Source organism: Vipera ursinii (assembly GCF_947247035.1).
Source record: "Vipera ursinii genome assembly, chromosome: 1".
Lineage (NCBI taxonomy): Eukaryota > Metazoa > Chordata > Lepidosauria > Squamata > Viperidae > Vipera > Vipera ursinii.
Genome location: NC_139512.1, coordinates 271,668,388 through 271,812,566, shown reverse-complemented (window position 1 = coordinate 271,812,566; position 144,179 = coordinate 271,668,388). Strand labels below are relative to the sequence as shown.

The 144,179-nt window shown below is 36.4% G+C and overlaps 2 protein-coding genes and 1 long non-coding RNA gene across 6 annotated transcripts in view; 1 reads left to right on the top strand and 2 right to left on the bottom strand.

Annotated features, from left to right (window-relative positions):
• The window catches only part of SASH1 (SAM and SH3 domain containing 1), a gene marked incomplete at its 5' end in the record, with an annotated part of 622,444 nt that extends 603,933 nt beyond the window's left edge, over positions 1 to 18,511 (bottom strand). The window contains one exon of the mRNA XM_083348726.1: positions 18,011 to 18,511. Within this exon, the coding sequence (XP_083204852.1) occupies positions 18,011 to 18,511 (501 nt within the window). The remainder of the gene's footprint in view (positions 1 to 18,010) is intronic.
• A 21,866-nt stretch (positions 18,512 to 40,377) lies between these two features.
• On the bottom strand, positions 40,378 to 140,938 carry STXBP5 (syntaxin binding protein 5). 4 transcript variants are annotated; one of them, XM_083371660.1, is made up of 28 exons: positions 140,762 to 140,938; positions 139,392 to 139,489; positions 117,119 to 117,200; positions 116,247 to 116,347; positions 106,919 to 107,053; positions 104,608 to 104,671; positions 99,018 to 99,101; positions 88,041 to 88,164; positions 85,516 to 85,594; positions 83,989 to 84,143; positions 82,943 to 83,015; positions 81,708 to 81,855; positions 81,549 to 81,616; positions 80,841 to 80,881; positions 79,958 to 80,178; positions 75,581 to 75,759; positions 73,066 to 73,191; positions 71,800 to 71,951; positions 64,704 to 64,769; positions 62,472 to 62,531; positions 62,326 to 62,373; positions 56,146 to 56,196; positions 52,692 to 52,931; positions 50,775 to 51,144; positions 47,526 to 47,691; positions 44,054 to 44,165; positions 42,015 to 42,235; positions 40,378 to 41,613 (listed from the first exon to the last, which is right to left on the bottom strand). In XM_083371660.1, exons 1-28 carry the CDS (start codon positions 140,915 to 140,917, stop codon positions 41,572 to 41,574), a joined length of 3,462 nt encoding a protein of 1,153 aa, XP_083227786.1. In that variant the 5' UTR covers positions 140,918 to 140,938; the 3' UTR covers positions 40,378 to 41,571. The 4 variants fall into 4 exon arrangements, with proteins under 4 accessions (XP_083227786.1, XP_083227787.1, XP_083227788.1 ...); XM_083371661.1 differs by lacking the exon at positions 62,326 to 62,373; XM_083371662.1 differs by lacking the exons at positions 62,326 to 62,373; positions 62,472 to 62,531.
• Positions 140,939 to 143,570: 2,632 nt separating this feature from the next.
• The window catches only part of LOC310637861, a 3,213-nt gene continuing 2,604 nt past the window's right edge, over positions 143,571 to 144,179 (top strand). The window contains exon 1 of the long non-coding RNA XR_014491984.1: positions 143,571 to 143,632. This is a non-coding gene — a long non-coding RNA (uncharacterized lncRNA). The remainder of the gene's footprint in view (positions 143,633 to 144,179) is intronic.

Below are 144,179 nucleotides of genomic sequence, written 5' to 3'. Positions count from 1 at the left end.
GTTGCCGGGTGTTACACAGCTGATGCCCAGCTGAGCTGTCTGTTTAACAATTAACACTCAATATATAACATTCCCTTCCCCCCCCAAGAAGAACAAATAACAATAATAATAACTCTTCTTCTTTCCCTTGTGGATGACCTATGACCTTACGAAATCCTGCAGATATGCTGGGGACTTGCGGATTCTGTTTGAGCGTCTTAACGGCAACTCTGCCCCGTCTGGAGACTGGCTAAGTTCTTCCCCGCTATCCCCTGGTCTGGGATCGGGGTTCCACAGCTGTTCCCCCAGGTTCTGAGATGCCTCACTAGTCTCTGGTCTATCCCTGGTACGTGCGGTTGGCATATATACTTGTGAGGGCCTTTCAGGTGTTACTGTGTTTTCAGGGCCTAATGTTGACACTCTGATGTTGGCCTCACCCTCGTGCTGGTTTTCTGGGGCCCGTTTCCGTAACTGGTCTAAGTGTCTTCTAAACTGTCGGCCCCCTTCCCCCTCAATAACATATGACAATGGCCCAGTTTTATCAATCACCACCCCTTGAACCCAAAGGTCCCCTGCAACGTAATTTCTGGCCCACACACGGTCCCCCACTGTCACCTCCTTCACGGTCATGCGCTGCTCCACTTCCGCCACCACACGGTCAGGGTGCAGTCTGTCCAGTTTAGTAATGAGGCGTCGGCCCCAACGCAGTTCAGCTGGGCTTTTGCTGGAGGTAGTGGATGGAGTGGTATGTTGACTCAATAGGAATTGTGCCAGTCTTTGATGCCAGTCTCCGGTGATAATTCGTTTCAGGGCGTCTTTTGTTGACCTTACCATGCGTTCTGCAAGGCCGTTAGTCTCCGGGTGGAAGGGGGCAGATGTGATGTGCTTAATCAAGTTGGCTCTGTTGAAAGCCTGAAAATCAGTAGATGTAAATTGTGGGCCGTTGTCTGACACAATGACATCAAATAGGCCATGTGTTGCAAAGAGCCCCCGCAGCACCTTCAGTTTTGGATGTGGTCATGCTAGACACAGGCACTACCTCTAACCATTTAGAGTAACTGTCCACAACTATAAGGAAAAGGTGGCCTTGAAAGGGGCCTGCATAGTCAATATGAATTCTTGACCAGGGCGTAGAAGTTGGTTCCCATTTATACACTGGGTGGTGTGGTTGCTCAGGCCTGGTTTTTTGGCACTGATAGCACCCCACAACCTGCTGTTCAATTTCTTTGTCGAGACCCGGCCACCAAATATAGCTGTGGGCCAGGGCTTTCATTCTAACAATGCCTGGGTGCCCTTCATGTAATGCCTGTAATACCTTAATTCTCAGTTTGTCACGGACTATAACCCTACTTCCCCATAGTAGACATCCTTTATGTGAAGATAGTTCATTTCTTCGGGTAAAGTATGGTTGAAAGTCCTTTCCTGGGCTCTGTGCCTGCCAGCCTGAGGCTACCCATGCTGATACCCTGCTTAAGATTTTATCGCTAGCTGTGCTGCTTGCTATATCCTTGGCTTGGAGGGGGGAGTCAGGGAGCTCCTGAATAGTAATGAGGTTACAGGCCGGGGCAGGGTCTGGCTCGACAATGGACAGGGGCAGCCTGCTTAGTGCGTCCGCGTGTCCCATGTCTTTTCCAGGTTTATATTTCAAGTCATAAGAGTACGCAGACAGGAAGACGGACCAATGTAAGACTCTGGGGGATAGTATCTGAGGTGTTATTTTGTTGGTTGTAAATAACCCCAACAGGGGTTTGTGATCAGTGAAGATGACGAATTTCCTACCATACAGGTAGTCGTGGAACTTCCTAACCCCTGCCACGAGGGCTAACGCCTCCTTATCTATCTGCGCATAGTTCCTCTCTGCTGGTGTAAGTGTCCTGGAGTAAAAGGCAATTGGCTTTTGCTCCCCTGTGTCTTCTAAATGACTGAGTACCGCGCCCACACCATAAGGAGAGGCATCGCATGCAAGGCATACAGGTTTTCCTTCGACAAAGTGAGTAACAGCTGAATTTCTAGAGAGCGTTTTAGGGTTTTGAAACTATTGTCATGTTTTGTGGACCATTTTCAGAGGGCGTTTTTGTCTAGCAGCCTATGCAGAGGTTCTGCAATAGTTGCCTTATGGGGCAAGAATGAATGGTAGAAATTAATCAAGCCTAAGAATGCCTATAATTCCGCCTTATTTTTAGGAGTAGGAGCCAACTTAATAGCTCTTACTTTCGAGTCAGTGGGGTGGATGCCATGCGCATCTATCCTAAACCCTAAAAATTCGGTTGACTTTACCCCAATACAGCACTTGTCTTTCTGTAGTTTCAAACCGGCAGTCCTGAATCTGCTAAGTACTGCTCTCAGCCTGTCAGCCAACTGAGTCTCCGATTCCCCGACGATCAGCACATCATCAAAATACGGGCACACACCAGGGATACCTTTCAGCGTTTTTTCCATAATTTCCTGGAAAATCCCCGGAGCTACAGAGATTCCGAATTGCAAACAATTTACGCGAAAGGCTCCCTTGTGTGTGACAATTGTTTGAATTTCAGCTGTTTTGCGGGAAACCAGAAGTTGCTGATACGCCTGCGCCAAGTCGAGCTTGGCAAAGATGGCACCGGACTGTATTGCTGAGAGGACGTGTTTCACTGAGGGGACCGGGTAAGCATGCGGATTCAAGGCCCAGTTTACCGAGGCCTTATAATCCGCACAAATTCTTATTTTACCGTTCGGTTTTAGGGGGATGACAATAGGAGTTTCCCATTCCCCCCCTCTGCGGGTTCCAGAATTCCCTGCCTTACTAATTTATCTAACTCGCTTTCAACTTTCTCTTTTAAAGCGAACGGGACCCTCCTAGCTTTAATTCTAATGGGCAGGACTTCTGGATTGAGTCTCAATTTTACTGGGGGCCCGGTGTATTTTCCCAAACCCCCCCCGAACACATCTGTAAACTTGCTACAGACGGAATCTAGGTTATTAAATTGGACGCTGTTTATTCCCCCTAGCCAAATGCCCAGGGCCTCAAACCAATCTAAGCCCACTAGATTAGTCCTTTTTCCCTCAGTGATTAGAATTTCAAGCTGACCCTGGAATCCCTTATATTTGACAAACACAGTGGCTTGTCCTCTTAGTTTAATCGGGGAACGTTGGGTCTTATGCCAATCCGCTGCCTGCTCTTAGAACAAATTAAAGACAGGGTCTCAGATGAAATTAAGGAAACTGGCGAGCCAGAATCCACTTCCATTTAGAAAGGGATTCCCTCTATACCAGGGGTCAGCAACCTGAAACAGTGAAAGAGCCACTCGGAACCGGTTCCCTCACAAAAGGAAAAACTGGGAGCCGCAAAAAAATGTGTGCGCATATGCGTACATGCGCGCATGCGCAGAACAGGGTTTGACTGAAGAGTGGAGCCAAGGCGAGATATGCACCTACCCTGCATATTTGAATTGATTGGTTGAACTTTTTAGTCCCACTTTTTTTTTTGGACTGCACATGGCAGAGGACTGGGAGCCGCAGGAGATGGCTGAAAGAGCCGCATGCGGCTCTGGAGCCGTGGGTTGCAGATCTATGCTCTATACTAATAGTGATTTGGATTTTTGGTTTGAGTGGGGGGGTGGATCGCTGACTGGCATGCCACTTCCAAATTTTCTATGATCTGGGGTGCCCGGGTCCCTGGGGTTTCAAAGGGGGTACTGGTACCTGCAGGCTGCTCGTCGATGTTGTTTACATTGTTGCGGTTTCGGGCTCAGCAGGCGGACTGTATGTGGCCGGTTTTACCACATGCATGGCATTTGGCTCCGCGGAACCGGCAGGATGCTCTGGGGTGATTGCCCCCGCAGCTGGCACAATTTTGGCTGTTCCCATTTGCATTGCGGCTTGGGACTCTTGAATTTCTGTTGGCCCCTACCGGCTTCTTTTGCGTCTGGATGTGGTCACGTCGGTTCTTGAACTTCTCCAGCCTCTGTAGAATAGTGTTGATTTCTGTTTCGTTGGCCTGATCCCCTTCTCCGCTGTCTGCAGCGTTATCCTGATGCACGGAGCCATTCGGGTTTTTGTTGTGTCTGAGCACGTTCTTTTCGTTGATCGCCTCCTGAGCCATAATTTCGTTGATTACCTCTGACAGGCTCAGGGTTGGTTTTGCGATGATTTTTTGCTGGAGGTGATCGTCACTCAGGCCAAACACAATTCGGTCCCGAATCCGATCTTCCAGGTCGGGGAATCTGCACATTCGGGCGGCTTGTCGCACGGCAGCCACGAAATCCATCGCCAATTCACCTGGAAGTTGATTCCGCTGGATGAATTGGAGTCACCAGTAGATTTCAGACTTCTTAGGCATGAAGTGTTGGCTCAATTTGCTGATGAGGTCAGAGTAGGATAGTGCCGTGACAGGATCTGGGATGCATAGCCCGACGGCTACATTGTACACAGCTGGCCCGCTAATGCATAGCAGTGCCACTGCCTTCACCTTATCTTCTGTGATTTTGTTCACGAAGGGATACCCCTCGACTTGTCCCAAGTGGGACTCCCATTGTCCCGGGTGACGGACATCAAACTCGCGGACATGTCCGATTTGGGTCATTCTGTCCTGGTCCGCTTACTGCTCTTTGCTGGGAAGGAATTTAGTCGGGAGAGTTTTCTCTTCCCTCCTTTCCCACGTTCGCTCGTGCTTCAGCTCTAGTGACTCAGCTAGCGCTTCAGCTCTACACGCAGTATCCCACCTTCGTCGCCACTGTTAAGTATTGTGGGTAGACTGATCAGGAACAGATGACACGACACCAAGTCAGTTCTCAGGTTTATTGTGGATGGAACCGGCAGAGTCTCCACAGCTCAGCTCCTTTAAATACTGTTGCCGGCAAGCCGGCAACCAATCCACATCCTAAAAGTGTCCCGCCAGAATGGCCTGACCAATAGGACGGGAGTTACGACGCCACCTGTTGTTGCCGGGTGTTACACAGCTGATGCCCAGCTGAGCTGTCTGTTTAACAATTAACACTCAATATATAACACCCACAGTAAAAAAATGACAATAAAGGTTATCTTATCTAGTTTTTAGGGACGCAGTGGCTCAGTGTGTTAGGACGCTGAGCTTGTCGATCAGAAGATTGGCAGTTTGGCGGGTTGAATCCCGAGTGCCGCATAACAGAGTGAGCACCTGTTACTCGTCCCAGCTTCTGCCAACCTAGCAGTTTGAAAGCACGTAAAAATGCAAGTAGAAAAATAGGGACCACTAGTGTTCTGTGCGCCTTTGACGTCTAGTCATGCCGGCCACATGACCACGGAGACGTCCTTGGACAAGCGCTGGCTCTTCGGCTTTGAAACGGAGATGAGCACCAGCCCCTAGAGTTGGAAACGACTAGCACGCATGTGCGGGGGAACCTTTACCTTTATCTAGTTTTTACCACTTGCTTTCATTAGTTTTTCCTGAAGTACATGGCACAGTACTAATTTTAAAAGTGATATCTGTTTTCACTGCTGGTACATAAAACTTACCCATTTTTTTCAAGATCTGTTTGTATTCTTGAGGGCAAAAAAAGCTGCTATGAACTACATTTTTCTGAAGTAGAAGCAAACTTCACTGTCCATGCTTTGCATAATAAAAGAGGAAACTCCTCTCTCCACCACATAACTTCATCAAGTGGTTTTAAAAAGAGACCCACAATTCTAATTTTTCCTTTGCTAGCCCAGAGCAGAGCAGAGCAGGCTAGTAGATTTTATGAGCTTTCCTATGCTGACATTGATTTATAAAAGGGCTGGGAGGCAGATGCTTGATACTTAACATTTGTCTGTGAATAAATAGGCTTTGGTTGAAACGTTTGTTGCAAACCGGAGTCTCTGTTTCTGTGCTAAAGAGCTTCATTTAAACAAAATCTGGCAGGCTTCTGCTTCATACACTATACCACAATCTTAATGTGGTAAAAATGCAAGCCTCTATGAAAACTAGAACAGATTTACTGTGCCATTTGAAGCTTTAAATTTCACAAGAAGAAACATGTCACCTGCTTCAGGCACAGAAAACTAATAAGCTGAACCAGGAATGACATTCTTCTTTCCCAACTTAAGGAAAGTATCAGAAGAAAAAGATACCCAGTGGCAGAAAATGGTCAGGATAATAACTACCAGTTTTTATTAAGATTTTTTTCAGTTATTTTACATACTCCCTCAGTTATTTAATTACTTTATTCCTCATTCTCTTTATGACTGGGACCAAAACCAGAAATATAACAGCAAAATGCTGGTAAACAGGACCAAAGCTTCATATTACAGAATTCCTCCAAATATAATTAGAGAAGAATTAAAAAAGACAAGTTGTTGAACAAAATGAGACTTTTTATCAGAAGTAAAAAATACTTATCACAATCTATTTTCAAATGTGAGTAATTCTTATTCATATTAGTTTAGTTGATTATTCAGTCAATTCCTCCATAATGAGATTTCTTTAATTAGGTTTGCTGATAGTGCTTTGTATATATAGGACTTGAAAGTAGAATACTATTCAAACAAAATTCTTCTTATAGAATTGGATTTCTCCTAGCCTCTTCACTCCTTCACTTTTCCAAATCTAAAAAAAGAAAATGTTGGTGGACGTCCAGAGGGTGTATAAGAGTACTGATGTAGATGGGTATATGAAAGTACATACAATGTTATTAAATGCAGTCAGTAGTATTTTAGAGTCTATTCCAAATGCATTTTGCAACTTCATATAACATTCATTTACAATTAAATGAATGACGATGAAGTGGTTCTCTCCTTTATGAGATGATAATTAAGTAGGAAAACATAATGGTCAGTCTAGAAACAGGTGACAATGCCATTAATATAAAAAATGCAAAGTTTTGAATTGTCTTATTTAATCTTTTATATATTTGTATAATTGGAGGTATTGTGAAACTATAAGATAGGATAATATAATAAAAAGATACTCTGGTCAAGCATTCTTCGTTCTTTTCACATTTCTAAAACATTTTGTATTTACATTTTATTTTTATATAAACTTGTTCTGCATTTTCTTTGCCTCTTTTAATGTCAACTTTCTTTTTCTTTTGAATACATTCTTTGCATCTTTTTTTCCATATGTACATTAGAAAGCACTTATACTTCAATCACTAATTTCTTACATGCCTTTTTTCATCCGTTTTTTTTTCATTTTATCATTCCATCAAGCTTTCTTTTTCATACTTCACATTGGTATAAGACTGTACACAACTGTGGTGTTCTGTAACTTAAAGCTTTTTCCTTATGTTCCAAGCAACCTTTGCATTCTTTCTTATAGCTCTTTCCATTTCATTCTGTCAGGAGAATAATTTATCTCCTCATATTTTTAAATGTACTGAATTTAAATGGTATTGCAGCTGAGTTTGTTTACTGTACTGTATTTTACTATTTTTCTTGATTAAATAACAAGGAAGAACTTTCTAAAGGAGTTTTCTTAGAATATATCAATGCTCTAATCATAGGCTACTGCAAAGCCCATGGAACTGAATACAACAATATGAAAACTTTTATGGTTGTCACTAATATTGGCAATTCAGTTAATCATATTATTCTAACATAATAACTAATTAATATATATAGTACGAGTCTGCTTTCGACTGTCACTCCAATTCTCATGCTCCAATTCCAGTGAAGTTCATTCCAAATGGAATTCTGTCCTTTCCCACCAATAAAGCTCTTATTACGAATAGAAACAGCAACTTTGTGGAAGGATGGTATGTGTAACACTTGGGGAAAAAATGTTTAGAAATCCTTTTGATCCATCATACTTTACATGCATTTATATATTTAACACGTTTAATTAATCTTTCATCAAAGAGATTGCAGTATCAGGATCATATTGTGATTTATATTTTCTTTATCTTTCTTACGTATTGTAATCTGTAACCTTGCTTAGTTTGGGGTGCTACAGAAAAGAACCCAGTGATTACTGCACTTTGTACATGTCAATAAAGTACTGTTTACTTTGTTGCATCTATCCCCAATTGTATTGATCCCTCATTTAAAAAGAACATTTTTTCCTACCACGTATTTTTTTTGTCATATTTCCAACAATACTCTGTACAGGTAGACTTTGACTTACAACAGTTCAGTTAGTGACCATTCAGTTACAATGGCACTGAAAAAAGTGACTTATGATTGTTTTTCACCCTTATGACCATTATAGCATCCCATGGTCATGTGATCAAAATTCAAAACCTTGGCAAATGATTCATATTTACGTCGGTTGCAGTATCTCGGGGTCATGTGATCACCTTTTGTAACCTTCTGATAAGCAAAGTCAACAGGGAAGCCAGATCTGCTTAATAATTGTGTTACTAACTTAATAACTGCAGTGATTCACTTAACAACTGTGTCAGAAAAGTTCATAAAATGGGGCAAAACTCACTTAACAACTTGGCAACTGAAATTTTGGGCTCAATTGTGGACATGTCGAGGATTACCTGTATTATCTTCTAGTTATATAACAGATAGTGAAGATGGTTTATTATAATGCATAGTATACTATATATAAAGTAATTATATGAGTTTACAGGATTTATCAGATATGACACTAAAGTTCCAGCCTATTGGTAGAGAAGGAGATCCTTATTGCATAACTGTGATAAACATAATACAGTAATGTTTTAATAAATAGGATCCTCAAACTTCAACCAGTATATTTGTCAAATTATCAGAAATTGTGTATTTATCCTAACACTAACCCTAATTTTGCATCACTTAGTTGCAATTTTAGAAAAAAAAAACTACTGTAATTAAATTGAACAGCCCAAAAGTCCAAAAGCTTACATCTTGCACATTCAGATAAGAATATATATCATATAATAATCATTTTTGCTCAGAGCATATAGATAACATAGAAATTTGAATGACATTGTTACCTCACTTTAAAAATAATTAATTTAAGGATACAATATATTTCAATAACATATATGAAAAGGGAGTTTCACTTTAAATTTGAATACTTTCCCTATTGATACAATAGTGAATGAGTGTTATTTCAGATTCATGGTATGCCCTGTTTCATAAATCTCCTCCTTTTTTGAGGCATTTCCCTTGGAGAACTATTAAACAATCCATAGACTGAAGATGTATGAATCCCTCACACCCTATACATCAAAATTTGAGACTCTTAAAGTTTCACAAGAAAATCCTTACATTAACCTATCTAAATACTGGGTATAAAATTGGTTGCTTTTTAATGATTACTCTTTTAAAAATTGTAAAAAGATGATATAGGATATCAATGTAGAATCCAATGTACAATCTAAGGTAGCTGTGATTACTAACAAATGTGCAAAGTTCTCAGTGACAGAATCAATTTATTAACAGATGTGAAATGATCAAATGTTAAAAAGATGTAGTCAATCATATAAGATGAACAGCAATCATTCTCATTAGAATGTCACTCCAAATACTGGGTACAGAAATAAATATACTATATAGGTTTTATCTGACTCCCACTAAACTATACAGCATATACCAATTTAAATCTGTGATATGAAGGATATGAAGAAGCATGCCAATTTCCATCCAGCTGGGGAAATAAATCAGATTTTGTGATGAATAGGAATCTTCTTTCAAAATTCTTTTTCATTAAAATTAATATTCAAGTGTAAAATTTAAAAACTCTGAAAGAATTGAAATAGAGAAAGAAGACAAAATTAGGGCTGCTTTTTTTTTTAAATGATTGTGCACTCTTGAAAATATCCTCTCCGCATCCTCAGCAGTGAAGTAGATAAAGAGAGTTTATAATTTTGAAATAAACTTGAGCAGCTGTCAAATGATACTAGGTCTCATTTATACCAATAAATATTGTTCAAAATAAATAATGGAAGTATAAATATCATGTATATATTGGGATAATAAGTAAATCTTTATAGAGGATCCATTTTCTCCAATGAATTTCGGTTCACAAGATACATCTTGGGCTCCATGATAACTCATGTTTTAATGCTTAAGTATTCAATGGAAATACTTCCTAAATTATAGGGGAAAACATTAATCCAATTCTAAAATAATATTGAAAAGTATCAAATCTAACTTTAAAATATACAGTTATATGTACAATTTCAAAAAAGTAATTGCTCAGCTATAGATAAGATAGATAAAAGATAAAAGAACCTTTATTGTCATTTTTTACCTTGGGCACACTGCCACACATTAAAAATGAAATTCTGTTGCCTGCTCTCAAAACATAACACACATATCAACATGCTGTATACAACCTATGCATGTATACCTACACCCTTAAATATAAATACATATAAATATTAATTACTGTCCATTTTGAATACATAGCGGAAAGAGGAAACTTGAGAGTTCACAAGAATAATACTATAAGGAACAAAACTGTGACAGAATCTGAATATTCTGCTTCAGATACCAAGATGCCTCCTCCCAGAAGGTAGCAAGGAAAACAGGGTGTGAAGAGGATGACCCAGACAATCCTGTGGACCCTGCTCAAGCAACGCCTATATGCTATGTCCTGGATAGAAGGGAGTGAACTGCCAATAATGTTTTCTGCCATTCTCATCACTCTCTGCACTGCCCTCCTGTCTGAAGCTTCCGAACCAGACAATGATGCTTCCGAACCAGACAGTAATGCAATATGACAAGTTGCTCTTGATCGTCCCTCTGTAGAAAGTGGTAAGGACAGGGAAAGGAAGATATACTTTTCTCATGTGACGCAGAAAATGCAGGTGCTGTTATGCCCACTTCACCAATGTCTCACTGTTGAGTGACCAAGCCAGCCTACTCATTAACTGCATACCCAGGAATTTGATGCGGATAACGATCTCCACAGGTGAATCATTAATACACAGAGGAGCGTGACTGTGCCTGCCTTTTCTGAAATCAACAGTGATCTCTTTAGTTTTCCCAACATTTAAAACTAGGCTGGTTTTTTTACACCAGTTCACAAAACCCTCTATATCTTTGTGGTTAGCACCCTCATTATCATCTTGAATAAGGCCCACTACTGTTGTATCGTCTGCATACTTCACAATATGGATGGTGGCAAACCTTGCACAACAGTCATGGGTCAACAGGGTGAACAGAAACAGACTTAGGACACAGCCTTGAGGAGAACCTGTGCTCAAGAAAATGGTGTTAGAAATATTCGTCCCAACTCTCACATACTGGGGCCTATCAATAAGAAAATCAAGAATCCAGTTGCACAAAGGAGTATTAAAGCCTAAAAGGCCCAGTTTGTCTACTAGATACTGAAGAATGATTGTATTAAATGCTAAAATGAAGTCGACAAACAGCATTCGCACATGAGTCTTTCTTTCCTCTAAGTGCTTCAAGCTCAGATGGAGAACAGAAGAAATAGCATCCTCTGTAGAGGACAGTAAGCAAACTGAAGCGAGTCAAATGCTGGTGTCCTTTATCAGCCTCTCAAAACATTTCATAACGATGGTTGTAAGTGCAACCAGACCGTAATTATTGAGACCCATAATTGTACTTTTTTGGCACTGGCAAAATAATGGCCATCTTAAAACATGATGGGACCTCTGCCTGCTGCAGTGAAAGATTGAAAATATCTGTAAGAACGCAAGTCACCTCATCTGCACGTTCCCTAAGAACACATCCAGGGATATTATACAGAGCAGTGTACTGAAGTCTATTTTATCTTAAGGAATGTGTATATTTTAACACTATGCAAGAAATAGTTTGGAGTCAAATAATTGAATGCATTGTTGACAGATGCTAGCTACATATCACAGCTTTTATTTCTAGACAAAAGAACATACCTATTATTCTATAAATGTAAGACAAATGAATTATGTAGACACTGTTAAAGGTTTTTGCAATTAATATTATAAAATTCACATAAAAATGCAGTAGAAAATTACACTGTATAGTGTGTGCTACTTTAACAACAATCATAGACATAATTTTATCCTCTGTATGAGTTTTCATTTTTATGTCTTAAAAGTTAGTACAATTTCCCTCTGTATTAGACAAGAACCACATACCAGCATTCATGAATGTCTGAACACAAGCAAATAGTATATTCCTGCATCACAAATCATTTTATTATGATTTTTAAAAATATGTTAAATTTTCCATACTTCTAAACTTTACTAAAAAATTTATTGAGATGGACACATTTAACACATGCCTCTCTTAGAGCAATGTTATTTTTGCTCATACAGTGTACAATTCTCACAGGGGGGGGAATGAAATAAAGTTTCTCAAGAATGGATAAGGTCAGGTCAGGTCATTTATTTCAATTAGAAGCTCTAATTAAATTTCACTAAACTATCAGATACTAATTAGTCTATATGTAAAATAAATAGAATGCCTAATTCCTCATGACATGTCCTATAGTTGTACAACCCATTTTTTTACATTAAGAAACTCCAACTCCATTCATTTTTAATAATTTGTTAGCCATTTTAACCATTCTTTATTACAATTAGTATTCATTAGCTGAATAAATTCCCATCACTGCTGCTTTTTTACATAGTGTGGAATAGTGTGCTTTGAGCTACAATGAAACTGCATTCACCACATCTTGATGGTTGACTGGTAAAATTCATTTGTCAACCATGCCTACCTATATCTATCACTGTTATCTATTACATTTTTCACATAGGTTTTAGAAGCAAATATTTCTACTTACTTTACCTGAATATTTCTGAAACAGAAAGCTTACTGTATTTGTCTAATATGTGTTTGGAAATCTTTTGTACTTTACTCAAAGCAGAGCACAGCCATGAAAATTATTATATAAACAAACAGATGCCTGGCACAGATGCCTATTAGCATATGGCATCCAGAAGAAGAAAAACAATGCTTTAACTGTATTGATTAATTCCTGAAGCCATAATGCCTAATTAAATATTAACAATAAAGAAAACAAAAATAAAAGTTGCAATCAAAAACCAGGGACACTATTTAGGCAAGAAAAACCAAATGGACAGGTATAGTATAGGGGGTACCTTGCTCAATAGTAGTAACTGTGAGAAGGATCTCGGAGTCCTAGTGGACAATCACTTAAATATGAGCCAGCAGTGTGCTGCAGCTGCCAAAAAAGCCAACACAGTGCTAGGCTGCATTAACAGAGGGATAGAATCAAGATCACGCGAAGTATTAATACCACTTTAAAATGCCTTGGTAAGGCCACACTTGGAATACTACATCCAGTTTTGGTCACCACAAGGCAAAAAAGATATTGAGACTCCACAAAGACTACCGAGTAGAGCAACAAAGATGATTAGGGGACTGGCAGCTAAAACATATAAGGAACGGTTACTGGAATTGGGTATGTCTAGTTTAACGAAGAGAAGAATGAGGGGGAACATGATAGCAGTGTTCCAATATCTCACGGGCTAACACAAAGAAGCTATTTTCCAAAGCGCCTGAAGGCAGGACAAGAAGCAACGGATAGAAACTAATCAAGGAGAGAAGCAAACTAGAACTAAGGAGAAACTTCCTGACAGAACAATTAACCAGTGGAACAACCTGCCTCCAGAAGCGGTGAATGCTCCAACACTGGAAGTTTTTAAAGAAGAGACTGGAAAAGCCATTTGTCCTTTCCAACATTATAATATTATTATTATTATTATTATTATTATTATTATTATTATTATTATTATTATTATTATTATTATTTCATTATTATAAAGCAACCAAACAGGATAGGCAGACTCCAATGGGAAAAAAAATAGAAAGAACAATTGCAACCAGCCTGCTTTCCAATGAAGACCTGTATATTGCACAGGCCCAAAGGAGGGCTGACAAAATATCTATAGACTCCTCTCATTCTGGACATGATCAACTCCTTCCCTCAGGACGCCACTATAGGGCACTGCAGGCCAAAACAACTAGACACGGATACAGTTTTTTCCCCTCATGCCATCACTCAGCTGAACACTTAATCCTCACAGTATTACTTTATGTCTAAGTATATTTACCCATGTTGAATGGTTCTGGTATTATTATTATTATTATTCTTTCTCATCTTCTCTACTACCCCCTCTTTTGGGTATCATATTATGATTATTATTACTCTGTTGCTTTGCAGGTACTTTGAATACCAGATTTTGTTATTACGTGAGATAAAGGAAACTTGGTCATTTAAAACTTGGAAGTATAAATACTAAAAGTTGAATTTGAATATTGATGGGAAATTAAAAATTGGGGAAAACAAATAAATAGGATATTGATTGTTTATAAAGATTGAATGTAAAAGTAATTAAGATACATAAGCTAAAATTTATTGATAAATGTAATAAATATGTTTTTATTTAATTGAGGTAATAAGAACTGTATTAGCTTAAATATGAGATAGTAGATATCAAGAGAAAAAGAGAGGAAATATTTGATGTTGAAATAGGGGAAATTTGGGTCATTAAATTTAAGACATTTGGAAACTAGTTGAAAATAAATGTTATATTGTATTATTAATTAGATGATGTAAGATGGTGGGAAATAGAATATACTCAAATAGATGTGTATTTTGAATAATAGACCTTGTTAAGAATTGTGATAAAGGAAACTTTGGTTACCCAAAATTTGGAAATTATAAATATCAAATGTTAAATTTAAATATTGATGGGAAACTAAAAGTTGGGAAAAACTAACTACAGGACATTGACTGTTTATAAAGATTGAATGTTAAAGTAACTTGGATATGTATAAGCTAAAAATTTATTGATAAATGTAACAATGCTATCTTAATGGATATAATAAGAATTGTATTAGTTTAAATATGGGACAGCAGATATTATGGGAAAAGGAGAGGAAATATTTGATGTGATAGTTTGAGATTTGTACTAAAGACTTTTGTATGTTATTGAATTATTGATTAACCCAGCTGCCACATTGCTTTTTAAATTCTTAAATGTAAAATTAGAAAATCAATAAAATATTTTAAAAAACCACAAAAACGTAGCCAAGCAGATATATGGATGCACCTTAAATGTCACGTTCCCCATGTCCTTTTCTGGCATGAACTATTGACTCAGTGTGACCAATTTGGCAGCTATTCTAAGAGTTCAAAAATGATGGGGAAAGGATAATGATCTCCAATAGTCACAGAGGTCAGGATCTTGTAACACAGCATCTTTTTTCTTAACAGCAGCAACAACTAATAGGGGAACTCTCAGAGCAAGAACAAGGACAGATCTAAATTGTCATCAGAAAATTCTTTTAGATAAGCCAACTCTGCTTGCAATGTTGGCATTTCACTGGAATCCGAGCTCCAGGAATAATGATTTTGATTACAGTCACAAAATCAGTCTGTGTCTATGTCCAATGCATTCCAAGCTTAAACTCCTTTCCAAACATACTCTGTATATTTGGCAATCTAATACTCTAGGGTTGGGAGGTGGGGTAGACAGACCCAGGGTTTTATAGTCCTCAGCCATTTTTCTCATGTCTTTTCAAATCACTGGATTCCTAGCTAAGCTCTGAAGATCAATTATCAGTTCTACATTTATACAACAGCTATTTTTCATGTAATTCATTTCAGCCTTAGGACATGAAAATCTGGCCTGCCTGAGATGTTTTACCTGGTGGCAGAACTGGGAGGATGGAAGTCCCATCTTGTCCTAATGCTGGATGGAACATCTAGTAGTGTTTTGAGATAGTACCACTATGTGTTGGCATCTGAAATAATGTACCAAGCACTAACTTGATTTTCATTCAGCACTTGGTTAAGTGCTGAATGGTTAAGATTTACACGCTTTGTTGACATGCTGATGACTAATTAATGTCCCACTGTAACCATTATACTAAAATTTGTAATATGAGTTTTTTCTTCTAATACTTTTAAAAATGTTTTTAACTGATGATTTTATATTCTTACCAATTCTGGGATATTTTTCATTAAAGATGAAAAGAGTATTAGGAATGTTTGTCATCTCGAGTTATTTATAAAGTAATAAAGGCAGGATAAAAATTAAATAAATAATTGACTACAAAAGGAAGTGATAAATGTTTTTTTCAATTATTATAAATATTAAATACAAAAATGCGAATCGCTATGGAACTTAAATAACAAAGGACATTTAGCTATTTTAGGTTCAGTTACATATTGTGTTACATGTACACCAATTATTCTTTATATTTATTTATATTATTCATCAGAATCATCATGATAATAACTCTTTGCCAAGGTTGGACAGAGCATCTAACTACAAATTTTTAACTATTCTCCACAGGAAAATATAACATATTTTAAGGAAATATAAGCAACAATTCTTGCTGATTTTATAATATTTTTCATATACCTGTGTTTATCATAAAAAGAAATCAATATAAGAAATATTGATTGCAAAAATTAAAATGGAAGACATATTTATGTTGTCTCATTAGAAGGTATTACCAAGGCTTATATTTTATGTTTGTGCCTCTCAAAATAACTTCAGACTAAAGTATCAGTAGAAGAGCAGCTTTTCTATTTCTGGCTCAGGTTGCAAAACAGATCCATAGAAAAGTTCTATGACTAACACACAGGCAAACTGCTTCAAAAAATAATTCATTATGTGAGAATTTACACATCATATTTGCCAATTCATATTAGACATCTGGTACACTGAAGATGGGTTGTTATTCTTTAGCCTATAAGGGAGTTGCTATGATCTGTCCAAAACTGAGGGAAAAGGAAACATTTTATTCATTTTTAATGCAGTAGTATACAATATTCTTATTTGTAGTCCTACTGTATTCCTATGGATCCCATGGCTGAGCTCTGTATGTGTGCGCCTGTGTATATTTTTACAATTATTTCTGAATTATTCTGACATACATTTCACAACTAACACAGTTCTTCCTCAACACCTTTTCATTTCATATCAGCTTATAGCATAGCATACCTCTATTTGACAGAGTGGCATTATGTTTCTTCCTTCACATTTTTACTTCTATTCATTCATTTATTTGCATTTAGAACTGTTTTTTTCCTGCATGCTAGCTAGTCGTATCCATTATCCATGACAACTGTGAAATATGTTTTGTGAAAGCAATGCCCATCTGTGAGAAGCTTATAATATTAAAGATTTACATTAGATATACAAGATCGTGATAATGATTTTACCTGTCACTCACACAAACCAATTCTACAGTGAAAATAAATTAATCTGAAGTTCTCATGCGGTGCTTTTGGGTTTATTAAACATTCTGTAACTGTCCATTCCTTGTACAAAAACATGATTTTAAAAACATCTAAACATCAAGGCAATTACTGAATTTAGTAAAAAGAAAACTTGCAGGTACTTGACACTTCCTTAAAAATCTTGAGAGCTTGACACTGATTGTCAGTAGATAAGGTGCCTCTTTTAGATCACTTAACACAGGTGCTTTGTCCATAAAAGAACAAACTTGAATGAGTACCTGCAATTTTGAATCATGTGCTTTCTTGCCAATCACTTTCACTGCAGTGCCACTTACTTGTGAATAAGCATGTACAGAAACCGGGTACAAGCTCCCAGTTTAAGAGGGACTGTAAACAAACCTGCACTATTCACCTTTTTCTCCTACTTCAATATTTCTTTGTTGAGTTGTGCCAAGTTTCTTTCACACACCTCAACAAATATGTAATAAATAAATAAATAAATGTGTCCACCTTATGCTATAGCAATTCAGGTAACTCTTTTATGAAACACACGTTCCTCCCTCAAGAATCAAACTGAAGTATTAAAGAAACTATTGGCATCATCAAATCCCCATCGTCTTCCAAGGTAAAGTGCAAGGTAATGAAACGGAACCATGATGAGACTTACGATGTCCACCTGTATTCATCATGCTTAACTACTTTCACGTGAGAAACGGATCGTACTGAAACTGGAACCCAACAATCAATCTTTTTAACTCCACATAGAAGAAAACGACTTCTCCGACCCCAACGCAAACCCCACTGCCTAAGTGCAAACAAACGTAGAGCAAATGAACTTTTCGCGAGAAAAGCGGGGGGGGGGGGGGAGAGAGAAAAGTTCACTCTTCGCAGTGTGTTCTCCATCTAACGAGGAGAGCGAAGGAACTACAAGTAGCCACGACGGCGAGAAAAACCAGCAACGCCAACGGGCTTTGAGGCGTAGCTTCTTACCTTGCTGGAATAGGGGGGCTTGCTGAGAGTGATCCCATCCCGGATGAGTTTATCCCTAATCATGATTTTCAGTCTGAGTTTGGGGTAAGTGATCAACTCCTCGGAGTTGAAGTCCATGTTTTTTTGCGGCGCCCCCTTTTTCCCTCGAGGGTGACCCGGCGGGGGCTTCTGATGAGCCGGGTCACCCTTCCACGTCTTGGCTTGGCGCGGCTCCAGCAGGCGGCCGGTGTAGATGTCGGGTCCCGGCGAGCCCCGCCGAGGGGGCTGCGGCTCCAAGGTGAAGTAGAGGCCGGCGGTGGTCTCGTCTTCCTCCTTCAGCCTCCGCACGGCTTCGTGGAGACGCCGCCTGTGCTGGGGCCGCGCCACCCCGATGGCATCCAGGTCCGGCTCCCCGATTTGCTTGCACACCTCCAAGTCGTCGTAGCCATTATCCACAAAAGACTCGGCGTACTGGGTGAGTTTCAGGGTCTTCAACCACTCGTAGACGACGTTGGCGCACATGTCGGAGGAAAGCAGCCCGGGAGGCCGAAGGAGGCGCGGATGACAACTTTTGCAAAGCTCCGCAGCCCCGCCAGCGGCGGCGGCGGCGGCAAAGTCCAAGCCCGGGAGCCAAATACGGAGGCGATAGGCATCAGCTGAGCGAAACGCCGAAACTCGCGTTCGGCGAAACACCGAAACTCGCGTTCGGCGAAACACCCTCCCTGCCCGAGAACGGAGAGTCAATCCCGGCGGCTATGGGAGCGTTGAGTCTCAGAGGGCGCTAAGCACACCTTGCTCCCTCGCTCCTCAGTCCTGGGCGTCCCCGGCTCTCAAAAAAGGGGCTACGGCCTCCGTCCATTTCCCCCCCACACACACACACCCGCCCCGAGCTTCCCGGCCGGTCCCATCGCCCACTGTAAGCTATACGCGACCGCCTCTCGGCAACGGTTCGCGGCCTCTGCCGTCTCCGGAGTCTTTCCTCCGGCTGCTAGGCGTTTTTTTTTTCTTCCCAGCCCTTCTCGCCTGCGGTCGCCCCCCTCAACGCGAGCACGGCGTGCGGCTGCGGTCCGTCTGCTCGCGCGCCTACATTTTAACCCAGCCTCGGATTATTCACGTGGGGGCGGGAGGAGACGCTCGCCGGTTTCTTTGCAACGGTTTCCTCGCTGCCTGCGCTCGCTTGTCAGACTCTGGGCAAAAAAAACCGAAGAGCTAAAGACCCCTCGTCCTCATCCGACAAGCCACTCTCTCATTCCCTGGAGTCTAGGGGTAGGCAACCTCGGCTCTTTTATGACTCGTGGACTTCAACTCCCAGAATTCCTGAGCCAGCTATGCAGGCTCAGGAATTCTGGGAGTTGAAGTCCACGAGTCATAAAAGAGCCGAGGTTGCCGACCCCTGCCCTAGACCTTTCATCTCCAAGTCAGGTTTCACCCTACGTCTTGAGGGGGGGGCGGCAGAAAAAAAAACCTCCCGCTACGTAGCTGCGAAAGGCCAGAACAATTAAGTTTTCCGTCTCCCGCCTTTTTTTCCACCCCCCCTCCCCCCGCAGGCTGGAACTGCACCTTTCGCCTCGCACCCCAGAGAGCGCGCGCACGTTATGCTGGCCGCGGAGCTGAGGGAAGGAGGGAAGGAGGCGGCTCCGCGTATTTGGAGAGAAAAAAAACACAAAAAAGGGTGCCTGAAAGTGCCGCCGTTATTTTGTAGAGGAGAGCGCGGAGCAAATAAGCAGCCTCTCCTTTCCGCTGGATTACCGCCGGCTAGAAGAAAGGAAAAAAAAAGGATTGGAGAGACTTTTCTCTCAAGCGACAACAAACAGCCTGCTGCCCCGCTCCAGTCAGGAATTCCGGAATCTCTTCAGCCCCCCGAATATAGTGTGCCATTTTGGAGCACGAGGGAACGGGAAAGCGCGCCTTCCAACAAAAAGCGGCAGCTGCGCCTATCTCATCTCTTTCTCACCTTCAATTGCTCATTCATGCTTCGTTGAACAAGTTGGATTGCACACAGCCTAACATCACAGAATGTGAGGCGCGGTCTCTGCACAGATGCTGGCGATTCCCTCACTTCATCTTTTTCTTCCGGGATTCTCTGCAATCCCTCCCTGGTGATGGTTGATTTTACACCACCACCACCCCACACACACACACTCCATGCATGTCTTGTGACAAACCATAGCAACAGGATATATTTGAAAAGCATTGTGGTGAGGGGGTCATCACCATTCTGAAAACATCAGTAGCCCTTTCATAAGGGCCTTTACTTAGCAGCACAAATGAACAGAAGATAACACCACAATTTATGGTAACTCTTCCCTTTTATTCATACAGGGAGGATTAGGTGGTACATTAACTGCTCATGAGGAAACACCCATCAACTTTCTGTGTGACGCCAACAACAATGTTCTAATCCAACAGTCATTTGTAAAACACTATTAAATCACGGGTTATATCTAGGTACCCAAATATTCCAATTCAGTTTTGCCAGCAAAAAATGCTGCTTTGTAAAAGATGCCTCCTTAATACTCTGTCCACAGACCTTCATTTGTTTAAATGTATTAGTTGCCCAACTCCAATAAGCTACAATGGAAACCTATTGGTTTAGATACTCAAGTCTGTTCTCTGGTCTCCTCTTTGTGGCCATTTTTTCACCAGTGCTTTGTAGTGTGTACTAGTGTGACCTGGTCTTTATTGTGGCAAGCAATTGAAAGACTATTATAAATTTATCAGAACAGGGTAAGTTGGCCAACACAAGAAGATGCTAGAAATTGCTGGTGAGGAAAAAGCCTCTACATCAAGCATGTCCAACCTTGGCAAATTTAATGCTTGTGGACTTCAAATCCCAGAATTTCCCATGCTGGCTGGGGAATTCTGGGAGTTGAAGTTCACAAGTCTGAAAGTTGCTAAGATTGGTTCTATATATTACAAAGGGCTAGAGGATTATGCCTATCCCAAATCAGTAAGCAATTGATGGGTCAGCACAGATGACCAAAGACAAGATGGCTATTCCACTGCAGGGAAGTGAAAACTCAGACTGTCTCTGAACAGCATAGTAAGCCAATCTTGTCTTCTAGCTGCCAAAAAGAGATGCAGCTTTTGTCCATTTCTGACATGTCCCCAGAAATGGAAACATTTAGAAGAAATTATCCCAGTATGCAGAGGCTTGGACTTTACTGGCTGGTGGTTCCTTCTCATCTTGCCTTGATAAATCTCCCTTGCAGGAGCAAAGAAAGAAACGGGGAAGGAAATTGCTACTATTGTAGAACTCTACAACTCTACCTCTGCAGCAATGTTTCTCAACTTTGGCAACTCTGAGAACTTCAACTCCCAGCATCCCCTAGCCAGTATTGCTCGGAGTTGAAGTCACCACATTTTGAAATTGTTGGGCAGCTAATAAAGTTATAATAAAGAAATAAACCAATGGGATTCCATTGCAATTTATAGGAGTTGGGCAGCTAATAAATTGAAACAAACCAAGGTCTTAAGGAGGCATCTTTTACACAGCAGCAGTTTATGCTGGCAAATCTGAGTTGAATGACCCAAGATTTGGGTACCTGGATATAATCCCCGTGATTTAATAGAGTTTCGCAAATGACTGTTGAATTAGAACGTTGTTGGTGTCAGAAAGAAAGTCAGTTGAGAAACACTGTTCTACAGATATATTATTCGCACTCCATTCATGTATAGGTTTTACTTTTGGTTCAAGAAAAGCCATCGGTTTCAGGTACATATTTTCCAGAGTCTGATGAAGCTGGGGTATGGCGGGAGAGGGACGCAGTCGGTTCTCGAAGAGCAAAACGTTGGGGAAAGATTTTTTTGGCAGCTTGCCTCGCAATTAAAACTGTGGACCACCTAATTCCGGCTTTGTCACTAGCGGGCATTGTCTCTTTCGTTTCCTTCGTTGCTGGGAAAAGAAAGCGGCCGTCTTGATCCATCCATCCTTGCCACGGTTGTCTGGCGTGTTCCGCTGTGATTTTCTCTCTCCCGCTTAACTCACTTCTGCTTCTCCTCGTTCTGAGAAGTCCGGATTTCCCACAACTTTTTCCAAACTTTGCACGCGGCGGGGAGACGGAGAAGGGCAGACCGTGTAACGCATTAGGCCAAGTCAGGGGTCGGCAACCTCGGCTCTTTTATGACTCGTGGACTTCAACTCCCAGAATTCCTGAGCCAGCATAGCTGGCTCAGGAATTCTGGGAGTTGAAGTCCACGAGTCATAAAAGAGCCGAGGTTGAAGAGCACCAAACCTGCGCTCGCAACTGACCTTGGGAAAGGAAAAGTGGAAGAGGAGCAGGGTTTTTTGACGCCATCAAGAGTGCCGAAACCTGTCTCGTCTTCTTGTTGAACTTCAGTCTTGGAAAAAAGCAGCGGTTGTTTAGGTATGGGGAAGGAAGTGTCTTGTAACACGCTTCGCTTGAATTAGCTGGAGAGGAAGAATCGAAAATGCCCCGGAGGGAACTCCGGGTGTTGCAGAAGAGGCGGAAAAAAAAACAAAGAGGAGGTTTCCCTTCCGTAGTTCTTCGCTTTAAATGGGTGCTTTTTTTCCTTTTCAGGACGAATTTCCTTTCTCGCCTGGTTTTCGCTCCCAATTCTGAGCTCGCAGCGCCTCCACCCGCTTGATGTAAAAATGTAGCTCCTTCTCGTTTCAAGGCTGCAGCTGCTGCATTTAATATCATTTAATTTGTTTCTGGATAGTGTTTCCAAAAGGTAAGGGGACAATATTTCCATAAGTTTGACTCAGCCTTCCATCCTTCCGAGGTAGGTAAAATGAGGACCCAGATTGTTGGGGGCAATAAGCTGACTTTGTAATAATGCCGCTTGGTGTGTGTGTGAAAGCCCTAACAAGCAGGCATATACATAGAATGAAGGCTACTGCTAAGCTTGTAAGCCGCCCTGAGTCTTCGGAGAAGGGCGGGATATAAATGGAATTAAAATAAAAAATAAAAAATAAAAATAAGTAACGGGGAAGTATGAAACCGTATGAACTTATATCATAGCGTGTGAAAGCTGCACAGGTGAGTGACATGTAACCCATTTGCTTTGATACTGCATGAATCGAATGATAAGAATGGTGTCAGATGTAATTCTACCTGGATCCCTAGCAGCCTCAAAGAGTGGAAGTTTCTCTCAGTGAGCTTTGTGTCATGAAGAATTTATATTCTTAGGCTGGTTTTTAATTTCATTTTTATCTACCTGTCTTTTTTATATCTGTTTCAATGGAATGAATGTGCTTTTCAATGGAATGAAGCTACTTCTACTGAGAGCAAATGGAAATCTGACATCCGGATCAGCGCAAGGGGGAAACGGGGTGTCTTTGACACACCCATGTGTCAAAGACACCCCATGTGTATAAACATTTAATTTTTTAAAATAAAATATGCTGCTGGGCTGAAATATTTTCAGTATGATTGCCTGTAAACTTTTAAAAAACTAATCTAGAATAAAAATCTTTAGTACAATTTTGAGGAAGTTTGAGCAGAGATATGTAAGATGGCATTGCTTCTCAAACTCATCTGCATTGTCCTGTACTATTTGTTGTCAATATCAGATAATACATTCCAGAAAGTAAGGTGTAATGGTGTAATCAGTATTATTAAAATGCTGGTTCCCTATGGAAAGAAGTGAAAAGAGCAAACTAGGTATTTCCACATAACAGTGCAAGTTATTAGTAGAAAAGTTATTCTCCCTTCTACTTTTACCAAAGGTATGTTAGTAATCCTAGAGCAAAGGCTTCAATATTTGGGCCATCAAATATGGGCTGCAAAACTACAGACAGCCCTTGTAGTTAAAAATCTGTCTTTGTTGTTGCTATTTTGTAAGTTACCTGGATGTTCACAGCTCAAATTTGATAACCCTATTCAAAGTACAATGCAAAAACCCTGCTGTCTGTTGTAAGTATTAGCGTACATGTTTCTTTATACATTCAATTGAAATTTCCTGTGTTAATGTGAAACTGTAATTTGAGTGCCTGTTGCATTAAAAAAAATCTGACTAAACTGTGTAACTGTAAAATTGACTTCAATAAGGCATTTGACAAAGTAGACCACAACATACTTCTTGATAAGATAGAAGAATGTGGCATAGATAGTACCATTATGAGATGGATTTGCAATTGGCTGACCAACCACAACTAGTGTGTAGTCCTTAATGAAACATCTACATGTAGAGAAGCATGCAGTGGGGTACTTCAAGATTCTGTCATGGGGCCCGTGGTCTTCAACATCTTCATAAAGGATCCAGACAAGGGGATAAAGAGGAACTCATTAAAGTGCAGATGATGCCAAACTGATGGGAATTGCTAACATTTTGGAAGATAGGCTCAAGATTCAGAAGGACCTTAACAGACTCGAGTATTGGGCCCTATCCAACAAGATGCAGTTCAGTGGTGAGAAAAGTAAGGTCCTGCACTTAGGCAGGAAAAACTAAATGCATAGGCACAAAATAGGTGGGCCCTGGCTTAATAGCAGTAATTGTGAGAGAGATTTAGGTGCCCTAGCTAGTGGACTACCACTGAAGTCAGAGCCAGAATGCGCTATAGCTGGCAAAAAGTCAATGCAGTCCTGGGCTGCATCAACAGAGGGATAACATCAAGATCATGGGACATGACAATGCAGTTTTATATACTACGCTACTGAGGCCACACTTGTTCTGGTTGCATGATAGAAAAAAGATGCCGAGACCCTAGAAAGTGTACAGAGAAAAGCAACAAAGATGATAAAGGGTCTAGAGCAGGGGTAGGCAACCTCGGCTCTTTTATGATTCATGGACTTCAACTCCCAGAATTCCTGAGTCAGCTGGGAGTTGAAGTCCATGAGTCATAAAAGAGCCGAGGTTGCCTACCCCTGGTCTAGAGGCTAAATTGTATGATGAATAGTTGAGGAAGCTAGGTATGTCTAGCCTATTGAAGAAAATTAGGGGAGACATGATAACTGTCTTATAGTACTTGAAGAGCTATCACACACACCAGGAGATTGACTTATTCTCCAAAGCACAAGAGGGCAGGACAAGAAGTAATGGGTTAAAGTTTGTTAAAGAGAGAGTCAACCTAGAAGCAAGGAGAAATTTTCTGACAGTGGGAACAATTAATCAGTGGAATAGCTTGCCTCCTGGAGTTTCAAAGATAGACTGGACAATCAAAAATAGACTGGGCCAGGATGGCGTAATGTCACCTGCTTTGAGCAGGGAGTTGGAGTAGAAGACCTCTGAGGTCCCAGTCCTATGATTCTATGTTCTAAACACAATATAGATACAATTAATTGGCTCCCATTTCCTTTTCTATACTAGATTTAGGATTTTTACCCAAGCAGATGTTTAAGCATCAGATAAATTAATATTTCCCTAGTGAGGCAGTAGAGGGATGCGGTGGCTCAGTGGGTTAGGACGCTGAGCTTGTCGATCAGATGGTCAGCAGTTTGGCGGGTCGAATCCTGAGTGCCTCGTAACAGAGTGAGCACTTGTTACTCGTCCCAGCTTCTGCCAACCTAGTAGTTCGAAAGCACGTAAAAATGCAAGTAGAAAAATAGGGACCACTACGGTGGGAAGGTAACAGCGTTCCGTGTGCCTTTGGCATCTAGTCATGCTGGCCACATGACCATGGAGACGTCCTCGGACAAGTGCTGGCTCTTTGGCTTTGAAACGGAGATGAGCACTGGCCCCTAGAGTCAGAAACGACTAGCACGCATGTGTGGGGGAATCTTTACCTTTTACTTTAGTGAGGCAGTAGAAATATTTTCTAGAGAGTTGCAAACTACTAGACAAATCTGAAGTACGTAGATTTTATCAAATTTTAAGAAAAAAAATATATTGACTGATTCCAAGAAATATTTCGTTCTGATACTCAAACTACAATAGAGGCAGTCCTCAACTTACAACAACTGAGCCCAAACTTTATGTTGCTAAGAAAGAAATTTGTTAAGTGAGTCTTGCCCCATTTTACAACTTTCCTTACCATATTTGTTAAGTGAATCACTGCAGTTGTTAAGTGAATTTGCAGTTGTTAAGCAAATCTGGTTCTTCATTGACTTTGCTTGTCAGAACGTTGCAAAAGGAGATCACATGATCCTGGGACAATGCAACTGTAAGAAATGGGAGTCAGTTGTCAAGCATCCGAATATAAATCACGTGACCGTGGGGATGCTGCCACAGTTATAAGTGTGAAAAATGATAAGTCACTTTTTCCAGTGCCGTTGTAACTTCAAATGGTTACTAGGTGAACTGTTATAAGTCAAGGACTACCTGTACAACATTTATAATCATAGCAGTGAAAAGCGTCACTACTCAACAGTTTTCAGGTGCCTTCTGCACTGAATAGTAGGCAGCAAGATACAATTTTCATATTAGCCAAGCTTTGAATGAATAGCAATAGATGTGTCTTCAGCATCTATTTTTGATTGTCTGGAGTGTTATGTTATTTTTACATTATTTTTCCTGTAAATTTACATGGGTTTATAGATTTCATGTAAGACAACCTACAATACAAAATCCATTTTATTGTATTTCTTTAATGAAAACAAAGTGCATTTTTATATGTGAATTTGCATTACTTATTTAAGTAAATAGGACTGCTTATTTACCACAAGTAAAACTCATCATTCTCAAAAACACAATTTTAATCTAAAAGTAAGAAAGAGTAAAAAATGAGACATTTTTTTCTCTAAACAGATTCCCCCCCCCTTTTTTACAACCCTTTAATCCCTTTATTTGGCATGGGGTCAGGGTGATTGAGTGGAGCTGAGCGTTTATTGGCTGGATGCTCTTCCTGACACCTACACAGTAAATCTTTTCTCTTTGGGTCCTGAGAAAGAAATATCTGCCACTGCCTAGGTTTGAACTTTCAGTCTTCTGAGTGGGAGGCAAGTGTCTTCAATTCTAATCTAGGCTACCATGCCACTCCTTTTTTTCCAAATAGTTATCCAGTGTAAAATTCTAATTCTGCTTAAACTGAAGCCATGGCTTAACTGAGTTGATAGTGTAGGGTTTAGTACCTTGGATAGAATAGAATAGAATAGAATAGAATAGAATAGAATAGAATAGAATAGAATAGAATAGAATAGAATAGAATAGAATAGAATAGAATAGAATAGAATAGAATAGAATAGAATAGAATAGAATAGAATAACAGTGTTGGAAGGGACCTTGGAAGGGACCTTCTGGTCCAACCCCCTGCTCAGGTATATTATTTATTTTATTAGTTGAATTTATATACCGCCCTATTCCCGAAGGACTCAGGGCGGTTCACAGGGCAGTTAAAACAGTACAAAAAGAGAATAAAATGGAATTAAATTAGTACAAGCCCACAATTCATAATAACAATAAAATTAAAATTTTAAAATTAATTTAATATAATTTAATATGATTTAATTAAAATACTTTAAAATTTAAAATCCCTCAGTCCAGGCCAGACAGTTTGAACAACCAGGTTTTTAAGTCCCGGCGAAACGAGCGAAGGTCAGGGGCAGTCTGAAGCTCCATCGGCAGTTCGTTCCAAAGGGCGGGCGCACTCACAGAGAACGCCCTCCCCCTGGGAATCACCCGCTGGCAATCTCTAACCGGCGGAACCCTAAGGATGCCCTCCCTGTGGGCGCACACAGGATGGGAAGTTGATGCCGGCAGCAGGTGTTCCCTTAGATAATCCGGACCCAAGCCATTTAGAGCTTTATAGGTCATCACCAGCACCTTGAATCTCACCCGGAGGGCAACTGGAAGCCAATGCAGCTCATGGAGAAGAGGTGTTACATGAGAATATCGGGACACTCCCATTACTACTTGCGCGGCTGCATTCTGCACCAGCTGAAGCCTCCGAGTGGTCCTCACGGGCAGCCCCATGTAGAGAGCATTGCAGTAGTCTAGCCGGGAGGTCACGAGCGCATGGTGACTGTACGTAGGGCATCCCAGTCCAGATAGGGCCGCAACTGGCGCACCAGGCGAACCTGGGCAAAAGCCCCCCTGGTCACGGCCCCTATATGATCTTCCAAACTGAGCCGTGAATCCAGGAGGACGGCCAAGTTACGAGCCCTATCGACGGGGGGTAACACCTCACCCCCCATCATTATACATTATATCATTTGAGATAAATCTCAATCTCTTCTTAAAAACTTCCAGTGTTGGAGCATTCACAACTTCTGGAGGCAAGTTGTTCCACTGGTTAATTGTTCTGTCAGGAAATTTCTTCTTAGTTCTAGGTTACGTCTCTCCTTGATTAGTTTCCACTAACAGACAGATATAGATACAATAAAGCAGTGTAAAATAGCTACATGAATAGATTGGAGAAAACAGACACAGCAGTTCAAAAGACGCTGCAGTAACAGTAAAGTAGAAATATGGAATTTCATTATTATTTTTTAAATAGATGTGTGTCCTTTACCAGACTGAGTGGCTGTGCATACTGGCATCTCAGACTAACCAATCTTTTCCATCGTTAACTATGGGGGGGGTGAGGTGTTACCCCCTGTTGATAGGGCCCGCAACTTGGGTGTCCTCCTGGATTCACGGCTCAGTTTGGCAGATCATATAGGAGCCGTGGCCAGGGTGGCTTTTGCCCAGGTTCGCCTGGTGCACCAGTTACAGCCCTATTTGGACCGAGATGCGCTATGCACAGTCACCCATGCGCTCGTGACCTCCCGGCTAGACTACTGCAATGCTCTCTACATGGGGCTGCCCCTGAGGACCACTCGGAGGCTTCAGCTGGTGCAGAATGCAGCCGCGCAAGTTGTGATGGGAGTCTCCCGATAATCCCATGTAACACCTCTTCTCCGCGAGCTGCACTGGCTTCCGGTTGCCCTCCGGGTGAGATTCAAGGTGCTGGTGATGACCTATAAAGCCCTAAATGGCATGGGCCCAGATTATCTAAGGGAACATATGCTGCCAGCGTCAATTTCCCATCGTCCTGTGCGCTCCTACAGGGAGGGCCTCCTCAGGGTACCGCCGGTCAAGGATTGCCGACCGGCGATCTACAGGGGGAGGGCATTCTCTGTGGGCGCGCCTGCCCTATTGAATCAACTGCCACCGGAACTCCGGACTGCCCCCGACCTTCATTCATTTCGCCGGGACCTAAAAACCTGGCTCTTTGAGCTATCTGGTCTGGACTGAAGGGTTTAATGTTTTTAAATTGTGATTTAATTTTTGCGGCTAGACTTAATTTAATTTTATTTTAATTTTATATTGGATTGTTTTTAAATTTTGCCTTGTAAACCACCCTGAGTCCTTTGGGAATAGGGCGGTATATAAACCGAATAAATAAATAAAATAAATAAATAAAATATTACCAGTAAATGTATTCTCTAAACTAATACGTGCTTAGGGTTTAGGAAAGTGTCTGGCAAAACTGACAACACAATCTAATTAACACCAGTTGTTTAATGAACTGCTAAAGACTTGTGAAATGCAAAAGGTGTAAATAGTCTGGGAGATTCAGAGGAACATTTAAAAAACCTTATTTGAATAAACTATTTCAAAGTAAATAATTATGATAGGTTTTTAACCAAAAAACTCAAAATTAAATTGATGTAGATTAAATCTTTTAATAATAAAACTACTCATATTCTTCAGACCATTTAATTTTTTTTGCATATCACACTGTAAAATTGTTTATTTGGCATAATGTTTTGGTAAATGAAGGAAGATGATATGACATTCTTTGATAACATACTTCCATAAAGTGACAAAAATAGATGCAAAAACACTTCTACCTTTTTATATGTAATAAGCCATATATCATTACTGATTTACAAACCATTCTTTGCTGTTGGGACTCCTTAAATCCATCTTATTACCACTAGTAGCACTGATGTGGCTTCTATTTTGTAAAATTCAAATATTAATTGCACTGGAGTCAGTATCTCAATTCTTTTTTTTAATTAAGAAAGGCTTTAATATTTATTTCTAGTCCCATCTTTTGATCCAATTCAAAGAACTGGTTTGATCTTATGAAAGAGCACTTTTTACAGATATTTCTGCCTGGTTAAGTTAATCTTCAGAAGTTATTCTCCAGACACAACTATCAACAATGGCACAACAAAGAAGTTTTAAAGATCCTTATAAACTATGATGGCATCCATCTGTGGAATATCCTCCCAGAGAAAGTTTGTCATCTCAGGCCAATGCTTAAGATGTGAAGTGTTTTACTGTTGTTTTTTTAAAAAACTAAAAAGACTTTGTAATCCTTTTTTTGCTCTTATTCTTTGTAACTTATGGCAAGCTCAATGATATATTGAATAACATAGACACATAAATACTAAAGGAATACAAGTACTAATCATCTCTTTCAACAAGAAGCTGGCATAATACCTAGGTTTGTGACAACTTCCTTAAGAGATTTCCCTACATTAATTAGAATTATTCTAGCCAGAAGTCCCATTCTAAGCCGAATCATACATGCATATTAATTGCACAATAATTTTGAATTATTTGATGAGAAATATATAATTACTATATGATAAAATTAAGTAAATAGAAATACATATACTGTTTTAGTGTAACAAAAGATATATATTGGTGACATAGCATGTACGTTGGCTTGGATAGTAAAAAGTGTTAAATAGGGCTGCCCCCCTGTGACCAAAGACTGAACTACAGGATTTATGTTTCTCAAAATTTGCCTATTTTGGTATTCTGAAAGTGTTTTATATAATAAAAAGCTGGACAAAGACAAATGAAATGAAAATTTAAAAAAATCTTGAATTAAGCATAAACTAATAAAAAGAATAATTTTAATATGGCTCCACTATTGAGATGGATGTACTCTCTCCACTTGGGATTTGTCCATACTTTTATTTTTATTTCTAATGCTGATTTTTTATTTTTAAATGTCTGTTTTTATACATGTATTATTTTCAGTGGGCTATTTTATGCCACCCAGAATCACTTTTCATGAGATGGGTAGCTATATAAATTTGATAAATAAAGATAAGATCATTTGAAAAGCTAAATTATGAAAGATAGAAATCCAAGCTGATACAGAATAGTTAATTTGGGTGCTTTTAAATGTCATCGCCTTGGAGCAGGGGTCTTCAAACTTGGCCCTTTTATGACTTATGGACTTCAACTCCCAGAATCTGGGTCAGGAATTCTGGGAGATGAAGTCCACAAGTCATAAAAGGACCAAATTTGAAGAGCCCTGCCTTGGAGCTTGTAATTCCAATTATCTGAATTACCGGTAAACTCGCAATAGCATTCAAGTCCCTTGTTGCACTTCCTCTGAAAAGGACAAAATGACATATTACGAATAATACGGCACCTTGCTTGGTTACAGATTGTTTAGAATCTGAACTAATTCATGTTACCAATTTGGGCATTCAGGACATACAAATCATTACTCCTGTCACCTGTACTAAGGAAGATTTTTTTATCAAGGATTATACCGTTTTACAATCTTAGTTTAATCATGAAACTCAATTTTTATCACTATGTGCTTGTTGTTTGAAACATGGAACTTTCATGATGTGACTTAGCAAACCAGTAGCTCCACTCTCCATCCATCAGGAATATAATTGGTTCAACAAATGATTGGACTCCTAAAAGATTTGTTTGCTATTCTTTTAACCATTCTATGACACTCATGTAAAATTGAGACTTTAAATATTTCATAAATTAAAAATGATTTTTGAATTTGAGAGGGTAGTCCCTCTCCCTATTATAGGGCATGATATGGATGTGAATCTGCAATGTTTTCTTCTCAGATTTTTTTAAAAAAATAATTTCTATGTTTGGCCTACAGCCTTAAGATCCTGTCCAAGTATCAGCTAGGGTTAATCTTGATTGCTGTCTAAATTAGCCAGTCAGCTAAGTGCTGCCACCTGCTGAGGTTAAGAAACAAAAAATAATCAAAAATCAACAATTTACGTTAACAATTTAGGACAGGTGGATAAAGCTAAACAGTAAAATGTACAGGTGGTATATTTTATAGTTATGACTGGTTGCTTAACAACCTCTGAAATTATAACAGGTCCAGAAAAGGTACTTTATGGCCTGTAAAGCAAGTCAGGCTGTTATAAAATGTGCCACCATTCCCCACCTTATCTTGTGACTACATTTTGGGCAGTTGGCAGTTGGCTCACCTTTATGACCTGTTGCATCATCCTGCGGTTGTATGATCATGACCTGCTATGCAAAAATAAATTTCCTATTTAGAAGTATTGGTTTGCTCTTATGTCTGCAGCATTTGCTTAACAATGCTGCAAAAATGTTGTAAAATCAGAGTCAGGTGGGTGCATGGTCTGATGCCCATAATGACTGAAAATTGTGATCCCTAAGTTGAGTACTAACTATATTCCCTTATCTGATGTTAGGAACAATTTCTGAATCTAAATATATTCTATGGCAAAACTAGTATAAGAAAAGATCTACTCTGGCCTGCATAGTACCTTCCAAATATGGTATTCTTTTACTCTTTATTACTCTTTAATAATAAGTAGACAACAGTGGGTCATTTGGAGATAAATAGTCTAAAAATTGATGGTGTGCCATCCAGTCATTTTCAACTCCTTGTAACCACATATTTTCTCCATGACACTCTATCTCTCCCTGTTCTAGATTTAAAAAGTAATGACTTAAAAACATTATCATTCTCAGAAATAGCTTGATCCCTCAGCTTGCATGATCACATTTTTACCATATTACTTGTTGGGTAATAGCAGAGGCACCCCATGTTCAACATACCCACTGAGATTTTTAAAAAATCCTCTTGTAATAATTGGAAAATTTCACCAGTGGATATAAACATTTAACTATTTGACTCAAATATTTGTATTTCTTTGAGGGAAGTGGTGTTAAATTACAGCAACAAAATAGTTTGTTTCACTGTTTTATTCTTGGTATTGTCTACAGTTTTGACCTCTTCCGAGATGGTAAAGTTTTAAAATAAATTTATAAGAACCTTATATGGCAGATATACATTTTAACATTTGTGACTAACCTTTTATTCAGGAGCTGCAGAAATGCTTTTTAAGAAGATATTGAAAGGAGCAAACTTTTTAAAGTCCTTTATATTATCCTCAGAAATGACACTGTCATTGAATTCAGTAGTTATTTTAGTGGAAACTGTATGTTTTAAGTATAGTGTGTTACTCTAAGCTCCCATATTTCCCCTGAAGGTTTGGCTGTTCAAGCTCCAAATGATGTCTCTAAGACTAGAGATACATCTATGGGAAAGTCCTTTTATATTACCGTGCCCTTAATAGCAATCCTACACTGCAACAGAAACACACTTGCACTTAACCCTAATCTCAAAGTAGGAGTTACTTCGAAATAAATATGGCATTTTGACTGCGTAATATTAAGACACTTGTTCTAGCAATACCTCAAACAGAACTACAGACATAACAAAGATACAAAATTGCTGTTACTTACAAAACTGCTAAAAACAATGAAGAAATTTGTTAAATCCAGGTAGGACAGTTTTGTGGATAGGTAATTTCTCATCAATGAAGATTCCAATTGTTTTGGAGAGGATTTTACTTCCAAGAGATCAGGTTTATAATTTAGTCTTTGGGGATACATTATTACTCTGATTTTAGGCAGATAGCTTGGTTGTAGTGACACACTCCCATAATCTCATGTATGGACTAATGGAATGTGATCTCTGTGGGACTGCTTCAGAAATCATAGCTGTTAATGAGAATTTTAATAATGTTGAACTATGTTTAAGCAGTCATTTCTCCCTTGCACTACATGCTACTTCATTCTCACAGTTCTGGTTTCGATGGTAGGTCTCATTTGGCATCTGTGGAAATGCTTTCATCTAAATATATTCTCCATACATAGGTATTCCCCGGAGTACCTTTGGGATTATGGAATATTTTCCACAAAGATCAACTGGGACTAGATTATTATTAAATTCTCAGTACTCTTAAATGTTAAGTCTTTTAGTACTCTTGGGTTTTTAAAATAGTTGCTGGCAGTTTGATATTCTAGTTTAACTTTGTAGTTTTTAAAATGTATTATGAGAGGTTGGCTTATATTTTTAAGATGTGAGTTTTGTATATCCTTTATAATTTAATTATATCAAATCTTAATGTAGTTTCTTATTTTATAAAAGCCACTTTGAATGGCTAGACAAGGAAATGTATATAAATTAATAAATACCTGAGTAGAAGATTTGACTTTACAGGATCTTATAAGGGAAAGGTACAAGGCCAACTTGATAAGGCCTACATGATCTTATAAACACAAATAATAAAGTGTATGCAACACTTCAGTCAGAAACATGGAAATGAAGTAACTTGGCAAAGGATAATGTTTCTTTTAACATATGGAAATATTTTCGTTTGATGATTCTTCTTTCTACTGAGTTTTAGCTAAAAAGCAAATGATAAATTATAGAAATACATGCAACACTTACGAGGCAGCATTTTATAGGTGTTTGTTCATAATCAAGGAAGTCAGCAACTTAAACTTAGCACTATTTTCAGATGCAGGACCCTTTGTTTTAAAGATACACTTTGTGTACATCTTGAAAGCATAAGAAAGCAAGATAGATCTTCAAGAATTGTTCATATTAAGGATACATTAATGATGCATGAAACAAAAGCTAGTTTTGTTTCAGGAGAGATTTGAATAGTTTATTTTGCCCAGTCAGAGCCCTTCAGCATAATGACACATTCATATACACATATGAACATTATTTTCTGAAACATGTATAATATACATTTTTCTCTTTTTAAAATACCAACTGCACAGGTATTTTTATTTACAAAAATATCCCATACTTAATTTTAATGTTATGACATAGTTTAGAATCAAGTACATTAAGTAAAATTATGCAGTCTAACATTTCCATTTGTAATGGTATGGTTTACCGTTCATATGAAACTAAGTTTGTAGACGGATGAATCTGCAACCCTATCCTAAAATGCATTTCCCAGTTTCATCATCAGAACACACAGTGGGGCTCAGCAAGACTAAAATGGTAGTGGACAATAAAAAATAAAAAAATGAAGCACACAATGGACATAGAGCAAAATACATTGAAGCTAGAAGTTCTATATCAAGCATGCTTTCCCAAAGAATAATGGTAGAATCATTTACTGATATTCTTCTCTCTTTTTCTTCAGTGGCTCTTGCTTAATGAAACAGAAGCAATTCTAGAAAGTACAGTGTTCTTCTTAGATCTAACCAATATGAATTAGCAGCATATAAGATTAAGTAACTCAAGTACAATTTATTTACACATGTTTTAAAAGGGGAGTTAACATTCACTTTCTCCACTTTGCAATATCAAATAATAACTCCATGGATGATGCCATGATTTTATCCAAAAATCAGACTTACTAATCTGTAAAAATGCAAAGGTCAAGAAGAAACATACAGTTGCTTGGCATTTAGAAAAACTAATTTCTAAAGGTATTTATGAAAAATGCTAATGCAGATTTAGTTGCATTTTGATTCCTATAACCCAATTAGTTTGAAAATTAAAAAGCACACTGATCTGAACTTCAGACAAACATGATTTACATAGGAAACATATTCATGCATTCCTGATTTGAATCTCAATGTACATTAAGCAGTTTTTAAATGTAGGTAATTCACATGTACTGGACATTAGCTTTTTATCATCCACCACCCCCAACCATAAAATTCATTTGACAGGATCTTTATTTTTGGTAGTAACATCACTAACATTCACAAGGAAAAATAAAATCACAATACTGTACAGACAAGTATCTTGACTATGGGGACAAGCGCAGCCGAGAATTTGCACAATAAACAAAGGCAAGCAATGAGTACTTTTCAGTCACTAGGCACAGCACAACTAGTGGAGTCATATTTCCATCTCTATGCAACAGGGCACTAACAAAATGGGATGGTTCACCAACTACAGCAATATGCATTAAAAAAAACCATTTTGAAGATAAATACCAACAAATACAAAATATGTAGAAAACAATATTTCAAAATACAAAATACTGTAGCTGACCAAAATAAAATAGAATGGAATTCAGTTTTAGTACACTCATGGAAAAAAAGACTTCTAGTGGATATACATCAACAAGCTGCTTTTCGAGATGATGTTACATTTGGATTATGTATATGTCTAAACACCCTTCTTGTAAAGCAATTTTCTTAGCTAGTGTTATAATGTCGCTTTAGGCCAGAAGTTTTTATGGGTATGCTTATTGTCATCTCTACATGACATTTTCGCATGCTTCTTATATATGTTTTCTTTGACAAACTAACATAATTTTAACTAAAAGAAATATCCTCAGATTTAATAGCCAACTATATCTTATGACATTATATAAAAAGATCATCACAACTCCAATTTAGCCTGTGCTAAATTCTCTTTTTAACATAAAACCAAAGCACATTTTATTTTGGACAACACTGCAGCTTTAGGTGACCATTAAACAAACCTGAAAGTGTTTCAGTTGTTGGTGCTGTTTTAAAGCTTTTAAAATTATTATTTTACGTTTTCCTAGTCCTTTGGAGTTTCAATATACAGTACCTCCTGCACTTTTGATGTGTCTACTCATACAATGAAGGAAACAAGTCCGTATGTGTAGTCTTTAGTCCTGAAGACCTCCTTCCTTCACCAGCTTGGAAGCTCCTGTCCACAAGGAACTTGTTGATACATGAGAAAATGTAGAATTTTGTGTATGGACAGGATGTTTGCTGAAATTAATTTTCTAAATGGTATTATCTACATAGAATTTAAAATTTATAGATGGAAAAGGATGGAATACTCAAGCTTGCAATACTTAAAAGTGCAGGGAAAAGAAATTCAAGTTTATAGTTCAGATAAGATCAGTGCTATAGAAAGCAAAAAAGAAAGAATTCACTGCATCAAAATTATCTTTGGCTATAGCTTTGTAATATAGAGATGTCACATGAAGAAAATACCTCAAGCAACAAATGTAAATTAAATCATACCAAGGTTATTGACACAAATCAGGAAAGTCACTTCATTCTTATAAGGGAATCACACTTTCAGACTTGCTTGAAATAATATTTACATAAACATTCAGGAGTTACAGTTTGGCAGTTTTTAACTGAAGAATTGTGTCTTCAGTTTATTAAAATTAAATGTATTAGTATTACATGAAAGACAAGTAGCAGCAGTTTCCCTTGACTACATATGGATGCTTATTTTTCTACCACAATGCTACCAAACTGTGCTGGCTGTTGTGGAATGAGCCCCTGACACAGTATCAGTGGTTTAATAATTGCACAATTGTGATAAGTAAAGAAACAATGCTGGCGCATTTTTATACTTTATTTTAACCACTATATCTATTTCTAAAAAGTTCTGAACTACACATTTTCCTCATAAAAAACACTACATTTCCTTCCACTGACTTTGAAAAGATATACATAGTTATGTGAAATATATTTCTCTCACTAGCCAATGCAGTTACAACAGTTCAACAAAATCAGCAACTATAATGAAGAATGTGTTTGCATTTTGTTTTGGCTTTTCCAAACAAAATGTGCTGGGCAAATATGGACGTATTTTGTGAATGAAAATATGCTTTCCCATTTTGCTAATTTTTTAGTGTCTTATTATCAAGATGTTCATGTGCCCTTACAATGTAACACATCTTCACATTCATTTCTTACACATTCCCCACCATTTTTTTAATTCTGCCCACAGTATCTTTTAAATAAGTTTGTAGACACTATTAACTGTTATTTCAACACCACTAAAAATAATAAGAAACAGATTGTTTATGTAATCAGAGGAAAACAAAATTTATACTAAGGTTCTTTAATGCAATCATTTGTATTATTTGTCATGTTTCAATGTCTACATAAGCAACCTACTCTTTCTAGAAAGAAAGCACTTTTTGTTTTTGTTTTAAACAATGCACAAACGGATTGGCGAATAGGGATTTACCACTAATAAACCACAACTAACCTTTCAGGAAATTTCATCAAGTCTAGAAAAGTTCCTCCTCCTTCACATCAACATTCAAAATATAAGATGGCTCAGTGCAGCACTATGAGAAATATCCCAAATCAATTTGATAGAGTTGTGGAAGGCCTCCAAAATGAACGTGCATACTAGGAGTATACAAGTTGGTGCTCCTTGTATAGTTTGGTTATAAAGCTCATAATTTATGATTACTGGCCATGCAATAGAGCATCTGGATATCTACTACAATATGACATAACTACCAAACATTTCTAATATTCATTCCAAATCTGTAAAATGTATGCAGCCTTATTCTGACTATTTGTCCAGATGAAATACAAATGAAGAAGATAATGGCTATGTCCCCAATACTATAGCAAATAAATTATGTATAAAGCAAACTGTCCTACAACTGTATGTTACTTCAAGGAGAATTGACAAATGGCATTAAATGAACAGAACCAGTAAAATGGCATATTTGCCAAAGTCTATTTTCTGAAAATATTTTCTAGTTAAATTATTTCATTCATGGTATAAAATGCATAAACACATTTTAGAAGGTGTTTGTTGGCATCTCCTTCATGAAGCTTGTCCTCTATCAAATACTTGTTCAGAAATGCATAATAGAAATCACCTAAGAATAAGGTAATGAGAATTCAGATTGAGTGGAGCACTTCCAGCATGTAAGAAAGCTGACATCATTAATTCTTGATTCATTATAGTATTCTCTTTTCCATCCATTATAGCATTCTCTTTTCCATCTTTTAAAACTGAAAGAATTACTATTGCGCTTATTTCTGGCTATAAAACATTTTTCCTTAAAGGAAATCATGTTTCAGTTAAGTGTACTGAGGTTTATGTTTCTGACTGTAAGACACAATCAAGCCAAGATAAGAGCCAAGAAATCAATAGGACATTGTTTTAGCATGTGCTTAAATCAACAAAACTTAACCACTTTAGCTAGATCATACTATTTGTACAACAAAAATTAGCAACTGACAAAGTGAAATTACTAATGCATAGGGAAGTTACAATAATAAATAAGTTGTTAACATTTTATGCCTATATCACATATTTTTAAAAAATTTGGCTTATGGATCTTATTCAACATATTCTTATAAACTCAAGTAATTTATTTTACACCCCTAAAACACCCCACAATTGTACTATAATTAAATGTCATACAAGTAAAATAAGTAAGCAAGCAGTTTTAGATCTGGCTCAAATCTTGGTGGCAAAAACCATTTGCTGAATCAAATGTCCAAGGTATCCCATATTTGCAGGAATATTGAAATTTTCTTCTCTCTCCTCTTCTACATTAAGTGAATTTCATAGCATCCTTACCCAAAACTGCGCTGAAGAGAGGTAATAATCTAATGCTTTAAAATATACTAGCAAAATACATTAGCAACCCCAAGAAACAGATTTCGACTTTCCTGAAGTTTGCACTCCTGCCCACCCAGTGTTGTAACCAGACTGTAAGGGCTTAGCTTTATTAAATGAAAGGTTTATTAAATCATATTCTTTCAGAAGTAGGTCTAATTTATTTGAAAGACTTCATTAAACAATGCCAGTCAGTAACTTTTAACCTGAACTGAACCATATTACAGATAAATGCATATCCAAATAATATTTTGAGCCAAACCATCGCTTAACCAACACCAGGAAATTTTCTTTTGGCTTAAATGTCAGACATGCATATCAAATAATTCATTCAACATTTGCAGAGTTTGGGCAAGTGTTTAGAAAAATAAAACTCAAGCCTCTGAATGGCCATATACTGGCACTTGCTTAAATAAAGCCTAAACTAATTAAGGCTGTTTGCAAACCATCACAAATTAGTCACTATTTCTGATTTCCAACATGACAAACATTTCTTAATTATGTATTTTTCTAAATATTTTAAAATAAATTATATTTTATAATATGGCTTTGGTGCAGCCTTTATTAGCTAAAAATATACTGCTTCAATTTGGCACATCTTAAATCCCTCCTCTCATACAAATCTACATAAGAATCTACCAGTTCCTAAAGTGGTAAAATATTGAGTGCTTTGAAAACAATCCACTCTGACTTTAACTTTATTGTGTAATCTATGCAGTGAATCAAAGGGCACTTACATGGAAGAAAATTCCTTTCAAATTAAAAGACTTGTTTCCAAGTAAGCACACTCAGATTAAGGAGCCAACTTCTTTGCTGATGGGTTTGACTTAGAAACTATTTTCAAATTAAATGTTTTTTCCTGAATATATTTTAGTACAATGCAATTGATAAATTGTGAAAGTTGTATCTTAAAGAGTTCAACACTGAACTGAAGACAAGTTTACCTGATTGGGCATGTAAGCTAGCTACATACCTGATATTTAAATTCTTACACAAATACATTCTGTTAAACACACAAAGTAAGTTGTACAGCATGAATTAAATTTGTAACCATGTAAAAAAAAATAAATTGATCCAGCTATATTGGCAGGAAAATAATATATATATATATATATATATATATATATATATATATATATATATATATATATATATATATATATATATATATATATATATATATATATAACTGGTTGAAAGATGACAAATATGTATCATTGCAAGAGATATTTTTACTTTTCACATTAGACAGCCATAACACAAATGGAAACTTTTAGCATGATGTGCAGGTCAATCACTTGTGTTTTTATGATGCAAAATAACTTATCTTATTTTTTTTACTTGATGTTGGCTGCATGTGGACATCACAAAAACCATGGATTATTATAAGAGAAATGAGCTACCAAGTCTTGAGCTTACATATTCCTTTCTTCTGCTTCTCTGATATGGCCATACAAAATTGGAAGCTTTCACATCTGATTAACAGAAGTTTAATCCTATATGGTCATCTGTGGTAAATCTTACCTAAAGTTTATTGAAACAAGCTAGCTTCAAAGTGAGTTATGAAGATGGCTTATTTCAGACCAGTAAGTCACAGGCAATAAAAGTAATCTTGTTGAGTATGAACAAAGCTATAGTTAAAGAAAAACTGAAGCAAAAGCATGCCATGGTTTATTATGAAGTCCCAATGCAGCAACAATATAAAGATGCAAAGACAATACTATTAGATCAGGGGTCCAAGAAGAGACTATGTGACTGCATTTGAACTATGTGTAGATTCAAGATGGAACTTGTGTATTTCCAGTTTATCAGATCAGAGAAATGGTAGCAGAATAAGTCATTTTCAGACAGCTTTATGAATGTGCTTTTAAGGAGGAAAGGTGTAGATCAGTTACTAATAGTCCCATAAAATGAACTTTATTCTAGCTCTTGGACCCCTGATTTATTGCAGCCTCCTGGAGGAGGATGAAACACTGGCAGCAACAACAATAGCACAAAACTTTTGGCATATGAAATATTAACACAGGATAGATCCTGCATTGCCCCTGCTCTTTTGATTCCAAATTTTCTATTTTTGTCCATGTGTTCTCTTTGCCATCAATTCTGTTTTCAAGCTCCCAGTCAGTCCAGATAACACACATACATGCGCAAATGCGCAAACACACCCTGACGATGTGGGTGTCAGTTTTAAATACAATGATCCTCAGTTAAAGCTGTACGACTGAGGTAAACCAGTGCATAATTTGTGCTAGGAAACATCTGTACCCATTGGCTGACACCCTTCCAGCTTTGCTGGTCCTGCAGAAGTTAATGAAAAGATTTTTCTTCAAGGTAAAGTTATAGAGATGCACTTGAGAAGGTGTTGTCAGAACTGGTACCATTTTTTATCCTTGCATTTCAACATCATCTAAAAGCAAAACAAAGGGACAGAATATAATAATGCATCTGAGAGTATACACAATACCATTTATTTTAAAGACTACAAAGTATCCATTATTAATGACATTATTAATGAGTGAATAAATAATAGTTAAAGGGGTATAGAAAAATGAACTCCACAAATACAAATTGCACGAATTCATTTTTTTTATTCTCTGCCTATAACAATATAACCACCAATTAATTTCGATGAAGATGACCAGGAAAGCCCATCTGATCATAACGGCTAACATAATGGGAACATTCACATTCCTTCCCCAGAATATCCGTAGTGATAACTTTCATGCTGCACTATTCAAACTGGAAAGATTCATTCAAAAGAATTGCCCTACTTGTAAAAAAGGCAAGTGATATCTGACAAGGACATACCTCATGTGCATGCTTTGAGAAAGAATCAGCACTAGTTAACATGGCTGTTGTTCGTTCTTCCAGCTCTCCCAATTTTTGCCCTCTTTCATCCAATGCTATTCTGGCTCGTGCCAGCTCACCAACTATTCCTGATGCTGCTCCTTTGACTCCTTCAATACCACCAGGACCTGGTATATGCTGGGCAAGGCTTCTTGATGCCTTTCCAGAAGCAGATTCACCAACTGACCATATCAAGAAAAAACAAATTGTGTTTGCATTCCTTTCAGAGAACTTGCTACTCATAGGCAGAATTACATACTGGGAGAGATGAAACAATATACTTTATGATGAAACGAAATGAAAACAACATGTTGAAAATTATTCAATAATTCTAACAGCAATATAGTCAATATCTTATCCCTATTTAACTAAATACATTATTTTTAAAATGTCATTTGAAATTACTTAGAAGAAGTTAATACACCACCTATCAATTGTATGTTCCTTATCCAATTTATAATGAAGTAGCAAACCACAAAGTAAGCCTTTTCTGTTGCTCAGTTTGACCTTTGGAGCACCCTCTCCCAAATTAGATTGGCTTTGATATGCTGGCTTTCCAGAAAGTTCTTAAGACCCTGGATGTGTTTCCAGGTATGGGGATTGGAGCGCTAGTTAAATCCTGTGATGTGGTTATTAGCTGTGTAGATTGATTTGGCTCCTCAACAGTTCTTTATGTTTTATATCATATTCTTCACTTGATGAATTTAAGATGTATGGACTTCAACAGTCACACATCTTAAAATTACCTTATGTTGCTTTATTGTTTCTAAATGTAAAAGAGAAGAGAAGGATAACAAAGGAAAGGAGGGAAGAGAAGTTGTAACAATGAAGGGTATTATTTCAATCACCTTAGTCTTTGTCTCTGTGAGTCAGAAACTGAAAAGTATTCAGTAAAATCACTATTGGTTTGCCATTTTGTTATTTTACTTATTTTCACATTAATATACAGTTTTTATATTCCTAGGAGACTATGAAGTAGTAGAATATACAGTACTTTATTACCAATAAAAGACAGATCACTATTATTATATTTTAATAATATGTGTGTTGGAAGATTTAAAAAAGTCACTCTTACTGAATATATATGACAAAAATGGATAGTTCTGACTCACCTAGTAATTTTTAGTACTTCTCTTAAATATAATTAAATTAATGCATTTGAGTGCCTCCAATTCTACAGGGGCCATTAATTTAATTTTCTTTTAACTTCTGTATTATTGTATATTATTGTTGTTAGCCGCCCTGAGTCCTTCGGGAGATAGGGCGGCATATAAGTCCCAATAATAAATAAATAAATAATAAATAATCTTTTCTAAACTTTCTAAATCTCTTATTTGTAAGACTTTGATTTTTTTTGTCTCTTGAACTGCTTTCACGTGCTGGAGTCTAATAAATATTTTGCATTTATATTCAGAAAAAAAATCCAATATCTTTCTAACAGGTAAATACTTACAGAAATATTAATTTCTGATTTATGAGTACCTATTTAAAATCTTGAATTTGTTTTTTTTTAATGTCATTTTTTACAGGTAACAAACTCTGAATTCTGGTTATCGCATAAAATGGAAACTATATTAATAAACAATCTGTAGGAGAAGATATAAATCCATTTATTTGTACCTAATCTAGGGAGAAATGATTACAGGATACTGGCTCCTACATCTTTAGTTGGACTTTACATCCCATGGAAACTTAGAAAGGCCTTTTTTTCAACTTTCTGTCAGACTCTATCCCATTTTTTAATTACAGACACCTTTAAGTATTAATGCAACTCTATGAATTCTATATTAAATGGATGAGAATTTTGCAGAAAAAAAATCACTCTTTTATAAATGAAGCAACTTAGGAGGAAATAAGCAGTACATTTCAGTAGTTTCTATTATTTCAATTTCTTTCCATACTTTAGTTCATAATGGACTGATGAATTGTGTTTAATTTTCTATTCCCCTCATATGAAAGTTGTTTTTTTAAAAAAAATAATAATGACAAAATCAACTTACAGAGTTCTTCCCTGTCAAGTGACTGTGCACCACCTCCAAAGAGACCTTTGAAGAACCCTCTGTTTGGGGCTTCTGGTGTTTCTACAGGCGTGAAGAGCTCACCCAACATTTCCTTTAAATAAAAAATCATTTTAAAAGCTTGTCACAAAATTCTTCTTGGATTTTATTAAAAGCAGAAGGAATGCTATGTATCCTGTCGCTATGTCTCCCAGTTTTAGGGTCTCATCTCCAAATGTTTCTACATTTACAGTATTTTAAATATGCTAAAATTTGGTCCTGTTTGTTCTGTACCAGCCTGCTACCGGCCTTGCAGAAAAGGCAGGGACAACCCCTTTACAAACGGCAAGAGGCTGGAATTAAGCCTGCCAAATTTATTAACATAAAACAGCAAAACAAGACACCAACCATGAAACAGGAGCTATGAAACAGGAACTAATCAAGCGGTTGCCTTCAGCAAACCAGCCCTCCCACGCATTCCCCTTTTATACAGTTCAGGGCGTGGCTTCTCTCTGCCTCCTTCCGAGGTGCCCCATTGCCTTCCTCTGTTTACTCCTGATTGACTGCCTCCTGCGTCGGGCGTCCTTGAACAGGGCCAGCTGTGGGTCATCTTCATCCACGCTGTCAAGCTCACACAGCTGGGTCTCCGTGGTGACCAGGTGGGAGGGGCCTGGCTGAGGGCTCTCATCAGCAAGATCTTCAACCCCCTCAGCAAGCTCTTCAACACCCCCCTCCTCCTCTGAGTCGTCCGACCCAACTGCTGAACCCACAGGCTGACCCTGAATCACAACACTGTTGTTGATTTGTACAGGAAGAGTAGGACCAGGTTCTGCAATAATCCAGCTATGATTATATGAGCCAAATATTTTTTATAAGAGACTGTTTTTTTTTCGGTGCAATCCTGGTGGTTTGTGTGTACAAATTTAAGACACTAGCAAAACTTGGTTCTGCTTTTCCTGACAAACCGGCTTATTCAGGCAGAAAAAGGAGTACGTTCTGACAGCATACTAGCCCAGACCTTACTGGCAAGGTCTGCCTTTGTGTGAATATTGTCACAGGCAATGACTTGTGCACACAAAGCTAGATCGCTATAAGGAGCATCACCTGGAGGGACACAAGTTCTGTGCCCAAATCTTTGTATTGCTCCACAAAGTTGGAGGCTGTGAAATGCAAAAAATATTAAATAAAATCTAAAGTGAGTCTTCCAATGCAAGTAGAAGGCCCTTTGGTGCCCAAGAAGGAAGAGGGCCCACTGGCTGCAAGGAACCATCACACACAATTCTCTGCCCCTTGTGTAATTTATATTAATTGCTTCCACCAAAGTGATCTTGATGCATTTTATATCTGCAAGATAGCAAAGTCCTTCATGCACCATTTGTTCCTATGATCATGAAGAGGGAGGGATCAAGGAAAAGGCAGCCTTTTGAGGACTCTGCAGATCAGACTTATTCACCACCTCTGGTTTTTTCCTAAGCAAACCCACCTTCCCATTCATCCTAGAAATACTACACTCCTTCCTATAAGGCAGGCATATCTAACCTGTGGCCCATGGATTGCATGCAGCCCTGAACACCTAGTACTGTGGTGGTGAACCTGTGGCACGCAGAGCCCTCTCGGCGGGCACACGTGCCATCCCCCAGTCCTAGGCCTTCATCTGGGTTTTATAAAACCTTTTCACTTTAGGCCTCCGCTGCCATGTGCCAAAAAAAAAAAAAGTTCAATCAATCAATTTCACCTTCTTGCAGGGAAAAAAAATCTCACAAAGTTGGAATTGATTGATTGAACTTTTTAGTCCCACCCAGTCTGCTGTTACCACCGCAGCCACACCCACCAACTGGTCACGTCCACCCGGCAACCGATGATACATAAGTGGGTTTTGGATTGCAGTTTGGGCACTCGGTCTCTAAAAGGTTCGCCATCACTGACCTAGTACATTGAGGTCATCCTCAACTTACAACAGTTCATTTAGTGACCATTCGAAGTTACAACGGAATGAAAAAAGTGACTTAGAGCCATGGTAGCACAGTGATTAGAATGCATTATTGCAGGTTAACTCACTGCTGACTACTAGGAGTTCAATCCTGACTGGCTCAAGGTTGACTCAGCCTTCCATCCTTCTGAGGTCAGTAAAATGAGGACCCAGATTGTTGGGGGCCATATGCTGACTCTATAAACAACCTAGAGAGGGCTGTAAAGCACTGGAAATGGTATATAAATCTAAATGCTATTGCTATTTTCACACTTATGACCACTGCAGCATCCTTCTGATGACATGATCAAAATTCAGATACTTGGCAATAGGTTCATATTTGGTTGCATTATCCCATGGTCATGTGATCACTTTTGTGACCTTCCAACAAGCAAAGTCAATGGGTAAGCCAGATTCACTTAACAACTTTGTTACTAATTTAACAATTGCGGTGATTCACTTAACAACTGTGACAAGAAAGGACTTAACAAATGTCTCGCTTAACAACAGAAATTTTGGACTCAATTGTGGTCGTAAGAAATGTCAAATAAATTTAATAAATAAATAAGCAAACAAATGCTATAAGGCTTTATATGTATTTTCATATCCTCCTGCTTCCCAATTTCTAATTTTGGAGATGTGCACAGCATTGCATATGTCTGCTACTCTACTAAAAAGTTACCTTTGCTTTGCAGTACAATGCCAGCACACCCATATCCAAGTTGTACATTTAAAGTGTGCCAGATTGCACACTTTATATATCTACATTTTGCGAAGTGGAAAAAGATGAAGATACTTCCTTTCTCACCTCATTGACATGTACTAGCCAACCAGTCATTCCTCACAAACGAGCAGTGCAGCTTTCAACTCCATTGTACTAAACTGGTTGAAGAATGTGCCAAAATTCCTTGGCCATCAAGTTTCCATAACCAAAGCAGGAGCTTTGCAAGAACTTGGTCATGTTGGGGCAAATGTTCAGAGACCATCTTTGCATGGGCAAATCTGCCACCAATAGGTAACCCCTCAATCTGCTCAGAGTCCATAGTTTGAGAATAATAGTTTCAACTTGTGCTCAGCCCCAACTATTATAAAGTGTAGGTAACAGGATTTGATTACTTTCTTCTGAAGGAAAAAAAAATCCAATATAATGTTACACTTGGATCCATTCATTGATTACATTAACTGAAACTTTAAGATGCATGTAAAATAACTGCACCTTAAAGCAGGGGTCCCCAACCCCCATTCCATGCCAGCAACCGGTCTGCACAAACAAGGAAAGCCCCATCCACAGGATGCAGGCAGCACACAAAACCATGTCCCCTCCGGTCCGCGGAAAAACCTCTCTGCACGTAACCAGTCCCTGGTGCCCAAAAGATTTGGGACTTCTGCCTTAAAGAGACCTATGCTGGGATGGAAAAGAAAACATACACTGTACATCTAGTTTGTAGATAAAAATAGGACGTTCTTCAATAAATGCTTTTCAGTAACAATACATTTAAAAATTACCTGCAGGTTTTCACACGTTTCTTGGCTATACGTAATTCTCTGGATTTCTGTAGGTGAGACAAGATACAATGCCTGCCCATTGTTGGTGAAGCAAAATGTTCTGGCTATCCTCATGTTGGTAAGTGGTAAGTAATATACGTCCAATAGCGGCCTTAAACTTGGCAAACTTGAAAGAAACAATTAAAATTTGTTAAAATAAAGCACTGTATCTTATACTAGTCTCCTTTAATAAAACTTTATAGTATAATACATTTTATGTTCTCATCTTCTTTTAAATATTCATAAGTCCAAAGAATTACAAATTTATATTTACAGTAGTGGCCAAAATTGTGAAAACCTTTTGGAAAATGTGTACAGTAGAAATGCCGCCTTTGGTTAAGTTTCCACCAATTTTTCTTCTAATTTCTTTATAACTGTAGCCTTGTTCACTATTTTACATCACTTTCTGGGCAACCAGTCAACTCTTTGTATCATTACTTTAATTTTATTACGTTTTTCAAGCTTTTTCAATGAAAGTACGCAAAAAAACCCCAACCAACTTGATAGCGATCAGATAACACACTGACAAATGTATTCCTCTCAGCTTCAATACATGATATCAATAATTGAATCCTACTGTGATCTAATTGGCTCATTGCCAAAACAAGATGACACCTGATTGGCTCTCTAAACACTCATGCTCATTGGCTACAAACAGATGAAGGAAAGCTACCTGATATCCACCTAAACAAGTTGTGCTTCTGGTTATTTGGCTATAACTTTTCATAAAATACAGTACAGATAATTGAACAAACTTTGTTGCATTACATTCCTGATGAAATTATCTTTCCATTGATATATAATTATATGGTACTACTCCAAAAAAAGTAGTGTTATTAGCCATCAAACCTCAAAAATAAACTTTTCCCAAAAGGTTTCCACAATTTTGGCCACTACTGTACATTCATTCTCGCTGATCAGTATGCATATACTCCCAAATACCATTTTAATAATTTTACTGAAAATTCTCAGTTATTCAGTATTACCTAAATAACCAAATACTAAAATCCTAGGGGGTTTTTTTTTGGGGGGGGGGAATTCTGATCACTGCAGAAAAGTTCTATGTGATGCTTCTAATTCATAACATACTCCCTTTAATTCCTCCAAGGAAGGAACCCCAAATTAAAATATATTAACAGAAGCTTTAAGGAGAAACAATAGAAGAGCACAAACAACTTTATCCTAAATGTCACAGAAAATTGTTATTCTTGCTTGGAAATACAAAGCTCCTCTAACTTATATTAGGAATACTGAAAAATATATTGCAATCTAGTCCCTGCTCTTGAGAGTTCCTACAGGGAGAATTTCTGCTACCCATTCTGAAGAAAGTTGTCAACAGAAGGGATCAATTAGACACCATTCTAATTCGGAAAACTAGAACAAATAAACCAAATGTTTATGAAGGACTGACATTAGACATTTAGCAGTTTACTAAATGGATAAATATATTAAATCACAATAAAATATAATTTGAATATGTTTGCAAATATACGTGGATATGAAAAAAATTAAGCGGAAGTTCAACAACATAACTCTAACCCTAACTCTGCCATTCTTCCCTAGGTTCTTTTAAAATAAATATTACTGCTGAAGTCATAATATCAAAACATCTTCCCCGTGAGGAAGAACCAAAGTTTTTGATAAGCAGCATTATAGGTAAAGGTAAAGGTTCCCCCACACATGCGTGCTAGTCGTTCCCAACTCTAGGGGCCGGTGCTCATCTCCGTTTCAAAGCCGAAGAGCCAGTGCTTGTCCGAGGACGTCTCCGTGGTCATGTGGCCGGCATGATTAGACGCCAAAGGCGCACGCAACGCTGTTACCTTCCCACCGTAGTGGTTCCTATTTTTCTACTTGCATTTTTACGTGCTTTCGAACTGCTAGGTTGGCAGAAGCTGGGACGAGTAACAGGCGCTCACTCTGTTACGCGGCACTTGGGATTCGACCCGCCAAACTGCCGACCTTCTGATCGACAAGCTCAGCGCCCTAACCCACTGACCCACCACGTCCCTTAAGCAGCATTATAGAGATGGGTAAAATAATTATTTGGTATATGAAATGAGGAGAAAAATATTTTAGTCTTTAATTCAGATCTCAGGATAAAGACAAGATATCTCAAATGAATTAAAATGGTTTTTAATGTAATGCATAGTTAAAATAATATCATTTTCTATCCTCCAATGAGTTGATGATCATCAATTTAAATGCTTTTAAAAGGGTATATAGAAATAAAACAATTATTATTATGAACTATTAGTTCCTGAATCATAAATAACACTCTTAGTGGGGAACAATGGAAAAGAAGCACTATTCTGATGTTTTGCTTGTGAGTTTCTGGACACATCTAGTTAGCAGATACACAGAATGCTTATTTGGGTGAGCACTGAGCTTTGGGCCAGCAGATGCCTCCAGGAATTCTTTTAGGCCTGGGGTCTCAACTAGGTTTTTGCTGAAGTTTTGTCTCACTCTGTACACCATGTGGAAATGCAAACCAGACAGTTATAAACCCCAATTGCTGAAAAAAAAATCTAGATTCTACACTTTGCTTAAAAAGTAGATAAGAAAATGTAACAAAGATGTTTTTACTTAGTTGATAATAATAACTGTAATAGCCTAATATGAGATAGTAGATATTAAGGGAAAAAGAGAGGAAGTATCTGATGTTGTATTTTGAGATTTATACTAAAGACTTATGTATGTTATTGAACTATTAAAAGTAGATAACAAAGAGATAAGAAGCCACATCAAAGCAGTTTTTAACTTAAGTAGTTCAAACAAAAATTAAAAAACCCTCTCCTCAAAATGAAGACAGTAAAAGGAAAAATGAAAAAATATTATTTTAAAAATTCAAACTATACCATCCAAGCAAATGGACTACAATTTGATTATCAAATTAACCAGAATGTAAGATGAAAGACTAAGGCATCTCTTTGTCTGCAGGCACAGGAAAGGGAATCAAAGTTAAGATTTGCTCCCTTGCTCATCTTCAGACAACACAAGGGACATTATAAAAAAGGAACAGTTTTAAGGCAACACACACACACACACACACAAAATGAATCTGAAGTAAAACAGATTTTAGGAAATCAGTCCCATCTAGGGACTGATTTAGATATCTATGTGACTATATTAATTGTCCCTTCATATTTTTATTTCATATTTTATTTCCAAGGAAACAGAAACACTTTCTCCTTTTAGCAATTAACACCTTACCTAAAAGTCATTATATGTCCATTGGCACAGAAACAAGCAAGACAGATACTGTTACTGAGTGCCACTATATCTCCGCGAAGGACAAATGAAGTCTCTGTTATATTTTGCTTATAAGTACAGTTCTGTGAGGGCAGTGATATAACTTTTGCTTGCTTTTCGGAGCATATCACTGCATATTGGTTTTCAATCATTTCCTGAGAAGAGGATGGAGATACTGAGACAGGCCGACGTTTTTTCAATTTATCCTTTTCATCCTTGTCTTCAGGAACATTGTGTTCTCTCCAGGGTTCATGTGCAGGTGGAACTAATGATCCTGTTGTGTCCAGAAAAGCCATTCTTAAGACTGCTCCTTTAAGCCTCAGAATAGTTCCTAAGATGAAGAAAATAGCGATATTTCTCAGTGCTGTGCATAGCTGAAGGGTATTTCTCTTTATCTAATCTAAGTAGGTTTTAGTAGATACTGCATCTGTAAAATGCTCTTATTATTATATATTCCATTCATAACAGACTACATGCATGTCAAGACATAACACTTGAAACAGGAACTTTAGGAATTGGAAGAATTTAAAATAATTGTTAAAAACTGCAAAACCATTACAAATCTGGGTAGCTATTCATACATGCAAAAATGAATTTCTAATCATTTCACTTCTTGTTAAAGGAAACTATACTTTGCTACTGCTCATATGTATGCTTAAAGGTAAATCTGAAAAATGCAATGTAGCATTATTTCTTAGCAGGTTGGTGGATTTCCTTGATATAAGCTTGAAAAACAGATTCCCAGTGGCTCTCCAAATCTAAACAGGCTTGAAGTGGCATTTCTCAGTGGCTATGCTGTGGCTAAAGTACAGTAGAGGCCTGGGGCGGTGGCAGCTGGCTGAGACGGTGGAAGGCCCTGGGCCTCTATTTCAGACCGTCACTGCTGCTGCTGTACACTGCTCTGCAGATCAGCCAAAGGGGCATATGATTAGGGGCAGATAAGTAGCCAGAGGCTTAATAGACCAACAAAGGATTGGTGTCATGCTGTAGTATTGCAGCTGATCTGTGTGAAATGACAATGAACATTGTCAGTAGTGACAATCTCTCAAGGAGAAGAGACTTCACACAACCTTCTTGGAATGTCTTTACCTAATTTATAATTTTTCTTCTTAATGTGTTTTGCAGTGAAATTTTACACTGATTATTTCGTATTTTTATTTTTAAAGAGTTTATGGTTTGTTGACCTGCCTTTTACTTTGAACATTTCATTTTATTTTAAAGTCTTACATGAACATTCCAAAATGAAGCTGGTGGAACCTTTTTAAAAAAGATTACATTATATTACGGGAAATTTATGACAAATTTCCCTTTTCTAATGAAATGAATGCTGATGAAAAACAATCAGCCAAAGCTTGTATTTCAGCCAAAGCTTTTATTTCCTGTCTCAAGTTTTTTTTAAACACTTCCCTGTAGAGTATTGAAGAATGAACAAAAAACTAAGAACTGAGCGCCAAAGAATTGAGGCCTTTGAACTATGGTGCTGGAGAAGACTCCTGCGAGTCCCTTGGACTACAAGGCGATCAAACTGGTCAGTCCTAGAGATCAATCCTGACTGCTCTTTAGAAGGCCAGATCCTGAAGCTAAAACTCAAATACTTTGGCCACCTAATGAGAAGGAAGGACTCACTGGAGAAGAGCCTAATGCTGGGAAAGATCGAGGGCAATAGAAGAAGGGGACGACAGAGAATAAGGTGGCTGGATGGAGTCACTGAAGCAGTAGGCGTGAGCTTAAGTGGACTCCAGAAGATGGTAGAGGACAGGAAGGCCTGGAGGAATGTTGTCCATAGGGTCGCGATGGGTCGAACACGACTTCGCAGCTAACAACAACAATAGTAAAATCATTGTCTTGCTAGTTCATTGTTTCTTGTTAAATACATACCACTGGGGGAAACGATAACTGGTTGAAGCAGTCTTTGTTCTCCTCCTGGAGGTAAATTCAGTGCAATGACTAAAACGGTGCCTAAAGTAGTCCCAACCCACAAACATGGTGAAGGTGATGTATCGGCTTTTCGGGTGAAAGTCTCACAAAAGTGGAGAGCTGAAATTGCTTCTCGGGATTCTTTATCAATGCTGGTTACACTAGAACTTCTGGATCGGCTGAAGGAATTGTCTTTAACATCTGAAAGATTTTGCATTAATTAAACATGCTGCAACGCAATATTATTGTTTCTATTTCATACTTTGCAGAACATATTACATTCAGTATATCCACCTCTAAAATCTCAACTCAGTAATGTTAGGTTCATATATCATCATTACATTTTTAGGGGCATGCTTAATATTTTTACATTGTATACCTGAAGTACATAGCATTGATAAAAATATATTTATATATTTGTAAATGTAGAAGCACACTCATTAGACAGTTAATTGACTATAGCTCCCTGTGAACTATAGTGAACCTAGACATGTATGGTATACTTAAGTCATACTACACAGTAATATTTTGAACAGGAAAGTAGCTATTACTATAATTTTCTCAAAAATAAATGTTACATTATACATGATGTACTACTTCAAATATATATAGCCATTTTCATTTTGATGAAAACTAGGTGCAGCACACCTGAATGGAAAACCTCTTTCAAATCTGTCTCTCTGACACACACGTACACACAAATATAAAACTATGAATTCCGGTTTTATTGTTAAGCAGCCATTATGAAAGTATTTTTAACCTAATTTCAGTAATTTCGATAAGTGATCCAAAAAAGGAAATAATTATATGAATGCTTAATTATTGGAAACAGCACAGAAAAAAAAAATAAGAATAGTTATCCAGAAGGAAATAAAAATTCAGACACTGAAACATGTATCAACAACAACCAACCACGTAACCTACTGAATATGGTTTTAAAGATGATGAGATTGGAAAAGATATGTTTACCGAATAGTAAAGATTATTAAGATAGTGATAAAATATAATAAATGTACCGAAGCATAATTAAAAAGAATTCATGTGAAAAATCTGTTTGAAGGTATTGGAAGGGAAGTAACGACTTATTTGTTCACAATCTTTTCAATGTCATTTTTAAGATTTAGAGCCTTATAAATTTCTAATTTAATCTGCAGGAAGCAGACTGATAATTTTAGAGAATGTATTGTATAATATAGTAAATATAGTACAGCTATATTGTATATTATATTATATATTAGATGCAATAATAACACATAATGTGGGCCCTTATGGTGAGAATATGCCAATTGTGAAACCTTTGCATAGGGAAATAATATCAAGCTGTTTCAGATGGGTTTTGTGAGTAATTAATTATACTATTTATTACTGCCTTAACCTAAATTGTAAATTTAGTATTTTTTCAAAACTAATTTTAATATGGAGTGTCGAAAATTGGGTACAGCTATAGATAACTGTATAAGCAATTGATGGGGCAATTCTAGTTTGTTTCAAAAGGAACTAAAATATTCCTTGAAAAATTAAGGATCTTCTTGGATACACTCATCACTCTACACTAGTAAACGCTGAAAAGTACTATTTGTTTCACTTTTTTAAAAAAATATAGTGAATGGAAAAGCAGAGCATGCTAAACATTTTTGATATAGATTGACCCAAGTAAAAATAGTCCAATGCCTCGTGAACAGATGCTACCCTTTCCTTGTACAATGTGGCTGTCTATAACTTTCCTCCTTACAAACTCCAATATATCTCACAAATCTGTTCTGAAACGTTCTAAAATTTCCAAAAAGGTTTTTGAGGCTTTCTAAAGATTAATTTATTTTATTTATTTTTTTATTTTAATTCCATTTATATCCCGCCCTTCTCCGAAGACTCAGGGCGGCTTACAAGCTTAGCAATAGCCTTCATTCTATGTATATGCCTGCTTATTAGGGCTTTCATACACCCCCTAAGCGGCATTATTACAAAGTCAGCTTATTGCCCCCAACAATCTGGGTCCTCATTTTACCTACCTCGGAAGGATGGAAGGCTGAGTCAACCTTGAGCCTGGTGGTATGCGAACCTGCACTAATTGCAGGCAGCTGGTGTTACTTAAGGAGGCATTAGCCCACTGCTCCACCAAGGCTCATTAAGAGTTGGATTGCTTCCAATCCCAATTCCACTTTTTCCAACAGAAAAAGTTATGTTAACAGAAACAGATTTCTGATTATACTCATTGCCCAGATATTATATCTTTGGAATTATAAGAATTCTAGATCTCTCTTAAGATCAGATATTTTACATGTTTTGTTGCAATACAGTCAGCATGTTTTTAGAATAGTGTTTTATAGTGTTTTTACTTTTTAAATAAAACAAAGAATTGAGAAAGGGATGAAGAATTACTAAAGTATTCATATAAAATCTTACCATGAACAAAAATTGAGAGTTTTATATAAAACTGAAAATAGAGAATTAGGTAAATTGGTGAATTCACCCTCTTTTGACAAAGTTTCCATGTATTTTTATTTGCTTTACAGGATAAAAATATTTTGTAGAAGCACTTTCTGAGGAAAATAATACTTAGTAGACTTCTCCATAAGAAGTTTAAGGTAGCAACATGATTGAATAAAGTTATTCAAACAGATTTTAAATCGAGTTCAGCCCACTCTACTGATATATCCTAGATAATAAAATATCATAATAAAAAATGTTAATTTAAATTTCAGTCAGGCCAACTAATTAACCACGAGTTTCGTAATATACCTGAACCTTCAATATATTTCTTCATCTTCTACAATAATAAAGTGTTTTTGAAGGTAATACTATCTTCAGGCACATTTATTCAGACCCTTACAACAATGAACAAGAAAATTATGACATACAAAATAAAGAGCAATGTTAAATCTTCTTAGGGCAGTTGATACCTTATATGCAAATTGATTTAAACAATTAGCAAATTTAATATTTATTTAGTTGCAGATTAGACAAAGGATATATCTATTTAGATACCAGATATACCAGAGAGCATATTTAAAAATAATTTGTCAAAGAGAGATTTGCATTTGAATTTTCCATCTAATTATTTACTAGTTATTTATTCCAAACTGAAAAGTTATTTACAGTTTCCTGATATTATTTTTGTTTTCTACTAAAGTAATGGTGTAAGTTATGAAAATTAAAAAATAAACTATGAACAAAATTATACTTCTGTAGGTGACGTTTTTCATGGCTTTTAAAGAGGAACATAAAAGTAGTTCCCAACTGAGGGCAAAGAAATTGTAAACATGCACTGCATCAAACCCTGGAACTGAACAATGAAAAATAAATGGAAAATTTCCCTACTTAAGATGTGTGAAATTTCAAAATACACAGTGTGTATTTTTATAGCCTTTTGAAAGAGTATAAACACCATTAATACAGGCTTTGAACAAATACTTACCTAACTCAGGTTTCAGTTCAGTTGGTAAGCTTAATTTTCTAGACATCTTTGCTGAAAAATAATGTATAGTTTTGTAATAAATCTAGAATGATCATATTTTCAGAGAATATTAAATAATTAAAATTGTCAGTTTTGAAAGTCAGAATTCATATATTAGTTCTAAGCAAGGAAGTATGTGTATGTAAACATACATTTATGAAAAGTTTAATTACAAAGGTGCAATGAGAGTATGACAATTACTTTTTCTGGAATTAAAGCAAATTAAAAATACTAATATTTAAAATGATTAGGCTTTCAAATGTCTTTATTGTGGCACATTAGGTGTTCTGATTTATGTTTGTGCTCCCCCAAATACATATTTTAATTAGTACCAATCAAGATGGAGCCAAAGTTATTTAAATATCTTTTACAAGACAATATTCTGTCCCAGATATTGCAATTCTAAAATGGCAAAGATCATAGAAAATTGCCAGGAGGTTCGAAAGATTTTCAGAATTATAGGAAAATTGACACACCACAAAGGGTAAAATATAGGGCTTCATATGACTATTAGGGATATACTGCTAGCATATTTATAAATGATGTTTTCTGACAACCATAGCAGTCATTGGGATGAATGAGCATATCTTTCTAATGACAAAACTGTGTTCCACTATTACTCCTAGCTTGCATAGGGAAAAAGAAAAGATGTTTTCAAAGAGACATTCTGTCCCTATTATTGAGGACAGATATAACCTGCATAAAGAGGATTCTATTATTTGGTTATATAATACAAGATTTATCCGTTAAAGCTTGCAGCTGCTAAGAATAAAATCTGTTTCTTAAGGCATCTTGTGATTACAGCTTTTTAAAAAACATGTTTTACATCAATAAATAAGACAGGGCCATGCTTTGCAGGTAAATAGAATATTAAACAAATACATTATAGTAGCTAAAATCTAGAGTCAGAAAGCTTTAAAAGAATCTAAATGAAAAAGCCTTGTAACATAATTAGGACTGTAGCTACTATAAACATTTCCTTTTCATCAAGGATCCTTGGAATTACTGAACTGTTTCCAGGAAGCCCTATCAATTTCCCCTTCTTCAGAAAATACAAATTATGCTAATAAAAGGCCTGGGGATGGAGCTTTCTAAGACTGTTATTTGCTACTGCTTTTTGTTTTAGAGTAATTAATTTGGCTTAAAGGTAACTGGAATAAAATTATTGTTTTATGTTATGTAAAATCACAGTTTGTATTATATTTGCGTATATTGCTTTATATGTTGTTAGTTTAAAATAAGATTGAAAATAGTTTAACATGTTCTTTGGTATTAAATTAAGAATCTAGGCAGCTTAATCCTTATTAAATACAATTTTGACAGAATTTAATACAATTATCTCTTTTTATTTTTAGGGGAATTTTCAAAATCCACAATGGAAATCTTTTCACCACCTTGGAAGATAGACAAAGACAACAACACAGGTTCATGCAAACGTGAATCCACACACACAGTTTAAAAAGGCTAAATTTTTGACTATAAAAAATTAATAAAATATTGAAAAAAAGGCTAAATTTCTGTGGGCAGTAGAAACCTGAAGATTGGAAATTATAATTACTACACAACATTTCTTCATCTTTTTCCTATTAAAAGAATTGTACCTTTACTCAGCCATTCAAGTATACTGCACAATAACCAGTAAAAAGTTTACACATGGCCAAATAATCTCTAATAAATGAAACCAAAGATTGTTGACTATTATCTGATTAGATCAATCCACACTTGGAAATAGCAGCTATACTTGTGTTTCACTTAATTGTGTTTCACGGTATAATAATCTGGTTAATTTTAATCAAAAGTGTCACTCATTTTTTAAAAGTCATCCACTGCAAGGCAGAAGAACTATTTGACAAGGACTTTATTAGGCCCTGTATATTAAAAGAATATTGATATTGAATTATAATCAATATATATTAAAAGTGCTTATCTGGGCATAAAGCAGAAAAACAAATAGTCACCAATTGCATAACACATAGGTCACCCATCTAAATCCTAAATACTGAAATAATAATAATTATATATCATATATTTCCATCTGTCAATTAAAAATCACACTTATTATAATATATATGATGTGTATGCGCACACATCATATATAATAAACAGGTCTGTGATGTTTTAATTGACAGATGGACATTTTGATGGCACTGGGAAAATCTGCGCACTGGCAAAATTTCCATCATTCAATTACAAAAGGTAAGATGGCTTGGAACACATATTGTATATTATGCTGATACATTACAATATCCTAGGTTCTTTGGAGAATTTAATGCGTAGGAAGGCCACATCAACTAAAGAACTGGCAGCTGAGATTTCACACTGTTGTGTATGTAGTAATTTTATTAACAATAGAAAAGTTTTATTAAAATCTATTGCTTTAAAATTCTATATGCAAGACTATTCAGTGCACTATATGCTCCTTTTATTTTTTTCTCAACTCTACACAACTAGTGTTAAATACAATCATGCATTGTTTGGAGCTAATTTTGGCACCACAACATCATTTGTCAAACTGATCTCTCCCATCTTGTCCCACTTATTATAGAAACCTATGATAGATTTAATCTAATATTTTCCTCATTTTATACAGAATCAAAATCCTATGTTACCTAGTTTATCATTTTTGACAAACATTTGCAGATAAAAACTTTTATTTGCTGAAGATGATTATTGCAATTAGGGTAGAAACTGAACTAGAAATTACTCTTGCTTAGATTTGCTTTCTCATCTTGTTATTAACAGGAAGTTTGGAGAATTCTACTGTACATTTGTTCTGAATGGCAAGGGGAAATATAAACAATCAAATTCCTCTACTGTCAAGAAACTAGTATTTATTTGCAAATCTTAATGAACTTCCTTAGGGCATTTGAAATTGCCAACCATTCTCTGGAAATGAAAGGTATTTTTCTCTGAAAACAAAACTCCATGAGTCTGGTAGTTGCAGGAAGCACTTTTTGATAGACCTGTGAATATGAATTTAAACATTTCTAGAAATTGTTAATCTTGAAATAAATCTTGTTTAATTTTGATCCCAGAAAAAAGTAAAAAAGCATTTAATAATATAAAGTGCTGCTATGAAACATAAAACATGCTATGTAAATCTTGACTGACTGATAAAATTAATGTTGCTGTATTATCCCCATATTTCTCCATTAAATAACAGGTTAGTAAAAACCCAATTATAACTTACAAAGTACTAATGGAATTAAAATAAGATTAACACACTGAAAGTAAACATTTTATCTCTCAATAAAGAATGCAATGCTTTCTTTCCAAACTATTAAATTTGCTATGATATTTTTTTTATTAAAGTTTTTCAAAAACAAAATTTTACAATATATCCCCAAATCCCCCCCACCCCAAACCCGCCCACTCCCCCCCCCACTTCCCAGAGCTAAATACAGGATTATAGTTATAATAATCATATTCTAAATAAAAATTATGCATAATATACAATTAACCAAATTCATAATGTGCTTTAACTCCCCTTTAACATAACTACATACAAAGTACCAATAACAATATCCCACTAAAATCTACTCATAAGCTAAATGGAACTTTTTAGTCCCATATTTGTTCTGAATATAATCTATCCATCTCCTCCAAACTGAAATATATCTTTCCTGTGAATGATCTTTCAAGTAAGCAGAAATCTTAGACATTTCTGCAAGATTCGAAACTTTAAGCACCCATTCTTCTATAGTAGCTATGATATATTTTGAATCTGAAGAGCAAACATAGTGGAGCAGAGTGCACCTTCTAACTTTCCCTGAATCAAGCAATCATTTTCTTGCTTTTCACTGCAATCTTAGTCCTCTGAGACCTATTCAGGCAAGCAGGAAAACAGATAAGTACATAGTCATAGGCAAAGGAGCAAGAAATTCTTTTCCCTTTTCTTGTAAAATGAAAATATCCCTCCCCACTTCTCAAGAACACTAATCCTAACTTTTATTTTAAGAAGACGATGTGTCCTAAGTACAGCAACTGGAATTATTCAGTACAGAAAAGCTTGCAATTGCACTGGTATTAGATATCAATGGTGGGATATAAAAGTATAAAATAACTAGAAAATTTGTCATTTTTTCATAATTCTAAAAAAATAAAAATGCATTTACCTCCCCCCCCCCAATTCTTCAGTCCATTTTAGTCCCCCCAATTCTTCTGGAAAAAATGTAAATCTCTTTTTGAAAGAAAAAAAAGTTTATTTTTTCTTTTCCCCTCCAAAATATTAGTTTTGCAACTATTTATCTGGAATAATTATGTGACCACAACTACTTTTCAATTTAGATGTTATTAAATAGAATTAGTAATTTTTATTTTTTTCTGCTACTTAGTCAAGGCAATTGCTGCAAGTAATCACAAGTGACTTTATTTTGAGGAGTCTAATTGTAGATGACAACAAACTAATAGGAAAACAAACACCTTAAAACTAAGCACTTTTATTGTTTCATAAGAGCCGTGGTGGCACAGTGACTAAAATGCACTATTGCAGGCTGACTCTGCCCACTGCTAGAAGTTCGAGTCTCACCGGCTCAAGGTTGACACAGCATCCCATCCTTCCAAGGTCGGGAAAATGGGGACCCAGATTGTTGAGGGCAATATGCTGACTCTGTAAATCACTCAGACAGGACTGTAAAGCACTGTGAAGCAGTACATAAGTCTATGTGCTATTGCTATTATATTACATTGGAACTATTATATTTACTCTATTTCCTGTTTGATTCATCCATCTTTCTCCATTCCTAGCATTATCTGAATGGCACAAGATCCATCCAGAAGAACCTAATATTGATGCTACTAAAATAACATACAATTTTAAAATCTACATTATATTGCTAGTACAACATGAATGTATCTAGCTGGTTTTGTTATTATTATATTATAGACTTTTTCAAAATGAAATATAACAAATTTCATTGAGAATGCTTATCATTCAATACCATTAATATGATTTTAAAAGGTGTATTTTTTCCAAACCATCTGCTATAATGCACATCACTATGAACTTCTTTCTGAATTCTAATTTCAGAAGAACTATAAAGTAAGAATGATTTCAACACTCTCACTCAAAACCTGGAAATTATTAGTCAATAGTGTGCCTGGCTGAGGAATTCTGGGAGTTGAAGTCCACAGGTCATAAAAGGGCCAAGTTTGAAGACCCTGGTTTTATCAAATATGCAACTATATATATATCTTGAGTGTTTTGAACACCTTGCCGGCCCAAATACAGGCCAAATCTTTTCTTTAATTCTTCATTAGCAATCCAAAAATTTATGCAACATTTCTAAAAGAAAAGAGATAACTTATTAATTTATCAGGTGTCTTTATTTTTATTTGGTATAAAAAGACAAATATAGAATGACCCAAGCTCTGTGCAAATATATATATCTTCTGAGATAATCATAGAAGTAAAAATGACAAACTGAAATATAGGGAACAAGAAAAACCTTTATAGTGTAATAATATAATATATACTCATGTGAGCACCACTGAATTAAAGTACATACTCCCAGATAAATGGCCAAAGAATCAGAGTTGTAATTTAAACAGAAAACCAATAACTTTAAAATAAAAATAAAAAAGCAAAATAACCATATCCAAGCAAGAAAGTATTCCTATCTCTCCTTTATGTTAATTCGTCTTTCACCATAGTTACATCCTTACAACAGAAGGGTTCAATCATCATTCACATGTACTGCAAATGTTACAATTTTCAATTATTGTCAATTATATTAGTTTGGTTAGCAGTAATTCATAGATAAAAATGTGTCATACTTTTATTCTTAAAACTGGAAAAGATCTATGATTCATTTCAAGATAATTCAGTTTATTCAAGAGGACCAAGTTACAAATGATTTATGCAGTAATGCTTAAACGATTGAACTTCTTCAATATTTTAAACCTGAAGCCAAATTTTTTTTGGTAGAGGAATGTATGCATAAAATTAGAAAAAAAATTAAGAGCCCATCTCCTTGATTAAATAACAAAGCAAAGTATTTTAGAAAATAAGCAAATAAATGGTTAGGAGAATATTAATTTAAAAGTAATGCACTGCAGCTTGCTTTGTTTTATAACTGAATTAAGCACTGCATAGAATAAAGTGCCAGGAAGGAGCAAAGGATATTTTTTTCTAGTTCCTACCTATATCATTGGCTATCATCTTGGAAAACTTTCTGCTTTTGGTTTTCACTGCAAATAATGTTTTGATAGAAAATGTCAATTTACTAAAAAGATAAGCTAGTGAAATAAATGATAATTCTGTACTCTTAGAAATAAAAATACTATACCCTTTTCTATAAAATTATTCATTTTTTGTTCATCACCAGAATTGTTGGGGGAACCAGAACCTACATGAGTGAAGACAAGAATGAAAGGAATATAAAGAAAAGAGGTTCAAAACAAAATACATACAGGCAAAGGAATTGGAACAGATTGTAAAAATAAAGAAGAGACACAATGCCCTAGTCTGTATCAAATGCAATGATAGCCTAAAATATACTGTATAACATCAAAGAGTATGGATAATTTTCATACTTTTTTTTTTGCACTGGTAAGAATCTATATAATGTTCAGCTCTCCAATTATATCTCCTTCATCCCTTTGATGCCCACAGAATTTGTATAAGGACCTCAGTTTCACAGACAATTCTGTATTTCCTATGTCACCATGTCATTACATTTTCAATCAGAGACATAACATTATTTTGGCTAAAGTATTCATTTCCTAATGAAAGGTAATCAATCTATTAAACAAGTGCAGATAATACGTATTTACTCAATACTGTAAAGAAAAGTAAAATTTGACAAGACTGTTTATGTTTAACAAAAAAAGTTCACAGTGCATGACAGACAATATAATTTATATTTTAAATTCCAGTGGTAAATTATATATGTAGTCAATCTAAATCAAAAAGAAAAGAAATAAATTCAGATTTAAAGTACATCAGTGAAAATTTTCTGGAATAGTAAATTATAAAGTGCCACTCTTCATTTCAGAGCAGAATGAACCTATAGAAGAGGAACTGAAAAAAAATTGGATACCGTGAGTAATTTATATGGTTTCCTGCTTTAAAAATAACTCATTTAGAGAACTTCTCAGAATATCTGCACAAGGCAAATCTCATGTGTGTAATGCATAGAAGCCATGAAGAGTAACAGACTTGGCTGATAAAATTGAATTGAAAGGTTAGGATTTGCATGTTAGTGATAAGGAAAAAAACTCTATTACATTCTCTACGATAGCTTACTATTAGAAATCTCAATCCTATCTAAATTGAGATGACTCATGCTAAAAAATGAAAATGCAAGGATATTTGCCTTTACTATTTCTTCAGGAGAATCTAAACAAAATTTAAAGCATAGTTGCTTTCCTATATATCAAAACTTTGTAAGAAATAATATTTTACTTACCTGTAAAATTACTTCTAAAAATAACAAAACCTTATGGAAATATTAAAACTACTTCTAAAAATCTATGTTGAATTTTGGAACATGTTTTATTTCTTTCCTTCAAAAGATAGCTAATTTTGTTCTCCAGTATCATATAAGATTGCAATTAAGCTCAAATAAGTAAAGGGACTCCCCTCAAAATAAATTAAATACTTTAAAAGAAATCATGAAAATCCTGCCATTATTCCAAATTAAACCATCTATGGCAGTGTCATCTATTTTTTTCCAAATTTTCTACTAAAGCCCTTCCCACCAGTAGTGGATCTTTTTATATAATATCCCTTTTCCTCCTTGCATCTCAGACTGCTGTCACTGTAATAATTCAGGCTACAGAAAGATGATGGAACAGAATGAAATAAACGATTGCAACCACCCATTAAAATTTGAATTGAGAAAGGGATCATTACACTCACGTATTTAAGGAACATATTATAAATAATCATTTTGTGTGCCGATTCAATTATGAATATTTTTGATACCATCACTGCTTTTTGTTTTTATTCTAGATCCCACTCTGATCTTTCCATCTTACTGCCAGAATTAATATATATGTGATAAAATCTTGGATGTCTTCTAAATAAAAATTATATCATTCACTTATAACTTGAAGCTCATACCAAAGTAAATTATCACACTCAATTGCAAACTTTAGTTTCTGATTAAAGAAATTATGCTTCTCAATAGAATGATAGAACAAATTTATATTTGCCTATGGTTAGAAAAATACTCCATGAAATTTCTGGAATCTAAGTTTACTTGAAACACATAGTCCCAGGTAATTAAAACACTTCCCTCATATACTGTAAATATTATTGCCAAAAGTATAAATAAATTATAAGTACATAAAAATGGATATGGTATATGGCTTATTTGTATATTAAACCAAGGACAAACTTTTCACCTGATAAAGATATTAACAGGACCACATACTTGCTTGAACTGTATATATGAAAAATCATTGTGAAGTTCATTGTGAAGTACCTTCTGGAACCCAAAAATAAAAGAACACCTCCCCCCACTCATATAGCATTTGAAGGATCATTTAAACTGTTTGCAAATTTAATTAATTACCTGAAGTGGGTGACTTGCAACGATCTTCTTGTACTGTAGTACTCTCATTGATATCACAAAGACCTGCTGTAAAACAGAAAGCACACAATAGACTTTTTCAGATTTTTAACAAGATTTAATTTGGAAAATAAAATGCACAAGGTTTTTGTTTATTGAGACCTGTGTAATAAGTGTATAAAGGGCATATGTATGTAATAAGTATATAAAGGGCATATGATTAATCTGAAACATAATACAATCTATGGTACAAATTGCAAATGAAACAGAATAACCACTCTCCACCTTTTAAATTTAAAACTCCAGAAGTCTCCATCCTGGAGAACTACTGTTTTAATTTAAAAAACCTTTTTATTCTCTGACCCCCAAGTACTCCCTTTTCCGTCTGTGACATTATCTTTCCTCTCTTTATATCCACTAATACTGTGGATAGCATATTTTTATCTAAGTTTTACAAACAGGTTTGCAAAAGTCTTTTCCATGTTAGAGGACAGATGCTTAGCATATTAAAGTGAACAGTGCATCCCCAAAACACATGTTTTGTAGGCCCTGGTTGCCTCCCACACACACACAGAAAGTACAGACCAGCCTGGTAATTGAGGGGGAAACTTGTGTGCGGCAAGATACCAGGGGAATGATGTAGATGATCAGATGGAGTGAGGGAAAGAAAATGAAAAAGGCTATGAAGAGCAATGAGGAGGTGAGGGAGGCAGGTGGAACAAACCAAGGATAAGAGAATGAAAGAATAAAAATCATCAAGATAGACAGGTAGAAATATGTGTATATCACATACTGTACATAGAAAGTCTCTTCTGGATTCAATTGTGCTGTCAGAAGATTTGGCATATGAGAGTGGCATCTAGTGATGGTCATATAGAAGAAAAGTCAACAGAGTTTCTGTTTGGAAGGCCCAAGCATCAACTATGCTATCTATTCAGGGTCTCGCATTAATCATTTTTATGGTAGCCTTGAAGTAACATTTTTATGAAGTGTTTTAAAATCCATTACTGTAGCATTTTATGAATGACCAATCCTTCACTATCACTCATTTTGTAATGGTATGTATGATACTTCTAAAAATTTCAAATGAACCCTCAAGCCAAAACATTGTATTAATATAATATTTCACTTTTATTATGTATTGTCACAGGGCAAACTCAATTGTACATTTTAAATATGAAAACCCCTTAAAACAAATCATTCATATTGCAATGATGCTTCTTGAATCACAAAAGATACCACAGTGGTTATTGTGATTAAAGACTCTGATTAAAAATAAATCCAGTAATGAAATTTATCCAAGGCTCTCCATATACAAGGAAAAATAAGACAAGCTTCCTTTCATCGCAAAAACATAAACTTCATTTTCTCAGTTTGAGACTTTCAAATGTGTGTAGGTTGAAAAAGACTGAAGTAGTTTATGCTTCATTTCTATTATAACCCTTTTAATTACACTAAATACTGCATTTACGAAAAAGCAGTATAAATTACAATTTAATGAATTGTACATAATATAGGTTATACAGTTAGGGTTACCGTAAATAGTTTTTGCTGATTAAAACAAGATGAAAAGCCTATTAAGCAATTTAATAATGGGAATATTATCTCTAACACAGGAAACAAAAACTGTTCATATCTCATCTTCAATTTACCCTTAACAGAGTAAAACTGAAACCAGCACAAAAATGAAATAGATGTTGGCAGTCCATACATAAAATTGGGGGTGAGTTGTCGTATGAGCGATGCTAAAGTACACTGTAGAACTAGAACAAAAAACAGCAGTGTATTGGTTAAACTGATGTATTAGGACTGAAATGATCCAGTTGAAACCCAGCTCAACCAACTGTATTACTCTGTTGTTGCTGTGGAGACAAATTACAGGAGAACCTCCAGGTAATTTGCTTCAAATTCCTGCAGAAAGTCAGAATAGATATTGGAAGCAATATTTACATTGGGAGGCAAATGCTCTTTTTCTTTATAGTACATTCCCATTGACTATTTCAATTGTGTTTTCCCATTAACTGGTAATTTTCACAAGCCCTTATGTCTTTTAGCCTTGTGTCTCTTACTGGTAATAAAATGGGGAGGAGAAAGCCAGAATATAAAGAAAGGCAGCAATTCTTCACTGAATCCCTTCACTACCACCCCTTTTCAGAGAGGCATATCTGTTTGATTTTGCATGAAGCTGCTGACAAAATAATAGATTCAACAATTCCTGAGGAAAAAACATCTGATTGATAGGAATATTCAAGAACTAATTGGGAGATAAAAAATATTGTTACATAAACAGAAGCCGTTTAATGGTTGAGATACATAACTTTATAATTTAGACATGTCAGCACAAGATAAATAATGAACAGTGCTTTAGTCACTTTTTAAAGGGCTGTATGGAACAACTGAAAGTATTTAAAAACAATTACAAAGCAAGTTATAATTATAAAACAAGTTACATTCTTCTCCCAATATATCCACTGATATCCATTACTAGTTATCAGTAATGTAATATCTAGTTCAGTTTTATGACATACTTCTACAAAAACAACTTGGATGAAGTTACTATGCTTGAACTGAGTGAAAGTTTACTACCTTTATCACAGCATTTTTAGTGAAAGGATTTTTTTCTTTTCTTTTGATGCAACTAACATATTGCACTCATTTTATAACGTTGCAATTACTACCAATGGGAGGGATTTTTACCACCTGCAGAATCTGCTTTCCAATATTTTTATCACTTTTTTAAATTCAGGTAAAAAATTTGGGGGTAAATAATTCCACTTTTCTGGAAACTATATACACTGTAGCTATAGATAATAACTCGTATTGTATTTTTACTCTATATTGTATATTGCAACTAGAGTTAAGAAAACAAAAACACCGTGAGGTAATTTCTTCCATACTTTGTATATCTACTTCTGTTTCCAGTTTCTGCAGTAGAATATTGTGCACTGGTACTAGGTCAATATGATGGGTAAAATGCATGTATGTGTCCTATTTCATTTGAAGTCATAGTGGTAGAGAGGTATCTTACTTAAAAGGGATTTCAGTATACATCTTGTTGTAATTATTGTGAAAAATATAAAATATTTGACAAATTCAAAGTTACTATGCCAAATACATGCAATTGCTCCTCCCTCACGAAGAAAGCCTTGATAAGCTGTTGGCCAAATCAGAAAACTTTGAAGAATAATCATCCTTGAGCAAAAGCAACTTTCAGTGAATTCTTGATGGTTTCAGAGAAATCTGGGTTCTTACTTTACTGACATGTCTTTATTTCGCCAAAGAGAGTGGGAAGAGAAGATAAAAATTTAATAACGCTTAAGAGAAGAATCCAAACCCTTGGCAGGGTGTATGTTGACCAGCATTATCATGCCAATCTGAGAGAATACATGCAAATAATGCTGCAGCTTTAAGCTAAATCCAAAATAACCACTTTCGACTGGATCCCTGTGAGTGAGGGATGGAAAATGTTGAGTCCAACATGAAAGAAAACAGCCATGTGACCTAGATGTGTGGTAGAAATACTGGCTTGTGAAGAAACACTCTGAAGTCTATTATGGCAGGGTGAAAAACTATAATCACCAAATGGTAGATTTTACAGGTTTTCCATCCCTCACTCACAGGTATCCAGTAGGAAGAGGTTATTTTGGATTTAGCTTAAAGCTGCAGCATTATTTGCGTGTATATTTGTGAAAACATAACATTGTTCAATTAATGACAATATACAAGTAGTCCTCGACTTACGATCACAATTGAGCCCAACATTTCTGTTGCTAAGCAAAACAGTTAAGTGTGTTTTGGCTGATTTTACAACTTTTCTTGCCACAGTTGTTGAATGAAACACTGTACTTGTTAAGTTAATAACATGATTGTTAAGTGAATCTGGCCTCCCCATTGAATTTGCTTGTCAGAAGGTAGCAAAAGAGGATGGCATGTTCCTGGGACACTGCCACTGTCATAAATATGAGTCAGGTGCCAAGCAACTGAATGTTGATCACATGACCATGGGGATGGTGCAAAGGTCGTAGGTGTGAAAAACAGTCGTAAGTTATTTTTTTCAGTGCCACTGTAACTTTGAATGGTCACTAAATGAACTGTTGTAATTGAGGACTACCTGTAGTGACCTTGCTATGGAAAAAAAAAGCATTACTGAAAGCAACAGCAAATGCCAATTAATTTTTTCCCTTTTCATCTGACAGTTAAGTTTCATCTGGTACAAGGAGACAGGAATGAACTATGTAACTTGCTGGAGCAGTGGGCTAATGCCTCCTTAAGTAACACCAGCTGCCTGCAATTAGTGCAGGTTCGCATCCCACCAGGCTCAAGGTTGACTCAGCCTTCCATCCTTCCGAGGTAGGTAAAATGAGGACCCAGATTGTTGGGGGCAATAAGCTGACTTTGTAATAATGCCGCTTGGGGGTGTGTGTGAAAGCCCTAATAAGCAGGCATATACATAGAATGAAGGCTACTGCTAAGCTTGTAAGCCGCCCTGAGTCTTCGGAGAAGGGCGGGATATAAATGGAATTAAAATAAAATAAAAAAAATAAAACTTGGCAGGAAAATTTGTGAAATACTGAATCTGGAAAATGAACCTTATTTACAGGCTTGCAAAGAGACCAGATAGGACACTTTCTCATAGCCTCTTTCTGAAGTCTACACTAGAAGGTACCTGTAATAACTGAATAGTGCTGGTGAGGTTTGGCAACCGTTGGCTATAAACCAAACATATTACAACGTAAGTGGCACAAAGAGAGGCACCGGATACGAAGGAACCACATGTATTCTGTATCTTGCACTAAAACGTAACAATATGTGCACCTTTGTAAATACAAAAATCAATTTTTCTGTTCATACAACAGTTGGAAAAGTGCTAACATAAATCTCAGGAAACATGAATAACTAAGCTGAACCTAAATATACTACATTGTCATTAGATAACTTACATATGTTAGAGGTGAGAAGGTTTTTCACAGAGTCTGAATATAAGCTAGAATGGCCACACATGCAAGAAACAACAGCCAGCATGCCTTAGTGAAGCAATAAAAAGAAAAGACAAGACACCAAAATTTTGCATTGGAAGCCAGGAAAATCTACTGCAGAACTTGATTTGAATAAGATATAATAGAAATAGAATCTGCTAAAAAATTTTTTTAAAAATGAATACAGAAATTATTGCTATTATTTGTCTAGAAGAAAGTTACAATACACTTTTATTCAATTACTTCAGTTGATCACAATATACAGCTACTATAAAAATGTTGAAAAAACATCAATTCTGGTTCTGTCCATTCCAATTTATATGTGATATTTGAAAGTTGCTAACATATCTTCTCTCAGTCATCTTTTCTACTGGCTTGACTTTAAAGCGTGATTTCCAGATACTTCACCTTTTCTGAATTTGCTGTCATTTGTCATCCTTTTTAAACTGTGATGGCCATTAACTAGACACGGTATTCCAAATGGGATCTGACCAGGGCAAGCTTAGAGTTAATAATTACTTCCCAGGATCTGGACTCCTCTATTTTGTTCATGCATCCTAAAATAGCATTTGCCCTTTTAGCAGCAATGCCCCATGGCTGGTTGAATTTAACTTGTAATCAACAAGAACAGTCAGATCCTTTTTAAACTATTACTGCCAAGTAAAATCTTCATCATTCTATACATTTTTCCTATCCAAATTTAGAACTTTAATTTTCCTGCCCACTAAATTCCATTTTATTTATTCCATTCCATTCAATTAATTTCATTCGGCCTAGTGCTCAAGATTGTCTAGATCAGGGGTGTCAAACTCAATTTCATTGAGGGCCGCATCAGCATTGCGGTTGCCCTCAGGGGGCCGGGTGGGTATGGCCAGGGTGGGTGTGGCCTACTGGGTGGGCATGGCTAAAGTGCGTATGGCCTACTGGGTGGGCATGGCCAGCTCTCCATCATTCGCATCAAGGGTGCCTATGGGGGCCTGGGCAGGAGTGGGACAGATCTGGGGGTCTCTGGCAGAAGGAGGGTCTCTGGGCCAGGGCCAAGGCTGTGGGGGCCGTTCCCTCACTGTTTCCAGGATGGCTTCGCAGGCCGCATGAAACCACTTCGTGGACCAGATCCGGCCCCCGGGCCTTGTGTTTGACATGTGTGGTCTAGATTTTTGAGTCTTCTTTTTGAGTCTTCTTTCATCTAAACTACTTTCAACTACTCCCAGTTTGTTATTATCTATAAACCTGATAACTTTAGTTAAATTCTCTAAACAATATCATCCAAGTCATTAAGACAACGGTTGAAAAGCACAGAGACTAGGACAGTGCTGACACTTTACTTGATACTACCCTCTAAGCAGAAAGGGAACTGTTAATGACTAGTATTTTGAGAAGCCATTCAATCAATTGTGGGCCCAGCTAACATTTAACTCATATTTTACTTTTTTATAAAAGAAATATCATGTGGTACTCTGTTGAAAGCTTGCCAAGGTCTAACCACACTAAGACTGTACATTATGTCCTCAAAGTTAGCAACTCTATCAAAGAAGGAAATGAAGTTAGACTCACATGATTTATTTGTGGCAAACCAATGCTGATTTCTGTTAATTGTAGCATACCTATCTTAGATTTAACAAACACAGCTGTAAAGAGAGCTACTTTAAGAAGATACCAATAACCGCCCAGTCCTAGTGAGTAGTGTTCAGCACTCCCAGAATTGTCTGTTCAGACACAGTTCTCACTAATGACAGAGAAACTGTTGATTTTTTTAAGCCAATCAAATTTAATATGTTATAAGTATGTAATTAAAAAAGAATAAAAATGAAAGATGGGAGAAGCATTGGAGGTTATGATTGAAGTAGTTAGTTCAGAAATTAGCATATAGAAATCCATGAGGGAGAATTTGAAAATGAGCAGAATATGATAATTTGATACTGTTTAATTGAAAAAGGTGTTACTGTAGTATCTGAACAACTTAGTAGAGTAAATCTGTCCATGACAACCAAAAGAGAGGTTTTCTACAAGAAAATCTTACTATCTATGTAGCTACTATCTAGCTTTCATTTGTCATTTTCAAAGAAAAGGCTAGTAATCCACATTTCTAAAAAGCAAAGTATACATTTTGATCAGCCCCTTACCTCCAGATGGTTGTCTACTTTTACGTGGAGATCGAGGTTCCCTCCGATAAGGATCATTAGAGCCATACAATTCAATAGTGCCAAGGTTTAAAAGCATGGTCTTTTGAATGTAATCAACCATTGCAATACCATTACAATTACCAAAAACTACTCTGGAAAAGAGTTATTGAAAAAAAACATGATTCAGATGAATGTTTTCTACTGATCTCTTAATTTTCCAATATGCACATTTAGACTAACAAAGTAACTGACAAATTACTTTAATAATAGTAACATGGATTTATGTTAGGTATCTGAATATCAGCCTTCCCCCCAAGGTTGCCTGTACTTATTACATTCTGTTTCTCTTACTCTCTCATCACAGGTTTTAACTTTTGCAAACACTTCCCTTTAGCTAGAGCTCCAAAATATAGTTTCATCATAATCAGTTTTTCAGACACTCTACTTTTTGACTAAAACATAGCAACATATCAAACCAATATATACGATATATACAGTATATGTCTGTAGGTGTGCGTGTGTATATGTGTGTATGTGTGTGTGTGTGTATACACACACACACACACACACACACCATGGGAGTATTTTGATGATCAATATTTTCTAGAAATGTAGACAGTTTCCCAAAATTAATCATCCATATAAATGAACAGATGCAGCACCAATCAAGTTGGACAATATGAATAAATATAATACTATTCATAATAACCAAAAGAATGACACTTTACCCCAAATTATTTGTGAATTGAGGGGCTTCTTACATTCTCTAATTAAAAAAGGAGAATGTTGAACAGATAGGAATGGACAGAGATGCAAATAACTGTAGGCATTTCTGCTGAAATGTAAGGATGTCTTTGAAGATTAGCCAGTAGCTAGGAGGATTGCTTATCTAGTGATTTTTAACCTTTTCTCTAGTACTTAAAAAAGCCCTTCCTTTTTTCCCTGTACTGTACATGTTCCCCTCGTCTTATTACCATTCAGTTTTGTTCCTTGTGTCTTTGTCTTTCCCTTCACACTACAGTTACACTTTCCCCTTCATCCCATGACTAATAACAACAATAGGTTGTTATTGTAATTAAGGGGTCTCTAGACTAAGACTACGGTACTATTGTAATATATACCAATAGATTAATACAGCTGTACATGACCTTAAAGTATTTGGTGACAAATTACTGAGTTCGTTTAGTATTAGAGTGACATAAAATATTGAGTTCATTTTCTAATGTAGTATTTGGGTGAGATAAAATGTAAAACCAGTTTACTTACAATCCATATGCAGAGTTGATTGCAAGACTTGTTATTTGCTGAGGAGGTTCACCACTCACCCATACTAACTGGATAACTAGCTCGGTCTGGTATCCTGGAGACTGTTTAAGGGGAGAATTTTTAACTCTGCAACATAAATGAAAAGTGCATTAATAGTTAGCCTTGGGAAAGTCTTAATTTCCCCCCCAAAAGATATCTACAGTATTTCATTATTGGTTTTACATATTTCTGCAAGCTAGAGCAGCTGTAAATGTTTACTGAGGAATAGCTCATTGATTTGAAGATTTTTTAAACATCCACAAGCAAACATTTAGAAAACGTTCATAAAAACTCTCTTGTTGAACTTTTATTTATTTTTGTATTTATTCAGTTTTTACCCCATTACAATCTTACACTCTCAGATGTTACAATAAAAGATCCAAAGAATTAAAATAACATACAAAGCAAATTGCAAAAACAAAATACAACAGAAACAGAAACAAGAAGAGCTGTTCTTACTAAAGATGTTTCAAAAGACCGTTCACAAGAATTCTATTTTTAGTAATTCCCCGAAAGCTCCCATGTAGGGTGTCAGCCTGATGTCAGCATTTTCACTATGGGGAAACAGCCCTTTCCAACTTTAATTGTCCTGACATCCAGGAAATGAAGAACAACATGGAGACCCTCCCTACATGACCATCATGATTTGCAATACAAATGTAATATGCTATCAGTGTTGGGAGATAGCTGTCAGTCTTATGAGGTAGTCCATGGCAAGAAGCAGCTGTATTTTATTGTAAGTTTACATTACAATAAAAGGTTGCAAGGTTACATTAATAGGATCTTGCAAGACTGAAATTTCTACCAATCCCCATTATAGTCTGAGAAATTACTAAGGGTCCACAGACATTTCCCACACCCACATTCCTACTGTGAGTTATCCGACCATTGCCCTGACTGCAACTCTTCCCCTACCTCCCACAAATCATTACAATATTATGGATGTGGGCTGGTGCATTCTGGAGCAACTATGGTTTTCAGGTAGTCCTTAAAAGCAGACCTATGTAAAGTGAAGTGCAATCATCTATGTGGGTGGTGATAAGAAATTGAGATATTTTTGCTAGGGTCCTACCAGAACCAGGAAAGGACAATTGACACTCTATCAAATGTTGGGCAAAGGCTGTCCACCTTGGCTTACACAGGCAGAATCTGCACGTCTAGAATAACCCTCATTTCAGAAACCTGTTCCTGGAGTGGTAATACCTGCCTATTCAGGGATAAAACTAGCACCAAAGGAGAATTGTGATGTACAAACAGCAATCCTGTCTTGCTTGAATCCAATTTGAACTTGTTCTCTTCCATCAAGATCTTCACAGCCTCCAATCATTGGAAAAGAACATCAGTAACTTCTCCCTGACAATATGGGGGAACGATGTATAGTTGGGTATCATCAGCATACCTTATACCCTGAACTGCTGGATTACTTCTCCCAGCAATTTAAAATACTGCAAGGGTATTCCATAAGTAAGGATCCACTGAACTGACCTCTTCTCCATTACAAAAGACTGAGACTGTCCACAGAAGAAGGAACAGAACCACTAAGAAACAAAGGTGTCAATCCTCTACTTTGTAAGTGAAAAATAGGAGAGAGTATTGTGTATACTGCCTTAAGTTGTACAAATAAACAAAAGAAGGGAGGGTCACGGTCGCTATTGATACTATGATCAATAATATTGAAAACTGCCAAGAGGTCTAAAACAGCAAAAGGAATTGAATGCCATCTCATCACTGTATGCAAGCCTGAGCCTAGAACAAAGAAAGTCAGTCTCAGTGACATTCCTCAGAACATGAATATTGGAAGTCAGACAATATTTATCCAAGACTAGGGGATGGAGAATGTCTGACAGTCATTCTCGTCAGGCAGCTAGGACCTGGCCCAAATGTAAGGGGGTACTAACAGGCTCATGGATCCACATGGATGCTCCTTTAACCACCCCTTACAATAGCCAGGATGGGCAGAGGTCCAACCTACATGTAAAAATGGATAGTCTCTAGACCAGGGGTAGGGAACCGTGGGTCTTTTATGACTCATGGACTTCAACTCCCAGAATTCCTGAGCAAGCATGGCAAAATAATATCCCAGTTATTACCACAAACACTGCCTTTGGAGATGCAAGACTACGTGAGTCTAAGTAATTTTGTGAACAAAGTATTGTGTAAATTGATCACAGCATCCAGGTTCCTATAGACCCTTTTCTCAGAAATCAAAAGAATCCATTAGGTGCCTGGGGTGAATCATTCAAATAGTCTTGCCATCCTATAAGGTCATGGTGACTCTTAATTTTAACTAAGTAAAGACATGATCTAACCATAATAATTGGGTATTGAAGCCCTTCCAGTTCCAGATGATAAAACATCAGTCCAAGGCATATATGAAACAATATGTGACAAAATACACTGAAGTATGAAGTATTTCCATCAGTTTAAGCGCTCAGATAAACAATGCCCATTATTTCAAATACACTATCATACTTACTTTAAACATGGGACATTATCACGAAGTCCATCAGATGAGCTACTGCTAGTGGAGGGATGAGACTGGGGGATGATGGATTGAGGATTGGAACCTGTGCCTGGAGTAGGCAATGGTGGCATTTGCTCAGGATCAGGAGATTCTATATAATTTATTTCATACAATAGCCGTATTTCAAGCATCTGCAAATGAGAATGAAACAGCATATAAGAAGAATTTAAAATTAGTGATGCATTCTCTTAAAAGCAAATAACTGATTTTGGCAATATCCTGAAGCTGAAATGCATCCATCAAACTATTATAAAAACAAATCTGATATTTTATGAAGATATCACCATGGTTCTAACTTCCATTAAGACAGACATTAAAGAATGCTACTTTCAGGATTTTCAGTTCTGCCTCACAGTGACACGGCTGAAGGACTGCGAGGCTCCGCACCCCACAACTGGTTTCAGCCTGCCAGGCGACCCTAAATGGGTCTGATGTCGCCCCGGAGACACGACAAAGAGGAACATTCCAATGATGATGGAATGATGGCAGTCAATCCATTCAATCTGGGGGAAGCCCTTTAACCTGACAGGAGAAAGGCTAGCTGCACACCAGTGTCTAGCCCAAGCTGCTAGCAGCCGAAGTCCAAGAGCACATACCAGAACAACAGTGAACAGAGTGTTTGGAACTGGGCGAGAGTATCGATCTTCTCTCTTCTATTTTGTAACTGATTTCCTTAGAAAACATCCCCAAAGTAAGAAATCCTCTGAAAGTGAAGGGAGGGGATCACATTCCACCCCTCCATATACAGAAACGGCAAATTACTTCCAAGGAGGAAAGAAATATACTGAAATGAAATTAATATTAGTATAGTCTGGATAAATCTGAAAATTAAGAAAACTCTTTCAAGATTTTATATCCTAAAGAGTCCTGATGAAATAAAAATAAAAATAATTCTTTGATTGAAAAAGTTGGAAAATGAATAACTACTGACATCTAGTGGAGAACTAGAGCATAGAATAGTATAACATTGACTCAGAAATTGGCAAGATGCCCAGAAATAAAAAATAATCTGTTCCCTTGAACTTTATTAACCCTCAGCTAAACAGAAAACTGCTGGGAACAAAGAAAGAAAACATACTGGGCCACCCATAAGCTTAAGAAGTATCTGCAAAAAAAATCCTTTAACTGTTGTCCAAGCTCAAAAATTGTTTTCAGAGAAAGAAAAACTTTGACTCTTGGCTAATCTTCTAGGGGAGAATTTAGTGGAAGGCTTTAAGGTGGTGAAACATTTAGCTGCAATTCTGACTGGTTGATAATTCAAAGACCTCTGAACAGAAGAATTGTTATAAAACACTGCTTTCATTGATGCTTTGATAATTGGAAATGCATTGGATTACAAAAACCATATATAAAGATAAGAACTATACAAGATTTGATTGTTTGGATTTTAAGATTGGCTGGTTAGATAAGGCTAAACACACTATGGTACCGGTGGAAGACTACCTGGAGGGAGGAGACAAAATGGATATTGCATACCTCGCTAAAAGTGAAAGAAAACCACTCCTAATATTCCCTTCTGAAGGACCTAGCCTTGAACAGCAGAGATCTGCAGGAGCAATACTCCAAGATGAGACCAATACTTTCCAAGAGGAAATGTATGCAATGCTACAACAGATTCAAATAACAATGGTTTCAAACCACTATGAGATTAAAAATCACTTTGATGACATATATGAGCACACCTTCAATTTAAAATCACAAATGAAAAACTCTCAGAAAACGATAAAGAATGAACAAACAAACCAGATAACAGAACACAAACTAAAAGAAAGTGACTTAAATAGGAAAGCTACTAATCAAGAGAACTACAAGTTAAAACAAACAGAAAAAAATCTACAAAATTTTGCCACAATGAAAATGGAAAAGATATCATATCTGTCAGGACTTAAAAAAAAACCTTGAGGATAAGAAAAAAAGATTTAATAAAATGGATTATAGGGCTACCAGGAAAATTGTTAGTGTCTGTGAGACAAAAAGTGTACATCATATACAACCCGTCTTTCACACTCCCAATAATATTTACAAAAATACAGGAATCCCCTGGCAAGCGGAATTTACTAACTTGGAAAGCTACTTGGTAAAAGAAGAAGGCTAGAGTTAGATTCAAGAGACCTGATTCGACTTATCAGATGGAGTACTACATGATTAAACACTTGCTTGAATATGGTTAAAAGAATAGATAAATTCTGGATATAAAGGAGCTATAGTAAGAGGGATAAAAGACATAAGTAGTATAGTATTTTTTATAGTATATGAAATGTAAAAATATTGGGATGATGTATGTGAATGAAAAGTTAGGACATTTAAAGGTAATTAACTCTGAGAGATGTATGACCAAGAAGAATGATTTGAATACTGAGAGAAAACTAAGCTTAAATAAGAATTTTGAAAACAAGACATATAATTACTTAACAAAATGACTTTTACAAATATAATTGAAACATAAGCCAAACAGAAAATATGTTATATGTGGATGTAATAAGATACATAAGTAGTATAGTATCTTTATAATATAAAAAATATGGAAATATTGGGATGGTATAAGTAAATGAAAAGTTTGGATATTTAAAGATAATCAATTTTCAGAAAATTATGACTGATAACAATGGTGTGAATATTGAGGGGAAATCAAGTATAAAAAATCAATAAAATGTATTTTTTAAAAAGAATGCTGCTTTCAAATCTGAGTACTAGAGAGCTACATACAGGGCAAATGCTTCTAGGTGATGTCATTAAACATTAACACCAGTACTTTGAACTGCTACTAAAAGCTTACAAGGCAGAACAGATGACTCTGAAATAACAGAGGTGATTTTGGCTCATCCTTGTCAATTACCGGTAAGCTAATTTCAGCACTCCATATCACTGGAACTTCTATATCATGTTCCCAAGCCTGAGGCAGTGATCAAATATTACTGCTAGACAGCCAGAACTAGCTCAGCATCCTACTCCGGTTAAAGACTCACTGTCTACTCTTGTCATTCACCACCAAAGAGACTCCATAAGCATTTCCATCTAGAATAAATGACAGCCAATCAGATTTTTATACTGTATCTTCTCCATACTGAGATCCTAGTTTCCATCAAGTCCATAAACCTGTTCAAACATTCAATAATAGAATAAACCATTTTCTTGGACATGATGAAAATGAACTGACAAAACTAGTAACATTTCTCAATTGAAAGCAGATACAGGAAGTTTTAATGATAATTAGGACAAGAATTTGCATTGCTAAGCAATGTTGTGGTAAAGTGCGGTATCATCCGACCATGTTGCCTAGTGACAGCAATCCTGGCAGTCTCTGTTGCCGTCATTAAGCGAAGGTTGCAATTCATTAACTGAGGACCTCCTTGTGACTTTCAGCAAGCAAAGTCAATAGGGAAGCTGGCATGAAGCTGAAAGTCCAAGAGGGCTCACAAGCAAGCTAGCTGGGGGGGGGGGGGGGGGCGAAGTGGCTGCTGTAGTACAAGTGTAGCTGGGCGGTGGGTAAGTGCTCCGGAGTGTGGAAGGGTGCATAGATGACTGCTACAGCCTGGCACAAGCATGCTGAAAGTGGGGTGAGTGCTCAAGAGGGCAGGAGGGTGGTCAAATGGATGCTATATCCTGGAATGAGTTTGGTCATCTGTGCAGAGTGAAGGGGGAGGATCTGTGGGAACATAGCAGGAATGGTAACGACTTATACGAACTACTTGTATCCTTCCCTAGTGATTTTCCCATTGACTCTGATTGTAGTAAACTGGCAGAGAAGGTCACAAACAACCTTCATGTGACTGTGGGATCATAGGTGTGAACTGGTTGTCAAGTGGCTGGATCATGATCATGTGATCACAGCAGTGCTGGGGCAGCCAGAACGTTATAGACAGATCATAAAAACCATTTGTTCAGCGCCATCCTAACCTTGAACAGTCGCTGAATGAGTGATTGTTAACCAAGGTCTAGCTGTACTAAACTTTCTGTCCCACAGGTACATAGAGATGCCAGAGCACAAGAGGAAAAAATGGATGGGGCCTAATGATTTCCTGACTGAGCTGTAAGGTAAAAGAAGAAACATTTCACAGATATGATTTGTTAAATTTATCAAATTTGGTTCAATTATACTTGTATTTGTAATGAATAAGGCCACTTGTTTCAACAGGTCCCAGGGAAGTAACCACAAAACATAATTGTCTCTTTAATAAACTTCAATCTGAAGAACTGATTAAACAAAAATTATGCAAATTAGGCATTGTTTACTATATTTTCACTATTGAAACACAGGGATCTCGATAACAACAGATATGTTAAGTGAATGCCACTAAAGTAGAAATAAATTTAAGTGAATGCCATTACCGGAATAACTTCTGTTGTTATTTCTTGTTTGCTGAATCTGTAAACAATGACATGTGCAGAAACTCCTGCTACGCACAGCATCCTGCTTTCTGGACACCATGAGATGATCTGAATGGCATATGGATCTTCATCTACTATGTCAGTGCTTGGCCTATCTTCTTTATTTCGAGATTTTTCAAATACTTTAGCTGTTTTTAATTTGTATAGTACTTGCAAAGTTACTAGGAATAAATTAAGAAATAAACTTGGTTATATGTTTAAATGAAATCATTTTGAGGAGACTATTTCTCCATTTAGAAATAGGACTATTATTCAAGGAAAGCAATTCTGAAAGAAAAAATAGGAATATTATTCAAACAATGCAATTCTAAAATAGAGGTTATATTGCAGGGTGTTTTAAGTTTCATTAATTTGGTTGACATCAAATATCAATGCACAGAAAGAGCTGTGCCTGAGCTGCATTTATTGTGACAGAAAGATGTTCCACCTTATAATCTCTAGTCTGAGTCTCAAACATAATTTTTAACAAAAATAAAGGGTTTTCAGCAAAATGAGTACTTAATTTTATATATTAAAAGAATTGTTAATTATTATATGGCACTAAGATAGAATGCATAATCAAAAATTGTTGAGTTTTAAGTCCTATTCAAAATAGACCATTTTGTCACCACTAATTTAAAATATATTCATTTCATTTGGATCCAAGCAAGACTGAGCAATATTTTAACATTCAAACAAATAAAGAAAAAAGAGACAAGTAATGTCAGTACTATGCCATTCATATTATGCTGTTCTTATAACAGCTTTTATATGTTAAATGGCTTTGTGTGTGGGGGGACTCGGGGGAGAGTAAGAGCCTTATTGAAGGTGGTAAATCACTCACTTGCAGAGGCATCCCAAAACTTGACCGATCCATCTGCATGCCTATTAAAATATGAAATGTTTTTAAAAGTATGTTTAGAAATTAAAGAGTAGTGAGATTTACTTAGTTATGCTAAATTTATATAACAATTATACAGCTTTATAGTTATTGGTTTCTTAGCATTGACATGTTATTAGCTCAACAACATAATAAGCAAATTATTGTGCTTAGAGTCTTAGATGCAATATTACAAGTATCTTTGTAGTCTGAAGAGAAATTAGACTTGCTTTTTCTTTCCTTCCAACTTAAGTGGGGAGAATTTTTTTAACCCCTATGGAGTATAGTTGTTGAATGTTGAGATTTAACTAATATGCAAAAAGAATCCCTTCTTTTTATACCATTTTAGAATCTAGAAGGATTAGTTGTCCTTGGTCTCATTAATCATTTAAGAGTTTGGAGCCTTTTTGTTCTGTAGAATAGGGCAAACCAAGGCTACAATCTCAACACTTACTAGAGAATAAGCTCTAATCAATTCAAACAAGATTGTTTTTAAATTGCACAAATTGCACAAGAAGTCAATCCTATCTGTATTGTTCTCAACTCTATTTTTTTGAATACACTAGAATGAACAATGGAATCTACTAAGACATAACTATAACACATACATTATAAACAAGATTTTCAACACGTAGTAGTGTTCTGTTTGGTACCTCCTATTTTATTACTTACCCAGTAATAATAATCTCTGGATAACTCTGTGTGACCAAACCCCAATTTCCACCATTGACAGGCCATTCCTATTAAAAAAAATAATTAAATCATAATAACAATTGCCCACCAATATATAAAGAACAGTACTTCAGAATATGATATTAGCACTTTTTTTACCTTTTTACTATAGCCTTGACGCTTTTGTCGTGCACCCACTGAATACAGTGCTGGAATAAGGTCTACAGGGCAATCAGCAAAATATTCACAACAAGTGACTGGAGATTCATGTATATTCAAGGGATATGGATTCTCAAATATAGGATACCTTTAATGAGGTGTTAAAAAGACAAGCATTGTTATGTTTTACATATTAAATTTGATACTATTCAAACTATTTTTCAGTGATAAAAATATTAAATGAGAAAAAGAAATGAATACTATTATGAGAACAAATATAGCACTTGAAAAACATAAACATATGGCTTTTTGGCACAGTAACATCTTTGAAGCATAATCACTTACCATTACTAGTATTATATATTGATTTATAGTTGTTTGATTCACATGTACATGTGTTCATTTACTGGTTGTATGTGTAGGCATGTATATTGCATCTTGTGTCAAGGATTTGTGTATCAATTTGTAAGAAAATATGTGTATGAAAAATGGAGTACAAGAGATCTATTAAAAGTGTATCAGAGAAACACATAAGGTTTTATTTTGGAAGATTTCAGTTAATGAAATACATTAAAAATGTAAGCTTAGAGACTTCTAAGAAGGCTCAAAAAAGAGAAAGATCGTCAAAACTGGTCTTAAACTCTGTGGTGGTACTTAAAATATGAGTTGGTTTCCATGTGTGTAAATAAATAAAAATTTTAAGTTCAGAAAGTGAACAATAAAATTTGAATTTGTTTAACCCAAATCTCTGGAAAAACAAGAAGAAAAAAGTATTAAAAAACTGGATGCATTAAAATGTCCCTCTTTAGGATATTCTTCATCCTATTATTATTATTATTTATTAAATATAAAAAATTAATTAATTAAATAATAATAATAATAATAATAATAATAATAATAATAATAATAATAATAATAATAATAATCCATATCACACAGGAAAGTTTTAATTACAATTTTCTTTGCGATTACAAATGCTGATACCCATCAGCATTCATGTTTACTTTCAACCAAGTATATTTAGATAAAATTAAAATGTTTATAGCATGTCATGTAGTTACTATAGAAATGAGTTCACTAAATTTAATGCCAAAACTTCATTAAAATCTTTTTCTTCAAGGAGTCCAATAAACCTAGTTCATAAAAAATTAACCACTATAGAAACAGTATATTGTTAAACACGAGTAAGGAAATAAGCAAGAAATAGGTATCTCCATATTATATATTTATCTTACCCATTTTGTGCAAGGTCAATAACCACTAAATCTTTTTCTAGGAGAACAACCACAGCGTATGGCTCTTGGAAATCTAAAGAAGAGATACAAATATTCAAAGAAGACCAATTAATAATTCACATTTGGTAAATATTTAGCCACTGTTGATTTCACACAAAGACTGTAATAAGATACCAATAAAGCATTAACACAGAGATCATTTCAATTTGAATATTGTGAATAAATGTCAGAAAATATCAGAATAGTATTTTAGTATTTTACTTACTCATGAATTTTTATCACTTAATCTAGGACAGATCCAAGAGATCTTACACCTAATATCTATTCAGCAGTTTTCAAATAAATTGAACAAGACCTCCCATTATTCCAAAACAGCATTGTCATATTAAGTAGAAATAATCAGAATCACAATCCTAAATGTCTGGAAAATGGTATGATTTTCATAGATGATTGCAAAAACATTTATGTATGGTATTATCAGAAACGGAAAGAAATTAAAAATGATAGTGAATGTGCATTATTACCCAGATGCTTACAATGTTTAATCTTAACTCTGTATCAATTAACCCATTGTCCTTTTCCAAAAATCTCTTTATAAGATGTTAATCTAATTAAAAACACCTGATATTACATGACTTTAACTGTCTCACTGTTCTAACAACAGAAATTATCAAATTAAATCTATGTATCATATTATTCATACGAATACTTCCAGTCACTATTTTGTCATGCACTGAAAACATTATTTTACTTTTTTAATCTATTCATTTACTATATTTTTAAAAAATCACCTTGCAGTGAAATGGGTGGCAAACAAATTTAATAAATAAATAAAAATAAATCTGAACTGGAAATGCTATTTTACATAATCTAGTTGTTTTCAGAAATGTTGGAACTTTCAGAATTGCAAGCTAACATGATTGGAATATTCTGAAGTTTAGTTCCATCATTTCTGTGGGATGTTGAGTGGAGAATGTTGTTAATAAAGAATGTAATGAAGGAATTCTGGAATTATAGAACAGAGAAAAGAAAAATAAAGAACCCACCACTGGGGTATGGAGTTTCACACAGGGTTAGAAAATCTACTATTGAATAATCCATTTCTAGAACAGCAGTACTCTTTCCATGCATAACAGTTAAACAGGGTCTTCTTCCAACAGTGTCATATGATAAGCCACCTGACAAGATGATAAAAGGCTCTCTGAAAATCAAGACAAATAAATAGTTAAGCCAATGAAAGATAACATTAAAAAACATGGAACACTGTTGGATTTAGTGGAATAATATATTAAGAACTCTATGTGCTATGCCTGCTTGTTATACAATATAGGCTTGCCATATGGACTGGACTGGACCATATTAAAACAAAAACAAAAAACTGAAAAAAACTGAAGTGCACTGATTTATGAACAATTAATGGATACTTTTTTTAAAGAAATCTCTTTCAAGCTATAATTTGAGCAGTTGAAGAATGTGGTATGTATTTTTGTATTCGTTTAAGGTTTTGTTGTTATTGTTGTTGTTAGTTGCAAAGTCGTGTCCGACCCATTGCAACGTTCCTCCAGGCCTTCCTGTCCTTCTGGAGTCCATTTAAGCTCACACCTACTGCTTCAGTGACTTCATCCAGCCACCTCATTCTCTGTCGTCCCCTTCTTCTCTTGCCCTCAACCTTTCCCAGCATTAGGCTCTTAAAGTTTTGTACAGCTGCCTTAAACATATCTTATGTAATGTAACCCTGGATGACTCACAAGCAATAATAAAACAGTAAAAGCAATAATAATAATAAAAAACAAAAGGAAAACCTAGTGCCCAAACACAGCACATTCCACCAAACTCAAACTGTAGGGAGTGGGCTTCCCTGGGCTTCATATCTTAGTCAAGGATTGAGCAGAACCAGTCCTTTATCAAAGAGGGACTCCATCTAAAATGTACTAAACTTATTAAAATGATTGGTTCTATCCACTATCCCATTAATATATTTCCATACATGAAATGGAACTTGCTCTTTTTCTGTAACTCCCATGCATCAATAAATTTGGGAATATCACATTTGGGGATTTAAACTTTCCAGATATGTAACAATTTTGATGGCGATATATTTATGGATGTGTGTATATGTTTTAAGTATATAAATTTGGAGGATTTTTTTAACTACATAAAACTGAAGAACTCATGAATACATACAATTATTTCTGTATTTTGAATGCTTATTAAATATTTTTAAATATTTGACACATCTTAGTTTGCAAAATGTAGGCTGGATTCGGACACAGCAAAAAAAAAGTCCATTTATAGGAAGGCTTCAGCTCAGGGAACATTTTAGATGCAGGAAGGGAGATCTAACTTTTGCTTTTCCTCTGAGGCCTCCAAGATTTGGAGAGATGGAAGATCATTTCACTCAATGTGGGAGAAGTTGCAGGAATATGCAGAAAAAAATAAGGAATCCACAGAAGTTGTTTTCTTTCTTTCTTCCATTAAAGGCGCTCTATCCAAGGCAAATCTGGATCATACACTCCATCTTTAGACAGAGTAAATATCCAATCATCATTAAATAATTGTGGCCCAATTCTTACCCAATTCTGGTTGTTTTGTATTCCACTTTAAGAATAGGTTTACACGGTTCTGGCTTCTTTCCATCTTTAACCTGCTTCCCTAAAACAAAATATTGCCTTATTTTTATTTAAAATTGATTTGAAAGTTATCAGAATCTTAGAAATTACATTATGATCTTAACAATATTTCCATGTATTAGAAAAGCAATATGTTCCATATGTTAGAAAATGGTTCAAGATTCATTATTCATACGGGTTAAGGCTCATGCAAAAGACCTATTGAGAACAATCATCCCTATTCACAACTTCTCAGGGTAATTCCTTATTATTAGAGTGGATGGGAAATTGAAATTAGGTAGGAGGTGGTGGCTAGGTGTTCCTAAAATTTAAATGGAGCATCACTGCTACAGTGAATAAATTATGGCTGTAATGGAACCTACCCGTTATGGTCCTTAATGTTAATTGAATCACTTTAAACCAATTAACCCCATCCTTCCTCTCCCTAATGCATTCATTAATTGAATGCACAGGTCATTGAGTGCGCATGAGACACCTCAGGGATGGGAAAGACCATGGGGGGGTCTAGTGCAGAAAAAGACCACCTGACTCTGGCCACCCAAGGCATCTCTGCACCCATTGAGATATCTCATGCTCCCCTTCCCACCCCTAAGGGTCCTCATTGCTGCTTCCTCTGCCTACTTTGCACTTACTTTTCAAAGATCGGCAGAGCTCAGGGCTACATGGCAGAAAAATGGCCGTCTTCTCAGATGCTGGTGAAGCTGTTTTCTTTAGATCTTGTGTTCTTCCATCCCCCTTTGCAAAAGCTTTTGGTTTGGAGAACGGAGGCCTGCAGGGGCAAAGGGGATGGAAGCCTTTGAGGGTGTGATCTCGTGCCCCTGCAGACGTCCATTTGCGAAAAGCTTTTGCAAAAGGGGACGGAAGCCTTTGAGGGTGCGATCTCACGCCCCTGCAGCCTCCATTCTCCACAGTGAAAGCCTTTTGCAAATGGCACGGAAGTCTTTGGGGGTGCAATCTCGCACTCCTGCAGGCCCGTCATCTGTGTAAAAAAGCCTTTGCAAAGGGGACAGAAGGGTGTGCAAAAGCACAGAATCTAATGAAAACAGCTTGACCAGCATTTGAGAAGATGGCCGCTTTTCTGCCACGTGGCTCTCAGCTCTGCAGATCTTCGAAAGGTGAGTGATCAGTGATGGGATGGAGAGGAGCCGGTGGGCTAGCATTCCAGGGCCAGTGCCTGTTAGGACCCCATGGAAGGGGATAGGCAAGGGGCATGTTGCAGCATCTCTGTGGTCAGTCATAAAGGTGAACGACTGCTGTGGTGATGCAACATTTGTAACTCTGGGACTGGATTGTAAGTACTTTTCAGAGTGGTATAACTTTCAGAGTGGTATAACTTATAGCTAAGTGAACTGTTGTAATTCGACAACTACTTGTACTTCCCATCTTTCAAAGGATTCTTTGCGTTCAACTGGCTAAAGAGACTATGCACTGGAAAGAAGGATCAGGAAAATCTGTTTAGTCCAGTATTGTTATAAGTGTTCAGAAGTGGAGTCATCCCCATGTATTTTATAAGGAATGAGCATTTATCTAAAATAACCTTCAATAATTGACACATTCAATTGAATAGAATTTAATATAATATATACCTGGAAATGGCAAAGAATAAATAATCCTTTTTCCTCACACTAAAACTATACTTCAATAAAGGTATTATGTATTAGAACAAAATTGAACTCAGTATTAGTATTTAAATGCAATGAAATATTGTAATACTTTTATACGTAATAATGATCTACAACCTAATTCTGAATCATATTTGCTTTTAATTTTTAAAAAGATAAATTAGGTTTAACAGTAAACAATATATATTGCAAGATTGGCCATATGCAAATGGTGATTGCTGTTATTACTTATATTAATTTCTTATCTGATAATATAGCACTGAAAAATCTTTTTGTACATATAATATACAAATATTCTGTAATAATCTAGGCCAGGGGTGTCAAACTCAATTTCATTGAGGGCCACATCAGCATTGCGGTTGCCCTCAGGGGGCCGGGTGGGCGTGGCCTACTGGATGGGCATGGCTAGAGTGCATATGGCCTACTTGATGGGCGTGGCCAGCTCTACATCGTTCGCATCAAGGGTGCCTATGGGGGCCTGGGCAGGAGTGGGACAGATCTGAGGGTCTCTGGCAGAAGGAGGGTCTCTGGGCCAGGGTCAAGGCAGTGGGGGCCATTCCCTCACTGTTTCCAGGATGGCTTCGTAGGCCACATGAAACCACTTCGCAGGCCGGATCTGGCCCCCGGGCCTTGTTTGACATGTCTGATCTAGGCGCATTTATTCACTGTAGGCACAATCTGGGGGCAAATTCATTAGGATTTATTATTTATTTATTAATTTAATTTGTATACCACCCTTCTCCCGAAGGACTCAGGGCGGTGATTACTTCCAGATATGCATAGAAGTGCAACCTAACTATAACGTACTAACATATTAAATACAAAACACATACACTGTAAACTTACCATGGGGAGTGATTGTCTGCAATGGCTTAGTAGGGTTCCTTACATTCCATATAGTCAAGGTGCCATCTGAATGGCTACATATAAATTGCTTTCCTTCATGATGCCAATTTACAGAATGAATTGCCTGAGCAAAACAATAATAATTTAAAATATTAAGAAATATAAAATTAATTAAATTCAGTTACTAAAACAGCATGGCAAAGTAGTCACAGGGTTATGGCAGCATTTTTTTTCTGATGAACATATTTTATTAAAAGGCACAACCTCCTGTGGCTGCAGCTCATGTCATTAGATGGATCTGATGACGTGAATGCAGCTCACAAATGCTTACATATTTGAACAAAGTCTGTTAGTCAGAAAAGGTGCTGTCAGATTTTTCTCACTACAGACTAATATGGCTTTTCTATTATAATATCTAAAATTAAGTATGGAGGAAACTAACAATAAATTGAACATAATATGCATGCACATGTACATAATATGCGTAAATACCTCCAAGTAGTTAAATTTGGCATAAAATAATATTTTAATACAAAATTAATTCTCAAGGAAAAGTCTCTGCGTTTAAAGGACACATGTATTATTTATGCAGCTATATCAGTTATATCATTTAATGTCATCTTAGTTAATCATTTAAACTGTTCTAGTGCAAATACTTTGCACTGGTAGAAATTAGAAAAGTAAACCTATATTCATTTACAAATGGTTGTTTATCACAGCCTGATAGATTGCAGCATATTCTGTGCCTTTTATATTGCATAAGCAATATAAATATTACCACCTCAGTTTTACACTTGTAGGTTGTCAGAAAATTACGATGGTCTGGTAAAATTTTATTTTTTGCAGTAATATATTTGCCCTGACCCATCCCACTTAGCTTCTGAAAGATATTTTTAGTTAGTTGTTAAGACCATTATATGCACACTTACTTCCATTTTGAAAACCAACTTTTAAAACCTCTCTTACATCATGAATACAAGAATTTGATGTATCAATTATAACTGCATTATGTGATTATCTATGAAGCATTTAATTCATAAAACTCATAAAAAGCTTAATTAGAAAAAGTCACAGCATGTTAAACACACACACAGTTCATCAACCTTTATGGATAATTGGAAAATAGGCTGATTTTATATAGCAAAAAGCAACCTGATATATACTACAGTGAGAATCATTGTAGAAAAAAAAATCTGCAGCTGAATAATATTTGAATGTTATTTTAATAAAGTTTGAAACAAATCTATTTTCTAAACATATTAAAATGATTCATTAAACCATAATAAATAAAATATGTAGCGTATTTACTACTAGTCTTAAACTGAAGGTTTGAAGCATTACCAATGTTTAACAGAACAAAATGGTAACAAGTTTATCCGCAGCTAGAAGCAACAGAATTCTTAAAACACTGTATGTGGAACAAGATGCAGCTACAAATAAGAAAAGAAGCATCACAAAGTTTCCAGTGTTCTTCAAAAATCTGTACTATGACTTTAAAATAAATACATGCAGGGTTTTTTTTTAAAAAAAACACCTTTTTTTTCTAAAGCCACAGATTCTTTACACAGTACATTTTTAGAATATTTTTGATATGCACCTAATTTAGCTGAGGTAGGCTTTAATAGATCTAATATTCCTAACAGATTACATTTGACTACAGAACATTGATGTTTATAAGCAGTCTGTCTTCTCAGGAAATTCTATCCCTAAAGTGCTCTTCTCACTTTAAGAATCTCAATACGAAATCCCATATTTTGTAACCTACTAATACATTCAAATTTCATAAGGAGGACCCAGATTGTTGGGGGCAATTAAGCTGACTTTGTAATAATGCCGCTTGGGTGTGTGTGTGTGTGTGAAAGCCCTAATAAGCAGGCATATACATAGAATGAAGGCTACTGCTAAGCTTGTAAGCCGCCCTGAGTCTTCGGAGAAGGGCAGGATATAAATGGAATTAAAATAAAATAAAAAATAACTATATAATTGCCAAACTACATTATAGTCATGTGAAAAAGTACAACCTCTTTGAGTTTTATGGTTTTATGTATCAGGACATAATAAAAATCATCTGGTCCTTAGCAGTTCTTAAAAGTAGGTAAATACATCAGATGAATAACACATATTATACCATGTCACCACTTGTTTTACAAAAAGAAAGTTAAAATGGAGATGCCATGTGTGAAAAACTAAGCACACCCTTACTATTTCCCTAGGTATAAAGAGACTTAGTTGTAGCCAGGTGCTGCTATCAACTGCCCTTGATTAACTGATTATCAGCAAGTGTGACTACCTCTCTCTATAAATGCCTATGTTTTAGGAGTTTGCTGGTCTCCAGCATTGAGATGTGTGTTAACACAATGCCAAAGAGGAAAGACATCAGCAATGGCCTTAGAGAAGCAATTGTTACTGCCCATTAATCTGGGAAGGATCATAAGGTCATTTCCAAACAATTTAAAGTCTATCCTTCTGCAGTGAGGTAGATTGTTCACAAGTGGAAAATATTCAAGACACTTGCCAATCTTCCTAGGAGTGGACATCCCAGTAAATTAACCCCAAGGTCAGACCATGCAATGCTGAAATTGCAAAAAAATCCAAGATGTACATCTCAGAATCTACAGGCCTTAATTAGCATATGTGTGATGTGATGCCTCTCTAGTTGTTGTTCAGAGGTAGATGAATCAGTCCCAGGCACCTCAGGAGGAGAGTTGGTCAATGGCTCTGGCAGCTGGCTGAGAGTGATTTGGCTGAAGCACAGCTGCAAGACAGCCCTGAGGCTTCAGGTGGGGAGAGCACACAGCTGCAACTGGTTAGTGATGATAAGGTGCTGCCTTTTGCACTTGATCTGAGAACGTGTAGGGCAGAGAAAAGGCAGGAGCAACGAAGTGGGCCAAAATTCCTCCACAACAATGTGAGAAACTGATAAAATCATATCAAAAATGTTTACTTCAAGTTATTGCTGCTAAAGGTGGTTCTACAAACTACTGAATCATTAAGGTGTATTTAATTTTTCATACATGGCTTCTCCATTTTGGCTTTCTTTTTGTAAAATAATGATGACATGGTATAATATATCATATGTTATTGATCATCCGAGCTTATATTAACCTACTTTTAAGAACTGGTAAGATCAGATGATTTTTACTATGTACTGATATGTAACACCGTAGACCTCAAAGAGACAGTGTACTTTCTTTTTCACATGACTGTATATACATTCTGTTATATAAATCACTAAGTTGTAAGGAGAAAAAAGATCAATTCCACATCTTGTAACAAAATATGTTGTGTTAAGAGAGCCCAATTCATTTAGCTTTACCCAATTTTATTTGTGAATTGATAAAATATTTGCTACTCACCTACTGAAGTATTACTATGACTTTTTCTATGTGCTAAATGTCAATTAAAGGTGATGACAAGACCCTGATACCAAGTTGCTTAGGAATGTTTTTAGTAAAGGAGTGTTAATAAGACAAAGGTCTTAGCCTACCTTGTAATCTTTAGTTGAACAGTGTTACTATGGCTACTGAAGATATATGCATGATGTTATTCTTAATGATTAGTTTATAAGGTTGTGTGTTTCTATAACTGGCTCATGGCAATATATGCTCTTCAAAATTGTATAAGAGCCTACTCCAACCTGGAGTGTGCCCATTTAGAACTTGCTTCCAGGTAAGTTTTTATTTGCAAATAAAACATCCCCTCCACCATTCCAATGTGGTTCATTGGGCCCGCACACCAGGTAAAAGGACCTGAGCATTCTGGGACATTTGTTTACACAAAATGCCTATATTGTATACTACAATACTCTACATATTATAAATACCACCATTATCCAATTAGGAAGGACAATCTTATATTAATAGTTTTGTTTGTTTCTTTTACTCTTACACATCTCATTTAAGATAGCATCTGTGCCTGTTGATCATACTTTTCTATGTTATTTATACATTATTTCATTTTCATTGACATTTATATAATTAATAGAGTCAAACTAAAATTATCTAACATACCTTCGTTCTATTACTTTTGGTTCTCAAAACATCAAAAAGTTTTAATACTAGTCTCTGCACGCTGAGCATTCATTGCATGACAAGAGACACTAAGTATAACATTAATCAGGGGGAAAAAGAGAAATAAAACTTACCAGCACCCAACAATAGTAAAAACAATCTCTTTTGCTTTTGCATTATTGGGGATGCCTTTCACAAAAGAACAAAGAGAAGAAACCTTTTGGGCAGAATATTTTATTTTCTTCTGCAATCTTTTTTTAAAAAAATTCTGAAGTGTTTCTACAAAATTTCTGTCATTTGACATGCAAGTTTATTTTGTGCTACAGATTACTACAGCTATCCATGACTTATTGTTGCAAGTTAACAGTTTTACACAGTTACAACACTATGCCTCCTTCATTCCTGTTCTAACTACAGAAGCATTAATTCTCATTTTTCAACTTGCAAGAAAATATAGCCTCTCCTCTGTTAAGTCTCTGAGGAACAATGGTATAATTTATATGTAAACCAAAACAGCAGTTGATATATGGAAAGCCCCTCCTCCCCCAATCCATTTGTACTTGTAAAACACCCTCACCAATTGCTGTTTACTACATAGTTGCAAACGGTTGCTGATACTTAACTCCTTTTTTCTGCAATGATTTACTTCTGCCTTTTAGCTACAATGATGTCTGCCATGCCATCTAATTAAAAAGTTTACATTAGGGTATGCTACTCTCCTTTCTTATCACCTGCAGAGTACCTGTAGTACAGACTTCAGTAGATAGTGCAGGGCACAATAGCCAACTGAGGTAGAAGAAAACAATTTACCCAACATATACTATCCATAATCTGGCGGTTTTGAAAAGGGAAAGAACTGAGAACTGATACAAAATACATAGCATTTCATTCGTCCAAAATTCTTTGCAATGAGAAATTATTTACTTTCGAGGTGAGACTAGTTTGAGATAGATGCAGTTTTTCTACAGCATAATGAAGTAGATTCTACTCTTGTTTCTCCAAACTTTATTTATGAAGGGAAATTATTACATATGTAGAATGAAAACAAGAATATGCAAAAACAATTTATTGAGTCCTTCAACAAATAAACAGTAATTTGAAAATAAATATTAAAAGGCAATCTCAAAGAATGCAATGATCTAATATAGCCAATAGAATCCTGGAGAACAAATCTCTTGAGAGAACTAGAACAGGGCAGTATACACTGTATAAATGTGGAAAGTAACTGTTTATAAAGTCCATAATTCCTTTTTTCGAATTGTAGATGCTGTTGGTACAATCTGACAAACAAGCAGATCTTTGGTCACTACGATCATCAGAAAGATTGTTTTAAACATCATTACACTTGAAAATAGGGATGAGTAGAATATTGGAAGTATATATTTTGCTTCTATCTGTGTCATTTTTAAAATAAAATTAAAATTCACTAATTTGGGGAGTAAAGTGTTAATTTATTTTTCTACAGTACATTCTGCATTTCTATTTCCTAGTAAAAGCTGGTATTTTAAATGAAGAAAAATTACTATGTTGTAATTTGAACTATTATTGCAACAAGAGTGTAAGGTTTAATGTTTCACTAGTTCAGGGGTAGGCAACCTTGGCTCTTTTGTGACTCATGGACTTCAACTCCCAGAATTCCTGAACCAGCATGGCTAAGCATGGAAACCCCTCCCTTTCCCCTCAACATGGCTGGCTCAGGAATTCTGGGAGCTGAAGTCCACGAGTCACAAAAGAGCCAAGGTTGCCTAACCCTGCACTAGTTGCATAAGGAATGCTACAAGCAATCTTATTTTGGATCTTTTTAGAATGTGCTATGTTGATGTGTAAAATGCAGGCTTAAAGGTAAGCATTTCCAACTTATATTGCATAGACTAATATTTTAAATTCAAGAATTTTCTGACCATTTTTAAGATTCTTCAATCATAGGACTTGATAAAATTTCTAAGGAAATTAAATATGTGTGGTATGTCCTTTCTAATAAAGCTATAAATACCTAACCTATTACACTCACTAACCTTTGGATGTAGGGCATCCAGTCTTGGGGTACAGCAGAGGGCCACATTAGTGACATCACACATCACAAATAGGCTTCTGCCTCCTGAATGGACTGAAGACCCGCCATATGATGTCCTAAAAAAGGAAAATATTTTCTCTCTTTTACAGAATGCTCCCTTAAAATAGCCAATATGCTCCTTGCTTTGGAGTGTTCATGGTTACCAAGGCAGCATCTACTATGAAATACCAGAAATTGGAATTTCTGTTTAAATATCATGCTGATTAAACAAGATGAGAACAATTTACCATCTTAATACTTAGGTGGGATTTAATATGGCTTCAAGTGGGAGTGTAACTGTTCTTATGGAAATGTTAAGAGTAAAGAGTCTTCTTTTAATAGAAAAGAGTACAATACAGTTCCATGTATATGTTTATATACACTATATATACATATTGGTACAAATATGTTTAATTCAGGAAACACAAAAGTGATTCAGAGAGGGAAATCAACATTATGGATACTATAAATAAATCAACATTTGGGGGGGTGTCAGCTTGGAGGAGCCTTCTCTCTGAAGGATTGGGCTTCCAAAATTATTTGTTTCTCATAGAGATGGGCGAGATGGCAGCAGCCCGAAATCTTTTTTCAAACTATCATCTCTGCCTGTTGCCTATTAAATGATTAATCTGTGACACCGAATTGTGACCTCTGCTAATTGCCAGTTTTGTTGGAACCCAATTTAAAAAGTTGGTTTTAACTTTTAAAGGATTACATGATTTGCTGCCAAGTTACTTGAAAGACTGCCTTAACCTTATCAGACTGTTTATACTTTCTCATCTGAAATAAATCAGGGTGCTTGCTAAATGGGAGAGAATTTCCTTTTTCCTCCATGCCTATAGGAGCTCTGGAATACTTTACTAACTGAAATTGACCAAGCCCATCCCTATAGCCTGTTTTCTATTTCCTTTTCTTCGGAATTGGTTTTAAATACTTAGGGGTAAAATGTCCATTTTTTATGATAACTACCTTTTATGATATATTGCAATTAATTACTGCTAAAATTTCATCCTATGATCAACACTGGGAAGCGTTTATATCTTAAACTGCAACCTAAATATGTTAAATATATACTAGTCTTGCATGAGCCTTAGAAAAAGGTCACTAATTTTTCATAATATTTAAAATATGACTTATGCAGTTAATTATAAAAATGACAACTTTTATTTCATAAAGAATCAAAAATGTGGTGTGCCTCCCTTCCTTCCTCACTTTTTCCTCATAAATGTTTTGTACCTTCCTGATGATAGGAAAAGCCATCACCTACAGCCAACTGAGGTCTTTGCTATCTAGAAGAGGTGTAGGTTTAAGTCCCCCTAGAAAGAACCTTCCAAGGATGTCAGGGCAAGGGTCAGAAAATCTTACAGGTAATAGGTTACAGTTCTGAAAGTAGACTTGTGTATCACTGAAAAAGATGGTATTTTATAAGATTATCAAACCAATATATTTTAACAAAACTTCTATGAGCTCCCTGTCCTTTATTACCTACAGTGTATTTGCTATACATTTTGCAAAATGAATTAAGCAATAGAGTTTCTGCCATCAGTACTTTAATTATTGTGTCCAGCAAATATTCGCCTACCTAATTTAACTTACCTGAAATTTAAAAATAAAACATTTAAGAAAAAGAGCTAGACAATCTAACTCCAAAATTAGAAATAAGCTGATGAAATAGCAAAATATAATAAAGTCAAAATGAAATATTACTAATTGAACTAATATAATAGAAAAAAATTTGTAAAATCCATCTATCAAGGAACTGATTCTCATATGCAGAATGCCCAGTTTGGATCTAATCAGATTTTTAAGTGATAGATTTCTCTCTCTCTCTCTCTCTCTCTCTCTCTCTCTCTCTCTCTCTCTCTCTCTCTCTCTCTCTCTCACACACACACACACACACACACACACACACTAAAAGACCTATATTATATTCCATATAATTCCATTTTTTAAAAAAGATTAAAATCCTTGTTAATGACTACATACATGCTGTCATTCGAGCATAAATGAACTCAAAACGTTTTAGGCAACAATTCTATAGATACTTATATGAGAATAAACAACCATAGTGGTTCTTGCTTTAGGGGACATATATTCTATGAAGTTAGTCTTAAGATTCTACATTCTGGAATATGCCGCAGCTGAAAGATATTTAAAGCTTATTTGAAGTAAGTGATGTGAACACCTATTTACCTATAGCAGAAAAGCAAATGTTTAAAATTGGAAAACTACTATATAGGTGGAAAATTACAGATGAATGAAATTGTTATTGATGAACAGTATAAGAATTCACTAAACAATTTCTAGTAGGGCCATCCAGCCAGTTTGAAAACATCAAATAAGAGGTAGTCAGATAATGTTTTAGGAAAACTGTTCAATAACCCTTGTCATTAAGAACATTTTACTAATGTTTAGCCTCAATCTTCTTTAATTGACATACATTAATCTTGTCCTTCTTTCAGTTTCAATAGAGAACAATACACACTGTTTTCATATTTCCTCTTAATTTTCTATTTGTAAGCTAAACAAATTACCATTCTTCATAAGGCTTGATTTCCAGAGCCCTCATCATTCTGGTACATATCCTGTGAACTCAGTGGAGGGTCTCTGTATCCTTTTAAAATGTATTGCCCAAAGGGGAATAAAGTATAGTTATAACTCGGCATTCGATGTATCAAAACTCATTGAATTTGGTATTCAACAAGTTTTGAAGCAGAAATCTTGTCCCAGCACTTGTCTTTCTCCTGGTAATCAACATGCAAGAAAGAAGTTGCTGATGTTGGCTGCCTCATGACTCACTATTTCTTCTGGCCGAAATAGCAGGTCACATGGTAAGTCACATGGTTTCTTCAGTACCCGTTGGTTTTAGTATTCAGCATGTCTTCCGGAACAAATTACTGATGAGGACCAAGGTACAACTATACTCCAAATGTGGTTTAATTAACAGAGTTCACAGTGTACTACCGATCTGGATGTAACGTGCCTTTTTTAGTTGCTACACCATACAGATTGCTTACATGTACGCCCATTCTTCAGTTAGTGACTGTTCACAAATACCATGGAAATTAAAAAAAATCATTTTGTGACCAATGCATGCAATTACCACAAAATGTCATGCACCTGACAACAATGCATGCTGGAGGAAAAATAACACTGGAGTAGCTGTACAAAAGAACTTTATCTCTCTCTCTCTCTCTCTCTGTCATATGTTCATTTAGTGACCATTTTGCTTAGCAGAACTTGGTCACTAAATGAGAAGTGGATGTAACTAGTGCTACATCAATATTTCTAGATTTTGATCATATGCACTACCACAAGCCAGGTATTCAAGGATGCTGAATAGCATTGGAATGAGAATAAAATTTTCAAGGATTCCACTCAACATTCCCCCTACAATGATCAAAACCAATAATGAGGATATTTTGGATGCAGTTGTTCAACCAGCTGTAAATATCTCAAACTGTAATACCATCTAGTTCATATTTTTCTATCTTGTCCACAAGGCTATTTTGAATCTCCTAGTCAAATGCTTTACTGAGATCAAGGCATACAACATCCACAGTTTTCCTTTGCTCTAGTTAACTTTGAGTTGTTGGACTTCATGGCCAAGTATGAGCATTTCCAACACTTGCCATATTATGAGACAACCTGTATATGCAGTACTCCAGCCATTAAAAGTATTTCTCATATATTGTCAAATTCTCAATTATATGTCCCCATCCTTATTGGAAAGAACAGCCCACTGCGATCTGAACCATAATCATATTTTTCCTCTTGGGCTCAAATGTACATGCTGTATGCTGAACAGCTAAATTTATAACTAAGACAGCGATCCTACAAATCTGATACATTGAACAGATTGGGATTCCCTGTGAGGGAGATTCATCCATCTAATTACTAACTCGTGTTACCACATATGTATATGATATGTATTTTATCATTGTATTTCTCTCTATTTCACTCTGAAATTAGACTTATTGTATTTTATTTTACTGATACGATTGCAAGACTAATCAGTCAGTTAACTATTACTACTACATAACTAGTTTTTATGTGATAAAAGAAACAAAATTATCTGACAAAGCAATGCTGTTAAAAGTCACTTACTCTAGCTTAGTAACTAGTTTCTTGTCTGTATAGATATTAAATTGATTAATCCCTAATTCGTTAGATACTTCTTTTTCTTTTAAGTTGCAATTTTTATTATTCCCCAGGAACTTTCAAAGATTACAGTCAGAAATGTTAAGATAACCTCTGCAAGTTTTAAGATATCCATTTTCCTTATTAATGCTCACCACAAAATCCTATATACCAGGAAAAAATATGTCTGATAGTTTTGACCCTCCCACTTGGTTGGTAAGGGAGGGTTCTGAGAGCCCAAATTATGGTTTGGGCCGTATGAACTATCCCAATTACCTCATAGTCCAACTATACCGGGGGGAGGGGGGAGTTGGTTAAAACATATAATCTACTCTGTCTTCTATATATGAGATATAATTTTAGGTATTACAATTTTGCTTGTTGTTAGCTGCAAAGTTGTGTCCGACCCATCGCGACCCTATGGAAAATGTTCCTCCAGGCCTTCCTGTCCTCTACCATCTTCTGGAGTCCATTTAAGCTCACGCCTACTGCTTCAGTGACTCCATCCAGGAACCTCATTCTGTCGTCCCCTTCTTCTATTGCCCTCAAGTACTACAATACTTAAAGCCATTTGACTAACCTTTAAATTCCTATGTGAATCAATAAATTGAATATTTTCCTGCTTTACTGGGATGACTGTATCTATATTTCTTCCATAAATATAAGCAACAATGCTAAGTAAACATTTACTGAATAGTAATTCTTCTGCAAAATTTCAATACAGTCAACAAAATTACAGTATGACTCAAAACATGCCAGACTTTTTTTTTTTACCTCATCATGTGTGTATCTGTATTCCGCCTTCTTGGATTTGAGGTCCCATAATGCCACTGTTCCTGATTCAAAACCAATCAACAGCTGTAATAAATTACAAGTTGTATTAATGTTATTCTGGTACATAAGAATCAGTGCAACTCTATGGCTCACCAAATTACCATACAATTCTCTACTATAAGTGCATCTGCATGCCAGATAAATTAATATTTCAGTACGTTTTGTAGACAAATGATAACTGAGATCTCATTTGTTTGGGACATGCAATAATTGGATATTCTGATACATATAAATGGTATCCTAGGAAGTTTGTAAACTGCAGATGAGCTTATAAAGAACAAGATGCTTATCTGTGCTGTTGTGAATGGTCACCTCTCTAATCATACACATGTCCTTTCCATTATTGTAAACAATCTTACCCTGCTGCATCTCAGAGTTGTGTCTTTTCTGTGGTGGTACTAGTCCTATAGAACAGCATCACCCCAGAGATTAGGATGGCCATGATTCTGGGTGTTCTTCCACGTTTTTAGGCTATATGCATAGGTAAACTCTGCTGGCTAAACGTGGTTAAATTATTCTGTGTGGGTTGGACTGTATTTGTGGCATTGGCATTTAATAACTATCATTATTGTGGTTTTAACCTTTGGATGTCATTAGAGTCACTTTGGGGAGATGGGTAACCTTACAGATTATTTGAATGAATAAATATTCATTATGCACTTTCATAGGTGCTATTTTTCTTAATGCAGACACGCAGCGTGATTCCAGCCTCCTCCCCTTCACTGAATCCTAGAAACTGCCATAGCAACCACAGAAGTTTGAAAACTGCTCTGACAGATACCTGCAAAAAGCATAGGAAACTAAATAAAGAACTATAGTTAAAAAATAAGCAACCTGTTCTTTCTCTCATGAAATTTGTACAGCACCAACTTGCTAAACCAAGAAAGCAAATTATATGTCTGGAGAAAACAGAAAATAGTGCAACCCATTCAAAGGAAGATCTAATCTTGCTCAAGCGTAATTTATGCCTCAGCATTCTGTTAAAACAAAACATCTTAAAGTAGTTTTAGGCCACCCTGGAGTATGTTTCCTGGTCTGGTCTGTACCTTGGTGTTCAGCACATCCTTTCATAGTTTATTGACTCAAGCTGCTTTATCTGTCAAATATTAGATTAACTAAAACTAAGGCTAAAACATATAGGGAAAGGTTGCTGGAATTGGGTATGTGTAGTTTAACAAAGAGAAGGGTGAGGGGTGACATGATAGCAGTGTTCCAATATCTCAGGGGCTGCCACAAAGAAGAGGGAGTCAAGCTATTCTCCAAAGCACCTGAAAGCAGGAGAAGAAGCAACGGATGGAAACTAACCCAGGAGAGAAGCAACCTAGAACTAAGGAGAAACTTCCTGACAGTTAGAACAATTAACCAGTGGAACAACCTGCCTCCAGAAGTGGTGAATGCTCCAACACTGGAAGTTTTTAAGAAGCGACTGGACAGCCATTTGTCTGAAATGGTATAGGATTTCCTGCCTGAGCAGGGGGTTGTTGTTGTTGTTGTTGTTGTTGTTGTTGTTGTTGTTGTTGTTGTTATTATTATTATTATTATTATTATTATTATTATTATTATTATTATTAAATTAATTCTTATAGCATACAAGAAATGAACCTGTAAGAAGTTAAACTTAGTTTCAAAAATGGAATAGTCCTCTATAGTGCAGTTGCCCTCCTGGTTGATTAAGGCCTCCCAGTAGGTAATATATAATTGGATTCAAATGGTGTGAAAAGCTTCCTTGAAGAGGGGAGTGATATCTCCAGCTCTTAAATAGTCTGTGGTCCCTCCCCTTCTCAAAAAACCTTCCCAGGACAATTGTTATCTGGCATCCTTTTCCCGGAAAAGCTGTTGAAAAGAGTGCAACTGCAGAGGGCCCCCGGGTAAATAGATTATCCTGAATCCTTCCAATCGGCTTTCAGACCAGGATGTAGTACTGAGAAAGCACCAGATGCACTTTTAGATAACCTCTGATTGGTCTGGGATGGTAGTAATGTATACATCCTAGCCCATATTGAGCTCTTAGTGATTTTTGATACCATCAATCATGACATCTTTTGGGGATGCTTCAAGGTTTAGGAGTGAGTGATGTTAGCAAATATGTCAATTCTTCTTCTATAATTTCTTGAACTTAGCTGAGAGTGCAAAAATGGCCTTCAGGGTTTGAAGGCTATTTTAAGAATATACTGTATGACTTAAACTCTCTACATAACAATGATTCAGTAGAAAATACATCACAGTGTCTGTTTTACTTCATTCATTTTTTTTAGATCTAATTCATCTCCCCATGACACAGTAATTTTAATGGTAAGATCAATTTTTTCCAAGTCAGTTTTTAAAATATGAACTGAAACATTATCTTCCTAGAGTTGTTTAAAAATAAGTCAGGACTATATTACTTCCCCCCCCATACAGTTATTTAGCCTCTTTTGTAACTTATGGTAGGTAACATTTTCTCCTTCTGCAAACTATTGGGGGGGGGGGGTGTTTGTAAAAGCTGGAACTTAGCACAACTTGTATAACTGCCTTTTCAGTTCGTGTGGATATATGAAAGGTAAGTAGGTAGGTAAATAGGCAGACAGATATACACATATAGAGACAGTGAACCCATTTATTGTATTAATTTATGTGAAATATATAATTGTTTATTGTCCTAAGTGGAAGCTGAGCTGAAAAATGTTAGAAACTGATTTGGGGAAAATAAATTATTCCTCTGCACTTCTCTGCATTCAGTTTCTAAAATGGTTAGTCTCTTTTTTCTTCTTTTAGAAAGTAAGGCCTACAATTTCTTACCTTGTAACCAATTCAAAGTATACAACATAGTACTAAATTACTTATTACTAAAGTAGCTATTCGAAGATTTAAGAACTACTTAAGATAACAAAACATCATTAAGCACACTATCTTCTTAAACGTACCAATACAGTCTACAGCTAAATCACTGCATACTTGAATGAAACCCCTTATAAAAATATACCATGAATGTAAACAAACGTGACAAGGAAGATGATTTACAAATATAACAATTCATATACATATACAAAAACCAAATATAATAGAAAGCTGCATTTCCCTCCACTCATCTCATAACAATGCTGCCTAGGCTCTTCAATCTTACCTAGCAGCGAGCATTTCATTAGGCTATATTATCTGAAGATGATGCAGTTAGTAGTTCCCCAAAGGATGGCCCTGCTTTGTTCATAGTTTATCTCCACTGGGCTGAGAAAGTAAAGCCTTTACTGGTTAACTGCAAAGGCTGTTATTGCATATGACCAAAGAAAAGTAGACTTGCTTAAAGACTTTTAGTTTTAGATAGAATGGTTTTTGCTAGTATCTTAAATCAGCTCCAGTATTTCTACTGATAGACCTTAGTATGTACTATATTTTATTGAAATAAATAAATATGGATTGGTATAATGTAGTCTGTTCCTTTCCCCACATCTAACAGGATTTCAGGAATAAAGCAGCTTTTAATGATTCTAAGAATATTATTCTAAGAATATCATTCAAAAAGGACCAAGATTGAGGGGGGAAACTACTTACGAAGCACACAAAAGCTTAGATCTGTGCTTTAGACTAACCAATATCATTTTGGAATTTGAATTCTCAATCTGATTTTCCTGCTTATCAAAATGGTTTAAAGGCATATAGCATGAGTTCGTCATAAATACATACAAGATCATTTTTTAAATATAAAATCAGATATCAGAGAAGATTTTCTAATATTTAAGGTTTATCCTAACAAAACTACTCTGCACTATATTCCATTTCAGCTAATAAAACTGCACACAAACTGAATGAGTGACAAAAATAGAAAATTAGGCATTACCTATCTAAAAATATCAAACAAAAATTTATGTCAGAAATTTGGCTGATGTCTTCAAATTAAATTTGCTAGCCCAATTTTGTCTCAGCTTAAGGAAATCATCTTTTGACTGCTTTGTTATTTAATTAATAAGTAGATAATACTCTGTTTAAATTATTCGTCCAAAGGTAAAAAGAAACAAGGATCCTTCCCCTTCTGAAGGGAAGCAATATAATGAAGTGAATATGTACAGTATTATAAAGACATTTTACCTGAGTAGTATTGACATAGTTAAAAATCACAATGGAAAGACAATGTTGTCAAAATGAGTATTACTTCCTAGATAATATGTGTGCTTAGAAAGATTCCCATTGTTGTACCTTCAGAGTATTTCAGGTAAACTGATAAAATACTTGAAAATATTAAAAAAATAAAATTAAAAAATGGGAAGCATAAACTCATAGATTTTATTCATCTCAATTACAGCTATTATATGATGAAATGGATTATTTTCCTGACTTTCTACCTTACCATTGGCATGCATTATTTACATTATTTTTGGAGGAGTCTGGATTATTTAAAACAGAGAATGAGAGTATATTCAATTAAAACATGCTGATTTCACAATATGATCCAAATGCATTACAGCATCAGAAACTCCTGATTATTAACAATAACTATTGTTATTGAACTATACTTTGGAATATTCTAAATATTCTAAATAAAGAATTTTGTTAAGGTGGGTATTAGTTATTTACAAATTTTGAAATAAAGAACTAGAAACCCTATATTCCTAAATGAATAGTTAAGTATCTTAAAGATATTCTTTAGAAGAGACCAATTCAACAACTCATGAAAATCTGAACTATGTGGTCATTGAGAGTGAATGACTTGATGGCACACAATAGCTTTTCTCATTGGTTCACTCAAAAATTTTATAAAAGTTGGCTGTCAATTTCATTATGATCAAAGTAGACAATGGTGGGGGACACCTATGTACATACCATCAATTTAACCCACTGTTGTCCAATTGTCATTATTTCATTTCATTATTTTGTTAATATAATTTGGAAAAGAGCAATATATTTAAAGATGTTCATTGAACCTGGCAAAAAATTGGAATTCATCATTTTATGAATATTTATGGATTTACCAAACTTAGGATGTACCAAACAAGATTATTCTTTTAGTATGGAAAAATAGAAACACAGATAAGATGGTATGTGTTAATTGTCTATTTACTGAAGTAATGGAAATACTGATTATTATTAAAACTGAGTATTACTCTATGTGTTTCAGGTTTAGTACTGTGTTTCATAACTACTGTAGTTATATACATTATAACATGTTTCTGTTTTCTTAAGTTTTTCCTGTGTTTGGCTCTTTTTTCATATATTAAAATAATAAAAATAATCTAATGTTTTAAAAAGCAACCAGATGTTTAGATAATTGCTTACACTAATACAAACTATGCTAAAGTAAACATTTGAGCATTTATTAGAGTTTCCATTTGTTTTAGAAGCATAACATGTCAAAAGTACAATTATGAATAGTAAGTAGGCATACTTGTAAATAGCTGTTGGGGATATACAGTAATTGCCGAAAATACTTTGTTCTAACACTTGATATATGTAAACATGTAAACTGGGACATCCAATAAAGCATCTGTCATACTTTAGTGCTAAAGCACAATCGTCTTCAATATAATTTAGGTTTGGTTTAGTATGTTTTTTAACATACCTTGCCTTCATCCATTGGATTGTCACTAATATGGACAACAGGTCCAGGATGAGACTTGGATGACCTAAAAAATTTAAACAATATTTTTAAAAGCAAAAATACAGATATATAGAATATTACATCATTTACAGTGTAAACCCCAATACCATTATTAAGCAGACTGGCTTTCCATTAATGAGTCCAAGTGAAGGTTCCAGCCATATCTTAGAGCCCTAAAGAAGGAACAAGCAACTTTTTCCATCCCAGGATGGTCATGGAGACCACAGTGTATGTGGGCAGAATTGAAAGTGAAGATATTTTATCTGGCCTGGCCACCACTCTGTTGTTACTGCTACAGCGTTCCCACTTGCTAGCTCCCAGCTGCGCTCTACCAGTTGTATGACTGTGCTTTGACTGAAGTGGCAGTGGGTAGCCCAGCCCAGGTCCCCTCATGCAATAATGCCGCCTCTTCCTCAGGCTGCTCCAGGCAAGAGGTGAGCACTGTGTAGACATCGAAAAGTACTTTCTCTCATCCTCTTGAGGCTGCCAACCAACTGAAGAAGTGCACAGCAACTGCGCAGTTGGCCTGACTCAGCTTCTTCTCCCATCCTCTGAGGTGTGCTTATTTACATTTGATTTCTAATTTCTGATTGATTGCACATGGGTCGGACAGGGACAACCGAAGGACCTGATGTGGCCTGGGGATCATAAAATGTCCAGGTCTGCTCTAAGTAGTATTTTTTTTTAACCTGCCCAAGTGCTTTCAGCTATTATATTTTCACTTGGTTGAATATTTTAAGTCCTTTGATCTGTTCAATCCTTATTTATTTTATTTTTATTTATTTATCTATTAAATTTATTTGCCGCCCATCTTATATTTAAACAACTCTGGGTGGCTTATGTTGTTTACCTGAACCATAGATTTTCAATTTTATGTTACTGCCTTCAGATCTAGTACCCAAAATAGAAGTGATTTATACAAATAAATAAAATTTAAAGAAATATATGAAGAAATAACTTCCCTCTTCATCACAAATGTAGAACGTTTTAGTAACTTATCACCTTTCTTTTTCCCATAGCTCATCTCTTATCTATAAAAAATCCTTAAAGTCTTGACATTCAATCCTGATCAGCAAAACTCTATTAAAAGTTATTAGAGATAACATTATTTTAATCTTGATAAAGTAAACCAAATCATATTCCTTCCTTTTAATAATTTTGATCTTTAGTCCCTTCAAATACGGAAAGTCCTCAACGTATGACCACAACTGGGACAGAATTTTTGGAGCAAAGCGGTCATTAAGCTAGATTTCACATAATCACTTTGCTCAATGACCACAAATCTGGCACTCCTTGTTGTGATTTTGAAGCAATCTCATGGTCATTCAGCAGACAGAATATGAGGTAAGGCATGCAGGAGTACCTTAGAAGGTGGGGGGGGGGAAAATCTCTGGGAGCCCAGCACAGCCTACAGAAACCATTGGCACATGAAAATCTCAGCCAGCTGCAAGACCCAGCTGCACATGGAAACCTGCTGCAGGTCTTATTGCCAGCCCTACATTTTACTGTTAGTCACTGGCTTCACTTTTAACAGGGAGTCATCTTCAGTTCGACATTTCTTCCCTATTTTTGTTCTCTTTCTTTTCTATACTTTCTATATTTTCTTTTTATTGTTTTCCTTTGTAAGTTTGCATTAGTTAGTTTGTAATTGTATTTTTTAATTATTAATTAAAAGGGAACATAGTCTTAAAAATTATTCAACACCCACTCTTATTCAATAAATGTAACTACTTTTTCCCATTATTTACTAACATTTTTATTAGCAGATACTTTTCTACATCCCTGCTATGAGGGTGAGGTGGGTAAATAAAGGTGAGCATGTTGGAAAATTGGACAGAAGAATTATGCAGAAAATGGATCTCCACGTTATTCAAAATCCCACCTCTCCATTTAGCCCACTTTCCTATAATGTATCTCATTCAACATTTATTGACCTTTTTTATAGGCTAAATGAAATGCTACTGGGACTACTGGAAGAGAACAGCTATATTCTTGGGTCTATAATAAATTATAAATGAGTAAAGGAATAGAGTACAGGTTTATGCATATAACCACTTAAAATAATACTGGAATGGTTCTTGTTTTAGCAACAATATTTTCTTTGAATAGATTTATTATGTTACTCAATGTCTATACCTACTGGACAGCAATAGTCAAAGCATCAAAGCCACAGTTTTTTAAAAAAGCATAATTTATTTATTTATTATTTATTTATTTTAAAGAATAGAGTCCAAATGGACTATATATTTTTTTTCACCCATATCATGCTCACAATTCAATGGCTTTATTCCACATGATGACGTAGCCTGAGAGAGTAAAAGACTCCACATTGACAATGTGTACATTTCCTCTTTCGGTGCCCACATACAACCATTTACTCTGGAAAGGCAGATGGCAAAATGTTATCCTGAAAGTGAACACATTAAAAATAGTAAATTCAAAATTGTACAATCAGACAGTACCATAAAATGAATGCATAGTTTGAAAATAAAATACAGACACACAAAATTATCAAAAGCACATACAGTTAATTCAACATTATCCAAACTGCTTTTTCCCCCAAAGGGAAGCTAAGCATAGTTTTTTCCATCAACAATAATGTTATTTTCTAAACATGTGCCTCTATTAAAAAATACACACAAAATAGATCACATTTTACTTCTTAACTAGTATACTTCTATGACTTTAAATATGGAATATGTCAAAAGTTTTCTATGATCAACAAAATGTAAGTATATTCCCAAAACATTTTGGAAAATCTAACACTGTATGACTTTTTCTTCAAATTTGTCACAAATGTCTGGAACAAATTGCTACATCTCAAATCTGAAAACTGGTTACTAAAATGTTCTGCTCATTAAAATGAAATCTAATAGAAAAAATGCAAGCAATCCACCGAAATAGTTATTTCGACTATATTCAAACATAAAAACTGAATAGCATTTTTCATAGAATACTTCTTTATGAGATTTGCATTTTAAGTCAATTTTTTATCTATAAAATACATGGTTCAAATTAAGGATCCTAGTACTCATATCTTTCAGAATTTCTAATTAATACAATTATGTTGCCTTGTTTAGTTAATTATTTCAATAATTAAAATAAATTATTTTAAATTAATAATTTTAAATAATTTTTCTGTTAGTTTATAAACTTTTGGGAACACAAGCATCAAAAAACACAAACTGTACATGGGAAATGTAGTAATGACAAGAGATTTTTCAATAACTGAATTTTGTAATGGTAAACAAAAATCAAGTACTAATTAGATTAATTTAGGCTTTATTTTAGGATGGTATTTATTGGAATGTCTGGCTAATAAAATAGTAAAACTGCAGCTCTACAATACAGCTCTAATTAAAATAAACATTATGAAATTATTGAGTCTAAATATGATCTGTATAATTACTTATGAAAATGTATTTACAGTAATACAAGGTCACTTGAGAGGCAATTTGCTGATGCTTTCAAAGGATTTCCTTTGGTACTTGTAGGCCATATGTCTCCTCTGATAAAACTGTCAAAGCTACTTAAGAGAATGCCTTTATCATGCTTTGTAAAACTTAGCATAATACATAACAATTAAACAAACATGTTGCCTAAAATAGCTTCATTATAAAAGGTCACTAAAGGTCAAATTAAAAATGCATTAATGCATTACCAGTTTGTCAAATATCTGTAACTATTCAAATGTTACAAAACTGGTTATGTTCACCTCATGATGGATGCAGTGACACTATTACCATGTTGTAAAGTAATTTTTGGACATGAAATTCACACGTACAATGCAAATGTGTATACTAAAGAGATTGTTCCACATACTACTTTGCAAGCGCTGGCTTTCATGTTAGTCTATTTTCCCCACATTTACACTGCTTTTTAATAATCACAATATTCAATTATACTTTTTTTTTAAAAACTGATCACGTTAAAAGAATGCTTCAAAATAATGTATTGTTTATAAATTAAATTATCAGTAAGCAAAGACATTGAAATCTTAAAAAGAGTGACTACAGGACAGTTATTAAACAATATAAACAGAAAATGTATAGCAGTATCAATTAAACAAAGCAAACAGATAGGTCTTAAGCTAGCAATGGAAGCTTGGTGCCAAAACAGAGAAGATTCTATAACTATGGTGTTTGGGAATACATTCCTTCAAGTAAATGTGTAATGAAGAGGCAGCAGTGCTGGCAAACTCAAGCTGGCATCTTTGCCATGTCTTTGTTGTCAGGGCATTTGATGTCCAGATCTTAAGCTATATATAGATTGGTATTATATAGCAGATTTCTTCACCTTGACTAGGTAGTATATTTATAGCCAGTACAATAAATTCAGGATAGGTGAATAGTTTACTATAATTTGCCTATTGTGCAATCTAGCCACATTATTTTGTCCTAGTTGTAGCTTTTAAGAAAAATCCATTATTTAAAAATGCCATTCGGAATATACTAACTTGGAAGAATGTGTCATAATGACAGAGCGGCTAGAGCACTCAGCAACCAAGCAGCCTGGGGGCAGAACAATTAGGAAATGGTGAGTGGTGAGTGGCAGCGTGCAATGTGCAGACCCAGGAAGGCGACTGAACTCTCCCAGGCAAGAAGTTGGGGGGTTCCTAATTGGGCTATCCAGCCAGAGGCTTAGGCCAGTGACAAGTGGAGCAGCCAGACCAGGCTGGAGCAGGCAATGGCCAATTGGTTTAACAGGCCCAGGAAAGTGGCTGGACCTCCATAGGAGCCTGGGGCAACAGGCCAGCAGCTAGCACCCAACAGCATCAGCGAGTGGGGTGATGGCAGCAGCAACACTGGAGGGCCTGTGGGATTGCCATCCTGCAGTCACAGCAAACAAGAGCAAGCAGTGGCTGGAATCACAAGACCAGCTAGAGAGACACTCTGGCCATTTGAGGATGGTGGCTGAGGCCCTGTGAGAACTGATTATATGACAGCAATTCAATCTGGGGTGTGGTAGGCGTGGCCTTCCTTCCATACAGTGAGAGCAAAGGGGGCAGAGCTGAATCTGGATGTTTATGTGTGTATGAATTAGTAGATAACTGGGCAGTAGTTCTCCAGGCAGATGGTCTTGGAGAGCTTCAATTTGTTGTCCTTGGGAGTTTATGGCCAACATGGTGGCTATGGGCCTATCTTAGGTCATTTATGGCCCAATGTGAAACAGTCATGCACCAGACATGGGGTTTTTTGTCAGAGTAGTGGCAATGTGCTATTGCTATTGTCAATTTGCAGATGATAATCATTAGTACATCTCCGTCCCTGGTGAAGTGATGCTATGGATGTCCTTATGAAGTGGTATTTGGAGGTTGTAGGAGTCTGGATGTGGAACAACAGGTTTTAAGTGAACACTGGAAAGATGGAGTGGCTGTAGGTAGGGCCTCTTCTTTATCTGGGTTTACCATCATTGGTGCTGGATGGGGTTGCACTGCTCCAGATGGAGTGGTGTGCAATGTGGAGATTCTCTTGGACTCACCACTCCTGCTCAAAGAAGAGGATGCAGTTATGACTAGAAGGATCTTTGCTCAACTTCACATTATGCACCCGTTGTGCCTCTGGATTGAGAGGTCCTTCTTTCTGTCACTCATGCCCTAATCATTTCCAATACAGACTACTGCAATGTGTTCTACATAGGGCTACCTGCCCCACGTGGGGATCTGTTGACCTGTCTCATCCAGTCAAGTAGATAGGATATGCTGTGGACCCTGTTGGTTAAAGAATTTTGACTGGCAGAGTCTAGAAAGAGAGCCTATTCTGCTGTTGCCCCTGCCCTACGGAATATCTTGCTCCCAGAGGTGAAGTGAGACTCCACTCTTCTGTCTTCCAGAAGAGCGTCAAGACCTGGTTCTGCCAACTGGCAAGGGGATCTAAGAACTGCATGCAATTCTAGAGGTGGTTGGCAGCTTGAGGGCATTCCCTTTGCCTTTTTTAACTTTTGTAATTTTCAAATTATTATTTTAAAATTCATTTTAATATTGTTTTTAACCACATCTCTTTTTGTGTTTTTTTGTTTTTAAGCTGCCCAGAATCACTTAGGTGAGATGGGCGATACAGAAATGTGATAAATAAATTAAATACATTCACTGTTTAGAGCTCTTATTCAAATGATTTCAAGACTAATCCCAGCTACCTCTATTTAAAACTACAATAGGAACATATAGAAACAGCAATAATAACATTATGCTACATAGCCTAAATAGTTCAATTACAATTTAATCAGTCGCACTAAAGTAAAAGCATAGGTAGATATTGTCAATTGATACTCTAATAATATAAGATCAAACACTATATACAGTATACATATTTTAGACTCCAAACTGAAGGCAATAACGTGCTCAGGCTCATCACTGACTTTCATACTCAAGTGGGGATTTATACTTTAATATTCTATGATCATATTCAAAATATTTTAATCTATCACAATCGTGCCTTTGTTTAAAAGCAAGCTCTACTGATTTTAATAACATAAATTCACAAACTGCACAACATATTGTAGCCATAATTTATAGGGAGTGAAATGACAGTAAAGACAAAATAACATTAGCAGCACCATTGGGGGAAAACCAGGAAAAAAAGTGATTACCTAAGAGAATAGAGCTAGGACTGAGTGGAAAAGATAAATGCTGTTTACCATTCTGTTACATGATCAGCCAGACACATAAACTTTACTTGTGATAACTTAAGTCTGGGAAACAGCTTAGAGGAAAAGCAAGTTTTTCATGAGCACAGCGTATTTCTTGGTAAGAGAAGCTGAAACGGGCTAAGGAGCTGTAAAAAAGGGATTGGAGTCAGAGGAAAGAAAAACAAAAATGACTAGCAGGCAAAGATAGATTTAAGCAGTATCAGTCTGCTGAAGAGACATATCTTCCTGAGTGATTTAATACACTAAGATAATGTGACAAGGGTTCCGCCTATCATGCACCAATAATATCCAGAGACAAGATGATAATAATGGTTGTACTGGAATTAGAGATTATTGGCTAAACTATACCTTAAGCCCTGATTAACTCTACAGACAATTTAGTAGCTGCTATCTAGATAACAATAGCTAATTTAAGATAGAAACATACAATGTAACAGCAGCAGAAACAAAACTATGGCAGCATGGAGATAGTTAATACTGGTTTCATAGAGAAATTAGCCATAAAAGAGTTTACTGTATTTACTGAAGATTGGCTTGTATGCTTTGACTAAATGTTCCTTGCATAGTTAATATTCTCTGAGAAACATGTTGTTTTATTCTGGAAATGTTACTAATAAAAGGAGAACAATTAAATTAATTCACAAGAAAATCTTTGTGTACTCTCTGCTGTCTGATCCTAAATATACATGACATTGGTATTAAGGAACAAGCTAAGGTTATGCAACATCGGATTAGGCATTGTGGGCAAAGCTACCTGGTTACCTGTAAGCCAGGATCCCTCATCACTATCTCTACAATAGATACTGTCTTATAGCAACTACTCCCTATTCTAACAGTGTAATCCTAACAGCAATCACAGAAATACTGTTTGCTCACAAAAGCCTATACACCACCAGAAGTAAACTGTCGCCCTAATCCCTTGATTACCCTAACTGTAGAATTGTAGAATCATCACTAGCAAGAGAAAGTCTGTCCAGTATACATCTGTATATCACAATAGTCCCAGATATGGTAATTCTTAGTTCAACATTAGTTCGACAGGGCTGCATCAAAGCTGGTTTTTCCCCATATTGAAGCAATTGCCTCCTGCCTGTTGATTTTACTGAAGTCAAGCAGCAGCGAGAACCAGAACAGGAAAAGCTTATAAAACTATTTACTAAGGCCACCAAATAAGCATTGACTAGTTAACATTCTTAGGGACGCGGTGGCTCAGTGGGTTAGGACGCTGAGCTTGTCGATCAGAAGGTCGGTACTTTGGCGGGTCGAATCCCGAGTGCCGCGTAACAGAGTGAGCGCCTGTTACTCGTCCCAGCTTCTGCCAACCTAGCAGTTCGAAAGCACGTAAAAATGCAAGTAGAAAAATAGGGACCACTCCGGTGGGAAGGTAACAGCGTTCCGTGCGCCTTTGGCGTCTAGTCATGCCAGCCACATGACCACGGAGACGTCCTTGGACAAGCGCTGGCTCTTCGGCTTTGAAACGGAGATGAGCACCGGCCCCTAGAGTCGGAAACGACTAGCACGCATGTGCGGGGGAACCTTTACCTTTTAGTTAACATTCTTATATGGATTAAAGTGTGGAAGGACAAAACAGAGAGTAAATAGATCATTCCTCTGCCTGATCTAATAGCCTAAGATTGAGGAATGAACAATTAATTAGCATGAAAGGGAAGGAAATGCCACAACCTGACTAAACATTTACAAGTCGTACTTATTGTTTTTAATTTTTATCTAAACAAAAAAGTCTCGAAGCTGATAAATCTTTGAGTACTAAAAGATACTTTTAACTTTCCATCATTTTAGCACACATTCTGTCCCATGTAGATAGGGAAATGTAATTAAATTTGTCAAATTTGATCCGGCAGGATCAGATGCTAGATCTTAATAAAAGTATCTCCATTGTTCCTAGCTGTCCAATTCTGACCCCATCAAAAAGGCATAACCTATTAGCTCAAGCAGAACTGAAGAAACTTCTTGAATGAGAAGCCAAACATTTCCTCAACGAATAATCAAAGCCCAGTTGCCTTTTGAAAAAGCAACTTTGAGGCAACCGTGACCTGGATGACTGAGAATCTCCATAGGCAAGAGCAAACAGTAGATCTACTTTGCCAGATGGCTTGGAAAGATACCTCAACGCTTTCAGGAGCAGGGTATTACCCCGAACAACCAATTTTTTTCAGTCAGTATGAAAAATGTCATGGTTCCTATAAATGAGACAGTTCAAACAAAATCCAAGCATTGTTTCTCTAAAAAGTCTTAATAATGAAACGAAACATTGGCACACTCATGGAGGGATGCCAGAATCTGACCTCTCCTCCCCTTGATACATCATATCCTGCATAATCTCCCTCCCTTAATTACAATGAAGTTTCACTTCCTCTTCTGTTCGCGGCTACTCTTATCATCTCAAAATAGCCGTTTGAAACCTCCCTCCCTTCAAGATTCGAAGCGAAGCAGTTTAAACAAAAGGCTGTCTCTTATACTGTCAGTGCAAAAACACGTCAATGTTTGCAGCATTGACAAAAAACTTACAGAATACCCTATAGGTTGCGTCTTGACACTTGGCCTTGTTTGACTTCTTGAAAAGACAGAATTTTGTGTCTCCATACAACTTCTTGCTGTTCAAGAGACACTGCTCATATTGAGCTTTTTATACTAATGTCTAGACCTTCCCCATGACTTCATATATAATATTTTGTCAACTGTATCTAAGAGAGAGAGAAAGTACTAGCTTTCAGGAGAAAAAGAGACAGGTAAGCCACACCAGAAAACACATTTTGCCACATGAAATGTTGCTTATTACTCTCATTTTCTGAATCTGATGTATTATCACTATTGTTAGTTTCTGCATCTTTTGAATCTTTATTTTAATTCTGAAAATTGGTTTTGAATAACAATTTTTTTATTGAATAACAAAACCATTCAGTGTATTTAGGTCTTGCCTTTATTCCAATTAAAAAATGGAAAAGGGGTAAATATAATGCCAACTTAAGAAGGTATCCATGATTAATGTATGAAATTACAAACTGATTAGTTGAATATTTGTTTCTGGTGAAAAGAGTACTACTGTGGTCATACTTTTCAGAATCCATGAGTTTTCTTCATTAAAAGTTGTAAGTCAATATCACTATTTTTTTAAAAAATTTCATCTTAGAATTGTATATATAATCCACCTTCCTTTCCATCAGCATTCAAACCAGAGAGATATTATATATGCTGCGGCCTCATGATGAGATTTTACATTACTTCCATGCTTCCTGTTGGGGGTGGAGAAAATTTTCTATTTTTAGGCATGAGTAGTATTTTTATTTATAATGACCACCAGGAGGCTGCATTTGACTGGTTTCATCTTATTTATGATTCATCAGACATATGTAGGCGAGATTCTTTTCTGTGGGGTACAAACTGTCTACCAGGAATTGAACTCCTGGCAGTAAATATAAGTTTTAAATTCTTGGTGTTTTAATAGGCACATATTCAAGAATCATCTAATAGAATCAGGTTACTTAGACTATCAAAAGGTTTTTTTGACAGAGTTGCTCACCCAAGGCTCTTGAAAAAAAGAGGGCCTGCCTTATGTAGTAATTGATTTAGGGGGGTGTATCCCCATGGATTAATACTGCAATTAATATGGTTCATTCTGCTCACAATCATTTGATGTGATTAAAACATAGAGGCCACAAAATGTTTTTGATTTTTAGAACCAGGGAGGAAGAAAATCACAAAAACAGAGTAAGTAGCTTGTAGACAATCAAGGAACATAATCAGAATTTAGTAATTACAACCTAAGGGGCGACTGTCTTTTGAAAAGGCAGCAAGAAAAGTCTAATATTTGTAGATTATGGGGGGAAATGCTTAGTAATGTACACTACACTTGATCTTAAGCAAAAGGCAGAGGAGCGATGGTAGTAATATGCTGTATGTTTTTCCCAATATTCTCTAAGATTGTCAGTACATTGAAGAAAAAATGGTTTAAAATTTTTTAAAAGGTTTTAAAGAAATCAATTGTTTAAAACTATGACCCTCTCAAACTTGCTTTGATTTCTTTCCAGTTAAAAGAATAATAAATTTAAAGATCTTATAGCATATTTTTGTTAATAGGGAATTTTCACATCTCAGTCTAATTTGTTTTCAGTTTTACAAATCAAGTCTAGAAATTCATCTTTTATTGTCATTTCTTGTTAATTCAGACATTGAAATCTGCCTTGTGGCAGACATAAATTATTTTAAGATCCATATAATTAATATTACAGACACTTCCCCTTCTTTTACTTCCTCTTTTACAGCTTTGGGTGTCGAGGGAGATATTTATTTCTCATTGAACACTCCAAATGCTCCTATAATCAATATCTTTCTTCTAATATACAGGAATTTTTTTGTTTAATGACTACTCATTCAGTGATCAAACTTACAATGGTGCTGAATAAGTAGTAGTAATGACAGGATCTTGAACTTAAAAGTCATTGCAGTGTCGCCGCGGTCGCTTGATCACAATTTGTGATCTTCCCTGCCGGCTTCCCATGAGCAAAGTCAATGGAGAAGCCAGCAGGAAGTTGGGAGTCATGGACATCTGAGCTCCTCACTTAACTGGGACTGCCAGAGCTACTACCAATAAGTGGTGCAGTTCCATTTTCTTTTCCTTTTGATCATGTTACTTAACAATGGAGTAATTGGTCCTAATTAGCATTGTTAAATGCAGACTACCTGTATTTCATTTTATTGCTTTTTACCATCTTAATGAAACTAAGGACATATAGCCTTTTAAAATAATCTTATATGCATCTATTATTCTTGGGGGTTTTTTATAGTGCAAGATGCCTTTTTTGGCTGTACTAATCTGAGGAAGATTTTTAGGAACCCTAAAGTGTTCTTTCTAAAAGTGTCTAATGTTGATCATATAACACGAAAACAATAGATGTATGAATGCGTGCATATGTGTATAATTATTTATTTACCTTTCTCTGTTAAATTTCAGGGAATGCAATATCGCTGGTCTTTTCTGACGCAAGTTCCATAAATGTAAGGTATCATCAGCCAAGGCACTCACAAGGGCACCCTTAAAAGAGAAAAATTCAGTTAAAATCTGCAGAGATTTAAGGACACTGTCCTTTTAGGAAGACTAGTTCCACAATAACAATTGAAGGGTATAATCAATATATATGAATACAAAGTGGTAAGATCCACTTCATTTATTTCTGATTATGTCGTTCGGGGTCAATAATTTAATATAAGAACCTTTCTTCTTCTTCTGATCTCCTTTATTTGTACGCATAAAATAAAGAGGCAGTATACAACTAAAAGTGGCTCTGAATGATAAAACATAATTTGCCATTTTACCCAAGTATATACACTAACAGAAATTCCTACAACTTATTATCCAATAATTCCTTAGATTAGGCAGAGTCATTTATTCAATTTGCATTTTATCATACATACTGTAATAATTAAACTAATATTTAATAATAAAAAACAGTATAAATAAAAACATCAACAAGCACAAGCAAACACTACCAAGAGGAGAAAGAACACATAATCTTAAGGATTTTAAATATTCTTATTCAGTATTCTGTTAAAAATTATATTTGGATAAATGAGGATATTCACAATTAACTAATTTTTAAATGTAGCAACAGAGACCAATTTTTAAGTTAAAAAAATATTTACTGAATGGGTTTTTTTTAAATCAAGAAAATCAGCAAATTTGTCTTACATTTTTAAATACCATTAATAGTAACTAGCCACCCAGTACAATAGAACAAGTTTCTGAATTATCTACCAAAAACAAAAACAACCCCTTGGTAAAGGAATCAGATACAAGTTTACAAACCTCATTGATCAAAAACTGAAGCTGGATTACTGCAGCACCACTATCATGTTGGCAGTAGCATTCAACTCCAGGTCGACCAAATCTGGCATTAGTTTAATTAAGGAATATTATACATATGAAAATATAATAAACTCTTCAAAACTTTACATATGCTTCATCTATTAACTAATTGCTTCTACGATAGCAACAATGTTTACTGGAACCTTTCATTGAACTAACATGGCAAATGAATATTTCTCCTCTATTTTAATACATAAAAGTCATGCTGGCCACGACCACGGAGACGTCCTCGGACAAGCGCTGGCTCTTCGGCTTTGAAACGGAGATGAGCACCGGCCCCTAGAGTCGGAAACGACTAGCACGCATGTGCGGGGGAACCTTTACCTTTACCTTAAAATATATTAAGACTTGTTAATTTAAAGACCTCATTATCATCAGTAGTTTTGAGTCACCAGTTTAGTTTAGGTTTATGAAACTTATACTTTTTTCATTTTCTTATATAAAAATGTATAGAATATTGTAGCATATAAAACTGAAAAGTTGAATAATCATAAGAATTAATAGTTCAAAAACTAATTTCAATCCTACTAATATGTAGTTAAAATTAATGAAGTTAAAATTCCACTATCATGAAAAGATATGAAAAGGAAAGTAGATGGATATTCAACACTTATTTTTGCAGCCTTTAACATTCTAAAATAAATAATAATTATAAATAATGTAATCACATATTTTATTTAAACTGCTTTTAATTTTCAAGAAAACGCATGAAAAATTAATTACACAATATTTTAGCTTCCTTTACTAAATCAGAGCTTTATAGCAATTAAAAGTTTTCCAATTCAAAAATTGATTCAGTTAATATCAAACTAGATATAACATCACTCATAAGAAGTACAGATCAGTAATTTTTTTTCAGCATGAAGCAGAAGTATAAATAATGAAGAACCTAACTCACAATGGTAAATATGGAATGAATGTGGAAGAAATATTAATAGCTAAAAGTTTATTGATAATGAAAGAACAGTATCCAGTTAATCTGAACTTACGGTTTCATTATTAAAACAAAAACTTAAAGAAAATAAATAATCTACTCATGAAATAACAGACTTGCCATCTCAAAAACTAACATATGTCATTTCTGGATAGAAATAAGACTGCATTTAATCTGGAACGTTTGTACTGAATCCAAACAGAACTCTGAATTAAATCAGAAAGAACATTCCTGGCTATAAATTCTAGTGCTTTAAAAGTGGTTTGCTCCATGCATATGCACTTTAACTTTTCAATACACTTAAGGAATACACATTCATTTCAAACTATTAATTCAAACTTTAGGCTTCATTATTAGGTTTTTAATTAAAGGTGATATTAGCATTTTAGAATGAGATCCATGCTTTCATTTAAATTTCAGGAAACTATTTTTTTTTAGCCAAATCCACTTCTTTTTTAATATACAAAAATTAGCCTATTCATAAACTAAACAATAGTGCTCTTGAATGTTGCAAGTACTAAAGAAACAAGCACAGATGGGAAAGGGGAAGATACAACATATTTTAAGGGTATCTGTCTTTTCTCACATCTAAACAATGTCTTTTACTGTTGCTTTCTGACATATACCCAATGTATGCATCATTTGTATCTGTTTCCTGTATAAAGACATGACCCCCTTTAATAAACACATTTTGCTTTTCCTGAATTACTTGGTGATTTGTATTTTCATATGACCAAAACAATTCTTTGTGAAGGTAAAATAGGGTTTTCCTTCTTAAAATCGGGGCACAGGTTCCTTCAGCTCCATGCCAATCAGGGTGACTGAGTTAAAAGGCAAAAAAAAAAAAAAGGCTGTTACGGTGATTGATGGAGAGATAAAAGATTTTTGATAAGTTTATTTTAGTTTTATAAATATGACTTCAGAATTGTTTGTAAGGAAATGAAAACAACAAATGATAGGTTTTACAGATCTTAATATTGATTTAGGTAAATATTCCAAAGACAATTATTTGCTTTCTGATCAGTTCTAAATTAATAGCTGGTAACGTCTACCAAGTTTAAGTACAAAATAATAGTGTTAAAGGTTAAATAACCTTTAAAATGCTATTTTAAAAAAGGACTGCAAAATCAAATATTCCAAATTAAGTTTTACTTCAATACATATTGATGCCAGCTTTATTGTATCCTTATGGCAATAAAATGATGTCAAAAAACCCAAATGTTGATTTACTGTAACAATCTAAGAAACACAAGATGCAATGATAAGATGTCAAAGAATTCTGACAAAGGATATCATTTTCCATTACAGGTAGTCCTCGACTTAACAACAATTTGTTTAATATCTGTTTGAAGTTACAACGGCACTGAAAAAAGTGATTTATGACTTTTTAAAGCAGCATCCCCATGGTCATGTGATCAAAATTCAGTCACTTATAAATGTTACCCAGACAACATTCTGTTTTATAATGATTTATGTTATGTTAAAAAATTCTAATAAAATATTTACAAAAAAACAAAAACAAAATTCAGCCACTTGGGAACTGGCTCATATTTATGATGGTTGTCATGTGGTCATCTTTTGTGACCTTCTAACAAACAAAGTCAATGGGGAAGCCAGATTCACTTTACAACTGTGTTACTAACTTAACAATTACAGCGATTCAATTAACAACAGTGTCAAGAAAGGTGATAAAAAGGGGCAAATTCAGTCATGCTTAGCAATGGAAATTTTGCGCTCAATTGTGCTCATAAGTTGAGGACTATATATCATTTTTATTTTGCAGTGAATATAATATTTCCTTTAGCTCTTCATTGCTAGTAATAGAAATACTGTACATAGTGTAATATTTGAAATATCACATATCTACAGATGCCCCACTTAAGATTTAAATTGATTCAAGGATCAAATTAGAATCAGCTTTAATATTTCAAACTAAATCTCTGGCTTACAGGTAGAGTTTAGCTGGCACTATTTTGTAGTATTGGCCCCTTGGAACTTGTTCAATACAAATTCCTCAGGGTAGCATTTCAGATGTGTTGTTGTGTTTCTAATGCATTCTTACAACTTGAATCAGGTTTAATAAAGTTAAAGGCCAGACTGTGGCTTTCAATTTTCATCTACTGGCTAAAAAGTGTCTTCCTTTCTCCCCTTATACTCTCAGATAATTATAGATCCTTCTGGAAAACAAATTACAGAAATATTACAAGTGAATTATAAGTTATTTTTGGATATAGTTGTAAGCTGCTAAATTATTAAATTACTTCTACTGAAAGTTTTTCTACCATGAGCATAATAATGTTCTAAAGCTAGAAGCCGAATACAGTTGAAAATGCTTATCAATGGCTCTTTTTCAAAGCAGATTTAGGAATTCAGTGTGAATTCACAATCCTGAGCCCTGAACTGACCTATATTTTTCATTAAAGTTTTAGATGAGGAAGTAAGTATTATAAAATTTACTTATTACACAAAATTTGATAGGAAATCAAATATCCCAGAAGAGAGGAACAGCATTCAAAATTATTTTGACAGGTTAGATAAGCAAGCTGAACTAACAGAATAAAATTTAACACAGACAAAAGCAGGTTAATGCAGTTAGGAAACAGAAATCAAATCAGATATAATACTGCAAGGGCTGCACTTGGCAAAGATAGAACTAAAACTTCTCAAAATAGGGAAGATAAGTAATGGTTCCTGCCTCACCAAATTCAGTTCTGATAAGGATAGGGGATAATTGGCTTTGCAACAGTATTTGTGATACGAATATAGGAATGTAACCTGGTTACATAATGAATGTGAGTCAGCAGTATAATTTGGGTACAAAAGTGGCAAATGTATTTTTAAGTTGCATCAATAACAATATCACCAAAAGTAAAACAGGTAGTTATTGTTCAGCAACCACAATTGGGACTGGCAATTCAGTTGTCAAGTGAAATGGTCATTAAGGGGAACTGCAACTATACTTATGATCTGTCATCAGCTTTCCTTTGCTTTACAGACCAGTGAAGGTTATAAATGAGAAGATTTGTCACGAAGTTACTTTTTCACCATTGTTGGAACTGCAAATAGTTGCTAAACAAGATAGTCACTAAACAAGGACTACCTGCAGTTACACTTTATTCCACACTAGTCACTCCCAATGGTGTTGTGGTAAATATTCAGCAACTAGCTTTCTAGAGAAAAAAATTGGCAGGCTTCACCAACCCTTCCAGCTCCATTGCCACTCCCCTGCCACTACTTGCAGAACGATTAATCAGTTCACCAGCCATAGTGGTTTAGCTCTGCTCTCAAATGACCGACAAAATTCCCAAAAAATTAACAATTGGCTCTTGCAAGTCAGTACAAGCTGGCTCTAGCAGACTACTCCACCTTGACTCAAACTCCACCTTCAGAACTGTATCAGTTTCTGGAGATCATGCTTTAAAATGAATTTTAGTCACGTGGAACAGATTCCGAGAAGGATGGTAAAGTTGATCAGGGAACTAGAAACTAATCCTTATGAAGAGATTTAAATAGCCCTAAGCAGGAAAGAATGCTAAAGTATAAAAAGGTTCCCCCGCACATGCGTGCTAGTCGTTTCCGACTCTAGGGGCCAGTGGTCATCTCCGTTTCAAAGCCGAAGAGGCAGCGCTTGTCCGAGGATGTCTCCATGGTCATGTGGCCGGCATGACTAGACGCCAAAGGCGCACGGAATGCTGTTACCTTCCCACCGTAGCGGTCCCTATTTTTCTACTTGCATTTTTACGTGTTTTCGAACTGCTAGGTTGGCAGAAGCTGGGACGACTAACAGGCGCTCACTCTGTTACGCGGCACTCGGGATTCGACCCACCAAACTGCCGACCTTCTGATCGACAAGCTCAGCGTCCTAACCCACTGAGCCACCGCGTCCCTATGCTAAAGTATATGATTCTCTAAATATCTGAACCACTTAGAAAACAATCAAGACTTCTTTCATTCCAGGATGCAAGATGTGGAGCAACAGAACTATTATACAAAAGTAGATTCCAATTAAATATAGGGGAAAGTACCTAGTAGATGAACAGTGTAAGCAACTACCTGGAGATATGATGTATTTGAAGTTATTGCTGGAGATGTTTAAATTGAGGGTTGGACAAATCTCTGAAAAAGTTGCTTTCATTTACATCCCTGGAGTGATAAGGGACTGGATCCAATGATCCAATGACCTTTCCTATACTAAACTTTCAATGGACTAATTGGACAAACTTCTAAAGTTTATTTTCAGTCATTCAAACAGCTGTCCAGACTTTCATCCCTTTAAGTTTAACCACTGAACACTTCTTCTCCAAAATGTATGCTCAGCTAGATACTTCAGAAATGGTTAATTTTAAGTGGTATAACGTCCAGTAAATGAATGAATGAATAAATAAATCAGTAAATAGCTGAAGAGAATAAGTTACTAAATGGGAAACGTTCATTCAGCTTTGAAGAAGACATAATTATAATAAATATTCTCACATAATTTAACACCCTCATAAATTTAAAAGTAAAAATTATGATGACTAGACTTCTATTACAAAGCAATATGAAGGTACGATATGTCACAGAAATTTCAAATCACAATAGCCTTACGACCGTGTTTCCCTGAAAGTATGACCCGGTCTTATTATTATTTTTTGCCTCCAAAAGAGACACCATGATTTATTTTGGGGGGCTGTCTTTTCCATGGTCTCACCTTGCGGTGGCAGCACCAACAACCCCAGCCAGCCAGCTCACTTCTCCTGCAGCCGAAGAAAATGCCTCTGCAGCTGAGAATGGAGCTCCGGCCTGCATTTCAGGTCTTTGCAGCTGAGAACCGAGCTATGGATTCAATCAATAACTCAGTTCTTGGCTGCAGAGGCCTTTATGGAAGGCCTCTGATGGTGAAATGCAGGCCGGAGCTTCATTTTCAGGTACAGAGGCATTTCCTTCGGCCACAGAAGTGGGCCATCAAGACAAGGCAGGTGTTAATTCTAGGCGGCGGCGGGGGGCGTGGCTGCAATGCTAAGTGGGGCTTTTTAGGCGTGTGCCCCATTCCAAAACTAGGGCTTATTTTGGGGGTAGGGCTTATATTAGGCTCACCCCCCAAAATCAAGGTAGGTCTTATTTTGGGGGAAACACAGTATTACCAACAAACACAACCAATTATAATTCCTTCCATATATTTCCTGCTTTTCAAGAGCAGCAAATTGCACTCATTCAATTTAAAAATGTAATATAGTAGTCAAACTAGCTGTTCTAAAACAATTTCTGCATAGAAATCAGACAGACAATTACCATCAAAATCAATATATTTACTGCAAAAACATTACTGCATGTTTTCTGTTTTCCTAAGTGCAACATTGAAATTAGAAGGTGTTTCCTTAGAACAGAATCAAATGCATGGTCAACAATGGTATTTGCCTGGATCAGGAATAAGCTGACAACCATTAACACTAGAAAGACACAAATCCAAGTGGTGGGGCAGTTTTACAGCCAAACTGCAAACTAGGAATTTTTAATGAAGCAACTGCTAACTTCTGGCATACACTATACTGCAGGGGTCCCCAACCCCCGGTCTGTGGCCTAGTACCGGGCTGCAGCATACCAGCAACCGGGCCGCGGCATGCCAGCAACCGGGCCGCACAAACAACCAAAGGCCCATCTGTGGGAAGTAGGCAGCACAAAAAACCACATCCCCTCTGGTCCGTGGAAAAACCTTTCTCCATGTAACTGGTCCCTTTTGCCCAAAAGTTTAGGGACCTCTGCTATACTGTACTGAGGCAAGGAGAGAATTAAGCTAAAGACAGATGATACAGAGCCATAAACAGCCAAACTTTTAAAAGGTATTAACCTTTTAGACAAAATCAGAGTGGTACCTACTCATACTATGTATCCTTGGTTCTTTACTAGAATCAGTATCAATGCCTTCTCCTGAGCAATTTTAGAACAAAGTTTTAATAATATCTAAGCCACACAATGATGATGCCCTTGTGAATGTAAGGAGATTGAGTCAACTCAACATGTGATTTTTGTGATGTAAAGTTTATTCTGACCTCTGCTTAAGGCTAGGGTAAGCCCTTTATTAATAGAGATTCCAGGTTACACAGATAAATTTTATTTTCACTGCCTAGAAGATCAAAAGCCAAATGTGACATATACTTCAACTTAAGTATGTTCTAACAGTGAAGAAACAGTGGACTTAGCCACTGCAAGAAAATTGCACAGACTAATTACAAACAATGCCATGACAAAGTAGCAACAATGGAATATCTGCAAGAAATACCATTTACTTGAAAGCAAGAATTACAGAAGAAAATAGACAAAGTGAAATGAAGAAGCTAAAGTGCTCTGGGACTTTAGAATTCAAACAGACAAGCACCTGCCACATAACACCCAGAACTTAACAATGGTTGATAAAAAAGGCAAATACATCTGGATAATGGATGTGATACTACTTGAAGAAGCAAAATTGAAGAAAAAGAACCGGAAAAAGCAACAATACAAAGACCTTTAAATAAAATGACTGTGGCAAAAGAAATCAAAGATAGCTCCTTTGACAGATAGTAATAAGTGCCTGGGTGAAATTCCAGAACATCTGGAGCATCATGTGAACACTAGTGGTATTGACTTACATCCTGAGAGCATAACTTAAACATCATCAAACATCTGCCTATCCCAGGTCCCTGGGAAGGATTTGATAGATGGATAAAAACCCAGTCTAAACTACTGGTTGACTGTGTGACAAACCATCGTTAACATCATCATAATTCAATTCTTTCTTTAATGTGTTTAGACATTTTCTGAATGTTCTAGCGCTTTGGGAGACTTTTGCTAACTGCCCAATTTCTTTTGTAAGATGCTTATTTATATACATTTTAAATTTGTTTATTTATAAAAGCACTACAAAGCAAGGGAAATGCAAAATATGTATTTTATATTAAGTATATTCATATCTACAACTTACATCTAGCCAATTTTATACAAATAGTGGCATCACCACATATTAAGTTCTCAAATAACAGTCCCAGTACTACAAAATTTAATAGAATGCCAAGAAATAAATATATTGATGCATTCAGCTTCCATTAATTGTTAAAAATCTATATACTGTACTATACACACACACACACACACACACATATATATATATGTTAAGTATTTGTCAAGTCTTTTGAATACCTTGCTGGTTAAATCTTCTTTCCTGTTTCAGCCTAACCCAAGGCTATCCGCAGGCTATAGTCACAACTTACGACAGTTCATTATTTGTGTAAATTATTCAAATTGCTAATAAAGAATTAGGGAGGAAATGGCCATATCAGCCTCCCTAATTCTTTATTAGCAATTTGAATAATTTACACACATACACACACACACACACACACTCTTGTACTGAACAAGATGACCATATGACGAATTAAAATAAATTACTTTGTGAGGAGAAAAGAGGCTCAACGGTATTACCCACAAGAATTAGCTTTTGTATCAGCCTTATGCAAACAAGACAGCCAGATAAGAAATGTTTTGTGGAAAATGATCGACAGTGATATACAGCATCTCTGATTACCTAAGTTTGTTTGAAATAAAACCCTAACAACTGTCAGTAATAAATACATCTTCGCCAACACACACTGAAACAGAATGAAATGGTTTAAATAGAAAGGGACAAACATACTGCAAAATAAGTTTAAAAGGGAATTCAATCCAAATTTCTAGAAGTATTCAAAGATTAGTCCTCAAACCTTTATTTGATGAAATCATTTTTGAAAAATGCCATAAAGTTTTTCTTATTTTCTTCAAAACTCAACTATTAAGAATAAATATAAAAGTTCACAATTGGTATTTTGCACGACTGTGTTTTAGGAGTTAAAGTTTTAATTTATAAATTTCTTAAATCTTTCTTTGCAATGTCTAAAAACATCATCTTCTTTTGCTGAAACTATTGACTTAATTATGTTTAAAATGTTTCAGTGTTTTTCTACCGCATATTTTAGTTACGTTTCCCAATCTCCTCTCTGCACCTTGAACAATATTGCTCGTCAAGTGAGTCCGAAACCGGACTTCTTATTAATTGTATTTTTAACCTGGCAATTTTTCTATTATAATCATTTTATTTCTAAAATAATCAATACACTCTATAGGAAAATTCAACCAATCTGAGATAAAGGCTGGGTAGAAATGTACAGTACCTTCACACTTTTTCCAATGATTTCCCAAAATCAATTAAACTCTAAAGAATTACAACTGAGATTGTAACTGAGATTTGTTACTTTTAACCAGGGCTTTTTTTCCTCATAGAACGCTCAGAACGGAGTTCCGGCACCTTTTTTGGATGGAAGCTTGTAGGGTAGGCAAGGCGGGTTGTATGGCATGTGTGAGTTCCGGCACCTTTTTCTTTTACAAAAAAAGCACTGCTTTTAACAATACCTTCCCACTCAAAGCTTCTGAAAACTATTAGGCTTTTTTTCAACCTTCATAAACTGTGCAGAAAAAAAAAGGTTTTAGCTTAACCGATGGGTATCCAACTTTTTGGCTTGCCCAGGCCAAATTGAAGAACTGTCTTAGGACACATATAAAATAGACAATATAGTTAATGTATATAATATTTAATAATAATATTAAAAGTTTATGATCTTATGGGGCCACGTTACTAGCTGTCCAAGGGCATGGGTTCAACACATTTGGTTTAAACAATAATTTAACTAATACTTTTAATATATTTGATATGGTATGGCAATATAATAGTTACAGTTGTCATATTTAGCAAATTAGACAAATTATTAAATATATATACAAATTGGTGGTGGGATGATCTTAATAACTTAGTCAAAGATTCAAGTTTCCAAAACCCTAACCCCTCCTTTTTACTATCTTATGCTTTGCAGATTCAATAAGGCAATAGGCAATCACTGTTACATTGCCAGCTTTTTTGACTAGGAAACTGCAGTGCAAGTCTTACTACTGATTTAGCTACTATTTTGCAAAATATGCCAGGGAGTCTGGCTCAAGAATATATGTACCCTTAAGTCATATTGGCTGAGGTGTCAACTCCTGCCAATGCAAAGATTTAAAATTTTAAAACAATTCAGAAGGAGGGGCAGTACTGGCACCCCCTAAGCTTTGGTGCCCTACGTCAGTACCTACTCAGCTACTTCTGAAGTCAGGAGCTTCCACAAGAGGCCTCTTCCTTTGAAAAGCAGGCAAATGAAGCCTTGTTTGGAACTAGCACTTGTGCTTAAGCAATATGCACACACCTCTACAATATGAAGATGATAGGTGGAAAGGCTAGGCACAAAAATATCATCAGTGGGCAGCAATACACTAATCCAATTTAGAAAGCTGGAAATTACATTTAAGAAGTAAGCTCTCCAGAGTCATTTGTGAAGCCAGCTTTTGATATCTCAGGCTTGATTAAACAAAACTGAGGAGGAATATTTATTTATTTATTTATTGAGATTTTTATACCGCCCTTCTCCCCAAGGGACTCAGGGCGGTTCACAGGGCATATATAAATAGCAATACAAAAATTAAAAGAAAATTAAACCAATGCCCAATTAAAATACAACAATGATAGAATAATAAAAACCAATTTAAAAACCCATATAACCCTATCAGGCCAGAACAGCTAATTCAAATAAATGGGTCTTCAACCCGCGACGGAAGGATCGAAGGTCCGATGCCGTCCGGAGCTCAACCGGCAGTTGGTTCCATAATGACGGAGCACCCACAGAGAAGGCCCTCCCCCTGGGGGCCACCAGTCGACATTCCCTGACCGGAGGCACCCTGAGGAGGCCCTCTCTGTGGGCACGCACAGGGCGGAGGGGAGTTGATGCCGGCAGCAGGTGGTCCTCGAGGTATCCCGGACCCATGCCATGTAAGGACTTAAAGATCATAACCAAGACCTTGAACCTTACCCGGAAGACAACTGGTAACCAATGTAGCTCGCGGAGCAAAGGTGTAACATGGGAGTACCGGGAAACTCCCAAGACAACTCTCGCGGCCGCATTCTGTACCAGTTGGAGCCTCCGAGTAGTCTTCAAGGGAAGCCCCATGTAGAGAGCATTACAATAGTCTAGGCGAGAGGTCACGAGCGCATGAGTGACCGTACACAGGGCATCCCAGTCCAGATAGGGCCGCAACTGGCGCACCAGGCGAACCTGGGCGAAAGCCCCCCTAGTCACGGCCACTATATGATCTTCCAGAGTAAGTCGTGAATCTAGGAGGACTCCCAGGTTGCGAGCCCTATCCACAGGGGGTAAGAGCTCACCCCCCCATAGAAAGCAATGGAACATTTTGAATGTCCCGGGATGCTGGAATGTACAGCCACTCAGTCTTGTCAGGGTTGAGTTGAAGTCTGTTCCTCCCCATCCAGACCCGAACCGCCTCCAGGCAACGGGACATCACAGCGAGGGCATCACTGGGGTGGTTTGGGGTCGAAATGAAAAGTTGGGTATCATCGGCATATTGATGATACCCAACTCCAAAACCACAAATGATCTCACCCAGCGGTTTCATGTAGATGTTGAACAGGAGAGGCGAGAGGACCGACCAGAGGAACTCCACAAGCGAGAGTCCTAGGGGTCGACCTCTGCCCCCCTGCCAACACCGACTGCGAATAAACTAGATACTATTAAAAATACAGCTAAATTTAGGAAGACCTACCTCAAACTGAATGTGAACCGAATTTACAGAATTGTGCAAAAATAAATGTATGTTAAAAAGCTAATGTTGGAAGCAAAAAATTCTGGAGTTATGATTTTTTTAAAAAAAAAATCAATATTAAGTGCAAGGTATTACAAGATACTAAAGAAAGAAGAGACATAAGTCTAGCTGATTTAAAATTATATTTTGCAAGTTGTCTAGTTTGGGTGAAAAATTGGGTGACATTGACAAACAGAAAGTTATTGGAACTAGGCATGATTTGAGATTTGGGTGGCACACTAATTTATGGTATGAGAAAGTCAAAGTTAATAAGGAGTTCAAAAATCATTTTATTGGACATGAGAGAATGGAACACATAGATATTTAGGTTATGTCTGAAAAAAAGGTTATGATTGTCACAAGAAGCATATTACAGAAAAGACATGATAACCAATACGGCTAATGGTTAACTTATAGTGATATATTAGAACTCTTCAGATTTTAAAATAAAATTAAAAGAGAATTTGACATCAAAAGGATATATATGTCATTGGTTTTCCTAGGTATAATTATTAGAAATATTTAAAGTAAATACAAGGACTTTGGGCACTAAACATGAAAAGAAGGAATTTGAATAGTATTATGTACAAAAGATGAACATATTGCAAAAATGTATAAATTGCTATTAAAATTTAAAATAGAAGATGAACAAGGGAAAGAATGGACGATAAGATGAAGTAAAATTTTGTGTATAATATACAAATGGAACAATGGGAGAATATCTGCATGAAAGGGTTGAAATTCACATTGTGTTATAATCTTAAAAAGAATTTTCTTATAAAATGATGTATTGCTGGTATTTGCCACTAGAAAAATTGTCTAAAATTGTTCAACCTTAAATGTATCTTGGAAATGCGGGCAACAGGAGGGGATATTTCATCATGCTTGGTGGACATGTACAAAAGCCAAAAAAGAAAGAAAGAAAGAAAGAAAAGTATTCAAATACATATATTAATTCAGATGATCTTAAATACAGTTGAAAGCCAGAGGTATTCCTTTGGTATTGATGGAGAAACAGTTGGAAAACATGGAACATTTTTTGATAAATCAAAACATTTGTCTTTATAAATGACAACAGCAGCAACTTTTATATGCACAATAATGGACATTACCTATAACAGAAGAATGGATGGTAAAGTTGATGGAGCTGGTAAAATCAATGGCTTTGATCAGAGAAAAGGCATTAATTTTAATGCTGATTAAAAAAAATCCTTTGACATATGGATGTTTACAAAAAAATATGTTGTAAACTTAGAGTAAAAGCTTAATATAAATGTATACTTATATCTGCTATGAAAGAGAATCAGAAGCCAAAAAAGAAAATGCTGACGCTAAGAGAGATAACTTCTAAAGCTAGTAAATGTAAGCCATAAACAGTTTGTAGCACACTCTCCTGTTATTCATAAAATTTATGTATATAATCCTCAATGTTCCATTCAAACTAATAAATTATTTCTTACAGGTAATAACTTTGACATAAAAACGTACCAACCAGCATATAAATATGTGGGGCATTTTTTATCATTCCTTTTGAAGCTGACTATAAATTGCACAGAACAGCTTCATAATAATCTTATAACTTAAATACTTTGCTATTTGTATTTGATCACCAGATAAATTGTGTGGCATTAAAACAATATTTATTCATTTATTTAATTCCCTTTGTACAGCCAGCCATCCCACATAGAAACTCTGGGCAGCTTACATAATAATCAAAATATATTTTTTTAAAAATTAAAAGAACCAATTTGAATTAAAATTAAAAACTAGAATAAAAAATAAAAATGGAAATGGAAATAAACAGACAGAAAATGCATTCCATTAACTGTTGTACAGCCATTTAGCAAACTATACTCTAATGCAATCCTCAAACTACTTGACAAAACCATGTTTTAAAGGCCTTCTGATAGGCCAACAGGGTTGGGCCCAGTCTCGTCTTAGCAGAGATGATGCTCCGCAGAGTGGGCACTATGGCAGAAAAGGCTTTTTTTTAAGGCCCTGCCTGATGATGCTCCCTGGCCAATGGAACCCACAACATGCTCTCTTGCCAGAGTTAATGTAGATATAATTGAGAAGAGTTAGGCCCTCAAATATCTCAGCCCATGCTATGTAAGGCTTTAAAAGTTATAATCAGCACCTCGAATTGGACCCAAAGCAAATTGGCAGTCAATACATCTCATGTAGCAGAGATGTAACATGTGCAGACGTTAAGAGCACATTTAACTACCCACGCTCTTGCACTCCAGTGAGCTACCGCACTGAGTTACAATGGAGTAGGCAAATCAGTCAAGAAAAACAGTATTGGAAAAATCCAAGAAATATAAAACTGGATGATCACTTATGATCTTTTTCTGAAAATCCAAGAAACATAAAACTGGATGATCACTTATGATCTTTTCCTGCAAATTGAGAGTATAAGACATGGAGATTCCACAATAAACAATCAACTTAGACAATAAGGCAAAAAAATAAATTAAATAGGCCTATCTCATATGGAAATTCTTTATAACATAAGGATACAAAAAAATTCCTTCTGTATGTCCAGTATGACTGTGCAGTGTTTTGAGTTCAAAGGCTAAAAGGCAGAGGTGCAAACATATCTGTTTGTAACTCTGTAAACAATATGTCTTTTCCTAGAACTGTGCTGCAGTTTAGCAAGGTAGCCACACAAACTCAGGAAAAGATACAGCTTCTTTAAGACTGATGCTATATGTGCATACGCCAGCTCACTCTGAAGTACATTTTTTTCTGTTAAATCTGTAGCACTGCACAGCAACAAAGAAAACCCAATAATATTCCAATTTTTCAGCTAAAATATTCTGTGGCTGAATTCCTCAAAATAAAAGGAAGAATTTGCTAGAATTCTATGTCGTGACATACTGTGACATAGTATGTCAAGTCCTTCAATTTTCAAGAAGCGAAGCAGAATTCCCCTCCTCCAACAGAATCTGGCAGCTGATGAGATTCTCAGAACAGCCTAGTGACAGCTGGTGCCCACAGCAGTTGGTGGAGTGAAGCCAAGAAGTTCCCATAGCTGGAACCCACTGTAGGAGAAGTTGGCATTTGTCTGACCCATACAACACAAAGCAATATTTTTTACATCTTCTGCATGTCCTGACTCATACTGGGAACTCAATGTTTATATATGCCTGGATGAACTTCCAGAAATGTGCATGACATTACTTTCCTCTCACAGCAGTGAATATTCCAAGGGAGAACAATGTGCATTAAAAGTTGCTAAAATGGCAAAGACTGTGACTAAAGAATAAACAAGACCTTGGAGCAATCAACTTAAAAGTCGCAAACCTGGAATTATAGAAAAAATAGAACCTTTTAATGAAAAGATCTGCCAGAGCCAAAATGTTTCTCTCCATTTTAGTAGAAAGCATTCTTAGGTTTCTGGAGCGTCAAGAAGGACCTCCATTTATTTTTAACAAACGAGCAAAGTATAAAGAAATAGAAAAATACAGCTGCATGTGAGCCTGGATTTGAAGGTCAATGTGTGATTTAAAGCTTGCATGGATGTTCCTATATCACTTCTCACAAATACTTTAAAGTAGCTGCAGCTTTACTGGGGCTTGCATGGGTGGTTTTCATAGTCAATAAGCAATTCTAGGAAAATACCAATTTGTTTAAGGTGTTTTCAACAGGTGGTGTTAAGTAAATGCTCATATGAGTTCCAAGTCACATTTTAATTTTTGAACAAATTATCTCTCACAATCCTAATGGAGTGTCAAAGACACACTGTCAACTTTCTGGAAGCATTCTGAAAACATTCTTAATAGTATTGAAATAATTACTAGATTTCATATAATAGTGAATGCAGTGAATATTACAGAAATACCCTCAGGGCAGTTAATATCTGGGAAATTCAATCATTAGATTCACAGCTGAAATAGTGGACTGTACTCAAAAAGAAGTAAAAAAAACCTTGGACCAGAAAAAGAATGACAATAAACCATGCCCTAAATCCACATGGTAGAAGCTACTTACCAAGGAAAAAGGGTGGGTGTGGAATGTTGCAAGTGCAGTAGATAGTTGAAGAAGAAAAAAGGGCATTGGAAGAATATCTGAAGGACAGTGAAGAAGATGCACCAAAGCTAGTATACCATGAAGGCTTATTGAGTACTGGAAAGACCAAGCTGGCCTACAAGACAGACAAAATGAACAATAGAAAAGAGATACAAGGCAAGGCAAAATATTACATGGCCAGTACATAAAAAATAGCAGGCAAAGCAGATAACAACGAAATCTGGCAATGGCTGAGAGCAGGAAAGCTGAAATTAGAGACAGACAGGCTAATTCTGGCTGCACAAGCCCAAGCTTTAAGAACAAATGCATACAAAGCCAGGATTGAGAAGGCAACACATTTTTCCAATAAAGTTTTGATTTTTTTAAAAAAATCTGGTTCAGTATTTTTTTGTAGGCACTGACATCTTGCTTCCTTAACAAGATCAAGCAACAGATGGGACATGTTTTTTTCTTCCCCAAACTACCTGCCAGGACTCAAGCCCAGGAAAAGCAGTTGTGTTGTTCTTTGATGTTTTTATTTGCAAATCGGGGAAACTGCAATAAAAGGCCTACTGAGGTTTTTTATTTGCACAAAGAACCCTAAAAATATGAGAAAGGAATATGCATATCAGGTATACATGCATACCAAAGCAGACCAATGCCAGCTTGAAGCACCTAAAAAATGCCTACATCGTGTACATATACACGAAACATAATGAACAAGTGAGCACTGTGTTAGTAACCTTTAAATTTATATAACCTCAGCAGAATCAGCTTGTATGCAAAGTACAATTAATCAAGCACAAACACTGCGTTAGTTGACTGAACTATAATTCACACCTTATTACATATGCATCATACCCATAAACTCACATGATCTCTATTTGACATGTAGCAAAGTTAGTTTGAAAAGAGCATTAACTTTTCAGATAAGCCTAAGTAGTCTTCTTCTGTTTCACTACCTTAACGTTACAAGCTCCAGCCCAGTATTTACTGTTACAATCCTGAAATAAACTCTTGGGTTTATTTTTATATCAACATTTGAAACAGCTATTCTGTTTGCTCCTAGGATATTATATTATCACCTTTGTTACTAAGTTCTACTGGATAAGGCAAAACTTATGATTTTATAAGCATCTATGAAATCTTTCATCGGACTTTCAAAGAAGGAAAAGTAGTTCACAATAAACAGTTTTATTAAGCGACTGGGTGTATATTCGTAACATTTTATACAAAATATGTAATTTCAGAATTGATCACACAAGAAATTTGGTCATAGTAAAGGTTTATACATCTATTTTCAAATGGTTTAGCCTATTTTGTTAACAAGATATCACTCACATCTATTTCTTTTATTGTGTAATTTTATTTATCCTGCTACCAGTAATAAATAATATTTGGTCAATCATGAAAAAAGAATTCTTTTCTCAATAAATAACAACCAACAGAACAAAATTTTATCTTAGATCTTGGGATACAATATAGTTTTTATAAGCAGCACTGCAAGTCATACTTGTTCTGAAGTTCACTAGATTACTACTGAAAGTTCTATGGATGAAGCAACCAAGCTTCAGTTGAGAAACAGAAGTGAGACTTTTACAAGTAACTAACAAGACAATAAAACTCCTGGCATATTCATGAAGCTTAAGTGTGCAGGAAACTGCAGATGAAATATCTAATATTCCTAACAATTATAAAGTATACTCTATTAGAGGCTTTACACAAATAATGTTATAAAAGGAGTTAACAAAGAAGATGAACTGTAAACTGTAAACACAAAACTTGAAATGTTTAGACAGAAATTTAAAGCCAAGGTTCTGCAAATGAGTGAGTGGATTTCAGAATTAACTGAATAAACTCCAAAATTTAGATTCAATATGGACATTGGAGACAAATTAAAAAATGGACTACTTTCTAGAATGATGTAGAACTCTTTGTGCAACAATAGCACGACTGATGCCATTTGCGTCCGTTATGAATTTGCTTCTCTTTTAATGACTGAAAGGTCATTTTGAAAAATGTACAGTGAATTTTTAAATAAAATAAAGAAATCACCTAATAATTTAGTCACATGACCAACTAACAGTACCTGGTATTATCTAATTTATAAAACTGATTTCCCCAAATACATTGTTTTATGCTTATGATAATAGATAACTATCAAAAGTATGCTTTGTGTATTTTGTGTTTTGTTAGTTCTTTAAGTCAATAGTTGCATCATAATTTTATTTTTCTACAGCTTGAAAAATCTGGAGTGCTAATAGAAACAAACCTCTCAATACATTTAAGAATCTGAATTCTGGATGAATCTGACTCAGTCACTCCAGTGGTTTCAAAATAGTTCTTTTGTTGTTGTTTAATCAGATCCAATTCTCTAAGATTGCCTGGACTACTCCCTGGTTTGCCATTGCCTTCTTCCTAGGGCTGAAAAAAAGTGACTGGCCCAAGGTCACTCAGCTGGTTTTGTGCCTAAGTGTAGGATTAGAACTCACAATCTCCCGGTTTCTAGCCTTATGCCTTAACAATTATGTTTATGTTTACGTTTATTGGACATATATACCGCCCTTCTCCTGTAGGACTCAGGGCGGTTCACAAGGAATTTAAAATAACAATACAAATTACAAAAGTTAAGAACAATTAAAATAATTAAAATTTAGTCCTTGAATAAAATAAAACCCCTATTAAACTCGAATTAAAACCTAATTAAAATAAAATTACAATTAAAATTCTCAGTCCTGGCCGAAAAGCTCAAAGGTCTTCAGGTCCCGGCAGAATGAACGGGGCAGTCCTGAGCTCTACGGGCAGCTGGTTCCAAAGGGCAGGCGTGCCCACAGAGAAGGCCCTGCCTCTGGGTGTTACCTGCCGGCAATCTTTTGCCGGCGGTACCCTGAGAAGGCCCTCCCTGTGGGAGCGCACAGGACGAAGGGAGCTTGATGCTGGCAGCAGGTGTTCCCTCAAATATCCCGGACCCAAGCCATTTAGGGCTTTATAGGTCATCACCAGCACCTTGAATCTTACACGGAGGGCAACCGGAAGCCAATGCAGCTTGCAGAGCAGAGGTGTTACATGGGAGTATCAGGAAACCCCCATCACAACTTGCGCGGCTGCATTCTGCACCAGCTGAAGCCTCCGAGTGGTCCTCAAGGGCAGATACAAGTCTCCTAGTTAAGATTCTACTGTGAGATATTGTTCAATGCTATGGATCATCAGAAATTAAAAATAGCTTATGGGTTTTTGAAATCATGCAAGATTTTAGATTTAGTAAGGTTTAACTTTTGCAGATCCCACCTGAAACATTCCTGTGGCATTACTTGCCAATCCCTAAATCAACTGATTCAAATTGATCAACTGTTCAGAGAAAACTCAAGAAGTTACTAGGCTGCAACTTATAAGGGGCTTATGAGAATATTAATCTTGACAGGAGGGACATTGTTATCGATCACTACTTGAAAATGAATAATTATAGAAATCTTTTGAAAATATGCTGTAATAATAAAGAATTACTAAAACAATGTAGAAAGAGAACTGAATGACAGCTAGTCTTTGGTATCCAAAAATCAGAAGAACTAATAAAATTTCAACTAATAAACTTTGTTAAAAAGCATGTGAACTAAGCTTGCTTAATTAGATGCAGTGGAATAGCTAAATTTGCAGGGTCTATGAAGCCCAATATTCCAGCTATGGTGGTTGCATGTGCTTGAAATGGTGGGGCAGTTGAAGTTGCCTGATTTCTGTACTTTGAGAACCTAGCCACTCTGTAGCATCTAATGAAGGGCACGAAGTTCGTAAAATCATGTACCTCTTAATAAAATGTCTTTATGATGGTCACAGTGTCCCAGGACCAAGTGATCACCTTTTGCGACATTCTGACAAGCTAAGTCCATAGAGAAGCCAGATTCACTTAACAACTTCAGAACTAATCTGTCCATCCTCCCCTCCATCCAATCAGAATTGATGAAGCTTCTTAGATGAGAAGTAAAACGTCTTCTTTAAGGAAAAAACAAAGTCCAGTTGCCTTTTGAAAAAGTACCTTTGTGACTTTTAACAACTGCAGAGGTTAACTTAACTACTGTGGCAAAACTCACTTAACAATTATCTTGTTTAGCAATAGAAATTTGGGGCTTAAATCAAGGACTACTTCTATGTATATTGTTGGGTATAGTTTGTTAATCCCAGTGATACCAGGACCCTTAAAAGAGCCAGATTTGAAACCTCTTTTTCATGTAAAGAAGCAGTTACTTAAGGAACAAGAACGATATAATTGTATACATATTATTAATATAATTGTATACACAGGATCTTTAAAATAGAGATGAAGTTGAGTAGTCTGATGAAGGTTGATAAAACTAAAAATTTGTTTAAGAGGAATAGATAAACATTTATACCCAGAACAGTAAAACTAGGTCTCACTGTACATTTTACTAAATATTTAAAAGAAACTTAAAAAAAGCTTTCAGCAGTGTATAAAATTTAGAAATTTCACTGTAGTTTCCATAGTGAACGAAGCAAGCTGTGTTTATGCAGCAAACCTTTCCAGAAATTGCTATTTATGGTACCACTGGTCTCAAAAAGTACGTACTCCAGGAATTTGAAATATAGGGCAGTAGTCTCCTTTAGCATCTATGTGTGATTGACAAGTACAAAACCCTATTCCTAGACTTCAACCACCTATTATGGTATCTCCTTGCCTTTTCTTGCACAGGGGAAGTAAATAAAAAAACCCCACAACTTTATCATTCCAAATCCAGGATTTTTTTCTGCCTTAACTATGTTTTATTACAAATTACAAGCCATCTAACTAATTATCCCATTCCAATTCTGCAAATACGCTGCAACTAAGGGGCTAGAGAACATGGTAAAAGATAGAAAACCACACTAGTAATCTTAATTCTACTATTTGTTATGTAGGAAGATTTGAAAAGCATGCCAAGCTACTTGTCCCAGGATTAAAAACTATTTTTCTACAATTAGTGTAGCTATTTTATATTTTCAATTCTTACTTGCAGCATGGGTAGCATACGCACAACCATTAAAACTGCTTATACCTATTGATATCAATGACACTTTCTAGTCTTCTAGTTTAGTTCTATCCAATGTCTACTTATTTGAAAACTTTCAATATAAAATTGTGCTCCAGGATGCAATGGTTCAGCTCTTATCCAACTGGTTATTTTGCTATAATTTCTTCAACAAATGATTTGCACTTGCTCCTATGCATCTTCACTTGTTTCTAATGTATTAGCAGTGTCAAGAAAAGAATCTTTCACCAAGGGGTTACACTGTTTATTTTACTCCACATGGAATGTAAGCCTCCACAACTGCTCTACTCTCAACTAGGGCAGGTCAATATATGAAAACCAATCCCAAATGTTCAGTATTTTTCTAAAGAGCCATACTTTATACATCCAGCAAATTAGCAACACTTATTCCTCTCTTTAAGCAAATGCCAGAGTTGAGAAAGAATTGCCATGTATAATGCAGACAGAAAGATGTTTAGTTTGTAAACAGAAAAACATTAAGTATTGAAGGCAAAGATTGCATCCAATCTTTCTTTTAAATTCTTTGATTACATTAACACTTCATTGCAAGTATGTTTTGTTGTAATTGATAAAAAGGCCAATACTTCCATCCCTACCATCTTTTCGTTTTTAAAAATGGGATAGGTATCTTAATAAAATCAGCATTAACATTTTAATTAAATTAAAATTGTAACAAATTTTAATAAATTACAATAGTTTTTATAATTTAAGATGTTGCCACAGCAGAAGAGGTCATTAAAAGGTAAAGTCTCTTGGTAACTTCATAGATAGGTCCATGCAATTTTCTTGGCAAGAATACAGAAGCAGTTACTGTTTCTTTAGTCAATTCCCAAATGAATTGCTTTTGTTTACCTTAAACTTCTATTAAAGAAACACCATCACTTATTAACTATGTACCTAGATCATCTACACAAGCCAACAATTCCTTTATATCTCAAAAGTTTTTCCAAACAAGAATATATTGTAAGTGCTTAAAATACATCCATTCCTTATGTATTAATAAACATTAAATGTTATCACTACTACCAACAAAACCATATAATGGCTCAATTTTGGTTCTCTCTAATTGAGTTATGAAATAATCTTAAACTCTAACATGTTCTAAACTTGAAAGCCATACAAAAACTACTTCATTTACCATTTAACAACAACAAAAACATTTTACTTATCAAAACATTTTATATAACAGAACCCAGTTGTACATTTCTGATTCACGTTTTAAGGTACAGGGTTATAATACAAAGCTCCCCAACAATCCTAATTCAGGTTTTTAGTTTACAACATGGAGAATAATGACTCTGCTTTAATAATCAATAAAAGTTATCAACTCGTAACAGTAAAAATAACCATGTTTTCCAGGATGTCTTATACTTCCAATACTGGAAGACTTAGATCACACATGCAGAAGTAAATGCAAAGGAATAACTTTTTTGTCACCCCCATTCAAATGCATACCTGGTTTGCAGAGTGCTTTGTCACAGTAACTCCAAGATTAAATAGAACACAAGGGCAGCCTTCTTAAGTATTTTCTTTTAAAAACATAACAAAAGGATACAGCCTTAAAGCGCCAGTTTGTGTTCCAATAGCAAGTATCTTCTGAACAGGATCAAAAGCCAAGGCTGAAGGCTGATAGGGGAAACCATGGCGTACAGTCTGTCAAGTCAAGGCAGTGAAGCAATGGCGATTCAGGCAACCAAAGAAAAATAGAAAGCCAATGTTTTAGGAAGAACTGACTTCATTTTGTGTACAAAAGATTTTTTTTAACTGGGGGGGGGGGATAGATTAGAATGCATTTGAATCTTACTGAACATAGGGATAACAAAATGAAGCCTTTGCTTAAATACCCATAGATACGTTTATCATTCACTTCTCACTTTTACTACATTTTAGAAACTCTTGCAAAAATTAAACTGTATTATAATCTGAAGCAGAGAAATTTGATGATCCTGTAAATTAAGTGTTCACTAATTATTAAGATAGCTCTTTGGAGAGCTATCTCTATTTCTCTAAAGGCCTTAAATTATACAGAAGTTTTTTTAAAAAAACACAGACACTTCTGCATTTTATACTTTACAATGGCCACCTATGCTCCTTTTTATTTTTAACTAGAGATGTACTTAACCTCCCTGTGTGTGGGGTAATGAGCAAACAGCACAGGCAGGTAAAACCAAAGCGTTTTTTATCTTAAGGATCAATCCTAACCCATTATTTAGATAAAGTATTCAATTATTCAATCCACAAGCCAAACTACAGCAGTTTGGGCCACAGGTGTCTAAAGGTGGAGATGAACATCCACTTCCTTTTGTGTTTCAATTTGGCACAGCTGGTGAATTAATCTGCTGCATCACCGTTTTGGAATTTAGACTCCAACTGCATTTACTGCACCCCATCTGAGAATATCCCTTCCTATTAGTATTACTTCTTACTCCATTCCCCAACTTAAGAAACATTTGCCTCTATATTTAGAGGACCACATTTACTGAAGCCTGTTAAAATCCCCGTGTTACTGGTAACGCAGAGCCTTTAGTGCTCTGTCCTCTGATCGCATCAAGAGTGGCATTTTAATTGTGTTCAACACGAAGCACACACATTCAGAGGCTTCCCTCCAAGCATCTCCAAGCTATACATGTACATATCTGCGGCTTAAAATCCAAGTGATAAATACCCATCAGGGGAAAAAAAGATGCCCGTCCATAAAAGCCGAGGGTCCCCTCATAACGTCATCCTCGCGGTTGCTCTTCTTCCCCCACCCACCAATTTTTTTATTTTTTTTTTCAAAAAAAAAAAATTAAACTGACAGCTTTAAAAGCATCGGAGTCGAGTCTGCAGAACCCATCATGGCTACATCATCCTCTGCTTCTCTCTCTCTCTCCCCCCCCCCTCAACACACACCATTTCTTCCCAACCGGCTGCAGCAGCATTCACCTTGCAGAGCTGGAAGTGCTCGGACTGGAGGGTCTCCTGGATGTCGTTCTCCCGGGCGGCAGACTGCTGCTGCTGCTGCGAGGAGGAGGAAGCTGAAGAGGAGGACGACGAGCCCGCCAGGCCGTCCAACACCTTTCTGATGTTAAATTTCCTCATGGTCTCTCCGGCGGCGCACCCTTTTCTTCTTCCTCCCCCTCCTCCTCCTCCTCCTCCTCCTCCCCCTCTCCACCCTCCTCTTGCCGTGGCTCCTACTCCCGCCCGACCACACACCTCATCCAGACGAGCGGAGGAAGGGAGGAAGAAGCAGGCGGGCAGAGCGAGGGGGTCCCGCTGCAAAAGGGAGGGAGGTGGGGGGGAAAAAAGCAAAGGGAAGGGCGCTTCTAAGTCTCCGCTTTCCCCTTCGGCTTTGCCTTCATCCAACCATTATCTTCCTCCTCCTCCTCCTCCTCCCCCTCGGTCTGGGCGCAGGGCGGGAAGGCAGGCGCGCGCGCGAGGGGGAAAGGGGTTTGCTCGAGGCAGGCGCGGACGGAAGGCGGGGGGGGGCAGAGCAGTCACCCTTATCAGCTGAGGGAGGGAGTGGAGCTGACCAAGGAAGAGGAAAGCGCCGAACAGGAAGAGAAAGGAAAGGAGCGCACGAAGGAAATAAAAATCTAAGCGGCGAGATTAACGTAGCAGCGCGGCGGCTCCTCTCGGCTGCTCGCCACGCCAGCGCGCTTGCTTACACGCACACTCAGGCGGGCAGGCAAGCGAGCGAGCCCGCCCGCCCTCTTGGCAGACGGCTCTGCCCCGACCCCCCACCCAGGGCGCCCTCTAGGTTCCGGGAAGGCCGCTCCGACCGCCTTTCGCAGGCTGCCCTTTGCCTGCGCCTCCTTTCCTGTTCAAACCCGAACGCCCGGCCCTTTTTTTTTTTTTTGCACCGGTTCTCCTCACCCACCCCTCCCGCTCTTTTGCTACTACTGCTGCGCGAACCAGGGGAGCCCGAGCCTGCCTCTGCCTGCCCGCCCCCTCCCTCCTTCCTCCTCCTCCTCTCCGTGCGGCTGCGAGCTCAGAAGTGACAGCGACGACCGCCTCAACTTCCCACCCCCTTTTCCCTTAAGGGGAGTAGAAGCGGCTGTCCATCATCTCGCCGGGTGCCCACCACAGTTTCTCTCCCCGGCACAGCTGCAAATTCCCGCCGCCCGGTGACTGCGCTGGCTGGCTGGCTGGCCGGCTGGCTGGCCGGCCGGCTGGCCGTCCACCCTGCCTCGCCGGCAACGCTGCCCCTCAGCGCGACTCCAGCTCCGGGAGGGTCGCCAGCGGCGCTTGGCGGGGACTTTGGTGCCGCCGGCTGTCACACGCCCCCACAACCATCCTCCTGCAAAGGCTATGCCGGCAGCTGCTGCTGCTGCTGCTGCCGCCGCCGCCGCCGCCGCCTCCTTCTCGCCTGACCAAAAAAAAAAGCGACCCCGCCGTGAAGCCGCAGCGCAACACCGTCTTCCTCCTTCTCCACCAGCCCTGTAGTAGCTATCGCTGTTGTCTCCTTAAACTGCTGGTAGTGGCAAAGCAGAAGCGACCCAGGCGGAGCATGCGCGGTCCAAGGCCTTCCTGCAAGCACCCGGATGTTGCCGTCTTGTTTTGTGTGTGTGTGTGTGTGTGTGTGTGTGTGTGTGTGTGTGTGTGTTTTGGGGGGGCGTCCTAGCGGCCTCCCTAGAAGGCGTGCAGAGGGGTTCGGGGCATTGGCCTATGCACGTCCGGGCTGCGGGAACTAAAGCCCTTTGGATGCAGCCGCGTGCGCTCTGCCTTAAGCGCGCATTGGAAGGGCCGAGCGGGCGGAGGAAGGTCTCTGGCTTGCAAGGAGCTGCAGCCCTGCTCCCCGCCTTGCCTGGAGGAAGCGCGGTGGGATTTGCGTCAGAGTAAAAGAAAAGGGTCGTCGGAGGGCAGTCCTTTCGCGAGAACCACGACTCGGCCGTGCTGGTTCAGAGCGTTCTGGTCCGCGTCCGCCCGACGCCAGGGATGCAGGCACGGAGCCTGGTGATGGGCTGGAGGGTGATCCCTGCTGTTGGGGCAAGGCGGCGGTAGGGATGTCCCGGGTCAGGACGGAGCGCCAGTGCGCCTCCCTTCGTGTAGAGGTAGTAAGAGGGAAATGCCGCTTTCTTCAAAAGTTGAAGCGCTCCCAAGAGGCGACTTGGATGATGTTCCCGTGGGGACAAATGATTAAAGAGACGACGTGGTTCGCTTTGTTTGTTGACTTCTTTGAAGTCCTCTCTTCCGCGTGAAAGAAATGAGGCAAGCTGTATTGCAAGGAAGCAGCGGGGGATAAAGGTGCTGATGCTGGCCCAAAGCTTTTCCATTGATGGGGCAGTGAAAGCGAAGTAAGAGGCAGAGTTGGACAGACCAGTCTTGCACAGGAATGACCTCAGCTCAAAATGCCTATAACCACTGAGCTTATGCTTTCCAGAGGGACATTGTATGTTTTTAGATCGGAGAGGTTTGTTCCTGCTTTCCGTTAATTAAAAAAAAAAAAAACTAAACGGGAGACAGCCATTATGGTTTTCTCTTCAGATTTCTGTGATGTAGCTTAGCAATGCCTTCAAGCTTCTGGTGAAATTATTGGATCAGTTTAAGGCCAGTTTATATGGAAACGGTTGTATTTGAACATATTTTTAACCCACCCCGTCTAAATGGTCTTTTAAATGAAAAGCAAATGCAAAGTGTAAAATAAAATAGGAAAGAAATAAATTGCAATCAATAAAACTAATTCAGAAACTTATTTTAATTAAAACAATTGTATTAGTTATATTAAAACTTTTAAAGGCCTCTATTATGTTTCAGACCCAGAAATTTAGCAGATATGAGTGATAATTAAGTCTTTAATCATATAGAGACTCCAAGGTAAGTAAATCTAGTGTGCTTTGAGCATGATCATGGTAGATTTAAACTTTGCAAGCCCAGCTAAAGTAAATATCCATAAGCATTGTTAGCTTCTTTCTCTCTCACACTGTGTTATAGGTAAATGGTATCTGAGCTGGTCAGCAGTCATTTTTCTTTTACCAAAATTCTCTCCACAACTAAGTTAACTATTAAATTGTTACATCTTATGAAACTGAATAAGCCAAGCTGTTTTACAACAAAATGGAATGGAATTAAAGGGACAATATATAGTATCTTGACCTAAAGCTGGTAGCAGCCACCTAATCAATGCTAGCTGAACTTGAAAAATAGTATTCAGGATTGAATCCGGAAAATACAGGACTGCAGACTGGATTAAGAACTTAAGTAAATACTTAGAAATAAGGCAATTTGATGCCTGTAAATACTGCCAAGTACAATTCATAGACATGAACATGTAATCATCAGGAATCAAAAGTCAGTTTGATGGAGTTTGATCTTTTTACCCTGATACTGAGGACAATATAGACTGTTCCACTAAAATTTTAGC

Excerpts from the sequence above, each read along its gene's own strand:
- STXBP5 (XM_083371660.1), bottom strand. The coding sequence starts at position 140,917 with ATGAGGAAATTTAACATCAGAAAGGTGTTGGACGGCCTGGCGGGCTCG. Across the intron at positions 99,102-104,607 it reads ATCCAATGGATGAAGGCAAG|CTGTTGATTGGTTTTGAATC; the intron begins GTATGTTAAAAA and ends AATTTATTACAG. Across the intron at positions 88,165-99,017 it reads ACAGATACACACATGATGAG|GCAATTCATTCTGTAAATTG; the intron begins GTAAAAAAAAAA and ends TGTTTTGCTCAG.